The following is a 144179-nucleotide window of genomic DNA, read 5'->3' as shown; positions in this document are numbered from 1 at the left end:
GCTAAGGTATTCTCCAAGATCGATTTGCGATCTGGGTACCATCAGATCAAGATCCGTCCTGAAGATGTGCCTAAGACAGCTTTCTCGACGACGTATGGGTTGTATGAGTATCTCGTCATGTCCTTCGGTCTTACAAATGCACCTGCTCACTTCATGTATCTCATGAATTCGGTGTTCATGCCCGAGTTGGACAAGTTTGTGGTGGTCTTCATTGATGATATCTTGGTATATTCCTGCAATGAAGAGGAGCATGCAGAGCATCTGTGTATAGTGTTATCGCGTTTGCGCGAACATCAGCTTTATGCCAAGTTTAGCAAATGTGAGTTTTGGCTGAAGAAAGTACCTTTCTTGGGCCATGTCTTATCTGAAGAAGGCATATCGGTGGACCCAGCCAAGGTGCAAGAAGTGTTGGATTGGAAAATTCCAACTTCGGTACACGAGGTTCGGAGTTTTCTTGGTCTGGCTGGATATTATCGTCGATTCATTCCCGAATTCTCAAAAATATCCAAGCCTATGACTTGGCTGCTTCAGAAAGATGAGAAGTTTGTGTGGACGCCTGAGTGTGAAGAGGCATTCCACAAGTTGAGGACATTGCTGACATCAGCTTCTGTTCTAACTCAGCCCGATATTGAAAAGCCCTTCGATGTCTTTTGTGACGCGTCAGGCATCGGTCTAGGCTATGTGTTGATGCAAGAAGGTCGCGTTATCACGTATGCCTCACGCCAACTTCGAAAGCATGAGGTCAATTACCCTACTCATGACTTAGAATTGGCGGCAGTTGTTCATGCTTTGAAGATCTGGAGGCATTATTTGCTGGGTAATCTGTGTAATATCTACACTGATCATAAGAGCCTCAAGTATATCTTCACTCAACTTGAACTGAACATGCGGCAGCGAAGGTGGCTTGAGTTGATTAAAGATTATAATCTACAAGTGCACTATCATCCGGGCAAGGCGAACGTGGTGGCGGATGCTTTGAGTCGGAAAGCGCACTGTCACTCAATCCAAGTGGAAGATCCGTTGTTGTCACATCTTATGCATCCACTTGTGCTCAACCAGATTTCTTTGGAGAGTACTCTTCGCAATCGAGTCATCGAATTGCAGCAAACAGATGTAGGCATCCACCATATAAAGAGGAAAATGAAGGAAGAAGAAACCAAGCATTTCCGGGTCGATGAGAACGGAATTCTTTGGTTCAAAGATCGACTAGTGGTCCCAAAAGACCGCGAGCTGCGAAATCAGATCTTGTCTGAAGCTCATTCATCCAAATTGTCTATCCATCCTGGTAGTAGCAAGATGTATCAGGATCTGAAACCCTTGTTTTGGTGGACAAAGATGAAAAAGGAGATTGCTGCTTTTGTCGCTCGTTGTGACAATTGTTGTCGTGTGAAGGCTGTTCACATGAAAGCTGGTTTACTTCAACCCTTGCCAATTCCGGGTTGGAAATGGGAAGAATTCAGCATGGATTTCATCAGTGGACTCCCAACTTCTGTTAAGGGTTACGACTCCATCTGGGTGATTGTAGATCGTTTGACCAAGGTTGCTCGATTTATTCCAGTTCGAACTGACTACCGTCCACATCAATATGCAGAGTTGTACTTCAAGCACATTGTTCGTCAGTATGGTGTGCCTCGAACTATTGTATCAGATCGTGGACCATAGTTCACTGCTCGTTTTTGGGAATGTCTGCATGAGCAGATCGGTACTCATTTAGTCCGTAGCTCTGCTTATCATCGCCAAACAGCAGGTCAAACTGAACGTGTTAACCAAATCCTAGAAGATATGTTGAGAGCATGCGCTCTCTCTTCAAAAGGTTCTTGGGTTAAATGGTTGCCATTAGCTGAGTTCTCCTACAACAATAGTTATTAGGAGAGTATCAAGATGGCTCCATTTGAAGCCCTGTACGGTCGGAAGTGTCGAACCCCATTGAATTGGGTAGAAGCCAGAGAGCGAAGGTACTTTGGCATCGATTTCGTGAACAAAGCAGAGCAGAAAGTCCGTACCATCCAGCAACATCTGGAAGCTGCTCAAGCTCGTCAGAAAAGTTATGCCGACAAAAGAAGGAAGCCGATTGAGTGTTCAGTTGGTGACCATGTGTATATCAAGGTTTCTCTGATGAAGGGCGTACAAAGGTTCGGAGTCAAGCGAAAGCTTGCACCTCGTTATGTGGGACCTTATCGGATTCTCGAAAAGAAAGGGAATGTGGCGTACAAAGTTCAACTCCCAGTTGCGCTTCGAGCTATTTTCCCAGTCTTCCACGTATCACAATTAAAGAAGTGTCTTCGTGTATCGGAGGAACGAGTGGAAGTTCGAGATATCAAGTTGAAGTCAGACTTGGTATACGAAGAAAAACCTGTCGCGGTTCTTGATCGCAAGGAGCGGGGGACTCGTAATCGTGTGGTTAAATTCTACAAAGTGTTGTGGAGTAACCACGGGGAGGAAGATGCCACTTGGGAGACGGAGGATTATTTAAAAGAAGTTTACAAAACCTTCTTCGAAAATCAGTAAGCTTTCAAATCTCGGGACGAGATTTTTGTAAGGGGGAGGGCTGTAACACCCCAGTGTTATGGTTGCATTAATCATGTGCATAGCATGAGCATCATCATCTACTCAAAGCATACCATGATCATCATCTATCTTGAGCCATGTCATTCTATGCAAAAAATGTGTTTTAAATTGCTTAAATAGGCTTCCTATGCTTATGTTTAAGTGAACCATGCTTGTGTTTGTGCTCTATGTATTGGTAATTAGTTTATCTATGCTTAACTTAACTTTGGGAACAATGTTCATGTTGATCACTTCTCCAAAATATGCCTTTAAGTCATACTTGTGTAAATAGGCCCTAGAAACCTCTTTTCCTTAGGCTGTTAAAAAGTGTTTCATAAAATGTTTGCATGTCAAAACTTTCTACAGCAAAGTTGTAGCACATTTTATAAGGAACAAAAGTTGTTTTATGGCCATCTCATAAAAATGATCACAAATAGCTCAAAAGTGACACACAAGGCAGATTTGGGGCTGTTTCCAACACTTAGAGAAATTTTCTAAGTATGGGGAAGCTACATGTTGACACCGTTTTTGGGCACGTGTCTAGGATGGCAGGATAGGGTGGCAGTACGATGCGGGTTGTTGATGAGGATGGTTGCCGATGAGGGCGAGGTTGAATGTGACTAAGTCCACAGGCAGTAATATGGTGCCGATGGCCGGATAAAAAGGTCTGCCGATGACTATGGCAGGGGATTGCCGATGATGCTAAGGAGGAGTCCAGAAGCTGCCAGTTGTCATGTGGAGGAGTTTCGGTTTGTCACGAAGGATAGTTTTATTATTTCCTTAATTATTTGCATCGTTTTGTATACGGATTCCGTGTAATTTGGAATTCGAATTCTAATCGTGTCTGGTTGTAGCTCTTTGAGCAGGGTATAAAATAAACCCTAGGACCTTGTATTAATAGAATCAAGAAATCAATCAAACACACGTTTTTACTCATATTCCAGCATTTACTTTTTCGACGACTTCGTCATACTTTTTCCTTTTATTACGAGTTCTTAGGAATTCGTCGACTTAAGCTCGGCGCATTCTCGAGTTCCGCGTGAATACCTCTTAGCCGTGACATCTGGGCGCATCGCTGTTGTCAGGACTAAAGTATTCGAGTTATCACCTTTGCCGATAGTAAGGTCAAATCGGCTGGCACGCCTTAACGTTTGAATTGGGTATTAGCCCTTTGTGTTTGCAGATTAGTTTTGCATCAACGCATCTTTTGGCACGCCCAGTGGGACCGATTCAAGATCAAGATCAACATGTCGATCTCTGACCTCGATCAAGAGAACGTCATCCCCGTGACGGAGGCCAACCTCAAGGATGAGCAAAAGCAAGCTATTGCCCAAGCCATGGAAGAGTTCAAGCAGCAATGCCAGAGGTCTTTCAGCATGAACAGGAGCGGCGAAGTGGTCCAGAAAGATGCACTGCCGGCACCACGGCAGGTCACCTTTGACGCCAATCCTGGCAAACTTCAAGATATGGTTGACAATGCCATCAATCGAGCGTTGATTAACCAAGCTGGTGTACTGTCTAATACGGTTTTCAACGCCGTGGCAAGAACTTTCAAGGAAGGACAAATCCCGCCAGATTATGTGGGGCCCTCTCATCATCAGCCAACGGCACCAGAGGTCACGGCTCCATCGGCTGCCTTGACGAATGCAAGTGCACAGTCTGTCGTCCCTCCAAGTACATTGGGGACTACTGGAGCACTATCTATGCCGATGGCAACCAACCCACAAATTTCAGTTGGGCAGCATAAACTGACAACAGATATGTTGGCATCGGCAATGTCAGGGTTGACTCTTCCTCCCAACTGGTGGGGTTATGGTATGCCTCCAGAGTTGACGCCGGGAACGTCACAAATAACTGACATGAGGGGCAAAACTCCTATGACCTCGGCACCTCCCAATGCGCCGGTGAACCAGAGTCCTCGGTATACCACAACTACTACTGCAAGGCCTCACACTGGGAATCCTCAAGATTCAATGTTTCAGATACCCAACGCATCGGCAGAGTCAATGCTGATGCAACAGAGGCCTATGGCCCAGTCGGGGTATGTCAATTCAACGACGGTACCCAATTACCAATCATCGGCAGCACCTATGCCGATGAACGCTAATAATGGATGGCTTGGACCGCAAGCCTTTCCACAATCGCCCCAGCAGGGTTATCAGACTACAGGGTTCCAGCAAGGGCAGGTCTATCCCGGGTTCCAAGGTCAGGGGATTCCCAACCAGCCAATAAATTTTGGACAGCAACTCGGAGGACAGCCAATCGGTGGACAGCAGTTTGGTGGTCCGCAGATTGGAGGACAGGTGACCAATACAATGTTCCATGCAGGTCACGTCCCGAACAGACACGTGGAGGTTCGCCACCAAGTGCCGGATCCACAGCCGCCTCATCGGCAAGATGCCGATGCGTATTGGGCCGATAAGATTGCTGAAGTCATGAGGGAACAATTTGGGATAATACCCAAAGTCAACACTTATTCTTATTGGACACTGTATCCTCCAGCGTATGATTTGATCCCGCTTCCACATCGGTACAAGGTACCGGATTTTACAAAGTTTTCCGGACAGGACGATACGTCAACCATGGAGCATGTCAACAGGTTCATTATTCAATGTGGAGAGGCTGGTAACAGGGACGAATTGAGGGTTCGTCTATTTTCATCATCATTGTCTGGATCGGCCTTTACTTGGTTCATATCATTACCTCCCAACTCAGTAATTACTTGGGCCGATCTAGAGAAGCAGTTCCACAAATACTTCTTCTCGGGGGTTCATGAGAAGAAGATCACCGACTTGGTCAAGTTGAGGCAACGTAATGATGAGTCGGTTGAGGGATTTGTGCAGAGGATACGAGAGGTCAAGAATAAATGCTATAGCCTGGTTCTGGATGATCGGCAGCTAGCCGATTTGGCTTTCCAGGGTTTGTTGCCACATATCAGGGATAAGTATGCCTCTCAGGAGTTCGAAAGTTTAAGTCATTTGGTGCAGAGGATCTCTAATCAAGACATCAAGCCTTTCGAGCCTAAGAGGGCATGGAATAAGAAAGTGTCATTTGTTGATGAAGCAACAAGCTCAGATTCCGATGAGGAACCAGTAATCGGTTTGGCAGAGTGGGTAAAAAACAAGAAGCCGATGTCTTGTCCTTTTGGGCAGAAGGAACCAGAGAAGTTTGCCTTTGACACCGCCAAGACCGATAGGATATTTGACTTTCTACTTCAAGAAGGTCAAATCAAACTGTCACCTAACCACGTGATCCCATCGGCAGAAGAGTTGAAGAGGATGAGATATTGCAAGTGGCATAATGCAACTTCACATGACACCAACGAGTGCAAAGTATTCAGACAGCAGCTGCAATCGGCTATAGAGTCAGGGAGAATCAAGTTTGACAGTTCCAAGGCCCAGAAGCCGATGAAGATAGACCAACATCCTTTCCCGACAAACATGTTGGATGCTAAGGGGAAGGCTAAGGTCTTAACGTCGGAGACAGCTGAGAAGAGTGCATCGGTAGATCCTCAGCATCAAGTTACTACTGCCGATGCAAGAAGTAAGGGCTTGGTCCAGGAAGGAGCTAGCTCAGGAAGACTTCCTCGATCTGGTATCGTCATAACTCATAGAAGGCCTCGAGAGAGATGGCAACAACGGGAAGATCGGTATCGGCGCCAGCAGGAAGATTATCAACGGGAAGAAGAAAGACGCCGATAGGAGTGGAATCGGCACAGGGATCATTGGAATTGTCCATTCTTCATCCATTGTTGGGAGGAAAATATCAAGCTTCCTACTGTCAGAGACTGCCCTGAGTGCAACGGTTATGATCGGTACGATAGGAACGATCGGCATTATCGTGATGATGAACGGCGAGCTAATGGGCCGATCAGAGGAAGGGTGTCAGTTCATGACCGGCTGGGGGGCAGATTCAGTGGGCACAGCAAACTTAGTGACCGTGTCCAGTATTTTCCCAGGAACCAAGAGGAGCTCGAAGGAATGGCTGATGCGCGGGTTCCCGATGAATTCATATTCTGCAGGGATGCTAACACGCATCGTATGGAGTCAAGGGAGAACCGACGCCCGACGGCAAGGCAAAGGCCACTTCCTCCATGGTGCCCTCGAGGATTAACCAAGACACAGAAAAGGAGATTGCAACGAGAAAGGCAAGAGGAGCTAAACAAGGGAGAGAGCTCTGGAAGTCGGCAGCCGTCAGACACTAAGAGGGAAGATCCATCGGCAGGCGTCAACATGGTCTTCATGTTGCCGATGGAGTTTCTTGCACCAGCCAGTGACGATGAGTTGGAATTTTCTGATCAGATAGCTCAGTTGGCTCTGGATCCGATGACGGCTATCTTTGAGAAACCTGCCGATGACGAGAGGCAGCATCTTAAAGCTTTGTTCCTCAAAGGAAGGGTTGATGGGCAGCCAATGACCAAGATCCTAGTTGATGGTGGAGCTGCTATTAATATTATGCCGTATGCAGTATATCGGAAGCTTGGGAAAGGGGATCAAGATTTGACCAAGACCGATATGATGCTCAAAGACTTTGAAGGAAACGTGTCTCCAGTCAAGGGGGCGATATGTGCAGAGTTGACCATCGGCAGCAAAACCTTGCCGACAACTTTTTTCGTGATCAGCGGAAAAGGTGCCTACAACTTATTATTGGGGAGAGATTGGATTCATGCCAATTGTTGTGTCCCATCTACAATGCATCAGTGCTTGGTTCAGTGGGTAGGTGACAAGATTGAGATCGTCCCAGGGGATTCTTCTTATGTTATCGCATCGGCAGAAGCGGATACTTATGAAAGGATTAGGTGCATTTCAGGAGAAGTTTGGGAGAAAGATTTTCTCAAAGTTGCCGATTATGAGATTCCACCGATCCAAGCAGTCGGTTCTGACGACGGTTTTTAATGGATAGATTCGCCGATGATGGAAAATTAGGCCAGGGATTCACATCGGCCGATGATTTGGTAGAAGTAGATATAGGTAGTGGTGATAAGCCTAGGCCTACTTTTATTAGTGCTAAATTAGATCCTGAGTGTAAGCGGCAATTGACTAGTTTGTTAAAGGAATATAAAGATTGCTTTGCTTGGGATTATACAGAGATGCCTGGTTTAGACCGATCAATTGTTGAACATCGGTTACCCATCAAGTCTGGATTTCGGCCACATCAGCAACCAGCCCGCCGATGTAATCCTAACATTCTACCTGATATTAAGACCGAAATCACTAAACTTATTGAAGCTAAGTTTATTCGGCAGTGTCGGTATGCCGAATGGATTTCCAATGTTGTTCCGGTTTACAAGAAGAATGGGAAGCTTCGGGTGTGCATTGATTTCAGGAATCTCAATAAAGCTACGCCGATGGATGGATACCCAATGCCTGTCGCCGATCTACTGGTTGATGCTGCGGCTGGCAATCGGGTCATCAGCTTCATGGATGGTAATGCAGGTTACAATCAAATATTCATGGCAGAGGAGGATATTCCAAAAACCGCATTCAGGTGTCCTGGTCATGTTGGACTATTTGAATGGATAGTCATGACTTTTGGGTTAAAGAATGCTGGTGCTACTTATCAAAGGGCTATGAATTTTATATTTCATGAGTTCATCGGCAAGCTCGTAGAGATTTATATTGATGATGTGGTGGTTAAGTCTGGAGATTTCTCAAAGCATCTTTCCGATTTACGAAAAGTGTTGGAGTGCACAAGGAAGCATGGATTGAAGATGAATCCCAACAAGTGTGCATTTGGCGTATCGGCAGGGCAGTTTCTTGGTTTCATGGTACATTAGAGGGGTATTGAAATTAGTCGAAGATCTATTGATGCCATCAATAAAATAGTGGCCCCTACCAATAAAACCGAGCTCCAATCCTTGATCGGCAAGGTAAATTTTATCAGAAGATTTATATCGAATTTATCTGGGAGGATTCGTGCTTTCAGTCCTCTTCTTAAATTGAAAGCCGATCAAGAGTTTGTTTGGGGAGAAGAACAGCAGTTGGATCTAGATGAAATCAAGAAGTACCTAGTAAATCCTCCAGTTTTAGTTCCACCTCAACAAGGGAAGCCCTTCAAATTGTATTTATCTACCGATGGATCGGTTATCGGTTCAGCTTTAGTTCAAGAATTTGAAGGGAAAGAGAGGGTAATTTATTATTTGAGTAGGAGGTTGATTGATGCTGAAACCAGGTATTCGGCCATTGAGAAACTATGCTTATGCTTATATTTTTCATGTATCAAGCTGAGACATTACCTGTTATCGGCCGAATGCACTGTTGTTTGCAAAGATGACGTGGTCCGATGCATGCTATCTATGCCGATTATGAGTGGTAGGATCGGTAAATGGATTTTAGCGCTGTCGGAGTTCGATTTGCGTTATGAGTCGGCTAAGGCAGTCAAAGGGCAGATTATGGCCGATTTTGTGACTCAGCATTGCGGTCTAGTGGAAACCTTGGAAATTGCACCCTGGACGCTCTTCTTTGATGGATCTACCTGTGACCGGGGGGCAGGAATCGGCATTGTATTAGTTTCTCCTAAGGGGAGGAAGTATGAGTTTTCCTTGCCGATTGTTGCTACATCAACAAATAATCAGGCTGAGTATCAAGCTCTGATCAAGGGATTGGAGTTGTTAAGAGAAGTTCGTGCTGATGCTGTTGAAATATTCGGGGATTCTATGTTGGTTATAAATCAATTGGCCGGGAGCTATGAATGCCGAAGTGAAGTTCTCATAACCTATTTCGAGAGAAGTATGCAACTGTTAAAGGAATTCAAGGACTTCCGATTGGAGCATGTTCCCCGATTGCATAATGAAGACGCTAATCGGTTAGCTCAGCATGCCTCGGGATATCAGCCAATGATTAATGCGACATCGGCAGTCGGTGCCGGTGATTGGAGGAAAGAAATTATTGATTATCTAAAAGATCCCTCCAAAAAAGTTGAAAGACGGGTTCGATCTCAAGCAACCAAGTATGTGCTCCTTGAAGATGAATTGTATTATCGAACTATCGACGGAATTCTTCTCCGATGCTTGGGCGATGATGAAGCCAGAAGTTTGATGGGGGAAATCCATGAAGGAGTGTGTGGAGCGCATCAGTCAGCTTTTAAGATGAAGTGGATGATCCGAAGGAATGGATATTTTTGGCCAACCATACTTGAAGATTGTTTTAAATATTTCAAGGGATGTCAAGGTTGTCAAAAGTTCGGTAATATCCAGAGAGCACCCGCATCGGCTATGAATCCTATAATAAAACCTTGGCCATTCCGGGGATGGGCCATCGATCTGATCGGCCAGATTTATCCACCATCTAGCAAAGGGCATAAGTTCATTCTAGTTGCCACTGACTATTTCACTAAGTGGGTCGAAGCTATTCCTTTGAAGAAAGTCACATCGGCCAATATGATTGATTTTGTGAAGGAGCATATTATTTACCGATTTGGGATTCCCCAGACGATTACTACCGATCAGGGCACCATGTTCACGTCGGGGGAGTTCGATGAATTCGCAATCGGTATGGGAATTAAAGTGTGGAATTCTTCTCCTTACTATGCTCAAGCCAATGGGCAGGCCGAAGCGTCTAACAAAGGAATTATCAAGCTTATTAAACGAAAGATTGAAGAAAATCCTAGGCGGTGGCATACATTGTTAAATGAAGCACTATGGTCTTATCGGATGGCTTGTCATGGATCAACCAAGGTGTCACCCTATCAATTGGTGTATGGACATGATGCAGTGTTGCCTTGGGAGATTAAGGCTGGATCTAGGCGATTATCTCTTCAAGATCAATTGGCTGCCGATGATTATGCCACTTTGATGACCGATGAGTTAGATGATTTAGCAGGGCATCGGTTAAAGGCTTTAATGAGTATAGAAGAAAATAAGAAGAGAGTTGCTAGATGGTATGATAAGAAAGTAAAGGCTAAGGAGTTTGCCGATGGGGATTTGGTATGGAAGTTGATTTTGCCAGTCGGGACTAAAAGTTCGAAGTTTGGGAAGTGGTCTCCTAATTGGGAAGGTCCTTATCGGATAAAACACTCGGCTCCTGGTAATGCCTATATTCTAGAAACTCTCGAAGGAGTTGAATTTCCTAGAGCATTAAATGGCAAATATTTAAAGAAGTACTACCCCAGCATATGGGTCGATGCATAAAAGTTTAAGTGCCGATAACACTCCTATCAGCTGGATTTAAATGTTTGGGGGCAGACTTGATGTTACAAAAGATGCCGATAACAGTCTTATCGGCTCGACTAAAAGCTAAAAGCGGGAAAACAAAGGTGTGTTGCCGATGAAAGCTTCAGATGTTTAGCAGCGCTTGGATTGCCGATATGGCGCGCAGCCGGATCTGATTGGCTGTCTCTATCTCTTTGATATCATCATCGGCAGAACCTTCTATCGGCTTCAGCTTCCTCTTCAACTGCAGCGCTTTGCGACCGTGGACATTTCGTTCTTGTTCAAGGTGCTTGATGGTCTCCGGCAGTTGACTCTCTTCTTGCTGGGCTTGGGACAGAGCATCCTCTACTTGCTTGAGTTCAGCCAGTAGAGCTTCTCTTTTTGCTGATAGATCAGATACTTTCTGCTTCAGTGCATCACCTGAGGACTTTAAGGTGCCGATGTTCTTATGTTTCTCATCGGCTAAGAGTTTTTCTTTCATCATCTCCTCAGAAAGCTGGATTTGAGCGGCTCTATCGGCAAGGCGTCGAGTGGCTCTCTGGTACTGTAGCTGGCGGCTTTCTAGGTGTGCAGCATGGAAGAGGGTTTCTTCAGCATCGGCAGGAATTTGGCCTCTAAGGGTTTTGAACAGGGCCTTGGCTGGGTCAGAATCGTTGACCAGTTGAGCTGTGTCTTGATGAAGTATGGCCGATAGCTCCTCCAGCTTAGCCCTGGTTTCTGCCGATACAGTCCCAATTGCTCGAGAGGAGCTTGCTTCCTCACCTTCTTTTTCGAAGATATCAATGGCGAAGGAGAATAAGCTGTCAGGAGAATCTTGTTCCTGAAAATGAGAATGAAATAAGTCATTTTTATGGTCAAAGCTTCGGCAGACGATACTGGTGGAAAAATTGGATGACTTACTTGTTTCAAGGCAATTTCTTGCCTTTGACTCAAAGATACCGATGGAGCTACAGGTTGATCGGCAAATGTTGCCGATGGAACGATATCAACTGAAAGAAGACAGGAAGGGTTATGAGACTAAATGAGAATAAGTTTATCGGCGGAAGTATTGTTGAAATATGTTACCCGGAGGAGGAACAACAGTTGTCTGAATCGGGGAAACCGCCGATGATATAACTGGACCTGCCGGGCCAGTTGTTTGTTCACCCACGTCAGCTGATGTACCTTCTGTTTGAGGTTCTTCCTGCTGGGGTTCTTCCATCTGTGGTGCTTCCTGCATTGGTTGGGGAGATGGTGCTTGCTGTGTCTGGACTTCTGGAGAAGAAGGGGAAGATTCCACCGGGATTGGAGACACCGGAGGAGGAGGGGGAGTTGCCACTTTCTGGCGCTTTGTTCCAGCCTTAGCACCTTGGGTGCCCTTCCACTTTGGCTGGCTAGACTGGGGGGCATCGCTACCTTGGCGTGTGACCTTTGTCGATGCACTAGTTTGCTGCAATAACGAACAAGGGTTTGTAAGTATAAATAAAGCCGATATAAAGATAGTCAGCGTAAAAGATAAAGATTTGACAAATTGCCTTGAAAGCCCGCGCCAGAGTAGGAGCAGCTACCGTTGGTGATGTCTGGGTTCTCCTGGTAGTAACTTTCCTGAGGCGCGCACCCCGATGCACAATGGAAGCCAGAGTGGGAGCATTGTGGCCGATTGAGGAAATCGGGCCTGATGGAAACAAGTCGATCGGCTTGCCACTCCTGCTAACCAATGGAGGAATATTGTCAACCTGCAAAAGGAATACAGGGGTAAGTTACCGATGGAAATAGTATTGGAAAATGAGACATCGGTTTAAAATACTTACAGTATCATCAGGGACTTCGTATTCAGGGTCGATCATGCCGCGGTATGAGAGGGCCGATCTGCAGAAGAGATTTTCTTTCCATTCTGCCAACCATAGCTTGTATGCCTGAGTGATAAAGGCAGCTGGAACCCATTCTGACAGATCTACATCTGTATCGGCATTTGGTGGTAGCTGGGCTACTCAAGTCCACTCGAGAAGGTTGGTGATGGGTTCTCTGGGCTTTATCACATCGGCATAAGGAAGTGCAATCGGCAACTGGCCGAAAGCTAGCTGGCGAGCTAATGCCGATGGATTGTAAAATTCATAGGTTTGGGGAGAGGTTTTTGTACTACCGAAGAAATTCACTGGTATGGCTCTGGGAGTCACAATTGCCATCATCACCTCATTATCCCTGTCAAGAGCTTCATCAAATGGATTGAAGGTTAGAGGGAGCATGCTGTCTGGGTCATCATAGGCCAACCATGGTCGTTCATCTCTGGCCAATCCCTCATACAGAGTCTCGAAGAACCGGCCGATCTGATCCGGATTGTTCCCTGAACCGGGTAAGACTATAACGGCTTCGCCAAAGTTCAAGGGGGCACGCGTTGCCGATTCCTCTTCACCCAACACATGATTTTCGGCTATATCTCTTGGGAAATGCTGTGAGAACAAGTTGAAATCAAGGCGCTTATGCAGGTGCAGATTGAGCCACATATTAATAAACCACCAGGGGCCTCCCACGTTGCCGATGGATTGGCCAAGCAGGAGTTTCTGGGCTACCTGATGAAGAAGGTGGTAAACAGCGCTGAGCAAATATCGGCCGAGAGGAAATTGGCCACCGCTAGCCAGTCTTTCTGCTGCCGATAGATAGACAGAAGTCGGTCCTGCCGATCGACCACAGAATACAAACTTGTCCAGCCACATGTTCAGAAAGGTGGTTTGCTCCTTTAGGGTGACAGGCCCTCTCCCGCGGTACTTCTGGATGTACCCTGACCAACCGCCGATAGCGCGAGTCTCCACTTTGGCACTGGGGGCAGTATCAAAAAAGTGGGTGCTATCGGCAGAAGATATATCTAGCCCAATGAGCATGGCTACATCGGCAAGGGTAGGAGAAGCAGGGCCGTGGCCAAAAACAAAAGCATTGAGAGTGTCTGACCAAAAGTAGGATGCAGCTATCAGCAGTGACTCGTTCCTGTGCATATCGGCAATGGATAGCCTAATGCATTGAGCTAGCTTCCTCTCACCCCACTGGACTTCATAAGAATTGCTGACCCTCAAGAACCAATCTTTCCACCCTACAGTAGGGCTGGGCCAAGAGCGAAAGGTGTCTTTCCACAGATCTAAAGAAAAGTTTTCGGCTCTAAAGGGAATCCTGTTGGTTTCTGCATTGATAAGGTCGGTTGGATCTGGATTCCCTAGAGGGCCGAGGCACTGAAGGTGTGGTTGATCGGTAGGGATGACAATTTTGTTGGACAACTCCTAGTGTTTTGGGGAATAAAAATACAAAGAAAAAGGAAAAGGAAGATATTCAGTAAGATGAATCGCAGATGAACAGGAATTCGAGAAAAGGTACGGGAGATGAGATGGAAGTCTGACCTCAGGGACGACGAAGCCAATGGCCATCTTGTCGTGAAGAGGACGTTGGAGGGCACCGGAGTTGATGGAGAGGAGTGCTTGTCGGAGATCTTGAGGGTTGTAAATGGCGCCGCCGCTGGAAAAGCAAAGGTGGATAGTAGAATGGTGTAATGGGGGAGGAGTACCCAAGAAGGAACTATTTATAAGACAAGATGGGCAAGGGCAAATCCGACTTATCTCTTTGCCGCATCCGAGAAACCCGAGGGTACTCAGGTGGATATGGTAACTGTTCGCACGGTAATCCAGGGATTGTGCAGGTGATTTGACGGGAAGCGGTCATTATCTGAAGATATTTTACTGTGCGAGATCTCCTGGTCGGTCCATCGGCGATATTCTATAACGGTCATCTTGCCGATGGGCGGATAGAGGGGAGGTAACCGTTTTTGCGAATATCCTGGTCAGAGCATCGGCAGATCTTTGTAACGGTATTGTTGCCGATGTACGACCAAGAAAGATGCCCGTTTAGGAAGTTGGGGATTTCGAGGAATCTGCGGAGGATTAGGATCAGAGTTGTCCAGATTGAGGTTGTCGGTTCCCAGATTAGGAGCATTAATTGCGGAGAAGGCATCATTACTGTAGAGAATTTCGGAGCATTAATAGTTTTATACTCCGAAACTGGGGGGCATGTGTTGACACCGTTTTTGGGCACGTGTCTAGGATGGCAGGATAGGGTGGCAGTACGATGCGGGTTGTTGATGAGGATGGTTGCCGATGAGGGAGAGGTTGAATGTGACTAAGTCCACAGGCAGTAATATGGTGCCGATGGCCGGATAAAAAGGTCTGCCGATGACTATGGCAGTGGATTGCCGATGATGCTAAGGAGGAGTCCAGAAGCTGCCAGTTGTCATGTGGAGGAGTTTCGGTTTGTCACGAAGGATAGTTTTATTATTTCCTTAATTATTTGCATCATTTTGTATACGGATTCCGTGTAATTTGGAATTCGAATTCTAATCGTGTCTGGTTGTAGCTCTTTGAGCAGGGTATAAAATAAACCCTAGGACCTTGTAATAATAGAATCAAGAAATCAATCAAACACACGTTTTTACTCATATTCCAGCATTTACTTTTTCGACGACTTCGTCATACTTTTTCCTTTTATTACGAGTTCTTAGGAATTCGTCGACTTAAGCTCGGCGCATTCTCGAGTTCCGCGTGAATACCTCTTAGCCGTGACATCCGGGCGCATCGCTGTTGTCAGGACTAAAGTATTCGAGTTATCACCTTTGCCGATAGTAAGGTCAAATCGGCTGGCACGCCTTAACGTTTGAATTGGGTATTAGCCCTTTGTGTCTGCAGATTAGTTTTGCATCAACACTACAGTTTGCTTGATCGATTTTGGGAATCTTATATCTCTCAATCCAGGCCGATCTAGCTTTTGCTCCAATTGACAAAGTTGTAGAACTTAGTTGGTACTCAAACTTTGTCAACTACACCATCTCCTAATTCGCTCTGGTTTGGGAGTAAATCGTTGTCGAAGTTGCTCTATCAGTCGGTGATCGCGAGGTCTGATTCAGAGAGGAGCTCGCCGTCGGGAACGCCCAGCGTGACATCTGTCCGCCAGATGGCGCCCGTACGCTGGCGACGGCCCCGCTCGTCAGGTCGATGGTGTTGGCATGGACGCCACGGCGCCCCGCACTCACTCAGCGCCCGTCCATTCTCCTCCTCCTCTCTCTCGCGCTCGCTCTGGCGGAAACACCGTCGCCATTGCCGCCGAGACCTTCGCCAACGCCTTGAGCCCTCGCCTCTGTGTCTCGCTTCGCCTCCGAGCGTCTCCAAGTCCGCTTCGAGCTCCTCTATCTTCTCCACCCATCAGTTGGACGAGATCTCCCCGAGGTGAGCGGCATTTCGCAAGTTCTCCGTCGTCGGGTTCGCGGCCGTCGCGACACCGATTCCGGCGAACCTCGCCGCTGCTCCACCCTTGCTTCCTTTCTTCTCTTTGGGTAGTGTTAGGTTCTGCTTAGGTCTTGGCGTCGGTCCACACCACGCCATTACGGCTGTAACCTCACCGTCGCGCGGGAACACGGCCGCTGCACCGCCGTGCTCACCGCCGACGAGCACCTCGCACGTGAGCAGGCTCACCGGAGCCGTTAGGGTTAGGCGCTCCTACCTCGAAAGCTCCGCGCTGACTCACTAATGTTGTAGCCACCCTTCCCCGACGCTCTACCAGTCGGAGATGGCCGGCATAAGCCGGGGTAGCTCCGCCGTGCCGCCATGGCCGACGGCGACCTCTCTCCGTAGCCGAAACCCTAGCGCCACCTACCTCCTTCGACGCGGAATCCCTCCAGGAGCACGTTGGTGCCCTTGGATCCGCCGGAGAAGCTCACCGTCGGCGAGCATTTGCCGGCGAAGAAGTGCTCTGTTCTCGGTGTCACTGACGCGCGGGTCCCGTCTGCAAGTGACTCAACGGTCACCCCCTTCCTTTTATTCAAATCTGGATTTTGGCTTTCTTGAAAAAAATCATATCTCCTGTTTCTGAGATCCAAAAATTGTGAAACCAATTTTGTGGTATTCCTTGAGATGGCTAGTTTTTAATAAAAATATAAAATGGGCCATGTTTTCTGGGAAAATATTTATTAAGAATTTAATCTGGTTATTCATGAGTAAATTCATATCTCTTGTTATACTACTTAGTTTGCTATGAAAATTTTATGGTAGTCTCTGTGTGGTACTAGAATGCTTTGGTAAATATTTCATGATTTTTGGAATAATGCAGCTTTGTTATGTAATTTATGTTTGAGATTTGTCTTGTTTCCTTGAGTAAATCACATAAAATAATTGGTGCTTATGCTGGTGTTCTACTTTGGTGGTAAACTTGTTTGTGACATCCCTAATATGTAAATAATCTAAAATCTGTTGTTTGACACCATATAATTCATGTTTCTGAATTTATGAAATAAATACCTTGTTACATGTTAAATGCATAACTTTAATTTGGTATGTGCAATTGCTCTGAAATTTTTATGGTGATGCTTTGGTGCTATACTTGTGCTTCTGTAATTTTTGTAGATTTTTCTGAGCACCTTGACTAATATCTTGTAATTATGCTCCTTTCTAGAATTAATTAATAAATGCCTTGTTAAGTAAATGTTTGAGTGTTATCATTTGATGTTCTGGTAACCTTGTGATATGCTAGTGCTTATAAGTCATGTGGTTGGCACTGTTTGTATTTTGGTCATGTCATTAAATAATTAATTCTAGGGTTAAGAGCTGTTCTGGACAGCAAGGGAGTAGTATAGTTTTTACTTGTTGTTAACTTGGTTTTCTGGGAAACTTATCTAAATCAAAGATGTTGTCAACTTATTGATCTAGCTGTGGTTTAAATTTGAGGTCATTTGGCCAAGTAGTTTACAAGTTATAGCTGTTCCAAGTTGGGTTCCAGAAATAGGTGCTCTCTGTTTTTCTGGAACAGAACCTGGAACTTTGTAAAAATGACCTGTTTAATATATGAATCTTGCTGTAATGTTTGAAGATGAGTTGTAGACAATTTCATAAGCTTTCCAGAATGTTTTCACTCATGTTTGTTGGATCTGCCTAGCAGTAGTTATGATCTGTTTTCTGAGCTAATTCTGTTATATGTGCTTGCTGTTATTGGCTATCATGATAGGTTTTGGGCTAAGTTAACTTGTTGACTTGTGTGAACTTGTTATAACTGTGTTACTCCGTAAATGAGTGTCCAGTGAGTTACTTATGTTATCAACCATCCATTCTTTTGTATGCACACCTTCTCATTCACCGAGCATGCAATAGGTGTATCGGACGTGGCAGCTTCCTTCGATCTGCAAGTGAATCCCGAAGGCCAGGAGGGCAACCCGGAGGTGGAGGTCCAACAAGTCGGACTCGAGGAGCCCGAAGAAGAGGTTGAGTGCCCAAGCCACAAGCCAGCCTCATTCGTGAAAGGCAAGCCCCGGAGCATTCTAAGCCTCCCTTTACTTTCGAAAGTTTATTTAATATGTTATATCTATTGATGCATTAAGTATAGGAGTTGTGATGAAACCTTTGCTGCACTTTATTCCATCCTTGTCCAGATAATTTACCCTACCTTGGTTGTAGAGTTAGGATCGGGTAGCAGCTTAGCCATGCTTAATCGGTAGAAGTCGGGTGATTTCCTGTCACCTGCGCGATATAGGGTTGTGTCGGATCACGATGGTCTATATGTGCTATCGTGGATGGAACCTGATTAAATTTGACTTAAGCCGGGCGGAGTTTTGCAAGGTTGTAGTAGCTCCGTCTGTGGCAGTTAAGGACCGATCGTTGTACGTCTTCTTGTCATGTTGAACGCATGCCTGACACTTAGTTGGCCGGATAACTCGTTCCGACCGCGAAGCCGAGTAGTATGACTCAGGCCGGAAGACCGGCAAGTATAAAGTGCGCACTACCGGAGGAAGTGCGGTGTGCGGGGGACCATTGGCGTAAGCCCAAAGGCAGGTGAGTTAAAATTCCTGACCTCCCTAGCAGAATGGTAGCCCTGGGAGTGCGGCGCTGATCAGAGCCGCGATTCCTGAGTTGTACCAAAGGTGACCCGTTGGCTCTCCGACGGGGGATGCTTGGGTGAGTGCTAGGAATAAACCTCCACCTGGATAGGAATTCGATTCGAATCGCCGTCTCTCCCGGTTAGTGAGAACTTGACAGAGCAGCGGCAAACGTAGCATTCACTAATGAACTTGGTTCATGATAATGATGATAGCAAGGAAGAACTTATGATGAACTTGATATGGTTATTATTGCTTGTAATAATCAAGTGAAGTGTTTAGCACAGGTGCTAATCTAGTAGTAGGCTAATGGTAAATAAATATGATGCCCTTACAATGTGTTAGTCATAATAAAGGCTTTTGGCAAAATGTTGAGTCAACCAGCTCTACTTTTATATGTTAGCCTTGCATGATCCTTGGTGTCCTTTATGTTTACTAGACGGGTAAGTCTAGCTGAGTACAATCTCGTACTCAGGGTTTATTCCCACCTGTTGCAGATGACATCTTTTATGACGGCTTCTGCAAGACCTGTCTCCACCCCGCTGGGGATGAGGACTAACCGTTGGGCACGGTTCTCTAACGACTTCGTATCTGATGCTTTTGGAAGGATGATGTAGACTCTGGCAGTAACTCGAACTTAAGAACTGAATTTGGAAAGTGTGTGTGTAATTATTTTGCTTCCGCTACTTCAAACAAGTGTTGTAATAACTAAATACTCCGATGTGGTGCCGCTTCGACGGCAATGAATGACTATGTAACATTCGTTGTGTTGTGCTGAATTCTTATGATCTTGGTTTGTTGCAAGTTGGTTTGAAGTCCTTCGTGATTTCAATTGACTACCGGGATTATATGGGCTCAAGTTTGGAAACTTGATTGTTTGCCGATCGTTTCTACACTTGAACTCTTATAATTTGGTCGGTTCTGTGACACGAAGCTGCCCGCGTGGCGTTTGGGCTCTGGAGCCTCAGCGGCCAGGGCCTCGAGTTTCGTGACGAGCTCGGTGGAGTTCTCAACCGCCTCCCCATACTCTACGCACTCGACGTCGCACTCGTAAGCGTGCTCGAAGGAGGAGCTGACAGTGATGACGCCTTTGGGACCGGGCATCTTCAGCTTCAAGTAGGTGTAGTTGGGTATAGCCATGAACTTGGCGTAGCCTGGGCGCCCGATGATGGCGTGGTATGTGCCCCGGAAACCGACCACCTCAAAGGTGAGGGTCTCCTTCCTGAAGTTGGCCGCCGTGCCAAAGCAGACCGGTAAGTCGATTCGACCTACTGGCAGGGCCTTTTTCCCTGGCACAACGCCGTGGAAACCACCGGCGCTTGGTTGAAGCCGTCCCCTGTCGATGCCGAGGAGGTCGAGGGTCTCGAGGTAGATGATGTTGAGGCTGCTGCCTCCGTCCATTAGCACCTTCGAGAGCCGGGTGTTGATGATGATGGGGTCAACGACGAGCGGGTAGACGCGTGGGGCAACCACCTTGTCGGGGTGGTCCTCTCGGTCGAAGGTGATGGGTGTGCTCGACCAGCTGAGGTACCGGGGCACCGCCATTCTTGCCGCGAAGACTTCACGGCGTTCCCTCTTGCACTGTCTTGTAGTCAACTGCGTCGAGGGCCCACCGTAGATCATGTAGCAGTCGTGGACGGCTGGGAAGCCGTCGTCGTCCTTGTTGCCCTCCTTGTCGCCACCCTTCTCCTTCTTTGGGTCGTCGCGTGTGTCCTTTTTGAACCCCAGACCGTCGAAATGCTTTTTCAGCATACGACAGTCCTTGAGCTTGTGGTTGGCTCCTCCTTTATGGTAAGGGCATGGTTCCTCTAGCATCTTATCGAAGATACCTCCATCTGGGGGGCCTCGAGGCTTCTTCCGCTCCATGGCGGCGACGAGGTCATCGTCGAAGTTCTCCTGCTTGAACTGCCGCACTTTCTGCTTCTTCTTGTTCTTCTTGAGCCCTTGACTGGACTTTCAAATGGTGAGTTCTTGACTCCCTTTGAAGATGAGATTCATCCAATTACAGAAGAGGACATAGGTGAGACCAATCCAGAAGAAACTCCGAACATTCAGATTGGAGACGAAGATAACATTAATGAGTATGGAATTTATTTCATAGCCACTTCGTTTGCTCCATGCTCATATGCAACATCTTCCTAATCTAATGGTCTCTCCAACATCACCACATTTGAGATTTCCAACCCTCTCTTCTTTTCTATTTATAAAAACTTTAAAAGGGCGGTTGTCGATGCATATGTATATAATAAATATTGCAGATCTCGTTGAGTTGATCTTGATATAGGTCAGCGTTGGAAGGGAAACCACTTCGCCGACATAAATTGATGGTTTCCCAAGGACAAGCTTAGTGTCATGAAATAAGCACTGATCAGATCGTAACATGAGCTTTTAATTATTTCCAACATTACCTTGTGTATTGAGCATATAAGGATAATTGTGAAAATATTCCTTCGGGTATTCTTGTCACTAACCTTTCCAGGATTGGAGCAAGAAGATCGGATGAATGACAAGCACAAGGTATGTCTAACCAATCATCATACAACATTGAATTAAATCCAAACTTGAATTTTGCAAAATTCAAGCTTGGGGGAGTACTTTACATAAAAACATCCTTTGCCATGTTGTTATGTTGGTTGTCCCAACCTTTGAGACATGCTCAATTTGTTAAATACTAATCACACTACTTCATGTCCACTTGAGTAGATCTCTATAAATGCTGTCATGCTACCTTTGTCTATTTACTAGCAAGTGTTGGTTTGGAAGTACTCGCCATACTTCCATTGACATTTAAATTAAGCATGGTGCTTAGGTTAAATAGCCTTCCTTAATTTGATTAGACATGGAGTCTAGTTTGGTTACTGAACTAAAAACTGCTTGAGTAGATATTGGTATATTTTGTCGGACTAACCCCTGTAGGAAAACTTTCATTATCTACCTGGGAAGTCCTGAGATAAACTCACATCGGAGATGAAGAGAGTGACACATGAAGTTTAACAATTTGCACAAGAAGGACATAGCTCATTCATCATACAGAGATGATCCATGGAAGGAGACAAAGTACATAAACAAGATACACAACCACTACGAAAGGAAAGCTTCCACAAGGTGATACTATACCATCACTCTTCAAGTAAGGTAACATCTTAAGATATCTGACTATCACTTTTATAAGCATCTCCTTGGTTCTGGCGTTCACATAAATAAAGAGACAAACATGTATGATTTACAACTCTAGGTTAACCAACCCAATCGATTCAACATGTTTAGTCCTTCCACTTTTGTGATCCCACACTCCTAATCATATGAGCTAAAATATTACACATTCAATCTTTGAGAGATATAAAGAAAAAGACATATACATAGATAGATTATCTTTCCATAAGGTTGAGCGATCTAATCTGACAAATATTTAAATACTACACTCATGATCTTATTATCCATCACCTTTGTCTTCTTCACTATGCTTAAGGTTAGAGAAGAACAAATACACTTTTGGTTCTGTTGGTGTTCTCCACCAACAGGGCCAATGCACTTGATCTCTGCCTTGTCTCTATGAGCAAGACACATTTTGAGAAACATGGAGGAGTTTTACAACTCCCAGATTCCATCAAGTGAAGGACCTGGATCTACAAGCATAAACACACTGAGTAGGATACTGCCAACGCCGCACTTCAAACTGCTGGGCAAATGAAGAACATGGGTGACACCGTATTAAGAGGTGCAGACGTTAAGGTCCACACCTGAATCAAATGACGCACCTGAAGAATGAACACGGTGAGAAGTCTTGTTCCGAAGACTTAAAACATTGAACCCTCACCGAAAGGTAAAATCGCTAGTTATCCATATTTGTCCTTTTTTCATTCCCTTTTACCTTAAATTATTTAGTTTCCTTAAATGGTTTGTTAGTTAATCATGCTATCTTGAAAAAAATAAAAAAAATATTAAAAATACTAAGCCCCATGTGAGTTTGCTCGTGGCATAAAACCCATAAGTACATTCACTGTGGTGGCGTAAAAATAAAATAAATATATTCCTGTTCTATAGAAATGAAAATATAAAAATAAATTTATGATCCTACCAAAGAGAGTAATATTTATTAGAGGAAGCTCAACATGATAAAGATAAAGAGATTTTTATGCTAACACTTAACTAGTTCCACAAAGCTTTGTTGTCTATTTGAGCTCCACAGAATTCAAGGATCAAAGAAGACTAGCAGACGGAGGACATTCTAATCGCTGTCAGGGTACTGCCGACATTCAAATACACCTCTGCCACCTGCTAGCTACATCAAAAGAAATTACGTCGAAATTTAGCTTGGGAGAGAGCACCCCCATTTATCCAGCTAAGTGTTTCTACTCGCATTTATACTTAAATAATAAAAAGATGCATAATCATAAAAACCTAAATAAAGATTTTATGCTTATATATATATATCTTTTCTTAGTTTGCTAAATAAATAAATAAATAAAGTTTGCTATGAACCCTCATGATAAGCTCTCACATGGATATGATGAATAGTTGCTTTGCCAATTACCTAGTTTTCAAATTTGAGCTCTCTCTCAAGTTTAGGCATGACTGTTATAATTTAAAGATTGCTCTAAACCTGAACTTGTGGGAAGATTACTTGATCTAAAGTCTAAGTCGTTAACGGATACGATATGGGTTGGTTGACCTGCTTTTTATCTGTTCCTAGAGATGCTAGAATTCTGGAGAATTTTATGTTTAAAAATCTTTCAAATGTTGCATGATGAGTTCCTGTATGATGAGAGTTTAAAATCCTACCACAGCCATATAAACATGCTTATTAGACTATGAACCATACATTTACTTTTTACTGCTTATGAGCATTGAGTGTGGTCAAGCTGTGTAGACCCTTAGGAGCTTGTCATGTGGTTAAAATCAAGATTTACTTGCACGTTCACTCATACATGCTGCTTCTACTCCGGAAGTACGCATCCACATACATTCACTCATTTCCATCTCCAGATTCACCCAAAATTATTCTACTTCTATCTGGGAGAGAATAGCCAAAAACATTATCCTATCCCTGTTATTCTCCGTGAAATAAATGCTCTTGATATTTTGGTTACTACCACTTGCTACATTATTCTAGGAGGGTGAATGCTCTGAAAAAAAGAAAAAAAATACGAGGAAATAAAAAGGGGCAAGTGCCCGGAACCTCGAAGAAAAGAAAAATTGAGATGAGAGTTAAAAATGGACAATTGTCCGACAGTAGAATTAGGGATACACGATACCCACCTGAGAGAAAAGAAAAAAAAAGAAAATATAGAGCATCTCATTCCTCTCAAAAACCTTCAAAGTGCAAGAAAGGTATGTATCCCCTCAAAAGAGCAAAAGTAGAATTAGACTATCACCATCATCACCATACACCATTCATCCACCACACATGCACATCTTGGTTTGACTTATTGACTCGTTTCTCTGGATCCATGGCTTGACTATGCAATAAATGTCTTGTAAGTATGTATTAGCTGTCTCCCACCTATAAGCTCCAGATATCAAAACCTTGTTAGAGTAGGGTGAGAGAGAAGGCAATATCATTATGCCTCATACCACAAATACCACATACTTTGAGAGAAGGCATATATCATCACTGCCTTGGTAATGATCCAGAAATACCACAAAAGAGAAACTAGAGAGAGTCATACAAGGAATCTCTGAGTTTCATTTAAAAATCTGCAAAAACTCCAGAGCTATAGTTGATCAAAGAACAAGAGACATGGTGCTTGACTTGACCGTTCTATCTTTTAACTGCTCCAGACACAAGTAACGGTTGCAAGCCCCATGGAGGAAGGTAATATGAGTAAGTTTAAATCTTAACAGTTTACCTTAACCTAGAGATGAGATCTTGTTTGAATGCATGTGTACCTTTAAGACATGAAACCACTGCAGAAACTCTTGAGTCCATCCTTGCTCAGGGACGAGCAAGAGGTAAGCTTGGGGGAGTTGTTGACAGTCCTTAAGTATCAAATTTAACTACCAAATATATAAAGAAAAGGATCCAAATGCATCCAACACCCAGACTTAGGGTTTTATCTGACAGAATTCCACGAGTTTTGGTGTTTGTCTATTTCTGCAGGGGGTTATCAGGAAATATGGAGAGAAGGCCCACACGTCTGGTTTACATAGAGATATTAACGTGCCGCGCAATTTTCTATCATCTAGAAGACTCCAGAAGCCACGGGAACGAACGGGAGGCCGAGCGGGCTCGGGGGCAGGGCTCCCGCCCACCCCCCTTGGGCGCCCACCCAGCTACAGAGTCCAATCAGGACTCTCTTCGGGGATTATGCTCCACCGACCTAAAGGATCAAGAATAACCGTTCAATCAATGTCGGTTTGATCCGACGGCCCAGGTTCACTTGAGGGGACTATATAAGCAGACCCCCTAGCCCCTGGAGGAGGCACCCCTTGATCATTATTCATTATTCATAGACATTGCAAAAGCTAGGGTTTAGAGATGAGAGCTCTCCTCTCTTCTCTAAACTATAGTAGATCTAGATAGTAGCGAGATGGAGAGCGAAGGAGGATTAGAGGAGAGGCCGGCCTATCGGTTCTTCCTCCGGTTGTACTTTGTCATGATCAAGCTCTAATCAAGCTTGCTCATGGGATGACTCTGGTAATCTACTTCTAATTCATTATGCAATTACTAATCATGTATGTTCTGGTTCACAACTCTTTTGAGTACTTCTAATCTATAGGACCCTATAGGTTAGAGTTGTAGTATAGGTGTAAGCGTGGTGCTTAGACCTAGATTACTTGTGGATATCCCCTGTCTAGCTGGATCGTGTGGTAGGCCACGTAGGTAACAGTTACGTTGGTCCTCTATAGTCCACCTCTCGTTAGCAGGACGGGTAGGGTTTATCGGCCTAAGGATAAGCATCCTTTGTGGTGTACTCTTATCACGTGGTTCATCACAGACATAGACATACCCCTTTGAAGTAGAGAAACCATAGTTATCCTCTCTATTCTGCTACCATCGCCCATATACTAGATTGCTCTACTCTCTATTCCCTTATTATTACCCATTGTTATCTTATCTTTAATATTGTTCTTATTCAATTCTACCATCTTTCCTATTTACACTTATCTATCTATCTTGGTTAAGTTAGAGCGTAGTTGGTTCTCCCGTTTCCCTGTGGATACGATAAAACCTTTAACCGGGTAAAAGCTTCAACGGTATCCGTGCGCTTGCAGATTATCTGTGTGCGTATAAATACCATAGTACACTCTAGTACCATGCTGGGGATGACAACCTAGTATTCAAGTGGCGTTAGCAAGTGTCAACAAACTTTAGTTCCACCGTGTTCAGCCACTCCTCAGCTTGAAGGGGTTCTTCAGCCTCTCTGAAAGGTGGGGGCTTAGTATCCATGAAATCCTTGAAACTGCTGTACTGATTAGGAGCTGGCCCTTCATGTGCATTACGACCACCCTAATTTGCCATTCGATTGATGGTCTCAGTGAGCATCCTCTGATTTTCCACCATCATTTGCATCAGCTCTGCTGGATTTGGTGGTGGAGGAGGAGGGGGTGGGTTCATATTCGCACGCTGTTTCGCACCTCGAGTGCCACGAGACATCTGTAAAGGTACAGTCAGTGAGCATTGATGATGACAAGACTTGCTGTAGAAGAACTTATATTTATGCCTAAAAGTATTCGAGAGAATAGCTTTACAGAAAAAGGCATAATAATTAAATTTCACAAAACAACATCACCAATCCAACACATTACAGAGATATCCACAATATGCACCACAACGGAAAACATCGTCATAACAGATCGAACATGTTAAGGTTACACATTGGGTCCATAAAGTTATTACACCATCACAGTACATAACATAAGGCAAGATCAAGGTTCTGGATTACATCATGATTACAAAAGCACCACTGCTAACCGTCAAACTACAAAAGATCCTCACATAACAACTACCCACAACCCACTACACTCCAGGCTCGTCGCCCGAGTCAGCGTCGAAGATCGCCTCTCCATCCTCGTCGCTAACTGGCTCAAGATCCTCGTCCTCCACGTCCTCGTGCAAGGGTGGTGCAGCCGCTGCTGGTCCATCGACCTCCATACCATCATCACCGGCAACAATCACCTGAGGTCCCACCTCCGGGTACATGGGTACAGAGCGAGGAATAGGACGTAGCAAGTTGTTGAGACGGTGAATCTCCACAAGACCAGCCTCAATCTGATCCTATAGATAGTTCTCCCGGTCAAGCGACTGAATCCTGTGCATATCCCAAGCCCGGCGCCTGTTCTCCGACACACGGAGCGCAGTATCCCTCTCACGAGTGATCTGCACCAACCGCTCCTGCACTGTCTCCCTCTCTCTGGCCAACTGACTCATCTGATCCTGCTTATGATCTCTCTCCCTAATGGCCTTCACCCACTGCTGCCTACGGTACTCCGCAATGTCTTCCCAGTCATTGCAGTCCTTCTGAGCTTGCTCCAGGAGCCTAGCTTGGTTGCGAAACTTGCGACCACACTTTTCAGCCTTCTGTTGCATCTCCTGAGCCTAGCGAACGGTCACCATCACCTGTGCATAAGTGTCCTCTCGCTGACTGAACAGCTTGAGCACAGCCATCATAGCACTCATAGCAGGACTAGAACTCTCAGCTCGCTCTCCCCTGCCTCGGACCAACGCACAACCATCAGCCTGCTTCCACTCCGCTGCTGCTAGGTCAGCACGGGGAATGGAGGCCGCTGGTCCTCCTGTCAGCTCATCACCAAACCTCTGACAGATATTGAGCAACATAGCTTGGGCTGCAACCTGAGCTGCTTCCCAAGGAGTCTGTCCATCTGAGTTACAGGTCCACCCTGTCCATGCAGGCCTGCCCCGATGTGGAGGTACAACTCCCTGCACAGCAAACCACTGCAACTCTTCAGTCATCTCCGCCTCCCACCAAGAATACTGAGGTGGCTCAGCATACCCTACAGACTGTAGCACCCTCTAGAGCAAGGTAGGAGTGCCAAACTTGCTCAGAAAGGTGTCACTGGGGTGAGATGAAGCGGGCACGTCCATCTGTGGAAAGGAATAAACGTGGGTAAAAGAGGATTAGTTTAAGCAACATTTAATTAATTAAAAGGGATGACATTGTAAGGAAAGGAGTAGATAGAATGTATGTATGAATGCAACATGATGCATGCACGAACCGTACGTCCTCACAAACTTAGAAAATTAATATTCTAACGGATATACGGTGGCATATATTTGTCTCTCGATACGATAACTAATGATTTTACACGTGTGCTGTTAGAGTACCTGCAGAAAACATCATTGCAGCCCAACAGTTCCCAAAATATCACTCAAGAAAGCAGTAAACTAAGTGCACATTGCTTACACATGCCCAACATGCACAAACAATGACACCACAGCTACCCGAGAAATTAAATGCTCCCCAATTAAGTTTCTTTCGTGTTTCCATGGTTTTGACATGTAACCACTCCAGAAAACCACCGCGAACACTCCCCTAGACCGTCATTTGGACGATCATGCTCTCACAGCTCACACTTACCAGGGCGTAGGTGCGACATTGCATAATTTAAATCTAGTGACATATGTGGCTAATTCAAATATGAAGGCTACCTCTACCATTAGACCACAGGGTAGCATAGTGCGGTCATCACACATCCATACCTGAGTACTGCCGGAGATGCATAAATAAAACCCCCAAGTCAGTACTTAAATAGCCACCTATAGTCCTTATATGGGCAAGGAGGATTCGACCACTGGCATACTTTAAGTGTTGGTTTTCAAAATTTTATTTAAAAACTCTTTGTTTTCAAATACACAAACGTTGCATTAATAATGCTGAACTTGCCTTGATGCCAGCTATCACAGAACCGACCAAATTATAAGAGTTCAAGTGCTGAAACGATCGACAAGCAATCAAGTTTCCAACCTTGAGCCCATATAATCCCGGTAGTCAACTAAAATCACGAAGGACTTCAAACCAACTTGCAACAAACCAAGATCGTAATAGTTCAACAAAACACAGCGAATGTTACATAGTCATTCATTGCCGTCGATGCGGCACCACATCGGAGTTACTTAGTTATTACAGCCCAAGTTTGAAGTAGCGGAAGCAAAATAATTACACACACTTTCCAAAGTTCATTTCACAAGTTCTTGTTATAGCCAGAGTCGTACACCATCCATCCAAAAGCAGCAGGTATGAGTTTGTTAGAGAACCATGCCCAACGGTTTAGTCTTCATCCCCAGTGGGATGGAGACAGGTCTTGCAGAAACCGTCATAAAATATATCATCTGCAACGGGTGGGAATAAACCCTGAGTACGAGATTGTACTCAGCTAGACTTACCCGTCTAGTAAAACATAAAAGACACCAAGGATCATGCAAGGCTAATATCAAGTGGAGCTGGTTGACTCAAGGGTTGCCAAAAGCTTAAAGTATAACTACAAAGTTGTGAAGCATCATATTAATCATTATCAGCCTACCACTAAATTAGCACCTGTACTAAAGCACTTCACTTGATTATTACAAGCAATAATAACCATATCACATTCATCATATGTTCTTCCTTGCTATCATCATTAAGATGAACCAAGTTCATTAGTGAATGCTACGTTTGCCGCTGCTCTGTCAAGTTCTCACTAACCGGGAGAGACGGCGATTCGAATCGAATTCCTATCCAGCTGGAGGGGTATTCCTAGCACTCACCCAAGCATCCCCCGTCGGAGAGCCAATGGGTCACCTTTGGTACGACTCGGGAATCGCGGCTCCGATCAGCGCCACACTCCCAGGGCTACCACTCTGCCAGGGAGGTCAGGAATTTTAACTCAGCTGCCTTTGGGCTTACGCCAATGGTCCCCCGCACACCGGACTTCCTCCGGTAGTGCAGATTTTATACTTGCCGGTCTTCCGGCCTGAGTCATATTACTTGGCTTTGCGGTCGGAACGAGTTATCCGGCCAACTAAGTGTTAGGCATGTGTTCAACATGACAAGAGGACGGACAACGGTCGGTCCTTAGCTGCCACAGACGGAGTCACTACAACCTTGCAAAACTCCGCTCGGCTTAAGCCAAATTAATCAGGTTCCATCCACGATAGCACATATAGACCATCGTGATCCGACATAACCCTATATCGCGCAGGTGACAGGATATCACCCGACTTCTACCGATTAAAGCATGGCTAAGCTGCTACTCGATCCTAACTCTATAACCGGGTAGTGGTAAGATATCTGGACAAGGATTGAGTAAAATGCAGCAAAGGTTTCATTACAACTCCTATACTTAAATGCATCAATAGATATAACATATTCAAGTAAACTTTCGAAAGTAAAGGGAGGCTTAGAATGCTCCGGGGCTTGCCTTTCACAAACGAGGCTGGCTCGTGGTTCGGGCACTCAACTTCTTCTTCGGGCTCCTCGAGTCCGGCTTGCTGGACCTCCACCTCCGGGTTGCCCTCCTCGCCTTCGTGGTTCACTTGGAGCTCGAAGGAGGCGGTCGTGTCCGATGCACCTATTGCATGCTCAATGAATAAGAAAGTGTGCATACTAAAGGATGAATGCTTGATAACATACTTGACTTACTGGACACTCATTTACGGAGTAATGGTTATGTCAAGTTCACACATGAAGCTAAGTCAACTAGTCAAAATCTACCACTCTACTATAACAGCAAGCATCACATAACAGAACCAGCTCAGTAAACAGGTCATAACTAATGCTAGACAGATCCAACAAACATGAGTGAGGACATTATAGAAAGCTTATGAAATTGTCTACAAATCATCTTTAAACCTAACAGAAAGATTCATAAGTTAAACAAGCCGTATAAACAAAGTTCCAGGTTCTGTCCCAGAAAAACAGAGAGCACCTATTTCTGGAACCCAACTTGAAACAGCCATAACTTTCAAACTATTGAACCAAAGGATCCCAAAATTAAACCACAGCTAGATCATAAAGTTTACAACAATTTTGATTTAGACAAGTCTCCCAGAAGATCAAGTTATCAACAAGTAAAGGTTGTATTACTCTCTTGCTGTCCAGACAGATTTTAACCCTTTAATTAATTATTTGATGACATAGCCAAAGCATAAACAATACCAACCACATGGCTTATCAGCACAAACACATCATAAGACAACCACAACATCATATGATAACCCCCAAACATTTAATAATAAGACATTTATTAATTTAATTCTATAAAGGAGCATAATTACAATATACTAGTAAAAGTGCTCAGAAAAATGTACAAAAATTACATAAGCACAAGCATAGCATCATGTCATCACCATAAAAATTTCAGAGCAATTGCACATGCCAAACTTAAGATAAGCATTTAACATGTGACAAGGTGTTTATTTCATAAATTCAGAAACATGGCTTATATGGTGTCAAACAGCAGATTTCAGATTATTTACATGTTACCAATACCATAAACAAGTTTGCCACCAAGGTAGAGCACCAGCTTAAGCACCAATTATTTACTATGATTTTAATAAGAAAACAAGCCATATCTCAATTATAAATTACATATCACAGACGCATTACTCCAAAAATCATGAAATATTTAACATAGCATTCTAGTACCACACAGAGACTATCATAAAAATTTCATGACATAAGGAGAAGCACAACAAAAGATATGAATTTACTCATGAATAACAAGATTAAATCCTAATAATTATTTTTCCCAGAAAACATGGTTCATTTTATATTTTTATTCAAAACTAGCCATCTCAAGGAATCTCACAAAATTGGTTTCACAATTTTTGGATCTCAGGAACAAGAGATATGATTTTTGTAAGAAAGCCAAAAATCTGGAATTTGAATAAAAATGAAGGAGGGAAAACAAGTGTCACTGACAGCGGACCCCACGCGTCAGGTTCTTCTTCCCCACAGCCGAGGCGACTCTCGCCGGCGATTTCTCCGCGACGGCGAGGTCTCCGGCCAAACCCTGGGTACTAGCGTGACCGCCAGACCCTTGCGACTCGATTGACCCCCTTTTCCCCGCGGCGGAGCCACCGGGAATGGCTTGCCGTCGACCATGGCGGCTCGGCGGAGGTGCTCGGCGTTACGCCGGAGCTCTCAGGCCAGTATAGCGCGACCTAGGGTTTCCTACAGCACCAGCGGACTACGGCAAAGCTTCCTAGGTAGACGACTTGGCTTGAAATGGTGCCGAATGAGCTGGCCACGAGAGCGCCCAACTCCGGCGGAAACACGGCGGCGCTGCGTGTCGTGTCCGGCGACGGTGAGCACGGTAGAGCATCCAACAAGTGGCGCAAATGCTCACTAAGGACCTAAGCTACCTCTAGGACCCAACCAGAGAAGATGAGAGGCTTCGAGGAGCTCGACATTTACATCGCCGGAGAAGAAGATCGCGGCGACCCGATTTGGGGGAAGTTGGGAATGTCGGCTCACCGGAGGGTTTCACGGCGAGTAAGTGGATGGAGAGTGGAGAGCGGTTCACGGCGGAGCTGTGGGCAAAGTCTGGTGGTCAGCAGCGCAGAGAGGAGCGCGTACGAGCTCGCCGGAGTGAGCTCGCGATGGTGAGCTCGCTGCGACCGCGTTTCTGGCGAGAGAGGGCGAGGCAGAGAGGAATGAACGCATCCACTTCGCCTGGGACATCGCCGTGGAGGACATGCACGCGCTGGGAGCTGACAAGCGGGGCTAGGAGCGACGTACGGACGCCAAATATCGACGGAGCTCTGCCGCCGGTCGGCCACGTCGACGAGCTCCGTTCTGATTCAGACAAAACGGTGATCGACTGACAGAGCTACTTTGACAACGATTAACTCCCAAACCAGAGCGAGTTAGGAGATGATGTAGTTGTCAAAGTTGGAGTACTAGCTGAGTTCTAGAACATTGTCAACTGGATCAAGAGCTAGATCCGCCTGGTTTGAAAGATATGAAGTTTTCAAAATCGATCGAGCAAACTGTTTGTGTTCCTGGACTTAGAAAATCTGCAAAAGTGTTGGAAACAGCCCCAAATCTGCCTTGTGGGTCACTTTTGAGCTAGATGTGGTCATTTTCATGAGATGGCCATAAAATAACTTTTGTTCCTTATAAAATTTGCTACAACTTTGCTGTAGAAAGTTTTGACATGCAAACATTTATATGAAACACTTTTTAAAAGCCTAAGCAAAAGAGGTTTCTAGGGCCTAGTTGTGTAAGTATGACTTAAGTGATTATTTTGGAGAAGTGATCAACATGAACATTGTTCCTAATGTTGAATTAAACATAGATAAACTAATTACCAAGACATAGAGCACAAACACAAGCATGGTTCACACAAACATAAGCATAGGAAGCCTATTTAAACAACTTAAATCACATTTTTGCATAGAATAACATGACTCAAGGGAGATGATGATCATGATATGCTTGAGTAAGTAATGATGCTCATGTTATGCATGTGATTTATGCAACCATAATACTGGGGTGTTACAGTCACCTTTGGTACGACTCAGAAATCGCGGCTCCGATCAGCGCCGCACTCCCAGAGCTACCACTCTGCCAGGGAGGTCAGGAATTTTAACTCACCTGCCTTTGGTCTTACGCCAATGGTCCCCCACACACCGCACTTCCTCCGGTAGTGTGCACTTTATAAATGCTGGTTTTCTGGCCTGAGTCATACTACTAGGCTTCACGGTCGGAACGAGTTATCCGGCCAACTAAGTGTTAGGCATGCGTTCAACATGACAAGAGGATGTACAACGGTCGGTCCTTAGCTGCCACAGACGGAGTTACTACATTCTTGCAAAACTCCGCCTGGCTTAAGTCAATTTAATCAGGTTCCATCCACGATAGCACATATAGTCAATCGTGATCCGACACAACCCTATATCGCGCAGGTGACAGGATATCACCCGACTTCTACCGATTAAAGCATGGCTAAGCTGCTACTCGATCCTAACTCTATAACCAGGTAATGGTAAGATATCTGGACAAGGATTGAGTAACATGCAGCAAGGGTTTCATCACAAGTCCTATACGTAAATGCATCAATAGATATAACTTAGTCAAGTAAGCTTTTGAAAGTAAAGTGGGAGGCTTAAGATGCTCTGGGGCTTGCCTCTCACGAACGATGCGGGCTCGTGGTTCGGGCACTCAACCTCCTCTTCAGGCTCCTCGAGTCCGGCTTGCTGGACCTCCACCTCCGGATTGCCCTCCTGGCCTTCGGAATTCACCTGAAGCTCGAAAGAAGCGGTCGCGTCTGGTGCACCTATTGCATGCATGATAAGTAAGAATGGGTGCACGCTGAACGGGAATGAATGCTTGACAATGCAATTAAGACTTCATTAGACACTCATTTACTGAGTAAACTTCTAAGATTAACTCACAAAGGATAACTAATTAAGTTAGCAAATCTTAACAAGTCCAACTATAAACAGCCTGCATTTCATAACAGAGCAGCTCAGTAAACAGGTCATAACTATTGCTCTAAAGATCCAACAAATATAAATGAGGACATTCTGGAAATCTTATGAAATTGTCTACATTTCATATTTAGACATCACAGCAAGATTCATAAGTTAAACAAGTCAATTTAAATAAAGTTACAGGTTCTGTCCCAGAAAAACAGAAAGCACCTATTTCTGGAACCCTACTTGGAAAAGCCATAACTTTTAAACTATTGGACCAAATGATCTAAAATTTTAACCACAGCTAGTTCATAAAGTTTACAACAACTTTGATTTAGACAAGTCTTCCAGAAAACCAAGTTATTAGTAAGCAAAGATTGAATTACTTCCTTGCTGTCCAAAACAGCTCTTAACCCTTTAATTAATTATTTGATGACATAGCCAAAACATAATCAGTATCAACCACATGGCTTATAAGCACAAGCATATCATAAGACAACCAGAACAGCATATGTTAACCCCTAAACATTTAATAACAAGGCCTTTATTAATTTAATTCTATAAAGGGACATAATTACAAGATACCAGCAAAAGTGCTCAGAAAAATCTACAGAAATTACAGAAGCACAAGCATAGCATCTTGACATCACCATAAAATTTTTCAGAGCAATTGCACATGCCAAATTTAAGATAAGCATTTAACATGTGACAAGGTGCTTATTTCACAAATTAAGAAACATGGCTTATATAGTGTCAAACAACAGATTTCAGATTATTTACATGCTACAAATACCATAAGCAAGTTTGACACCAGAGTAGAGCACCAGCATAAGCACCAATTATTTACTAAGATTTAAATAAGAAAACAAGCCATAGAACCAACATAAATTACATATCACAGATATATTACTCCAAAAATCATGAAATATTTATCATAGCATTCTCATACCACTCAGAGCCTAGCATAAAAGTTTCAGAACAAAAAGAGTAGTATGTCAAGAGATATGAATTTGTACATAAATAAAAAGATTAAATCCTAATAATTATTTATCCCAAAAACATGGTACATTTTATATTTATATTAAAAACTAGCCATCCCAAGGAACATCACAAAATTTGTTTCACAATTTTTGGATCTCAGAAACAAAAGATATGATTTTTGCAAGAAAGCCAAAAACCTGGATTTGAATAAAAGAAAAGGAGGGAAACGATGTGTCACTCACAACGGGTCCCGCATGTTAGGGTCGTCTTCCTCACAGCCGAGGCGACTCTCACCGGTGATTTCTCCGCGACGGCGAGGTCTCCGGCCAACCCACGGGCATCAACATGATCCCCAGACCCTTGCGAACCGATTGACCCCCTTTTCCCGCGGCGGAGCCACCGGAACTGGCTTGCCGTCGACCATGGCGGCTCGGCGGAGGTGCTCGGCGGTACGCCGGAGCTCTCGAGCTGGTAGAGCGTGACCTAGGGTTTCCTACAGCACCAGCAAACTACGGCGAAGCTTCCTAGGTAGGTGGCTAGGCTTAAAACGGCGTGGAACGAGCTGGCCACGAGAGAGCTCAACTCCGGCGGAAACACGGCGGCGCTGCGCGTTGTGTCCGGCGACGGTGAGCGCGGCAGATCGTCCACGAAGTGGCGCAAACGTTCGCTAAGGACCGAAGCTACCTCTAGGACCTAACCAGAGAAGACGAGAGGCTCTGAGGAGCTCGGCATTGAGTTCGCCAGATAAGAAGGTCACGGCGACCCGATTTGGGGGAAGTCGGAAATGTCGGCTCACCGGAGGGTTTCACGGCGAGCTAGCGGGTGGAGAGTGGAGAGCGGTTCACGGTGGAGCTGTGGGCGAGTTTTGGTGAGCAGCAATGCAGCGACGAGCGCGATTGAGCTCGCCGGAGTGAGCTCGCGACGGTGAGCTCACTGCGGCTGCTTTTCTGGAGAGAGAGCGAGAGGAAGGAGAGAGTGGACGCGTCCACTGCGTTCGGGGCGTCGCCGTGGAGGTCATGCGCGCGTTGGGAGCTGACGAGCGGGGCCAAGAGCAACGTACGGGTGCCAAATGTCGACGAAGCTTTGTCGCCGGTCGGCCACGTCGACGAGCTCGGCTCCGATTCAGACACGACGTTGATCGTCTGGCACAGCAACTTCAACGATGATTAACTTCCAAACCAAAGCGAGTTAGGAGATGGTGTAGTTGACAAAGTTGAAGTACTAGCTGAGTTCTACAACATTGTCAACTAGAACAAAAGCCAGATCGGCCTGGATTGAGGGATATGAGGTTTTCAAAATCGATCGAGCAAACTGTTGCGTCCCCAGACTTAGAAAATTTTCTAAGTGTTGGAAACAGCCCCAAATCTGCCTTATGGGTCACTTTTGAGCTAGATGTGGTCATTTTCATGAGATGGCCATAAAACAACTTTTGTTCCCAATAAACTTTTCTACAACTTTGCTGTAGATAGTTTTGACATGGAAACATTTTATGAAACACTTTTTAAAAGCCTAAGCAAAAGAGGTTTCTAGGGCCTATACATGGAAACATGACTTAAGTAATTATTTTGGAGAAATGATCAACATGAACATTGTTCCTAAGGTTGAGTTAAGCATAGATAAACTAATTACCAAGGCTTAACACACAAGTAAGAGCATGGTTCACACAAACGAAAGCATAGGAGGCATAATTAATCAAGTTAAAGTACACTTAAGCATAAAATAACATGGCTCAAGGTAGATGATGATCATGATATGCTTGAGTAGATGATGATGCTCATGTTATGCATGTGATTGATGCAACCATAACACTGGGGTGTTACAATGTTAATGGTTGTCGATGCCGATGGAAGGTGATTTGTCGATGATAGTAGAAGAAGGCGCAGGAATTGTCAATAAGATGGTGACGGTGTGCCGATCGCCTATGGTGGATAGATTAATGTTTTTGATAGTTATTAGAGTTTGTTTTTCATACGAATTTCGTTTGATTTGGAATTAGAGTCCTAGTCGTGTCTGGTTGTAACTCTTTTAGACAGGGTATAAATGTAGACCCTGTAGCAATGTAAGAATATACACAATCAATCAAACACAAGTTTTTACATCTATTCTAGCATCTACTTTTCGACGACTTCGTCACCTTACATATTTTCTTTTTACTTACGAGTTCTTAGGAATTCATCGAGTCAAACTCAGCGAGTTCTCAAGTTCTGCGTGAATACCTCTTGGCCGTGGCATCCGGGCGCATCGCTGTTGTCGGGACCAAAGTATTCGAGTTATCACCTTTGTCGATTGTAAGGTCAAATCGGCTGGCACGCCTTAACGTTGAATCGAGTATTAGCCCTTTGTGTTTGCAGATCCACTTTTGCATCAACATTTCGTCAGCAACAATGGAATGGGCTATTCGAAAAAAAGAAGAAAAAAATATGAGAAAAGCCAAAAGGCAAACGGGAAAATCCATACCCGTTCAAAAAAAATTCGCCCATTTCCTTTTCAGTAAAAGAGAGTCATGTTGCAAGGAGTGACCCAGAATATTTAGAATTAGGACTTCCACCAAAAATTCTGCACACATGCACATTCTGATCTAAGGGTATGGCGCACTCCCTCCAGTATGGTCCTGGGTTTGACTCGGCAATATATGCAGGGTAAGTATATTCCACTTGTCGAGGATATCAGTAAGGGGTACCCCAACTGATGTCCATGTCGGGATTATCCATACACAATTCGAGGCCTCCTACTCGACACTCTGCCCATTCACGCGTACGGTCATCGACGACTGCAGCCTCGAAGACGGAAAGGGTGTCGAGCGAATCGATCAGGGCTCGAGCGCCGGCTACCATCGAATACGGAAGCAGGCTCGAGCGAATCGGAAGGCGTCGAGCGCAACGACGCCGCCCGCCGCCTGACGCGGGCACGGGAACCAAGGCATTTAATGCGCCTATCGCGTTCTCACCTAACACGCAGGTCACGGGAAGCGTGATAGGGAACAGGCACCCGTCCCACCATTCTTTTTGCAGCCTTCCCCACCAAATAACCCATGGCGTGTCAGGGCACAGGAAGCATGGTCGGAACGTCTAATCAAGACCACCTCGAGACGTCCAAGGTCAGCGCTCTAGCTAGCAAGACGTTACACAGCAACGGACCCTCGACCAGACATGTTTCCTTCTTGGGGAAGGGTTGGGCGTCGAATGACAACATTACAACCGCTCTGATGTAACCGCCGCCATGACGTACAGGCGTGCAGCAGACAAACCAGCCCAAGACGGCGTACAGAGCAGGATACAGGGGCACGCGTAATCATCATCAAGCTACCAGGACGGGACGGCTCGAGACCACGCCGGTACGGAGGCCTCGAGTAGGTCAGCGCGCCATGCCCCTATCGACCCCTACTCTGACGCCTACGCATGTACCCTAGGCCCCTCCTTGGAACTATAAAAGGGGAGGCCTGGGAGTGATCACGGGGGAGACACCACAACATACAACACACACATAGCAGAGCGAACTCTCTCGATCTCCATCCATACCCTGCTTGTATTCACCCCTATACAAGCACTTAGGTGCAGAATAATACAAACTCTCCCCCCCGCTGGACGTAGGGCCTTCTCTTGCCCGAACCAGGATAAATCTTTGTGTCTTTTTGCATCACCATCTGGAAAAGGGAACACGCATACAAATTTACTAGTTGGTGTGACCCCCCGGGGGGAAAACACCGACAGTTGGCGCGCCAGGTAGGGGTCCTGCGTGTTTTTCATCGATTTCCCATTCTTTTCCAAATGGCCACTCTTTCTTCACTGATTCCGCGCTGCACGGTGATTTGGTTTGGGAGTCTCGAGTTCATGTCTACTGGCTCCGGCTATGACATGATCTTGCTCTGGATCAATGGACCGGGAGGAGCCCGCATTGCGCCAACATAGTTGAGGGCCCCGAGACGCCCTCGCCACCATGCCTCCCCGCCCAAGAAGAGGCGTGGACAGTTCCACCATCGCCCATCCGCCTCGCCACGACCGACAGTTTGTGCCAGGCGGGAGGTGGCTCAGGAGCCGACAGCCCCACGTGCCGAAACCATGGGCGTGACGGCTCAACGCCACGAGGATCGCACGATGACAGGAGGTGACGCGCCCCGTGCGCTCTCCCCCACCGCCGCACTACTTCCACATGGGCTGTTCGCTCCAAGAAGGGCGCTGCCGTTCGGTCTGGACAATGCCGCGGCGTCGCTCGCCAGGGCGATATGTCCGAATGCCCAGACATACGTGGAGAGACCAATGGTCCTCCCACGCGACACCGGAGTGCAGCAGCGGACGTTCGAGCTGCCGGATTTCTCCCAGGTACGAGGCCTCTACCGCCTAGGCCCTGGGCGGTACATGATTACCTCCCTCAGACAGCGGCTGCTGGAGGAAGGACGCGGATGCTTCTACGCCGCCGAGCCGGACTCCGGCTCGGAATCCGACAGCTACGACCCTACTAGGGAGTGCTTCCACATCGATGGGGCGGTGGAAACTACTGACGAAACACAAGACACTGCTGCTGGCGGTCAAGCCCCTGCAGCAAGGGAAGACCCCAGGACGCCTGGGAACGATGGTCAGGTCGACCCCCCTCCTTAGGAGCACAGAGCCGCGCAACTTGCGCAGCTGCGAGAGCTCAAGACGAAACTTGACGAGGATCGCGAGCGTCTCGTCCTGCCCGAGCAGATCCTTGAGCAGGACCTGCCTTACCCACCTGGCGGAAGTGTCCGTAGACGGGCTCGAGAGGTACATAGGCAGATCGTTGGGGATGGGGAGCCAGAACAACCGGTCAGCCGCTTCCCTCGAGCAAGCCAGAACGTTGTGGCGGCAAAGATGCTGTTGCGTAATATGCCCGAGCCCCCGAATTCCCAAGCATGGCGCATTCGAGACGAGGTGTAGACTCTGGTCCAAGTGGCGGTAGTTCAGCAAGCGGAAAGCTCGGCCTCCCGACGTCGAGGGGCAGCTACAGAAAAGCATGATGAGCCAACCCAAAACGAAAAGGAGGTATCGATCCATCAGCAACCGCCCCCTCGAGGGAAAAAGACCACGCTCGTCCTCCCCGTCAACAACCAATGTCGACACGACGCACGATGCGACATTGAAGAGAATCGTCGTCGTCGGTACGGGGACGCGGAAGAGCGCGGTTACAGCGCCCATCGCGGCGGGAGATACGACAGCGATGAGGACCGGATGGCCCCAGAGCCACCAGGCCCACGGGTGTTCAGCAGGGTGATCCGCAGCATGCCGCTGCCCAGACCCCCGACCAGCATCACAAAGTACAACAGCGAAACCAAACCAGAGCTGTGACTGGTAGATTTCAGGCTGGCCTGTCAGCTGGGAGGCGCTCGAGGAGACGATCGAGCCATCATCAGACAGCTGCCGCTCTTCCTCTCCGACACCGCCCGCAGGTGGCTCGAGGAGCTTCCAGCTGATCAGATCCACGACTGGGTCGATTTGGTTAGAGTATTCTAGGGTAACTTCAAAGGGACCTACATACGGCCTAGAAACTCGTGGTACCTCAGCAAGTGCAAGCAGAAGTCAGGAGAAACACTTCGAGAGTACGCTCGACGCTTCTTAAAGCAACGCACCAAGCTGCCGCACATCCCCGACAACGACGTCATCCTGGCATTTGTCTCTGGTACCACCAGTCGAGACTTGGTGCGGGAATTAGGCCGGAATCGCCCTCAGACCGTCGACGAGCTGATGGACGTGGTGGCCAACTACGCTGCAGGAGAAGAAGCGGTCGGTGCCTTCTTCACCTGTGAAGGAAGGAAAGGGAAGCCGCACGCCGATGATGATGAGGGCCCCAGTCGAGGGCCCAAGAAGAACAAAAAGAAGAAGAAGGCCCGACCATTCCAGCGGGAAGACCTCGACGACAATCTCATCACCGCCATGGAGCGCAAAAGGCCTCGAGGCCCCCCGGAGGGGGCCATCTTTGACAAGATGCTGAAGGAGCCATGCCCCTACCACAAGGGGGGGCAAACCACAAGCTCGAGGACTGCCGTATGCTGAAAAAGCATTTCGACGGTTTAGGGTTCAAGAAGGACGCCCGCGACGACCCAAAGAAAGAGAAGAGCGGTGACAAGGGGGACGACTAAGACGACGGTTTCCCTGCCGTCCATGATTGTTACATGATCTACGGTTGACCCTCGACGCAACTGACCGCAAGGCAACGCAAGAGGGAACGCCGTGAAGTCTTTGCGGCCAGGATGGCGGTGCCCCAGTACCTCAGCTGGTCGAGCACCCCCATCACCTTCGACCGAGACGACCACCCTGACAAAGTAGTCGCCCCTGGCGTCTACCCGCTCGTCGTCACCCCATCATCGTCAACACTAGACTCTCGAAGGTGCTGATGGACGGCGGCAGTAGCCTCAACATCATATACCTTGAAACCCTCGACCTCCTCAGCATCAACAGGGCGTAGCTCTAGCCAAGCACTGGTGGATTCCATGGCGTCATACCAGGGAAGAAGGCGTTGCCGGTAAGCCGAATCGACCTACCGATCTGCTTTGGCACGGCGGCCAATTTCAGAAAGGAGACCCTCACCTTTGAGGTGGTGGGGTTCCGAGGCACATACCACGCCATCATCGGGTGCTCGGGCTACGCCAAATTCATGGCTAATGCCAGCTACACCTACTTGAAGCTGAAGATGCCCGGTCCCAAAGGCGTCATCACCGTCAGCTCCTCCTTCGAGCACGCATACGAGTGCGACGTTGAATGCGTCGAGTATGGGGAAGCAGTCGAGAGTTCCACTGAGCTCGCCTCGAAGCTCGAGGCCCTGGCCGCAGAGGCTCCAGAGCCCAAGCGCCACGCGGGGAGCTTCGAGCCGGCGGAAGGAACAAAGAAGATACCGCTCGACCCCAACAACTCTGACGGTAAGGCGCTGACGATCAACGCCGACCTCGACCCCAAATAGGAAGCTGTGCTCGTCGAATTTCTCCGTGCGAACGTCGACATGTTTGCATGGAGTCCCTCGGACATGTCAGGCATACCGAGGGAAGTCGCCGAGCACTCCTTGGAAATTCAAGCTGGTTCCAAGCCAGTGAAGCAACGGTTGCGCCGCTTCGACGAGGAGAAGCGCAAGATCATTGGCGAGGAAATCCACAAGCTTTTGACGGCCGGATTCATCAAGGAGGTTCACCATCCCGACTGGTTAGCAAACCCTATACTAGTTAAGAAAAAGAATGGAAAGATGAGGATGTGTGTCGATTATACTAGTTTAAATAAAGCATGTCCAAAAGTTCCTTTTCCATTACCACGTATCGATCAAATTGTTGATTCTACGGCGGGATGTGAAACCCTTTCTTTCCTTGATGCATATTCTGGTTACCATCAAATAAAAATGAAAGAGTCCGACCAGCTCGCGACATCTTTCATTACGCCTTTTGGGATGTATTGCTATGTAACCATGTCGTTCGGGCTTCGGAACGCGGGAGCTACATACCAGCGCTGTATGCTCCACATGTTCGGCAAGCACATAGGATCGACGGTCGAGGCCTACGTCGACGACATCGTCGTCAAGTCAAAGCAACGGGGAGGTCTGATTTAGGACCTCGAGATCGCTTTCAGTTGCTTACGCGCCAACCAGATCAAGCTTAACCCCGAGAAGTGCGTTTTCGGCGTACCTCGAGGCATGCTCCTGGGGTACATCGTTTCCCAGCGCGGCATCGAGGCCAATGCCGAGAAAGTCTCGGCCATCACGAGAATGGGGCCAATCCGAGACATCAAGGGCGTGCAGAGAGTCACAGGATGCTTAGCGGCGCTGAGTCGCTTTATCTCGAGGTTAGGAGAAAGGGCGTTGCCGCTGTATCGACTTCTGAAGAAAGTCGAGCGTTTCTCTTGGACCCCAGAGCCCGAGGAAGCCCTCGATAACTTGAAGAAAACGCTGACCTCTGCACCAGTCCTAGTCCCGCCTCAACCCGCAGAACCTCTGCTTCTATACGTCGCCTCGACGACCCAGGTCGTTAGTGCTGCGGTAGTGGTCGAAAGGCAGGAGGAGGGTCATGCGCTGCCAGTCCAGAGGCCGGTATATTTCATCAGCGAGGTGCTCTCGGAGACCAAGGCACGTTATCCACAAATCTAGAAGCTAATCTACACCGTAATCCTCGCCCGACGCAAGCTACAGCATTACTTCCTCGGCCAGCCCATCACGGTGGTCTCATCCTTCCCCTTAGGATAGATCATCCAGAGTCGGGAGGCCACAGGAAGAATCGCAAAGTGGTCGGTCGAGGTCATGAGCGAGACCCTCACTTACGCGCCCCGCAAAGCTATCAAATCACAAACCTTGGTGGATTTCGTCGTGGAATGGACAGACTCCCAGCTCCCCTCGGCTCAAGTTCAGGCAGAGCTATGGACGATGTACTTTGACGGGTCCCTCATGAAGACAGGAGCTGGGGCGGGCCCCTGGGCATTCATATGAGGTACGTCATCAGGATACATTTTGCAGCGTCCAACAATGTTGCAGAGTACGAGGCCCTTGTCAATGGTTTGAAGATCGCCATCGAACTTGGAGTTCGACGCCTCGACGTTCGAGGCGACTCCCAGCTCGCCATCGACCAAGTGATGAAAGCCTCTAACTGCCACGACCCGAAAATGGAGGCGTACTGCAAGGAAGTCCGTCGACTCAAGGACAAGTTCCATGGCCTCGAGCTCGTCCATATCGCCCGACGCTACAACGAGGTGGCCGACGAACTCGCTAAGATCGCGTCAACTCGAGGCATGGTCCCACCTGACGCGTTCTCAAGAGATCTACACGAGCATTCCGTCGACTTGGGCTTGGGGGCTGGTGTCAAAACCGCACCTACCCAGCAAACCGATGCCGTCGAAGCGCTACTAATGGCAGCCAAGGTAATGGAGGTGGAACGGCGGCCTAGTCGACCGTTTGACTGGCGCACGCCGTTCCTCGACTGCCTAATCCGCTGCGAGCTACCAGAAGATCGATCCGAGGCCCGCCGTATTGCTCGACGGGCCAAGTCATATGTAATCTATGGCAAGGACAATGAGCTATATCGGCGAAGCCCGACGGGGATCTTGCAGCGTTGCATCACCATAGAAGAAGGCCGAAAGCTCCTCGAGGATCTGCACTCGGGGGCTTGCGGTCACGACGCTGCTCCACAGACCCTCGTAGGGAACGCTTTATGACAAGGCTTCTACTGGCCAACGTCCGTAGCTGATGCCATCGAGCTCGTACGCTCATGCCATGGGTGTCAATTCTACGCTAAGCAGATGCATCTCCCCGCCCACGCTCTCCAAATGTTCCCATCACGTGGCCATTTGCGGTGTGGGGGCTCGACTTAGTGGGACCTCCACAAAAGGCAAAAGGAGGGTACACCCATCTGTTGGTGGCCATCGACAAATTCTCCAAATGGATCGAGGCTCGACCCATCACAAACATCCGCTCCGAGCAGGCCGTCTTTTTCTTCACCGACATCATCCACCGGTTTGGGATCCCCAACATCATCATCACTGACAACGGCACTCAGTTCACCGACAAAAAGTTCTTGGACTTCTGCGACCAGCATCACATCCATGTGAACTGGTCTGCAGTGGCCCACCCTCGAACTAACGGCCCGGTCGAGCGTGCCAACGGCATGATTTTGCAAGGGCTCAAACCAAGGATCTACAATCGCTTGAAGAAGTTTGGCAAGAAGTGGGTCAAGGAGCTTTCCTCAGTCCTATGGAGCTTAAGGACAACGCCAAGCAGGGCCACAAAGTACACCCCATTCTTCACGGTCTATGGCTCCGAGGCCGTGCTCCCGACGGACCTCGAGTATGGGTCCCCTCGACTCAAAGCATAAAACGAGCAATCAAATAAGGAGACTCAAGAGAATGCGGTCGACCAACTCAAGGAAGCTCGAGACATGGCCCTCCTCAACTTCGCCAGATACCAGCAGAAGCTTTGACGCTACCACGGCAAGCATGTGCGGAAAAGAGATCTGAACGTGGGCGACCTTGTCCTACGTCGGCGACAGAGCAATCAAGGACGCGACAAGCTGACTCCGCCCTGGGAGGGCCCATACGTGGTGGCCGAGGTCCTGAAGCCAGAAACGTACAAGCTGGCGGACGAAAAAGGCGTGATCTTCACCAACGCATGGAACATCGAACAGCTATGTCGATTCTACCCCTAGAATTCCAAGGCTTTATGTTCCCATGTACATTCTGTATCAAAGCCTTATGAATGAATGCATAAATAAGATCTTTCCCTCGAGTAACTTACTTTTTTACGGGTCAAAGCCTAGACATTATAAGGGAGTACCAACTATGACACATCATAGTCGACACTCCCTCGGGGGCTAGCAGGGGGATCCCCCCCAAGCACCAAAAAAAACTATGCAATTTTTCTGTCCCTACTTAGTAAACCTTGCACGGTCGAGTAGTTGAGGCACCTCGAGCCCCTTAAGGGTTGAGAGACAACGAGCCTGAGAACTCCTACGCCCCCGAGCTATGGAAACTCTACTCGCTTCCTCGCCCTTGAGGCGATCGAGACTGCCTTAAATGAAAGACTAAACGAGGAATACGAACGTAGGCGCAAAAAGAAACAAAAGAGCCTCGAGCGGAAAGACAGATAAACATTCACAAGATCTTACAAGTCACTTAAAAGCGCAATGTTACTTAAGACAAACTAGAAAGTTCTATACAAGGGGCCTCAGCACCTAGAGTAGGCTCGCAGGCCTCAGTCCGCGTCTCGGCCCTCACCATCCTCGCCCGCGCCTGAGCTAGTCTCTGGGGGAAGTACCTCTGGCTCGAACAACTTGGCCAACCTCTCTCCAGGGACCTATGCGTCGTCGATCAAGGCGTGGAGCCTCTCCTCGTTCTCTGCGTCTGTCTTGGAGATGTCGGTGATGAAGCCGTGGGACACCACCTCCATGTCATAAGAAAAGCCTGAGCAGACTACCGCCATCGCCCGCTTCACTCTGACGTGAAGAGCGTCCCGCACCCGGTCCCTCAGCGTAGCTCCAAGGTAGCATAGTTGGTCGACGAGTGCGTTGCCTCGAGCCTCCTCCCTCGACTCGTCAACAGGCTCGAGCTCCCAGGAGGCCGAGAGGTCGCTTATCGCAGTCCGTAGACGACCATTCAAGGCGACCTCCCCCTCGAGCTGAGTCTTGATGGAACGGGCCTCGACTTGGGCGGCCAGCAGCTCATCTTTGAGCCCTGCAAGGACAAACATGAGGGAATTAGATAACACCAAGCATACCACAGAAAAGAAACTCAATAGTAGAAAACATACCACGGATGCTCTCCTCCAGAGCCGTGTTCTCGTCGACCAGGTTGGTGTTGGCCCTCTCGACCTCCCTGTTGGAGCGCGCCAGCTCGGTGTTGGCGACACATAGATCCTCGATCACCTTGCCGGCTTGCGCGATGGCCCCGTCTTTTTCCAGCAGCGCTCTCTTCAGACGATCGACGTCGTCAGAAAGGCTGCGGGATCGAGCCCGCTCCTCCTCGAATTCTTTGAGGGCCTTCTTCTTGGCCTCCTCTGCGGCGCTCCTAGCAATCTCACCGTTCACGCACTCCACCTTCATCCTTTGAAAGGCTTCTCGGGCGGAGGCGAGTTCAGTCTGGAGGAGGCCCTTCTCCTTGTCCAGGTCAGCAACGACGTTCTCATAGGACAGGGCCTCCTCCCGGGCTTTGGACACGACTTCCTCGACCGTCATGGCCCGTTCCCTCAGAGCATAGCCTCTTCCACAGCTCTCGTCGAGACCTCTCGAGCCTCAGCCAGAGCAGCCTCCATCTCCTTCTCCTCCTCGAGCGCCAAGAGCTCCTTGTAGGCCTTGAGGAGCTTCTCCTGCGACTCTAGGAGTTTATCCTTAAGGATGGGGAGTTGCTCCCAGCCGCCTCTCGTGGCGTGGATGAAGCTCGACTTAATGCGGGAGGTCTCTTTCAGGTCCTGTGAACCGGTGGTTGAGCAGTTAGAACACAAAACCAAATGTTCTGTAAGGATTAAGGACTGAAAAACACTTACAAAGTAAGCCGGTGCGAGCCCGTTGTTAACCACGTCAGACAGGAGCCCCACCGTGTGCTTCATCCACAGGCGAAGCTCCTCAACGTGCTCCCACTTCACGGCCTCCTTCCAGTCGTCCAAAAAGATATTGGGTTCGGACGGATCGGTGGAAGCCCGGATGCGGATCCGGTCGGGACACCAGTTCTCCATCTTCTGGTCGGCGCACGCCTTGATGCCCCGGATGAGCTCCTCGATGGTTTCGAGAGACCCCCCGTGGCGCAGGAACAGGTCGACGAGAGAGGGGAACCGCCCGTCGTCATCCACGGTCTTCCACGTCCAAGTTTCACTGCCGCCAACGCCACCCGACGTCCCGATCTCATCTTCCTCGGTGGGGATGCGCTCCTCCCACGATCGACGCCCCCGGAGGAACCACGGAGCGATCCCGTCCATACCATAGATCGTCCTCCTGATCTCAGAGTCGGGGTCGACGGGAGTACGCATCATGTAGGCGAGCGCCACCACGCCGTCCACCCGCTCCGACTCTGCTGGGATCGCGGTAGGCGCCCCCGGACGGAGCCACGCCGGGGTCGGAGGACCAAAAACTAGAAGGCCCTCCTCCTGGTTTCCCGGCTCCTGTGGCGCCACCGGCTCTGGTTGGGGCGGATCAAGCGGTTCCACCAGCTACTGGCCCCCCTGCTGCTGCTGCTCCTGGAGCTCCTGCGGCTCCTGTTGACGATCCTGCTCCTGCGGCTGCTGCCGCGTCTCCTGCTCACGCTCCTCCTCTTTGTTCCTCTACTCCTCGATGGAGCGAAGCCCGGCAGGCCAGGGCGTCCGTCTCGCGACGAGAGAAGCCTGGGCCTCCTCGTCCATAGGATGGGCATCCCTCGAAGTTTTGTTGCCGCCAGACCCATCACTTATGGTGATAGGATCCCCCTCGACCCCAGATCGGGGGGCGGCTCGGGGGCTCCCTCCTGCCCTTGGGGGTGAGGTGCCTCGACCCGCTTTGGCGACGAGGGGGCGGACTCACCCACCAGGCGACGGGGCGGGGCGTTCTCGGTGCCAGTCGGTGGTCGAGGGTCGGAGGAGCCTATAAAACGCAAAACAAAAGTCAGTCATCATGGTGGTCGACGTAAGAACAACACAAATCCCGTAACAACAGGAATAAGCTGCTGACCTGAATCCTTGGAGGCCACTCCCACTTTGAGCCTTTTGGCCAACGAGGGTTGGGCCTGCTCGAGCGTCCGCTTCAACCTGAACGGGCATGAAAGAAGCTATTACACAAAGAGAACACGATGACTTGGGAAGATGAAAATCATAGTGTCGAAGACCTTACCTCACAGGGAGAACAGCTCACCTGCTGGTACCTCGACCGGTAGGCCTCGAACCACCCCGCGTCGGGGCTCCAGGCCCCTCACGAGCGGGCGCCGGCCTCGGCTCCGCGTCTCCCCCCTGGTGAGGCCCGGTCGCCCACCTTTGGTGCAGGGGGAGGTTGGGGGTGCGGGACGGACCGGCTTTGAGCCAGTGCGGGAGGAATATCGGCACTGGAGCGGCGGGGCGACGACTCCCTCTGCTGCCTCTCAAGGGGTCCACCTGGACCCTCCTTTGGCATACCTGTCCGCGGGACATCAGCGTCGGCTCGAGGCGGACCCTCGAGGATCCTGTCAAGCTGGGATGCCATCCCCTCGGAATCATCACTGCTGTCGTCGTCACCGTCGCCGCCGTCGTCCTCACTGGGGGATTCTTCTGCAGGCTCCCTCCTTTACCTGGACTTGGCTCGACGCGCCTCTAACGATTGGCGGTCGAGATTCTTCTTCTTCTTCTCTTTCTTTTCTGAGTCCTTTGCAGACTTCTGCTTTTCTGCGGATTGATGCCGCTTGTCACGGTCGACCTCGTCCTCCTTTACTGGAGGCCTTAAGGACCGAACGTCGATCGGTCCTTGCGAGAGCAAAGACTAGCTTAAAGAGGGATCAAAGGAAACCTAGAATCGAAATGATGTGCAGAAAGAGAACTTACCAGATCGATTGACCCCTCGTCAGGCCTCATAGGGAAGCCATTGACGTGCTCCGGCTGGAAGTCGCCGGCGACGGCCGCCCGGACCCGGGCCGCAACCTCGTCGTCCGCCAGAGCCTCGTTGGACATCCAGCACGCCTCGAGGTCCCGGGACGAGACGCCAGGACCCATCTCGTCCATCCTCAACGGCCGAGACATGAACGGGAGAACCCTCCGATGATGGACGGCTGAGAGGACGAGAGCGGCGGTTAGGCCTTCCACGCGCAACTTCTTCAAGGCGTCGAGGAGGGGGTAAGCCGCGACTGGTGAACTTGGATGATGCCGTACGTCCAGTTCTCCGGGCGCTCCGTAATCAGGCGGCCGGTGTAGGTAGGAAGGAGGCCGTCGTCATTCTGCAAATAGAACCACTGGGAGTCCCACCTGGCGTGGTTTGATGACAACCCCACTGTGATGTACTCGTGTGGCCTCTCCGTCTTGCCGGTCTTCAACACCAGGTTCAGGCACCCGGCCCGTACGGGTTTCCTCACTCCAGCGGCTCCGGCGGGGGCGTTGAAGAGCTCGCCCCAGTAGAGGTGGAGCCACAGGTCCCAGTGGGGCATCATCCCCAAATAGCCCTCACACACCACGGCAAAGACCGCCGCGACGGTGATGGCATTAGGGGAGAAGTGCTCGAGCTCCACCCGGTAATGGTGGCAGAGCGCCCGCATGAAGCGACATGGAGGAGCACCCAGGGCGTGGCGGTGGAACTTGGCGAATGAAACCACATAGCCCTTGGGCGGCTTGGGCTCCCGGTGGTCCGCCGGTGGTGCGATCCACTCCGGCGACGACAATGATGTGCGGTGGCGTAGGAGTCCATCCCTCTCGAGCTCCAACAACCGGTGCTCCATCATCGACGACGGGCGCCAGTCGTCGGTGGCGACGAGTCTCACAGGCATCCTTGGGTGGAAGGAAGGCGGATTCGCTATTGCTTGAGGGTGCGCGCGTGCATGAGATGGCAAGGGAGCAAAGGCAGGAATGAGGGCAGAAGGCAGAATGGAGAACGGCAACCGGGCCACATGATATTTATAGACGGCAACCACCAACGGGCAGATCCAATAAATACGGTAACTCCCCCCATGAATGCGCCGCCTAACGGTCTTTTTTCCTCTCACAGACGAGACGCTACGAATTCTACCCCGATACAGTGTCGCAACAGCTCCCGCCTGAAAAGACGCGCCCAACAGGCAAAAAGGTGAACCACCGCGGCCTCTTCCTTCCTTTGTAAGCCACGGTACGTACCTGCAAGAGTCTCGAGAGGTCACAGGCTGACCCGCCGAAAGGGTTCGACAGCCGATCTCAAGCACCAGAGTTAGGGAAATCCGGTGAGTGGTCGAAAGTCGAGGTCCGCCTCGAGAACTCGCTGGGGATGTCCAAGGTAGGGTCGAGACAGTCGAGAGGAATCCCCCCGACGGGAGGCATCGAGCCACTGGACTCTATCGAATGAGACCAGCATCCCCGACCACATCGACCCCGCTTTATGAGAACGCCTCCGGGCTACAGCTGACCTCCTCAAAAGGGGCACAGGTTCTCACTTGGACTACCTGTTAGGAACTCAATCTGAGGTGGATGACGCTCGCTCTATTGAGAGTACGTCGAAACCGCTGCGCAGAACGAGCCAATCAGAACCTTCCACCATAGGTGTCGACAGTGTTTCTGCACATTAGGCGATATAACCCTCAAAGGAGTCAAAAACTCCTCCAAGGGCTCGAGGGCTACCCCCGCGGGGACGCTCGCGCGCTCCCACGGAACCTCGACTATAAAATATAGCCTCCACTCGAGCGCCAGCGCTCAAATGGAGACTCGGGGGCTACTGTCGAGGATATCAGTAAGGGGTACCCCAACAGATGTCCATGTCGGGATTATCCATACACAATTCGAGGCCTCCTACTCGACGCTCTGCCCAGTCACGCGTACGGTCATCGACGACCGCAGCCTCGAAGACGGAAAGGGTGTCGAGCGAATCCATCAGGGCTCGAGCGCCGGCTACCGTCGAATACGGAAGCACGCTCGAGCGAATCGGAAGGCGTCGAGCGCAAGGACGCCGCCCGCCGCCTGACACCGGCACGGGAACCAGGGCATTTAATGCGCCTGTCGCGTTCTCACCTAACACGTAGGTCACGGGAAGCGCGATAGGGAACAGGCATCCGTCCCATCATTCTTTTTGTAGCCTTCCCCACCAAATAACCCAGGGCGTGTCAGGACGCAGGAAGCATGGTCGGAATGTCTAATCAAGACCCCTTCGAGATGTCCAAGATCAGCGCTCTGGCTAGCAAGGTGTTACACAACAACCGACCCTCGACCAGACATGTTTCCTTCCTGGGGAAGGGTTGGTCGTCGAATGACAACACTACAACCTCTCCGACATAACCGCCGCCATGACATATAGGCGTGCAGCAGACAAACCAGCCCAAGATGGCGTACAGAGCAGGATACAGGGGCACGCGTAATCATCATCAAGCTACCAGGACGGGACGGCTCGAGACCACGCCGGTACGGAGGCCTTGAGTAGGTTAGCGCGCCATGCCCCTATCGACCCCAACTCTGATGCCTACGCATGTACCCTAGGCCCCTCCTTGGAACTATAAAAGGGGAGGCCTGGGAGTGATCACGGGGGAGACACCACAACATACAACACACACATAGCAGAGCGAACTCTCTCCATCTCCATCCATACCCCGCATGTATTCACCCCTGTACTAGCACTTAGGTGCAGAATAATACAAACTCTCCCCCCCGCTGGACGTAGGGCCTTCTCTTGCCCGAACTAGGATAAATCTTTGTGTCTTTTTGCATCACCATCTGGAAAAGGGAACACACATACAAATTTACTAGTTGGTGTGACCCCCCGGGGGGAAAACACCGATACCACTATTACCATACCTACCCAAAACTCCAGATAAGCCTTTAAAGGTAGGATGATCAAAGAGAAGGCATCAAATCCTTATGCCTTGGTGAGGAACCACTTACAAAATTTGAGCGATTTGAGAAGAGTCATTCAAGGAACATACGCTATCTTTCTTTTCAAAAATTTGCAAAACCCCAAGTTTCTGCGCAGGGACTGTGTAAGTAGAATTGAATTCAAGCTGTTCCATCTTTCAATTACCCAAGATGATTTGGTAGACACTTTGAAATTCATAAATCCGGGTGAAGCTTGATATAACTTGTATGCAGATTTCTTTGACAAGGATGATGAACCCATTTGGTCCATAGCAGTTTACTCGAGGACGACCAAAGGACCAATTGTGGGGGAGTTTGTTGGCACTTCTTATCTTATAATTATAAACATAATTTTTATAAATAAAATAAATAGATGATAGGGCTTTTATCTAACCTTTCCATAAGCTTTGTTGTAAATATCAATTTCAGGAACGACACATGGAAAGGCGCAAAAGACACGAGAAAGCGGACTTCAAGAAAGCATTTTCTGAAAAGGCGCAAATCAAGATTAAATGGAAAAGCCCACCAAAACACTGAACTGGATCCATCCGTAACCATGGAAAGGATCAGGGTCCAGAGACGAACCCACCACGCGAAGGCGGTGGCCAGGGGGCCCACCAGTGGTGCGGTCGCACCTTGGTGCGGGCGCACCCCCCGTGGCGGCAACTCGGTCCCACCTTTTTTAGGCAGTTGCATGGCGGCATGCATAGGATGGTTTCACCTACTACAAAATTTGTATCACCCCGAACCGTCTTATGGAGCTATAAATTGAGACTCCCACTCCCCCATTTAAATATATCAAGATACAAGAAAATAGAAGGAGTGGTGCTTTAGTTTTCCATTAGTTTAGCTCTAGCTATTTTAGACTTAGGCTAGAGAGAGAGGCAAGAGTTGAAGTGTAGAAGCGGGGTCGAAGCAAGTTCTACTCTAGGGTGGACGAAGTGCTGGACCTGTCGGCTCTCGCTCCTTCTTGAACCTCTACATTCGTTCTTACTACTTGAAGTAAGAGGTTTGTGTTACATTTCAGTTTTGATTCATTATGTGAATTACTTTAATAAAGCTATTTGCTTGTGGGATCGCCGGTCGTTCTTAGAACGGGTGCTCTAGTAAGAGGACTCCTGATAAAGACGGATAATCCTACGCATCGCTAGAGCAGTAGTCACCTTCGTAGACGTGGTGTCTAAGTTGTGGGCTACATTCGTATGTGGTATGGCTTTCGGACAGAGGGGTAGGTGTCAGTGTAGTGACAGCATCTGGCATTCATAGTAATCCCCCACGATCAGTCGTAGCATAGTGCTGATACTGGGATCGCCTAGTTACCTAGGACTCTCCGTGGGCCTGAAGCAAGTGAGTAGTGGGAAGGTCTTTTTACTTAGTGGTTCATCACTTTAGTGTATCCTCTCAGCCATGTTCTCCTCCCTACTATCTTCTAGGGTGATTAGTTTAGAGTCTAAGTGATGTTTTGCCGTTTGTTGTGGATAAATACGATACCCTGAATACTTTCGGGTGAAGTGCTACAACGGTACTTCCGTGCGCTTGCAGATTTTTTCTGCTATCGCAAAGAAGCGCCAACACTCACCAAGTGATTTGTAAAGGGTTCTTGACCCTTCCTCGTGGGAGATCACAATTGGCTACTCTAGTGGATTGCTCGTGGCTTGGAGGATCCCCATCTTGTGAGTGGATGTGTGGCACCCGCTAAGGGTTTAGCTATAGATTGCCAATTAGCTCGTGATCCATCAAGTGGGTGTATCGCCACAACGAGGACTAGCTTGCAGGGAAGCAAGTGAACCTCAATAAAAATCTTATGTCATCTCTTGCCGAGGATTCTCTTGTGATTGTGATTGATTGATTATATATCTACTCTACATACTTGCTTATCTTGCTAGTTGTTTAGCTTGTAAAGCTTGGTTCTTGTTTAGAGTAGAGTTGTTGTGTAGCCTTCTCTTGTTTTTGTGGTTTAGTGTTTAGCCTTGTACTAGTTTCTATAGGTGGCATGCATAGCTTAGTTGAGCAAGTGCTAGAATTGCTTTGCCATTTGTTTTACTTACACACTTGCTTAGTAAAGTTTGTAGAAAATTTAATAGGCTATTCACACCCCTCTAGCCATTTGGACCTTTTAGAAGGGTCTTCCTCATCACAAAGTCCAAGATCCGAGCTAGACGAGTGAGACCTCCAACGGAGCGGCTTGACCCCTCAGAGAACGGCTGGCGAAAGCTTGGAGAGATGAAGTCTACTGGAGGAAGCTCACCACCGTGGGGACGATGTGGGGGCTTGTAACTGGCACAGCACAACTCGTGGATCTTAGTGTCATAAGAAGTCAGACCCCAAGTCTCTCTGGCACACTGAGCTATCACTCGGTAGTCAATGCCTGCCAGTGCAAAGTGAATGTAACTGTGATCTAGGGCAACCCACACTGAAGCATAGAACTCCCTGACCCACTCCTCCACATAGGTACCTGGCAAAGCAAGGAGCCCAGCAAGCCCTGGTAGATAGCTCACATAAGGACTGATGTCCTGACCATCGACTTTGCCTAGCACCTCAAGATCCAGAACTCTCTGCTCTCTGAACTGAGCCTTGAAAAGCATTTAGGCCCCTAATGAGTTTCGGTGATTAATGACAATGTTGATTACTGTGACTAACATGTGTTTTGCAGAGGCAAAGTCATTAGTGTTAGGTCATGGTAATTGGTACTCGATGGACTAGGACGTTGATGCCTAATTAATAGTGGAAATTGTTTCGGTTTTCAAAGGATGGTTGGACATCGTCAAGACTAGACTAGGTCTAAGTGCCATATGGTGAAGAAGGGCACTTAGAGTAGTTTAGGACTTAGTTTTCCTTTGACCATACTATTAAGAGGGGCATTGAATTAGTAGCTTGACCTAGGCAAGGCTTTAGGTTTAGGTGTGGTGCACACTTGGTAAACCTAGCACTAGGCAGCTCAGAGATAGTCCTTAGGTCGAGAGGACCAAGCTTTGTTTTGGAAAGATCGTGTTTCGACGAAGTTTGGGTGCCTAAGCAGGCATCGGACGCAGCACCAGACGCTTTGTGAGTGCATCCGGTGAGGTTGGCTCGAGTCAGAGTGACTGGGTGCCTAGGGTTAGGCACCGGACGCTCGCACCAGACTCACCGGGGAGCGTCCGGTCCTACACCTAAGGAGGTCTACATTTGACCAAGGCATCGGACGCTAGCACCGGACTCACCGGGTAGTGTCTGGTCCTAAACCCAGGGAGGGTGTAACTTTACGCTCACACTAGAGAGTGTCAGCGGACGCTCAGAGGTAGCGTCCGGTGCTCTGTCAGAAGAGAGTACAGTTAGCCGTTGTGTGTCACAGGACGCTTGGTGCAGTGCGTGCGGTGCAACATTAACAGCGTCTGGTGCTCCCGTTTTCTGTGTATAATGGCCGGCCCTTGGACTTGATGGGGAGTATTTATACTCCTCCACCTCGTCCATGGGAGGTCTCTTGCCCATTTGATCAGTTGAGAATCACCTTGTGGTGCAATAGAGAAGCAAGAGCCTAGAGAGGATTGAGATTTGAGAGATTTCTTGAGTGAATCCTTCTCTAGTTGAGTTCCAAGAGTCAAGTGTGCATCCACTACACTCTAGTGCCTTATTTGGGTCAAGTGAAAGTTCTTTGCTTGTTACTCTTGGTGATCGCCATCACCTAGATGGTTCGGTGGCGATTGGAGGCACAAAGACAACCCGGAGTTCTTGTGGGTGGCTCGTGTCAAGCTTGTGAGGGTTGTGGGCGATTCACCGTGACAGAGTGTCGAAGAATCAGCTCGTAGAGAGCACTTGGTCCTTGCGCAGACCAAGGGGCAGCAACAACCTTACACGGGTGCTCCAACGAGGACTAGTGGAGAGTGGCGACTCTCTGATACCTCGGCAAAACATCGCCGAGCCCTTTCTTGCTCTCCTCCTTTACTATCTAGCATTTACTTTGTGCAATTGCCTTGAGCTTTTACATTCCTAGAATTGCCATGCTAGAATAGGATTGGAACTAGGTTGCAAAACTCTTTTATCCGGTTGCTCTCTAGATCACACTAGGCACAAGGGGTTGAATTGGAGCTTATAGGTTGCTTAAATTTTTATAGAAGCCCAATTCACCCCCCCTCTTGGGCATCTTGATCCTTTCAATTGGTATCAGAGCCTAGTGCTCATTATTTAGGCTTCACCGCCTAGAGAAAAGATGTCTAACGGGGATGGACCGCCACCCATGTTCGATGGCGATGACTTCCTGTATTGGAAAATACGGATGGAGTCATACCTGAAGGCATGTGACACTAAGTGCCTAAAAGTCACGACCGAAGGGTTTACTCCTCTGGCAAAAGACACTGCTCTTACTCCACAGAGCAAGAGAACGAGAAGTGGAATGCAAAGGCCAAAAACCACATCTTTAGAGGTCTTTGCAAAGAGGTGTTTAACCACGTAAGGAACCACAAAACCGCCCATGAGTTATGGAAGGAACTTTGTGTGCTCCATGAGGGATCAAAGAGTGAGCGTGAGGAACGCTTTCATCTTGTGATGAACAAGCTTAATACATTTGAAATGCTTCCGAAAGAAAATGCTAATGAAATGTATTCTCGCTTGAATGTTATTGTAGAGGAGCTAAATGGACTTGGGCTCAATCAAATGAGTCCAGCGGATGTGGCGAGGAAGATACTATGTGTTTTTCCCATTGAGAAATATGGGCACATAGTACCATGCTTCATCAAGGCGATCTCTCCTCCGCCACACCAATGTCCATCTTGGGGAAGATCAACGCTCATGAGATGTACATGCACATGAACCCCCAAGATAGCTCTTCATCGGCCAAGAAGGAGAAGAAGGACGTGGCCCTCAAAGCTTCTCACAAGGGCAAAGCCAAGAAGATTGAGGTTGAGTCATAAACTTCAAGTGGTGATGATGCATCCATTGCCCACTTGGTGAGAAGAACCACCAAGATGTTGAAGAAGCTCAACAAGAATGGAGTCAACTTTGACTCCAAGAAGAAGAAGTTGTTCACAAGTAGCAAGAGGAAGACCATCTCTAAGATGGATTGCTACAATTGTGGTGATCTTGGTCATCTTGCTCACTAATGTCCCAAGCCCAAGAAGGACAAGTACAAGAAGAAGAACAAAGAGCAAGATGATTCAAGTGATGAAGAGAAGAATGACAAGAAGCCATACAAAGAAAGGTGGCAAGAAGAAGGAGTACCACAAGAAGAAGAATGTCAAGGCTTACATTGTTGGTCATTGGCTCACCGACATTGAAAGCACAAGTGGTGACTCCTTCGGAAATGAAAGTGATGATGAGAAGGTTGCCGCCATTGCCATTGATGCTTCATCACCATCATCTTCACCACCATCTACATCCTCTACACACCTATGCCACGTGGCCAAGGGTGACCGGAAGGTACAAAGTGAGGATGAGAGTAGTGAGAGTGATAGTGAGTATGAATCACCATCTTATGACGAACTTGTGCAATTGCTAAACAAATACACTAAAGTCATAAGAATGACTAGAAGTGAAAATGATAAGCTTGAACATGAAAATGAATCACTTCTAGCAAAGCTTAAATCTTGTGATGAGCTTAGAGATCAAAATGATATCATGACCACTAAGCTCAAGGAGCTCAAACTCTCTTTAAAAGAGCTCAAAGATAAACATGATAAACTTGAGAGTGTTCATGATGAGCTTATCACTAGATATAGAGCTTTGAAGGAAGAGTTCACAACTCTAAAAGCTAACTATGATAATCTTGAGATAGCATATGATCTTGCAATCAATAAAACACATGTTGCTACTAACATGTTTCTAAGCTTGATGTAGCCACATCCTGTGATGACTTACTTGTGGAGAGCACTAGCAAATGTGTTGGTTGCAAGGGCAAGAATGTGGTAGTGGAAAAGAGCTATGAGGACACTATCAAGATCAAGGAAGAAAATGCCAAGCTCAAGAAAGAATTTCAAGAGCAAGCCAAGCACAACACCATTGTGATTGAGCCACTTGATCAAGATAAGAAGCTTGCACATGAGAACAAGTTGCTCAAAGAAGAAAAACAATATCTCAAGCTTGGATTGTTGTATGACAAGCAAGAAGAAGATGAGTCCTTCATCTTGGAAGAGTTAGAGAGCAACAATGACCCAATCATCAAGAAGCTAACTCAAGAGAACAACAAGCTCAAGAAAGAGAAAGAACACCTAACCAAGGGGTTAGCCAAGTTCACCAAAGGGAAGGACCTTCAAAGTGAGATTTTCAAGAACACCATCATGAAGATGGACAAGAGTGGGATTGGCTACAAGGCTCATCAAATCAAGCTCATCAAGTCACTAGCCAATCATGATCAACCAAGCAAGCCAAAGCCAAAGAGGTGCTTTGAGTGTGGACAAGAGGGACACTTTGCTCATGAGTGTGAGGCACCACTACCACCACCCTTGCCCAAGCATGCTAGACCATTTGCCTTCAATGCTCACTACATTGTAAGGAAAGACAAGAGTGGCAAGGTCAAGGTTAGCTTCATGGGGCCTCCCAACAAGCTAAGGCCTAAGAAGATTTGGGTGCCAAAGCAACTAGTAGAGAAGGTCAAGGGCCCTAAACAAATGTGGGTCCCTAAATCTCAAGCTTGATCTCTTGTGTGTAGGTGAACTACAAGACTGGTGTATCACATTGGGTAATTGATAGTGGTGCACTCAACATATGAACGGAGATCCCCGGATGTTCACCTCACTTGATGAAGATGTTGACAACCAAGAGAAGATCACATTTGGTGACAATTCAAAAGGCAAGGTCAAGGGTCTAGGAAAGGTTGCAATATCCAATGACAACTCCATCACCAATGTGCTCTATGTGCAATCATTGAGTTTCAACTTGCTCTTGGTTGGACAACTTTGTGATCTTAGCTTCCAATGCCTATTCAAGAAAAAGGAAGTAATAGTGACCAAGGAGGATGATAATGAAATGGTATTCAAAGGCTTCTGACACAACAACTTATATGTAGTTGATTTCTCATTCGATGAAGTTGATATGAAGACTTGCTTATTCACTAAGACCTCACTTGGGTGGTTGTGGCATAGAAGGTTAGCACATGTTGGAATGGGCACACTCAAGAAGTTGATGAAGAAAGAATTGATTAGAGGCTTGAAGCATGTAACTTTTGAGAGGACAAGCTATGTAGTGCATGTCAAGCCGGCAAGCAAGTTGCAAACACTCATCCAACAAAAGCCTATCTCTCTACTTCAAGAGTGCTTGAGCTACTTCACATGGATCTATTTGGACCAACCACATATGCTAGTCTTAGAGGCAACAAATATTGCTTAGTCGTAGTTGATGATTACTCCCGGTACACTTGGACATTCTTCTTGCAAGACAAGGCCGAAGTTGCATCAATATTCAAGAAGTTTGCAAAGAATGCCCAAAATCAATTTGATGTCAAGATCAAGAAGATAAGAAGTGATAATGGCAAAGAATTTGACAACACCAACATTGAAGAGTATTGTGATGAATTTGGGATCAAACATGATTTCTCCTCAGCATACACACCACAGCAAAATGGGGTTGTAGAAAGAAAGAACCGGACATTGATCACCTTGGCAAGAACAATGCTTGATGAGTACAACACTTCCGAGAAGATGTGGGCCGAGGCAATCAACACTGCATGCTATGCATCAAACTGGCTCTTTCCTCACAAGTTCCTAGAGAAGACACCATATGAGTTGCTCAATGGGAAGAAGCCCGATGTCTCATTCTTTAGAGTGTTTGGGTGAAAATGCTACATCTACAAGAAGCTCCAACACTTGGGCAAGTTCCAAAGGAGATGTGACATTGGCTACTTAGTTGGCTATTCATCAAAGTCCAATGCTTATAGGGTCTTTAACCATGCCACAAACATGGTTGAAGAAACATTTGATGTTGAATTTGATGAAACTAATGGCTCCCAAGGAGCAAGTGATAATCTTGATGATGTAGGTGGTGAACCATTGAGGGATGCCATGAATAATATGCCGGTGGGGGACATCAAGCCAAAAGAAGATGATGTGCAAATCATTGAGCCACCATCCACCTCACATGTATCACAAGATCAAGACAAGAATGTGAGAGATGCTCATGAAGACACACAAGTCACTCATGAGCAAGCGGTGGCACAAGCACAAGATGTTGATGCTCCCCAAGCAACCCCTCATGTGGCGCCAAGAAGATCAACACATCTCCTCCAAGATCACTCTCAAGATCTCATCATCGGAGTCCATCACGTGGTGTAATTACATGCTCTAGACATGCTTTATTTATTGAACATCATGCTTTTGTATCTCTTGAAGATGAACCAAAGACCATAGAGGAAGCTCTTCGTGATGCGGATTGGATCATTGCCATGCAAGAAGAGTTGAACAACTTCTCTCGCAACTAAGTGTGGACACTTGAAGAGTGACCCAAAGATGCAAGAGTGATTGGAACAAAGTGGGTCTTCCGGAACAAGAAGGATGATCAAGGCAAAGTGGTGCGCAACAAGGCAAGGCTCGTGGCAAAAGGCTTTTCACAAGTGGAAGGTCTTGACTTCGATGAAACCTTTGCACCGGGGGCAAGACTTCAAGCTATCCGTATCCTACTTGCTTATGACATGAGCATAATCATCTTCATAAGCATACCATGATCATCATTCACCTTGGAGCCTGTATCTTATGCATAGATGTTGTTGAACTTGCTTAATTATGCTCTCTATGCTTGTGTTTGAGTATGCCATGCTCTTGTGTGTGTCCTAGACCTTGGTAAGTAGTTCATCTATGCTTAACTCAACCTTAGGATCAATGTTCATGTTGATCATATCCTCAAATTATGTCCCTAAGTAATGATTTCACTCATAGGCCCTATAAACCTCTTTTGATTAGTCTTTTAAAAAGTGTTTCATAAAATGTTTGCATGTCAAAACTTTCTACAGCAAAGTTGTAGAAAAATTTATAAGGAACAAAAGTTGTGTTATGGCCATCTCATAAAAATGATCACAACTTGCTCAAAAAGGGCCCAGAAGGCAGAATTGGGGGCTGTTTTGACACTTAGCAAAATTTTGCAAAGTCCTAGCGTCACCAGTTTGCCTGAAGGTTTTTGGAAGCTCTATATCTTTTCATCCAGGCTGAATTGGTACTCCAAGATTGTAAACTACACCATCTCCTAATTCGCCACAGTTTGGAAGATAATCAGCGCCAAAGTAGCTCTATCAGACATCATCTAGGTGCCATCTGGCACCCGTACGCCGACGTTGGCCCCACTCGTCAGGTCATCGACGCCGTCATGGATGATACGCCACCCCGCACTCACCCAGCACCCGCCCACTCGCTCTGTCTCTCTCGCTCACGACTCTGACGGTAGAGGCGCCATCGCCATTGCCGCCGAGAGCTTCGCGAGCTCTTCGCGTTCTCGCCTTCGCATCGCGTCACCTCTACGGGCGTCTCTGAGTCCGCCTCGAGCTCTGCCTTCTTATCCACCTCTTGGCTGCTCGAGATTTCCCCGAGGTGAGCCGCATTTCCCAAGATTCCCATCGTTAGGTTCACGGCCGTCGCGACCCCGACTTCGACGAACCTCGCCGCTGCTCCATCCCTACCTCCTTTCTTCTGTCCGAGTCACGTTAGAGCTTTCTTAGGCCATCATCGTCGTCTGTGTCACACCATTCCATCCCTGGTGACACCGTCGAGCGGGAACATGGCCGCAGTGCCGTCGCGCTCACCGCCGACGACCACCCTGCACGTGAGCAGACTCACCGGAGCCATTAGGGTTAGGCCTTTCTACCTAGGAAGCTCCATGCTGTCTCACTGATGCTTAAGCTGCCCTTTCCCGACGCTCAACCGGTCGGAGATGGCCGGCGTAAGCCGGGATAGCTCCACCATGCCGCCATGGCCGATAGCGACCCCTTTCTGTTGCTCCAACCCTTGAACCACCTACCTCTATCGACGCGGAATGACTCAGGGAGCACACTGATGCCCTTGGATCCACCAGAGAAGCTTACCGTCGGCGAGCATTTGCCGGCGAGTGTGGCCTCTGTTCTCTGTATCGCTGACACGCGGGTCCCGCTGTCAGTGACTCAACGGTTTCCTCCTTTGTTTTATTCAAATTCTAGATTTTGTGCAATCTTGCAAAAATCATATCTTCAGTTTCTGAGCTCTAAAAATTGTGAAACAAATTTTGTGATGATCCATGGGATGGCTAGTTTTTAATAAAAATATAACATGTACAATGTTTTCTGTGAAAAACAATTGTTATGATATAATCCTGTTATTTCAATGTAAATTCATATTTCTCGTTATACTGCTCCAAATGTTGTGAAATTTTCATGCTATGCTTTGTGTGGTAGTAGTATGCTTTGGTAAATATGTCATGATTTTTGAAGCACTGTATCTCTGGTATGTAATTTATGTTCATAATATGGCTTAAATCATTGTGTAAATCATGGTACATGTTACATGCTTATGCTAGTGTTCTCCTTTGGTGTCAAGCTTGCTCAGGGTATTAGTATCGTGTAAATAATCTGAAATCTACTGTTTGACACTGTTTACCCCATGTTTCTTAATTTATGAAACAAGCACCTTGTTACATGTTAATTACATATCTTAAGTTTGGCATGTGCAATTGCTCTGAAACATTTATACTGATGCCTAGGGGTCTTGCTTGTGCTTCTGTAATTTTTGTAGATTTTTGTGAGAACTCTTGCTGGTATCTCTTAATTAAGCCCTTCTATGGAATTAAATTAATAAAGGCCTCTTAATTAAGTGTTTAGTAGTTAACATGTGGTTTTCTGGTAATCTTTGCTTATACTTGTTCTTATGAGTCACTTGGTGAGTACTATTTATGTCTTTGCTATGTCAACAAATAACTAAAGGGTATATAGCTGTTCTGGACAGCAAGGGAGTAAATTGAGTATTGCTTAATGATAACTTGGTTTTCTGGAAGACTTGTCTATATCAAAGATGTTGTAAACTTTGTGTTCTAGCTGTAGTTAAATTTTGGGGTCAATTGGCCCAGTAGTTTAAGAGTTATAGCTTTTCCAATTTAAGTTCCAGAAGGTGCTCTCTGTTTTCTGGGACAGAACCTGGAACTTTGTTTAAATTGACTTGTTTAAATTGTGAATCTTGCTGTGATGTCTAAAGATGAAATGTGAACAATTTCATAAGCTTTCCAGTTCTGAGTTGTTCTTTGAGCTGCCCTGCTGTTGGTTGTTGCTGTTAATTGTGTAAGTTGGTGTGTCCATGTTAATTGTGGTGGTACTCTTTTGTGAGCTTGTATAGAAGCTTACTCAGTAAATGAGTGTCCAGTGAAGTAGGTAATCATGTGTGCCAAAGCATTCATCATTCTCTTCGTATGCATACATTCCTTACTCATCCATGCATGCAATAGGTGCACTGGAGACTGCGACCTCGTTCGAGCTCGAGAGGGTGATTCCAGAAGGTCCGGAGGTCACCCAGGAGACGGAGGCCCAGCCACTAGGACACGAGGAGCCCGAAGAGGAAGTCGAGTGCCCTAGTCACGAGCCGGCTTCGTTCGTGAAAGGCAAGCCCCAGGGCATCTTAAGTCTTCCAGTTAATTTAAAAGCATGCTTTAATATGTTATATTTATTGCTGCATTACGTATAGGAGTTGTGATGGAACCCTTGTTGCATTATATCTTTCCTTGTCCAGATATCTTATCCTACCTTGGTGTAGAGTTAGGATCGAGTAGCAGCTTAGCCATGCTTTAATCGGTAGAAGTCGGGTGATATCCTATCACCTGCACGAAATAGGGTATGTTGTTGGATCACGGTTGGCTATATTTGCTATCGTGGGAAAGAACCTGGTTTAAAATGACTTAAGCCGGGCGGAGTTTTGCAAGGTGGTAGTAACACTATCTGTGGCAGCTAAGGACCGATCGTTGTACGTCCTCTTGTCATGTTGAACGCATGCCTGACACTTAGTTGGCTGGATAACTCGTTCCGACCGTGAAGCCTAGTAGTATGACTCAGGCCGGAAGACCGGCAAGTATAAAGTGCGCACTACTGGAGGAAGTGCGGTGTGCGGGGGGCCATTGGCATAAGACCAAGGGCAGGTGAGTTAAAAGTCCTGATCTTCCTAGCAGAGTGGCAGCCCTGGGAGTGCGGCGCTGATCGGAGCCGCGATTCCTGAGTCGTACCAAAGGTGACCCGCTTGCTCTCCGACTGGGGATGCATGGGTGAGTGCTAGGAATAACCCTCCAGCTGGATAGGAATCGATTCGAATCGTCGTCTCTCCCAGATAGTGAGAACTTGACAGAGTAGCGGCAAACGTAGCATTCACTAAGTACTTAATGGTTCTTAATGATGATGTTGAGGATAGCAAGAACGAACATATGTAGAAATTGGTTTGGTTATTATTGTTTCTTAGTAATCAAGTGAAGTGCTTAGTCTAGGTGGTAATCTAGTGATAGGTTAATGATAATCAAGATGATGCTTATAAGAATGGTTTACTATCCAATCTAAGCTTTTTGGCCAATGTATGAGTTGAGCCAGCTACACTTTATACTCAGCCTTGCATGATCCTTGGTGTCTTTTATGTTTGATTAGACGGGTAAGTCTAGCTGAGTACATCCTCGTAATCAGGGTTTATTCCCACCTATTGCGGATGATATCTTCTATGATGGTTTCTGCAAGACCTGCATTGATCACGCTGGGGATGAGGACTAAACCGTTGGGCATGGTTCTCTAACGACTTCGTATCTATGATGCTTTTGGTGGTTGTGATGAGACTCTGGTTGTGTGTGTGAAAACTATATTGCTTCCGCTACTTCGAACCTGTGTTGTAACAACTTAAGTAACTCCGATGTGTTGTCTCTTCGTCGATAGTGAATGAACTATGTAACAATCGATGTATTGTGTTGAACTATTACAATCTTGGTTTGTTGCAAAGTTGGTTTGAAATCCTTCGTGATTTCAGTTGACTACTAGGATTATATGGGCTCAAGTTCGGAAACTTGATTGCCTGTGCAATCGTTTCTACACTTGAACTCTTATAATTTGGTCGGTTCTGTGACAAGATGCTCCTTTTCTTTCTTGAGCTTGTTGTTCTCTTGAGTTAGCCTCTTGATGATGGGGTCATTTTTGCTTTCTAACTCTTCCAAGGTGATGGACCCATCTTCTTCTTACTTGTCATACAACAAACCAAGCTTGAGATATTGATTCTCTTTGTTGAGCTTCTTGATCTCATAAGCAAGATCCTTATCTTGATCAAGTGACTCAATCACCATGGTGTTGTGCTTGGCTTGCTCTTCTAATTATTTCTTGAGCTTCTCATTCTCACACTTGATCCTTGCATTTTCTTCTTTAATCATGATAGTGTCCTCATAGCTCTCGGCCACTACCACATTCTTGCCTTTGCAACCAACACATTTGCTAATGCTCTCCACAAGGAAGTCATCACAAGATGTGGCTACATCAAGCTTAGCAACATGGTTAGTAGCAACATGTGTTTCATTAGTACCAAGATCATAAGCTAGCTCAAGATTGTCATTGTTTGCTTTTAGAGTGGTGAACTCTTCCTTTAAAGCTCTTTGTTTAGTAATGAGCTCATCATGCACACTCTCAAGTTTATCATGTTTATCTTTGAACTCTTTTAGAGAGAGTTTGAGCTCCTTGAGCTTAGTGGTCATGATCTCATTTTGGTCTCTAAGCTCATCACTAGATTTAAGCTTTGCAAGAAGAGAGTCATTTTCATTTTCTAGCTTATCATTTTCATTTCTAGCCTTTCTTATGACTTTAGTGTATTTGTTAAGCAAGTGCACAAGTTCATCATAAGAAGGTGATTCATATTCCCTATCACTCTCACTACTCTCATCCTCATTTTGTACCTTCCGGTCACCCTTAGCCATGAGACATAGGTGTGTAGAGGATGAAGATGGTGGAGAGGATGATGGCGATGGAGCATCAATGGTAATGGCGGCAACCTTCTCATCATCACTTTCAATGTTAGTGAGCCAATCACCAACAATGTAAGCCTTGCCATTCTTCTTCTTGTGGTGCTGTTGATGCAAAAGTAGATCTGCAAACACAAATGCCTAATACCTGATTTAATGTTAAGGCGTGCCAGCCGATTTGACCATACAACCGACAAAGGTGATAACTCGAATACTTTGGTCCCGACAACAGCGTTGCGCCCGGATGCCACAGCCAAGAGGTATTCACACGGAACTCGAGAGCCCATCGAGTTTGACTCGATGAATTCCTAAGAACTCGTAAGTAAAAAGAAAATGTGCAAGTTGACGAAGTCATCGAAAGTAGATGCGAAAATAGATGTAAAAACTTTGTGTGTGATTGATTGGATTATTTCTTACATCGCTACTAGGTCTACATTTATACCCTGTCTTAAAGAGTTACAATCAGGTATGACTAGGATTCTAATTCCAAACTAAACGGAATCCGTATACAAAACAAACTATAATAATTATGCAAAACATTAATTTATCTATGCTAGGCGATCGGCACACCATCATCATCTCCCCAATGATTCCTACGCCTTCCTCCACTATCATCGGCAAATCATCCTCCATCAGCATCGGCAACCATCAATATCAGCCATCGGCATAGATCAACCATCATTCCTAGACTTGGTCATATCCTGCTGCTTTATCATCGGCATCATAACCCATCGGCAATTCCCTTGTCAACCAGTCATCACTTTTTCCGCCTGCCGATCCCGGTTCTATTAACTTTCCAGATACGTGTCAAAGAACGGTGTCAACACATGCCCCCAATTTTGGAGTATAAAATCATTAATGCTTCGAAATTCTCTCCTAATAATGATGCCCTTTTTGCAGTTATTCCTTTCTAATAGCAATTAATTACCAAATCCAAACAGCCTTAACCCAGGTCTTCAGCATGCACCTCCAATTTCTCAACCCCCCGAACCAAATCTCCTAAACATCCACTCATTGGCAACTGTTCTGTTAGAGTGGACTACCAATGAGCCGACCAGGAGATCCTGCACAGTAAAATATCTCCTAAAATCATGACCGCTTGCTGTCAAATCACCTGCACAATCCCTTGATTACCGTGCGAACAATTACCATATCCACCTGAACACCCTTGAATTTCATGGATACGGCAAAGAGATAAGTCAGAAATGCCCCTGCTCATTTTACCCTATAAATACTTCCTTCCTTGGTACTCTTTCTCTACCTAGCCATCCTTCATTCCCCAAACTCATCTCTCTGGCGGCGGCATTGTTGAAGAGCCCGAGAACTCCAGCAAAATCTTCCCCAACGGTTTCTCAAGTCTCCGATCTTCTTCTTCGCCGGGAAGAAATGGCCGTCAACTTCATCGTCCCTGAGGTTAATCTATTCCCATCTTTCCTCTCTTTTCCGCACCTTTTTACCTTTCACATGTCTACTTACTTAGCATTTTTCTTTCTTCTTTCTTTTTCTCTATTCTTCCAATCTTTGAACCTTAGGAACTGAGTGAGAAAATCATTATTCCTACCGAGCAACCTCACCTTCAATGCCTTGGTCCACTGGGTAATCCGGATCCTACCGATCTGATCAATGCGGAGACAAATAGAATCCCCTTTAGAGCCGAGAAGTTTTCTTTAGATATGTGGAAAGATACCTTCCGATCCTGGCCAAGTTCCACCAAGGGATGGAAGGATTGGTTCTTGAGGGTTAGCAACATGAATGAAGTATACTGGGGTGAACGCAAACTAGATCAGTGCATCAGGCTATCTATTGTCGATATGGAGAGAAATGAGTCACTACTGATAGCTGCTTCATACTTCTGGTCAGATACTCTCAATGCTTTCCTTTTTGGTTATGGCCCAGCTTCCCCCACTCTTGCAGATGTCCTCATGCTCACCGGTTTAGACATTGCAACTGCCGATGATGGCCATTTGTTCGACCGCAAGGCCGAACGCAAAGTAGAAACACGCAACATCGGCGGCTGGTCAGGGTATATCCAAAAGTATCAGAGAACGGGACCAGTTGGGCAGAGGGAACACGCTAATTTCCTGAACATGTGGCTAGACAAATTCATTTTATGTGGCCGATCAGTAGGACCAACCTCCGTCTACTTATCGGCAGCAGAAAGGTTAGCCGATGGTGGCCGATTCCCTCTCGGCCGATACCTTCTAGGCTCCGCCTATCATCTCCTCCATCAAGTGATTGAGAAACTTCTGTTAGGTGAACCCATTGGCAACCTAGGAGGCCCCTGGTGGTTCATCAACATGTGGCTCAATGTTCATATGCACAAACGCCTTTGGTTTGATTTCTTTGCACAGCAATTCCCCAAATACATTGCCAAAGATTATGAACTGGCTGACGATGAATCGGCAACTCGCTCACCCCTCAATTATGGTGAAGCTGCCATAGTTCTCCCTCGCACCGGCTACAATGAAAACCAGATCGGCCGATTCTTCCAAACCTTGTATGATGGCCTCTCCAAAGATCAATGAGCATGGATGCCTTATGAAGATCTAGAAACCAGATTCACGCTCACCTTCCATCCTTTTGACGATGCTCTCAACAAGGATAATGACCTGATGATGGCAATCATCACTCCGTGGGCAATCCCAGTGAACACTTTTGGCAGCGGGAAGAACACCAACCCCACCTATGAATTTTACAACCCATCGGCACCAGCTCGCCAACTAGCTTTTGGCCAACTGCCGATCAGACTTTGTTATGCGGATGTGGTGAAACCAAGTGAAACAATAACAAGTGGACTTGATAAGGATAGCCCAGCTCCAGCCAAATGCCGATACGACAGATGTCGATCTATCGGCCTGGGTTCCAGCTCTCTTCATTACTCAATTATATAAACATTGGTGGGAAGAATGGCAGAAGCATCTGTTCAGAGCATCGGCTCATACATACCGCGGCATGATCGACTCTGACTACAAGGTCCCTGATAACACTATATGTCTCTTACCGATACCTCAGTTCCTTTGTCATCTTTAATCTTATCAGAAATTCACTTATATTATTTTTTAACAGGTCGATAACCCAGCACTGACAATTAGCAGAATTGGAAGGCCGATCGAGCTTCTTCAATTAGGCCCAATTTCTCTGATCGGCCACAACGCGCCAGGTCTAGCAGCCCTGATGCATCGGAGCGTACGCTTCAAGAAGACGACCACCAAACGGTCGAAAGTATCTCCATCGGTCGCTGCTGCTACCCTAGCATAGGCTTTCAAGGTAAAAATCTTAATAAAATTTTTATATATACCGAATTCATCTTATACTCACTTCATCTTCTTAGGGTACATCGGCTGCAACGGGAACTTCATCGGTAACTTTCATTTTTATTAAAACTTCATCGGTACCCTTTCTTATATCCAACTCATGAAACTTTATTTTCTATAATAGCAGACTGGTAAATCGGCAAAAAAATAGGAGTGCTCAAACATTGGGTGTCGATGCCCCCCAGCCCAGTCAAGCTCCCACCAAGAGAAAGGGCCCCAAAAGCACCAAGACCCAACCGAAGCGCCACAAGACAACACCATCTTCTCCACCTCGTCCAGTGTCCCCGATCTAGGTAGCATCATCTCCTTCTCCACCAGAACCCGAGACGCAAGAAGCACGTTCTCCTCCTCGACCAGTACCCTAGCCGCAAGAAGCACTAGCCGATGTTTCTGAATAGATCACCGATCCGGCTGATCTGGGCACGTCATCGGCCGTCCCTCCAGAACAGACCATCAGTATACCCCCTCAAGGTAAAGTACTGATCATAGAATTATTACAGATGAATTTGTTTAATAAGCTATAATCATCCTTGTAACTTTTCAGTTGAAGTCACTCCATCAGCAACCCTAGCCGATCAAACTATAGTACCAGCTGCATCTCCACGCCAGAGGTATGAAATTACCCTGAAACAAGTAAGTTATTTGATCTTCAGTCTTCACATTGTCAATACTTAATCTTTGAGTAACTCATCTTCCTCTTTTTCTATGAACAAGACTCCCCGGACAGTCTGTTTTTATTTGCCATCGAAATTTCAGATGATGAAGGCGAAGAAGCAAGTTCTTCTCAAGCAGTTGGGATCTCATCGGTAGAAATCAAAGCCAAGTTGGAAGATTTGTTAGCTCTGCTGCACTAGGACACAACCCAGCTAGTGGATGATTTCAATCTGGCTAAAGCTATATTCAAGACCCTCTGTGGTCAAATTCTAGCCGATGTAGAAGAAGTTCTCTTCCAAGCTGCCCACTTAGAGAGCTGTCAACTCCAGTATCAGAAAGCCACTCAGCGTCTTGCCGATAGAGCTGCTCATGTCTGGCTCGCAGAGGAAATAATGCAAGTAAAGCATGCTGCCGATGAGAAACACAAGAGCATCGGCGTTCTGCAGTCCTTAGGGGATGAGCTAAAACAAAAGATCTCCGATCTATCGGCAAGAAGAGGAGCCCTGCTAGCTGAACTCAAGCAAGTGGAATAGGCCTTGACTCAAGCTCAGCAAGAAGAAAGCCAGCTACCCGAGGTGCTCAAAACTCTTCAGCAAGAAAGAGATGTCCAAGCCCGCAAAGCACTGCAGATGAAGAAGAAGCTGAAGCTGGTGGAGGGTTCTGCCGATGAAGATACTCGAGAAATAGAAGAGGCCAACTAGATTCGTCTGCGCGCCATATCAGCCATCCAGGCTCTGCTGAATCTATGAATTCTTCATCGGCAATTTATTTAATTCTGCTTTCAAAAACTCTAATCATTTTAGTCCAGCCGATAGGACTGTTATCGGCACTTAGACACTATGCATGGTCCCAGACACATTTTATCTATCCGATAGGATTATTATCGGCATTTGAACTTCTATGCATCGATCCAGATACTAGGATAGTATTTCTTTAAATATTTTCCATTTAATGCTCTGGGAAACTCCTTCGAGAGTTTCTAAAATATAAGCATTGCCAGGAGCGGATCGATTTATCCGATAAGGACCCTCCCAATTAGGAGACCATTTTCCAAATTTTGAACTTTTAGTCCCAATCAGTAGGATTAGCTTCCATACCAATTCTCCATCGACAAACTCCTTGGCCTTTACCTTCTTATCATACCATTTAGCAATTCTCTTTTTATTTTCTTCTATGCTAATTAAAGATCTTAACCGATGCCCTGCCAAATCATAAAGCTCATCTTTCATCAAAGTAGCATAGTCATCGGCAGTTAGTTGATCCTGAGGAAAGATCCGCCTGGAACCAGTTTTAATTTCCCATGGCAAATACCGCATCGTGCCCATACACCAATTGATAGGGTGACACTTTGGTTGAACCATGACACGCCATCCGATATGACCATAAAGCTTCATTCAACAATGTATGCCATCTCCTAGGATTCTCTTCAATTTTCTGCTTAATGAGCTTAATTAATAATGCCTTTATTAGAAGCTTTAGTCTGCCCATTAGCTTGAGCATAGTAAGGAGAAGAATTCAACACCTTAATTCCCATACCGATTGCAAACTCATCAAACTCCCCCGATGTAAACATAGTACCCTGATCGGTAGTAATGGTTTGGGGAATACCAAATGGGTAAACAATATGCTACTTTACAAAATCAATCATATTGGCCAATGTTACTTTTTTCAAAGGAATAGCCTCAACCTATTTGGTGAAATAATCAGGCAACTAAGAGAAATTTATGCCCTTTGCTTGATGGTGGATAAATCTGGCCGATGAGATCAATAGCCCAACCTCGGTATGGTCAAGGTTTAATAGTGGGATTCATGGCCGATGTGGGTGCCCTTTGAATATTGCCAAACTTCTGGCATCCTTGACATCCCTTGAAATATTTAAAGCAATCTTCAAGTATAGTCGACCAATAATATCCGTTTCTCCTAATCATCCATTTCATCTTGAAAGCCGATTGATGTGCTCCACACACTCCTTCATGAATTTTGTCCATCAAGCTTCTAGATTCATCATCACCCAAGCACTTAAGCAAGACTCCATCTATCGTTCGGTAATACAACTCTTATTCGAGGAGTACATACTTTGTAGCTTGAAACCTAACATGTCTCTCAACTTTCCTGGTTGGATCTTTTAAATAGTCAATAATTTCCTTCCTCCAATCATCGGCACTGACTGCCGATAGATGTCCAAGATGGGTTGATACCCCGAGGCGTGTTGAGCCAATCGGTTGGCTTCTTCATTATGCAACCGAGGAATATGCTCTAATCAGAAATCTTTGAATTCCCTTAACAGTTGTACGCATCTTTCATAATAGGTTATCAAAACCTCACTTCGGCATTCATAAATTCCAGCCAATTGGTTTATAACAAGCATGTAATCACGAAAAATCTCAATAGCATCGGCATGAACTTCTTTCAATAATTCCAAATCCTTTGACCAAAGCTTGGTACTCAGCTTGATTATTTGTTGACGTGGTAGCAATCGGCAAAAAAAACTCATACTTCTTTCCCCGAGGAGAAATTAGCACTATACCGATTGTTGCCCCCCGATCACATGTAGATCCATCAAAGAAGAGCGTCCAAGGAACAAGTTCCAAAGCATCTACTACACCGCAATGTTGAGTTACAAAATCGGCCATAATTTGCCCTTTAACCACTTTAGCCGATTCGTAGCGCAGATCAAATTCCGATAATGCTAATATCCACTTGCCGATTCTACCACTCATAATCAGCATTGACAACATGTATCGGACTACATCATCTTTGCATATGACAGTGCATTCAGCCGATAGCAAGTAATGTCTCAATTTATTGCAAGAAAAGTATAAGCACAAGCACAACTTCTCAATTGCCGAATACCTTGTTTCAGCATCCACCAATCTTCTACTTAGATAATAAATCACATGCTCCTTCCCCTCCAATTCCTGAATGAGAGCCGAACCGATGACCATACCATCGGTAGACAAATATAATCTGAAGGGTTTTCCATGTTGCGGTGGAACCAAAACTGGAGGGTTTATCAAATAATTCTTGATTTCATCCAAGGCTAACTGTTGCTCTTTTCCCCATACAAATTCTTTATCGGCTTTTAACTTAAGCAAGGGACTAAAAGCACGAATCTACCCTGACAAATTAGATATAAATCGTCTGATAAAATTAATCTTGCCGATCAACGATTGAAGTTCAGTTTTATTGGTGGGAGCAGCTATCTTGTTGATGCCATCAATACATCTCCTACTTATTTCAATCCCTCTTTGATGCACCATAAAACAAAGAAATTGTCCTACCGATACACCAAATGCACATGTATTAGGATTCATTTTTAAACTATGTTTGCTTGTGCACTCCAACACCTTTCGCAGATCGGCTAAATGTTTTATGAAATCTCCAGACTTAACCACCACATCATCAATATAGATTTCCACCAACTTGCCGATGAACTCGTGGAAGATAAAATTCATGGCTCTCTGATAAGTAGCACCAGCATTTTTTAAGCCAAAAGTCAGGATTATCCATTCAAACAATCCAACATGACCAGGTCATCTAAATGCAGTCTGGGGAATATCTTCTTCAGCCATGAATGTTTGATTGTATCCTACATTACCATCCATAAAGCTGATAATCCGATGTCTAGCCGCAGCATCAACCAACAAATCAGCAACTGGCATTGGATAACCATCCATCGGCGTAGCCTTGTTGAGATTCCTAAAGTCAATGCAAACACGAAGCTTTCCATTCTTTTTATAGACAGGGACAACATTGGAAATCCATTCGGCATACCGACATTGCCGAATAAACTTAGCTTCAATAAGTTTGGTTATTTCGGCCTTAATATTAGGAAGAATATTAGGATTGCATTGGCGTGCTGGCTGCTGATGCAGTCGAAATCCAGACTTAATAGTCAACCGATGTTCAACAATTGATTGGTCTAAATCAGGCATCTCGGTATAATCCCAAGCAAAGCAATCTTTATATTCCTTTAGCAAATCGGTTAATTGTTGCTTACACTCAGAATTTAACTTAGCACAATAAAAGTAGGTCTTGGTCTATCACCATTACCTATATCTACTTCTACTAGATCATCGGCCGATGTAAACCCCTGACCTAACTTTCCATGATCGGTGAACCTATCCATTAAAACCCTTCATCAGAACCGACTACTTGGATCTGTGGAATTTCATAATCGGCAACCTTGAGAAAATCCTTCTCCCAAACCTCCCCTGAAATACATCTGGTCCTCTCATAAGTATCTGACTCTGCCGATGCAATGACATATGAAGAATCTCCCGGGACAATTTCAATTTTGTCACCTACCCACTGAACCAGGCATTGGTGCATTGTAGAAGGAATACAACAATTGGCATGAATCCAGTCTCTCCCTAATAGCAAATTGTGTGCACCTTTTCCACTGATGACAAAGAAAGTTGTTGGCAAAGTCTTGCTACCGATGGTCAATTCAACACATATAGCTCCTTTGATTGGAGACACATTCCCTTCAAAATCTTTCAACATCATATCGGTCTTGGTCAAATCCTCATCTCCTTTGCCAAGCTTCCAATAGACCGTATATGGCATAATGTTGATAGCAGCTCCACCATCAATGAGAATCTTGGACATCGGCTATCCATCAACCCTGCCTTTAACAAACAAAGCTTTGAGATGCCGTCTTTCATCGTCAGAGGGCTTTTCAAACATAGCTGTCAACGGGTCAAGAGCCATCTGAGCTATCTGATCAAGAAAATCTGTGTCCTCATCATCACTGAAAGGTGCAAGAAACTCCATCGGCAAAATAAACACCATATTAACATTTGTTGATGGCCCTTTTCCCCTGGGACCTGACTGCTACCGATTCCCAGATTTAGCAGAATTTTCTTCTCTGCTTAATTCTTCCTGCCTTTCTCGCTGCATCCTCCTTTTCTGTGTCCTTGTCAACCCTTCTGGACACCATTGGGGAAGCTGTGTTCTCCGTACTGGTTGATAGCGAGCCTCCCTTGATTCCATCCGATAAGTCTTAGCATCCCTACGAAATATAAACTCATCGGGAACCCGTGCACCTCAAGCTCCTCTTGGTTTCTTGGAAAATGACCAACACGTTCACCAAGCCAGTCAGGCACACTGAGCCTGCCCCCCAGCCGATCGTGAACTGACATCCTTCCTCTAATCGGCCCGTTAAATCGTCGATCATTGTTCTGATATTGCCGATTTGGTTGATCGTTCTGATTATAACCATTGCACTCTGGGCAGTCTCTAACCGTCGGTAACTTGATATTTTGCTCCCAACAGTGGATGAAGAACGGGCAATTCCAATGATCTTTATGCCGATTCCACTCTTGTCGGCGTCTTTATTCTTCTCTGCAGCGATCCTTATGCTGGCGGTGATACCAATCTTCACGCTGCTGCCATGTTTCTCGATGCCGCCTATGAGTGATCACAATGCCGGATCGAGGAGGCCTCCGAGAACTGGCGCCTTCGTAGATTAACCCTTTACCCTTGGCATTATCGGTAGTGATCTGATGCTGGGGGTCTACCGATGCGCTCTTCTCAGCTGCTCCAGATGTCAAGACTTTGGTCTTTCCCTTGGCATCCAACATGTTTGTAGGGAAAGGATGCTGATCAATCTTCATTGGCTTTTGAGCTTTGGAGTTATCAAATTTAATCCTCCCAGATTCTGTAGGCGATTGCAGCTGTTGCCTGAACACCTTGCACTCATTTGTACTATGAGAAGTTGCATTATGCCACTTACAATACTCGATCTTCTTCAACTCTTCTGCTGATGGGATTACATGATTTGGTGACAACTTAATCTGCCCCTCCTGAAGCAGAAAGTCAAATATCCTATCGGATTTTGTGATGTCAAAAGCAAACTTTTCTGGCTCTTTATGGCCGAAAGGACAGGACATCAGCTTTTTGTTCTTCACCCATTCTGCCAAGCCGATGACTAGACCTTCATTAGAGTCTAAACATGTTACCTCATCAACAAATGACACCTTCTTGTTCCAAGCTTTCAAGGGTTCAAAAGTCTTGATATCTTGATTAGAAATCCTCTGCACCAAATGACATAGACTTTCAAGCTCTTGGGAGGCATATTTGTCTTTGATATGTGGCAACAATCCTTGGAAAGCCAAATCGGCTAGCTACTGATCATCCAAAACCAGACTATAGCATTTGTTCTTGACATCCCGCAACCTCTGCACAAAACTTTCAACTGATTCATCATTGTATTGCCTCATCCTAACTAAATTGGTAATCTTCTTCTCATGAACCCTAGAAAAGAAGTACTTATGGAACTGTTTCTCTAGATCGGCCCAAGTAACTACTAAGTTTGGAGGCAATGAAGTGAACCAAGTAAAGGCCGATCCAGACAAGGATGATGAGAATAAGCGAACTCTTAACTCATCTCTGTTAGCAGCCTCTCCACCCTGGATGATGAATCAATTGACTTGTTGCATAGTTGACGTGTCATCTTGTCCAGAGAATTTAGTGAAATCTGGCACCTTGTACCGATTTGGAAGTGGGATCAAGTCATATGCAGGAGGGTACAGTGTCCGATAAGAATAAGAATTGACCTTGGGTTTTATCCCGAACTGATCTCTCATTACTTCGGCTATCTTATGAGCCCAATAAGCATCGGCATCTTGCCGATGTGCTGGTTGAGGTTCTGGCACCTGCTGATAAGCTTCAATGTGTCTATGACTTGTCCGATCTCTAGGGAACATAGCATTGGCCATAGCCTGTTGACCACCCATCCGCTGAGCAAGATTCATCGGCTGATTGGCTGGACCTTGATTCTGAAAACCAACCTGCATCTGTCCCTCCTAGAATCCTACAGCATGATGATTCTGTTGTGTCATTTGTGGAAAGACAAACTGCCCTGTCCACCCACTGTTGGCATTCATCAGCACAGGACCTGCCGATAGCTATTGGGTGTCATCATTGGGTTGACATACCCTGTCTGAGTCATAAACCTCTGGTGTGTCGGCAGTGGATCCGCCGATGCATTAGGCATTTGGAATGTTGGCATTTGAAAATTCCTAGTAACAGGCCTTGTAGTAGTAGTTGTAGAATAATGAGGATTTTGAGTCATCGACGATACTAGAGGTGCCGATGCCATAGGGGCCTTGCCTGTCAAATCAACCACTTGAGATGTTCCAGAACTATTTGCACAAACGTCTAGAGGCATACCATATCCCCACCAATTGGGAGGAACTTGGCAATTTTGGAAAACAGATCCTGACATTGCTGATGCCGATAGATCTGTATTGCGTTGAACTCGCCCCTCTGATGTTGCTGGATTAGTCTTCATCGATGTGGATTGCCCATTAGTCATCCCTAATGTGCTAGGAGGAGAAGTAACTTCTATACCCACAACGGCCGGAGGAGCCGATGGGGCTATACCCGATGCCAATCCAGGCTGGTGATAGGTCGGGCCCATGTATAACGGTGGTACCTGTCCCTCTTTGAAAGTTCTAGCCACTGCGTTGAAAACAGTATCGGACAGCACACTGGATTGATTGATCAAAGCACGATTAATACCATTGTCAACCATATCTTACAATTTACCAGGATTGGCTTCAAAAGCGATTTACCGAGGCATCGGCAGTGCTTCCTTCTAGATCACTTCGCCGCTCCTATTGACACTGAAGGACTTCAAACATAACTGCTTGTACTCCTCCGTAGCTTTTGCCATAGCTTGCTTCTGCTCATCCCTGAGATCAGCCTCCGCCACAGCAATGATGTTCTCTGTGTCGAACTCAGTATGAGCCATGTTGATCTTGATGATAGATCTGTCCCACTGGGCATGCCAAAAGATGTGTTGATCAAAAAGTAGATCTGCAAACACAAAGGGCTAATACCCGATTTAATGTTAAGGCGTGCCAGCCGATTTGACCTTACAACCGACAAAGGTGATAACTCGAATACTTTGGTCCAGACAACATCGATGCACCCGGATGCCACGGCCAAGAGGTATTCACGCAGAACTCGAGAACCCGTCGAGTTTGACTCGATGAATTCCTAAGAACTCGTAAGTAAAAAGAAATTGTGCAAGTTGACGAAGTCATCAAAAGTAGATGCGAGAATAGATGTAAAAACTTTGTGTACGATTGATTGGATTATTTCTTACATCGCTACTAGTTCTACATTTATACACTGTCTTAAAGAGTTACAATTAGGTACGACTAGGATTCTAATTCTAAACTAAACAGAATCCGTATACAAAACAAACTCTAATAATTATGGAAAACATTAATTTATCTATACTAGACGATCGGCACACCATCATCATATCCCCGACGATTCCTATGCCTTCCTCCACTATCATCGGCAAATCATCCTCCATCGACATCGGCAACCATCAATATCAGACATCGACATAGATCAACCATCATTCCTAGACTTGGTCATATCCTCCTGCTTTATCATCGGCATCATAACCCATCGACAATTCCTTTGTCAACCAATCATCAAATTTTTCCGCCTGCCGATCCAGGTTCTATTAACTTTCCAGATACATGTCAAAAAACGGTGTCAACAGGTACTCCTTGCCACATTTCTTCTTGAATGCCTTCTTGTCACTCTTCTCATCATCACTTGAGTCATCTTGCTCCTTGTACTTGTCCTTCTTGGGTTTAGGACATTGATGAGCAAGATGGCCAAGTTTACCACAATTGTAGCAATCCATCTCGGAGATGGGCTTCCTCTTGCTACTTGTAAAGAACTTCTTCTTCTTGGAGTCAAAGTTGAGTCCATTCTTGTTGAGCTTCTTCAACATCTTGGTTGTTCTACTCACCATGAGGGCAATGGAAGCATCATCAACACTTGAAGTTGATGACTCAACTTCAATCTTCTTTGACTTGCCCTTGTGAGAAGCCTTGAGGGCCAAGTCCTTCTTCTCTTTCTTGGCCGATGAGGAGTTATATTGGGGGTTCATGTGCATGTACATCTCATGAGCATTGATCTTCCTCAAGATGGATGTTGGTGTGGCGGTTGAGAGATTGCCTGGTGAAGCACGGTAACTATGTGCCCATATTTCTCAATGGGGAGGACACATAGTATCTTCCTCGCCACATCCGCCGGACTCATTTGATTGAGCCCAAGTCTATTGAGCTCCTCTACAATGACATTCAAGCGAGAATACATTTCATTAGCAGTTTCTTTGGGAAGCATCACAAATGTATTAAGCTTGTTCATGACAAGATGAAAGCGCTCCTCACTCTCACTCTTTGATCCCTCATGGAGCACACAAAGTTCCTTCCATAGTTCATGGGCGGTTTTGTGGTTCTACACATGATTGAACACCTCTTTGCAAAGACCTCTAAAAATGTGGTTTTTGGCCTTTGCATTCCACTTCTCGTTTTCTTGCTCTAGTGGAGTAAGAGTGGTGTTCTTTGCCGGAGGGGCGAACCCTTTGGTCGCGGCTTTTAGGCACTTAACATCGCAAGCTTCGAGGTATGACTCCATCCGTATTTTCCAATATGTAAAGTCATCACCTTCGAACATGGGTGGCAGCTAATCCCCATTAGACATCACCAATTGAAAGGATAAAGAGGCCCAAGACGGGGGCGGTGAATTGGGCTTCTCTAAAAATTTAAGCAACCTATAAGCTCCAATTCAACCCCTTGTGCCTAAGTGTGTTCTAGAGAGCTACCGAATAATAGTTTTGCAACCTAGTTCCAATCCTATTCTAGCATGGCAATTCTAGGACTGTAAATGCTCAAAGTAAATGCTAGAATTTAAAGGATGAGAGCAAGAAGAATGTGGTGATGTTTTGCCGAGGTATCAGAGAGTCACCACTCTCCACTAGTCCTCGTTGGAGCACCCGTGCAAGGGCCTTGCTCCCCCTTGTTCTGTGTAGGGACCAAGTGTTCTCTACGGGCTGATTCTTTGACACTCTGTCACGGTGAATCACCCAAAACCGCTCACAAGCTTGACACGAGCCACCCACAAGAACTCCGAGCGGTCTTCGTGCCTCCAATCACCACCGAACCGTCTAGGTGATGGCGATCACCAAGAGTAACAAGCAATGAACTCTCACTTAACCCGAACAAGGCTCTAGAGAGTGGTGGATGCACACTAGAACTCTTGGAACTCAACTAGAGAAGGATTCACTCAAATCTTAATCCTCTCTAGGCTCTTGCTTCTCTCTTGCACCACAAGGTGATTCTCAGCTGATCAAATGGGCAAGAGACATCCCATAGACGAGGTGAAGGAGTATAAATACTCCCCATCAAGTCCAAGGGCCAGCCGCCTGAATTCCTCAAAAAACGGGAGCACTGGACGCGTGCAACAGAGCGTCCGATGCTCCATCAACGGCTATTTGTACTTGATCTGCAACACACCGGACGCACCCATAGTGGGTTTGGTGACTGCGTTTGGTGCAAGGGTACACTTCAACCCTCTCTGAGTATGGGATCGGACGAACCCTATTGAGCCCGGTGCATGCGTCCAGTGTTCGGTCGAACTGCAGACCTCCCTAGGTAAGGGACCGGACGCACCCCGGTGAGTCCGGTGCGTGCATCTGGTGCCTAACCCTAGGCACCCAGGCATGCTGACCCAAGTCAGCACCACCAGACGCGCTCATAGAGTGTCCGGTGCTAGCGTCTGGTGCCTGTTTCAGCACCGAAACTTCATCAAAACACGTTCTTTTCAAAACAAAGTCTGTTCCTCTCGATCTAAAGACTTTCTCAGAGTTGCCTAGTGCTAGGTTTACCAATTGTGCACCACACCTAATCCTAAAGCATTGCCTACGTCAAGCTACCCGCTCAATGCCCCCTTAATAGTACGGTCAAAGGAGAAACAAAGTCCTAAACTACTCTAAATGCCCTTCTTCACCATATGGCACCTAGACCTAGTCTAGTGTCGACGATGTCCAACCATCCTTTGAAAACCAAAACGATTTTCACCATTAAGTCGGCATAAACGATCCAGTCCATCGATCACCATTACCATGACCTAACATAAATGACTTTGCCTCTACAAAAACACATGTTAGTTATAGTAATCAACATTGTCATTAATCACCGAAACTCATTAGGGGCCTCGATGCTTTCACCTTTGTATTCCATAACCCGAAGCTATTTAATCTGGAATGGGCAAAAGGGCCCAAGGCCTAATCCCAAACTACCCTAGAGCTATTCAGCTCTAGATGAGAGCAAAATTGATGGCCAATATAGCATTACAGCTTGAACTATCTCAAGTTATTTAACTCGGATAAGATTAAGCTCTCAAAGTCTAATGCTCAGCCTATCCCATGACTATTTCTGGCCCAGATGAGAGAACTGAAGCTCGTCTGATCCTAGCCTTTGACGAGGCTAGATGATAGAACCTCGCTAACCTTGCGTCGTTGCTCGCATGACTTGGAAAGTCATAAAAAGCAAGGGCTATTACTACTCCTAGCATGGATGAGACTATTGACACTCGACCTATTCTAGCCTTTGATGAGGCTGGATGAGAGAACTCGGCTAACCTTGCGACAATGCTCCCATGACTTGGAAAGTCATAAAAAGCAAGGGCATGTGATTACTAGCACGGATGAGAGTATGGACACTTGACCTATTCCAGCATTTAACGAGGTTAGATGAGAGAACTCGGCTGACCTTGCGCTGATGCTCACATGGCTTGGAAAGTCATAAAAAGCAAGGACCCGTGACTACTCCTAGCATGGATGACAGTACTAGTACTCAAACTATCCTAATTTTCAACAAAATTGGATGAGAGAACCTAGCAAGCCCTACGCTGATGCTCGCATAACTTACAAAGTCATAAAATGAAAGGGCACAACCAAAAGAAGAGCGTCATGGACACATCTAAGCATGCGCCCCTCTCTCAAGAGAAACCCACCCAATTAGAAGGGCAAAGAGAACTCGGAGAGACAAAACCAAGTCTACAAAAGTAACCAAGTTTTTGATGTCAAGGGGATTTCCAATTAGAAGTAACCATCAAGCCATCTACGAATGAATGAAGTACTCAAAGATAGCTCACTCAATCAAAGATTCAAAGATGGAAGAACCTTGCTCAAAGATTCTGACCAAGCCAAGCACTTGGTTCCAGGCCACTAGTGTAACACCCAAGGTGTTCATCATGATTTAGCTAGTGGGTTAGACCCCCAACATGCACTACTACAAAAAAATATTTACCGCGACCTTTTCAAAACATCCTTCAAGTGGGCAGCATTTTCAACCGCCTCGGTTAATGCCTGGATTAACCGAGGCGGTCATTTTTTATTAACCGAAGAGGTTAAAAATAATCGCCTCGTCAAATCTATTAACCGAGGCGGGCAACATAACAGAACCACATCGGTTAATGTCTATTAACTGAGGCGGTTTTTCTAACATAACCGCCTCCGTTAATATATTAACCGAGGCGATGTTTTATAAGGCCCGTCTTAGAAAAGAATGAGGCCCAATTGGCCATGCGAGGCCTGGAAACTATCTACAATATAAATATATGAATTTAAGATAGCAGTCACTCATTTCACATCCTCTTCCTCTCCTCAGGACCCAGAGCCGTGCCTCTCCCATTCGCAGCACCCAAGCACCCACCCGAGCACCCACTCCCCTATCCCTACCCTCCCCACCCAAGTCTCTCCCACCCATGCACCCCCTCCCCCGCCATCCCCTCCCACCGGCACCCCCTTCGCAGAAGAGCACCCATCCCCTCTCCCCTCCCAGTGGCACCTCTCTCTCTCTCTGAAGAACAACAGGCGCTGTGAGCTGGTGGCCTGGTGACGCGGCGGCCCAGCTGTGATGGGACACGGCACGACGACGCGGCGGCTCAGCTGCGACACAATGCGGCGTGACAACCTGGTGGCTAGGTGGCGCGGCAGCCTAGTGAGCTCGAGCACGGTGCCCTCCCAATGGCCCTCGAGAGCTCTAGCGGCGTGTTCGGTCGGGATCTACTGGGCAGACCCCTTCGGTGGTGTTGATACAAAAGCTGATCTGCAAACACAAAGGGCTAATACCCGATTCAAATGTTAAGGCGTGCCAGCCGATTTGACCTTACTATCAGCAAAGGTGATAACTCGAATACTTTGGTCCCGACAACAGCGATGCGCCCGGATGCCACGGCCAAGAGGTATTCACGCGGAACTTGAGAATACGCCGAGCTTAAGTCAACGAACTCCTAAGAACTCGTAATAAAAAGGGAAATATGACGAAGTCGTTGAAAAAGTAGATGCTGTAATATGAGTAAAAACGTGTGTTTGATTGATTGATAGATGTCTTGATTACAAGGCCCTAGGGTCTACATTTATACCCTGCTCAAAAGAGCTACAACCAGACACGACTGGAACTCGAATTCCAAATTAAACAGAGTCCGTATACAAAACGATTTAAATAACTAAGGAAAAACATAAAGCTATCCCCCCGTGACAGCCTGGGACGCCACCATGGACCACCGACAATCTTCGAGTCTTTCTCCCGCGTCATCGGCAAATTCTTCACCGCAATCACCGGTAGAGGTTAATGCTGGCCATCGACACAGACACATTACCATCCATGACTTAGCTACATCCAGCCGTCTCCTCATCAGCAACCATCCTCATCGGCAATTCTCCTGCAGACCAGCTACCTTTGCCCTTTCCTGCCGATCTATACTCTACCGATCCCGGACACGTGCTCAAAAACGGTGTCAACACATGCCCCCCAGTTTCGGAGTATGAAATCATTAATGCTCCAAAATTCTTTGCAGTAATGATGCCTTTCCACAATTAATTCTCCCAATTTGGTAACCGACAGCCTTAATCTGAACAACCCCGGTTTGATTCCTCCGTATATCCCTCGAAATCCTCAACCTTCCAAACGGACATTTCCACTCTATTTGCCCATCGGCAATATTACCGTTACCGAGACTTGCCGATAGACTGACCAGGACGTCCGATTCAGTAACGTATCTTATCCCCCTAAACGGCTATCTCCACTTTATACGCCCATCGGCAATATTACCATTACGAGGCGCTACCGATGGACCGACCGGGAGATCTCGCACAGTGAAATATCTCTGGATAATGACCGCTTCCTGTCAAATCACCTGTGCTATCCCTTGATTACCGTGCGAACGGTTACCATATCTACCTGAGTATCCTCGGATTTCACGGATACGGCAAAGAGATAATTCAGATTTGCCCTTGCCTGTTTTGTCCTATAAATAGTTCCTTCTCGGGTACTCCTTCCCCATCACATCATTCTATAGCTCCAACTCCACTTTTCCGGCGGCGACGCTGTTCGAGAGCCCCAAGATCTCCAATGAAGCCCCTTCTTCACCAACTCCGCAGCCCTCGATCATCCTCTTCGTGAAGAGATGGCCATCAACTTCACTGTCCCTGAGGTTAGTTCTTCATTCCACCTTTTGTGCTTTTTCCGCATCCCTGTTCATCCACAATTTATTTCACTGAACATTTCCTTTTTTCTTTCTTTGTTCTTCTTTTACCCTCAAAACCATTAGGATCTGTCAAATAAAATCGTCATCCCTACCGATCAGCCACACCTCCAATGTCTTGGCCCTTTAGGGAATCCAGATCCCACCGATCTCATAAACGCAGAAACAAACAGAATCCCATTTAAAACCGAGAACTTTTCTCTAGATCTGTGGAAGGACACCTTCCGTTCTTGGCCCAGCAACTCAAATAAAGTACAATGGGGTGAGAGAAAGCTGGACCAATGCATCAGGCTATCCATTGCCGATATGCATAGGAATGAGTCATTGCTGATAGCTGCATCTTATTTCTGGTCAGACACCCTTAATGCTTTTATCTTTGGTCACGGCCCTACTTTCCCTACACTTGCCGATGTGGTTATGCTCACCGGCCTAGATGTATCTTCTGCCGATAGCACCCACTTTTTTGATACCAAACCCAGTGCTAAGGTAGAAACTCGCTCCATCGGCGGTTGGTCAGGGTACATCCAAAAATACAGACGAACAGGTCCTGTTAACATAAAGGAACAGACTAGCTTCTTGAACATGTGGTTGGACAAGTTTGTATTTTGTGGTCGATCGACAGGACCAACTTCTGTCTATCTAGCAGCAGCAGAAAGATTAGCCGATGGTGGCCGATTTCCCCTCGGCCGGTACCTGCTTGGCGCAGCCTACCACCTCCTCCACGAAGTAACCAGGAAACTCCTGCTTGGTCAGCCCATCGGCAACTTGGGGGGTCCCTCGTGGTTCATTAATATGTGGCTCAGTCTCCATATGCACAAGCGTCTCGAGTTTGACCTCTTCGCATAGCGTTTCCCCAGGGACATAACTGAGGATTATGAACTGGATGAGGAAGAATCGGCAACTCGCCCTCCCCTAAACTTTGGCGAGGCTGTCATAGTTCTGCCCGGTACAGGGGGCAATCCAGACCAGGTCAGCCGATTTTTCCAAACCTTATATGAAGGTCTGACCAGAGAACAGCGAGCATGGTTGCCCTATGACGATCCAGACACCATGTTTCCTTTGGTCTTTCATCCGTTCAACGATGCTCTCAACAAGGATCACGAGGTGGTGATGGCACTGATCACTCCAAGAGCTATACCAGTAAACTTCTTTAGCAGTGGAAAAACATCCAATCAAACCTATGAGTTTTATAACCCATCGGCATTGGCTCGTCAATTAGCTTTCGGCCAGCTATCGATTGCACTCTGTTATGCCGATGTGATAAACCCAGGGAAGCCATTACTAACCTCCTCGAGTGGATTCGAGTAGCCCAACTGCCATCAAGTGACGATACAGATGCAGATTTATCAGAGTGGATTCCGGCCGCCTTCATCACTCAGGCGTACAAACAATGGTGGGAAGAATGGAAGGAGCATCTGTTCTACAAATCGGCTCTCTCGTACCGCGGCATGATCGACCCCCAGTACAAGGTTCCTGATAACACTGTAAGTATCTCCAAACCGATGCCTCGATTCGTTCAATTCTATTTCCATCGGTAACTTACTTTTTGCATTGCATTGTAGGTTGACAACGATCCCCCATCGGTCAGTAGGAGTGGCAAGCCGATTGACCTCTTTCCATCAGGTCCGATCTCTTCAATCGGCAACAATGCTCCTGTTGACACTGTTTTTGGGCACGTGTCTAGGATGGCAGGATAAGGTGGCAGTACGATGTTTACAAAGTGGGTTGCCGATGAGGATGGTTGCCGATGAGGGAGAAGTTGAACGTGACTAAGTCCACAGGCAGTAATATGGTGCCGATGGCTAGATAAGAAAGTCTGCCGATGACTATGGCAAAGGGTCTGCCGATGATGCAAAGAGGGAGTCCGGAAGCTGCCGGTCGTCATGTGGAGGAGTTTCGGTTTGTCACGAGGGATAGTTTTGTTATTTCCTTAATTATTTGCATCATTTTGTATACGGATTCCGTGTAGTTTGGAATTCGAATTCTAATCGAGTCTGGTTGTAGCTCTTTGAGCAGGGTATAAATATAGACCCTAGGGCCTTGTAATAGGAAATCAATCAAGAAATCAAACACACGTTTTTACTCATATTCCAGCATTTACTTTTCGACGACTTCGTCATACTATTTCCTTTTGTTACGAGTTCTTAGGAATTCGTCGACTTAAGCTCGGCGTGTTCTCAAGTTCCGCGTGAGTACCTCTAAGTCGTGACATCCGGGCGCATCGCTGTTGTCAGGACTAAAGTATTCGAGTTATCACCTTTGCCGATAGCAAGGTCAAATCGGCTGGCACGCCTTAACGTTTGAATCGGGTATTAGCCCTTTGTGTTTGTAGATCAGTTTTGCATCAACACATCTTTTGGCACGCCCAGTGGGACAGGATTCAAGATCAAGATCAACATGTCGATCTCTGACCTCGATCAAGAGAACGTCATCCCCGTGACGGAGGCCAACCTCAAGGATGAGCAGAAGCAAGCTATTGCCCAGGCCATGGAAGAGTTCAAGCAGCAATGCCTGAGGTCTTTCAGCATAAACAGGAGCGGCGAAGTGGTCCAGAAAGATGCACTACCGGCACCACGGCAGGTTACCTTTGACGCCAATCCTGGCAAGCTTCAAGATATGGTTGACAATGCCATCAATCGAGCGTTGATTAACCAAGCTGGTGTACTGTCTAATACGGTTTTCAATGCCGTGGCATGAACTTTCAAGGAAGGACAAATCCCACCAGATTATGTGGGCCCCTCCCATCATCAGCCAACGGCACCAGAGGTCACGGCTCCATCGGCTGCCTTGACGACTGCAAGCGCACAATCTGCCGTCCCTCCAAGTACATCGGGGACTACTGGTGCACTATCTATGCCGATGACAACCAACCCACAAATTTCAGTTGGGCAGCATAAACTGACAACAGATATGTTGGCATCGGCAATGTCAGGGTTGACTCTTCCTCCCAACTGGTGGGGTTACGGTATGCCTCCAGAGTTGACACCGGGAACATCACAAATAACTGACATGAGGGGCAAAACTCCTATGACATAGGCACCTCCCAATGCGCCGGTAAACTAGAGTCCTCGGTATACCACAACTACTACTGCAAGGCCTCACACTGGAAATCCTCAAGATTCAATGTTCCAGATGCCCAACGCATCGGCAGAATCAATGCTGATGCAACAGAGGTCTATGCCCCAGTCGGGGTATGTCAATTCAACGACGGTACCCAATTACCAATCATCGGCAGCACCTATGCCGATGAACGCTAATAATGGATGGCTTGGACAGCAAGCCTTTTCACAATCGCCCCAGCAGAGTTACCAGACTACAGGGTTCCAGCAAGGGCAGGTCTATCCCGGGTTCCAAGATCAGGGGATTCCCAACCAGCCAATGAATTTTGGACAGCAACTCGGAGGACAGCCAATCGGTGGACAGCAGTTTGGTGGTCCGCAGATTGGAGGACAGGTGATCAATACAATGTTCTGTGCAGATCACGTCCCGAACAGACACGTGGAGGTTCGCCACCAAGTACCAGATCCGCAGCCGCCTCATCGGCAAGATGCCGATGCATATTGGGCCGATAAGATTGCTGAAGTAATGAGGGAATAATTTGGGATAAAACCCAAAGTCAACACTTATTCTTATCGGACACCGTATCCTCCCGCGTATGATTTGATCCCGCTTCCACATCGGTACAAGGTACCGGATTTTACAAAGTTTTCCGGACAGGACGACACGTCAACCATGGAGCATGTCAACAGGTTCATCATTCAATGTGGAGAGGCTGGTAACAGGGACGAATTGAGGGTTCGTCTATTTTCATCATCATTGTCTGGATCGGCCTTTACTTGGTTCATATCATTACCTCCCAACTCAGTAATTACTTGGGCCGATCTAGAGAAGCAATTCCACAAATACTTCTTCTCGGGGGTTCATGAGAAGAAGATCACCGACTTGGTCAAGTTGAAGCAACGTAATGATGAGTCGGTTGAGGGTTTTGTGCAGAGGATACGAGAGGTCAAGAATAAATGCTATAGCTTGGTTCTGGATGATCGGCAGCTAGCCGATTTGGCTTTCCAGGGTTTGTTGCCACATATCAGGGATAAGTATGCCTCTCAGGAGATCGAAAGTTTAAGTCATTTGGTGCAGAGGATTTCTGATCAAGACATAAAGCCTTTCGAGCCTAAAAGAGCATGGAATAGGAAAGTGTCATTTGTCGATGAAGCAACAAGCTCAGATTCTGATGAAGAACCAGTAATCGGCTTGGCAGAGTGGGTAAAAAACAAGAAGCCGATGTCTTGTCCTTTTGGGCAGAAGGAACCAGAGAAGTTTGCTTTTGACACCGCTAAGGCTGATAGGATATTTGACTTTCTACTTCAGGAAGGTCAGATCAAACTGTCACCTAACCATGTGATCCCATCGGCAGAAGAGTTGAAGAGGATGAGATATTGCAAGTGGCATAATGCAACTTCCCATGACACCAGCGAGTGCAAAGTATTCAGACAGCAGCTACAATCGGCTATAGAGTCAGGGAGAATCAAGTTTGACAGTTCCAAAGCCCAGAAGCCGATGAAGATAGACCAACATCCTTTCCCGACAAACATGTTGGATGCTAAGGGGAAGGCTAAGGTCTTAACATCGGAGACAGCTGAGAAGAGTGCATCGGTAGATCCTCAGCATCAAGTTACTACTGCTGATGCAAGAAGTAAGGGCTTGGTCCAGGAAGGAACTAGCTCAGGAAGGCCTCCTCGACCCGGTATCGTCATAACTCATAGAAGGCCTCGAGAAAAATGGCGACAACGGGAAGATCGGTATCGGCGCCAGCAGGAAGATTATCGACGGGAAGAAGAAAGACGCCGACAGGAGTGGAATCGGCACAGGGATCATTGGAATTGTCCATTCTTCATCCATTGTTGGGAGGAAAATATCAAGCTTCCTACTGTCAGAGACTGCCCTGAGTGCAACGGTTATGATCGGTACGATAGGATCGATCGGCATTATCATGATGATGAACGGCGATTTAATGGGCCGATCAGAGGAAGGGTGTCAGTTCATGACCGGCTGGGCGGCAGATTTAGTGGGCACGACAGACTTAGTGACCGTGTCCAGCATTTTCCCAGGAACCAAGAAGAGCTCGAGGAAATGGCTGATGCGCGGGTTCCCGATGAATTCATATTTTGCAGGGATGCTAACACGCATCGTATGGAGTCAAGGGAGAACCGACGCCCGACGGCAAAGCAAAGGCCACTTCCTCCATGGTGCCCTGGAGGATTAACCAAAACACAGAAAAGGAGATTGCAACGTGAAAGGCAAGAAGAGCTAAACAAGGGAGAGAACTCTGGAAGTCGGCAGCCGTCAGACACTAAGAGGGAAGGTCCATCGGCAGGCGTCAACATGGTCTTCATGTTGCCGATGGAGTTTCTTGCACCAGCCAGTGATGATGAGTTGGAATTTTCTGATCAGATAGCTCAGTTGGCTCTGGATCCGATGACGGCTATCTTTGAGAAACCTGCCGATGACGAGAGGCAGCATCTTGAAGCTCTGTTCCTCAAAGGAAGGGTTGATGGGCAGCCAATGACCAAGATCCTAGTTGATGGTGGAGCTGCTATTAATATTATGCCGTATGCAGTATATCGGAAGCTTGGGAAAGGGGATCAAGATTTGACCAAGACCGATATGATGCTCAAAGATTTTGAAGGAAACGTGTCTCCAGTCAAGGGGGCGATATGTGCAGAGTTGACCATTGGCAGCAAAACCTTGCCGACAACTTTTTTCGTGATCAGCGGAAAAGGTGCTTACAACTTATTATTGGGAAGAGATTGGATTCATGCCAATTGTTGTATCCCATCTACAATGCATCAATGCTTGGTTCAGTGGGTAGGTGACAAGGTTGAGATTGTCCCAGGAGATTCTTCTTATGTTATCGCATCGGCAGAAGCGGATACTTACGAAAGGACCAGGTGCATTTCAGGAGAAGTTTGGGAGAAAGATTTTCTCAAAGTTGCCGATTATGAGATTCCACCGATCCAAGCAGTTGGTTCTGACGATGGTTTTTAATGGATAGATTCGCCGATGATGGAAAATTAGGCCAGGGATTCACATCGGCCGATGATTTGGTAGAAGTAGATATAGGTAGTGGTGATAAGCCTAGGCCTACTTTTATTAGCGCTAAATTAGATCCTGAGAGTAAGCAACAATTGACTAGTTTGTTAAAGGAATATAAAGATTGCTTTGCTTGGGATTATACCGAGATGCCTGGTTTAGACCGATCAATTGTTGAACATCGGTTACCCATCAAGTCTGGATTTCGGCCACATCAGCAACCAGCCCGCCGATGTAATCCTAACATTCTACCTGATATTAAGGCCGAAATCACCAAACTTATTGAAGCTAAGTTTATTCGGCAGTGTCGGTATGCCGAGTGGATTTCCAATGTTGTTCCGGTTTACAAGAAGAACGGGAAGCTTCGGGTGTGCATTGATTTCAGGAATCTCAATAAAGCTACGCCGATGGATGGATACCCAATGCCTGTCGCCGATCTACTGGTTGATGATGCGGCTGGTCATCAGGTCATCAGCTTCATGGATGGTAATGCAGGTTACAATCAAATATTCATGGCGGAGGAGGATATCCCAAAAACCACATTCAGGTGTCCTGGTCATGTTGGGCTATTTGAATGGATAGTCATGACTTTTGGGTTGAAGAACGCTGGTGCTACCTATCAAAGGGCTATGAATTTTATATTTCATGAGTTCATCGGCAAGCTCGTGGAGATTTATATTGATGATGTGGTGGTTAAGTCTGGAGATTTCTCAAAGCATCTTGCCGATTTACAAAAAGTGTTAGAGTGCACAAGGAAGCATGGATTGAAGATGAATCCCAACAAGTGTGCATTTGGCGTATCGGCAGGGCAGTTTCTTGGTTTCATGGTACATCATAGGGGTATTGAAATTAGTCGAAGATCTATTGATGCCATCAATAAAATAGTGGCCCCTACCAACAAAACCGAGCTCCAATCCTTGATCGGCAAGGTAAATTTTATCAGGAGATTTATATCGAATTTGTCTGGTAGGATTCGTGCTTTCAGTCCTCTTCTTAAATTGAAAGCCGATCAAGAGTTTATTTGGGGAGAAGAACAGTAGTTGGCTCTGGATGAAATCAAGAAGTATCTAGTAAATCCTCCAGTTCTAGTTCCACCTCAACAAGGGAAGCCCTTCAGATTGTATTTATCTACCGATGGATCGGTTATCGGTTCAACTTTGGTTCAAGAATTTGAAGGGAAAGAAAGGGTAATTTATTATTTGAGTAGGAGGTTGATTGATGCTGAAACCAGGTATTCGGCCATTGAGAAACTATGCTTATGCTTATATTTTTCATGTATCAAGCTGAGACATTACCTGTTATCGGCCGAATGCACTGTTGTTTGCAAAGATGACGTGGTCCGATACATGCTATCTATGCCGATTATGAGTGGTAGGATCGGTAAATGGATTTTAGCGCTGTCGGAGTTCGATTTGCGTTACGAATCGGCTAAGGCAGTCAAAGGGCAGATTATGGCCGATTTTGTGACTCAGCATTGCGGTCTAGTGGAAACCTTGGAAATTGTACCCTGGACGCTCTTCTTTGATGGATCTACCTGTGACCGGGGGGCAGGAATCGGCATTGTATTAGTTTCCCCTAAGGGGAGGAAGTATGAGTTTTCCTTGCCGATGTTGCCACATCAACAAATAATCAGGCTGAGTATCAGGCTCTGATCAAGGGATTGGAGTTGTTAAGAGAAGTTCGTGCTGATGCTGTTGAAATATTCGGGGATTCTATGTTGGTTATAAATCAATTGGCCAGAAGCTATGAATGCCGAAGTGAAGTTCTCATAACTTATTTCGAGAGAAGTATGCAACTGTTAAAGGAATTCAAGGATTTCCGATTGGAGCATGTTCCCCGATTGCATAATGAAGACGCTGATCGGTTAGCTCAGCATGCCTCGGGATATCAGCCAATGATTAATGCGACATCGGCAGTCGGTGCCGGTGATTGGAGGAAAGAAATTATTGATTATCTAAAAGATCCATCCAAAAAAGTTGAAAGACGGGTTCGATTTCAAGCAACCAAGTATGTGCTCCTTGAAAATGAATTGTATTATCGAACTATCGACGAAATTCTTCTCCGATGCTTGGGTGATGATGAAGCTAGAAGTTTGATGGGGGAAATCCATGAAGGAGTGTGTGGAGCGCATCAGTCAGCTTTTAAGATGAAGTGGATGATTCGAAGGAATGGATATTTTTGGCCAACCATACTTGAAGATTGTTTTAAATATTTCAAGGGATGTCAAGGTTGTCAAAAGTTTGGTAATATCCAGAGAGCACCCGCATCGGCTATGAATCCTATAATAAAGCCTTGGCCGTTCCGGGGATGGGCCATCGATCTGATCGGCCAGATTTATCCACCATCTAGCAAAGGGCATAAGTTCATTCTAGTTGCCACTGACTATTTCACTAAGTGGGTTGAAGCTATTCCTTTGAAGAAAGTCACATCGGCCAATATGATTGATTTTGTGAAGGAGCATATTATTTACCGATTTGGGATTCCCCAAACGATTACTACCGATCAGGGCACCATGTTCACATCGGGGGAGTTCGATGAATTCGCAATCGGTATGGGAATTAAAGTGTTGAATTCTTCTCCTTATTATGCTCAAGCCAATGGGCAGGACGAAGCGTCTAACAAAGGAATTATCAAGCTTATTAAACGAAAGATTGAAGAAAATCCTAAGCGGTGGCATACATTATTAAATGAAGCATTGTGGTCTTATCGGATGGCTTGTCATGGATCGACCAAGGTATCACCCTATCAATTGGTGTATGGACATGATGCAGTGTTGCCTTGGGAAATTAAGGCTGGATCTAGGCGATTATCTTTTCAAGATCAATTAACTTCCGATGGTTATGCCACTTTGATGACCGATGAATTGGACGATCTAGCAGGGCATCGGTTAAAAGCTTTAATGAGTATAGAAGAAAATAAGAAGAGAGTTGCTAGATGGTATGATAAGAAAGTGAAGGCTAAAGAGTTTGCCGATGGGGATTTGGTATGGAAATTAATTTTACCAATTGGGACCAAAAGTTCGAAGTTTGGAAAGTGGTCTCCTAATTGGGAGGGTCCTTATCGGATAAGTCGATCGGCTCCTGGTAATGCCTACATTCTAGAAACCCTCGAAGGAATTGAATTTCCCAGAGCATTAAACGGCAAATATTTAAAGAAGTACTACCCCAGTATATGGGTCGATGCATAGAAGTTTAGGTGCCGATAACACTCCTATCGGCTGGATCCAAATGCTTGGGGACAAGACTTGGTGTTTCAAAAGTTTAGGTGCCGATAACAGTCCTATCGGCTGGACTAAAAGCTGAGGAAGCAGGAAAGCACAGATACAATGCCGATGGAAACTCTATGTGTTAAGCAGCGTCTGGATTGCCGATATAGCGCGTAGCCGAATTTGGTTGGCTGCTTCTATCTCCTTGATGTCATCATCGGCAGAACCTTCTATCGGCTTCAGCTTCTTCTTCAATTGAAGTGCCTTGCGACCATGAGCATTTCGCTCGTGCTCAAGAAGCCGGATGGTCTCTGGCAATTGGCTCTCTTCCTGTTGGGCTTGGGACAGAGCGTTCTCTACTTCCTTGAGCTCCGCCAACAGGGATTCTTTTCTTGCTGATAGATCAGATATCTTCTGCTTCAGCGCGTCTCCAGAAGATCTCAGGATACCGATGTTCTTGTGCTTCTCATCGGTCAAAAGCTTCTCTTTCCTCATTTCATCGGAGAGTTGAGTCTGAACGGCTCTATCGGCAAGCCGCCAAGAAGCTCTTTGGTACTGCAGCTGGCGACTCTCCAGATGAGCGGCTTGGAATAGGATTTCTTCAACATCGGCTGGGATTTGGCCTCTGAGAGTTCTGAACAGGGTCTTGGTAGGGTCGGAATCATCAACCAATTGCGCTGTGTCCTGGTGAAGGAGAGCTGACAATTCTTCCAGCCTGACCCTGATCTCTGCCGATGTGATGCCGACCGTCTGAGAAGAGCTTGCTTCTTCACCTTCTTCTTCAGAGAGATCGATGGCGAAGGAGAACAGGCTATCGGGAGAATCTTGTTCCTGGGAGGGAAAGCAAAATTAGCTCATACTCAGAGAATCGGCAAATAGTGCTAACGGTAAACGGTGACTTACTTGCTTCAAGGCGATCTCTTGTCTTTGACTGAGAAGTGCTGACGGAGCTGCAGGCTGATCGGCCAAAGATGCCGATGGAGCTACAGGTTGATCGGCTGAGATTGCCGATGGAACGATATCAACTGAAAGAAGACAAAAGGAGTTATGAGACTAAATAAGAATAAGTTCATCGGTAGCGATATTGTTAAAGTATGTTACCTGGAGGAGGGACAACGGTTGTCTGAATCGGGAGAACTGCCGATGGTATAACTGGACCCACCGGGCCAGTTGTTTGTTCACCCATGTCAGCTGATGTATCTTCTGCTTGAGATCCTTCCTGTTGGGGTTCTTCTATCTGTGGTGCTTCCTGCATAGGTGGGGGAGATGGTGCTTGCTGTGGCTGGGCTTCTGGAGAAGAAGGAGAAGACTCCACCGGAATTGGAGATACCGGAGGAGGAGGGGGAGTTGCTACCTTCCGGCGCTTTGTTCCAGTCTTAGCACCCGTGGTGCCCTTTCTCTTGGGTTGGCTAGACTGGGGGCATCGGTACTCTCACACCTGGCTTTCGCCGATGCGCCGGTTTGCTGCAATAATGAACAAGAGTTTATAAGCATAAATATAGCCGATATAAAGATAGTCAGCATAAAGGAAAAGATTTGACAAATTGCCTTGAAAGCCCGCGCAAGAGTGGGAGCAGCAACCGTTGGTGATGTCTGGGTTCTTTTGGTGGTGACTTTCCTGAGGCGTACACCCCGATGCACGATGGAAGCTAGAGTGGGAGCATTGTGGCCGATTGAGGAAATCGGGCCTGATGGAAACAAGTCGATCGGCCTGCCACTCCTGCTAACCAATGGAGGAATATTGTCAACCTGCAAAAGGAATACAAGGGTAAGCTGCCGATGGAGGTAATATTGAGAAAATGAAACGTTGGTTTGAGTTACTTACAGTGTCATCGGGAACTTCGTATTCGGAGTCAATCATGCCGCGGTATGAAAGTGCCGATCTGCAGAATAGATGCTCTTTCCATTCTGCCCACCATAACTTGTATGCCTGAGTGATAAAAGCAGCCGGAACCCATTCTGACAGATCTACATCTATATCGGCGTTTGGTGGTAGTTGGGCTGCTCGAGTCCACTCAAGAAGGTTGTTGATAGTTTCTCTGGGTTTTATCACATCGGCATAAGGAAGTGCAATCGGCAACTGGCCGAAAGCTAACTGGCGAGCTAATGCCGATGGATTGTAAAATTCGTAAGTTTGAGGGGAGGTTTTTGTGCTACCAAAGAAATTCACTGGAATGATTCTGGGAGTCACAATTGCCATCATCACCTCATTGTCCCTGTCGAGAGCTTCATCAAATGGATTGAAGGTCAGAGGGAGCATGCTATCTGGGTCATCATAAGCCAACCATGGTCGTTCGTCTCTGGTCAAACCCTCATACAGAGTCTGGAAGAATCGGCCGATCTGATCTGGATTACCTCCTGAACCAGGCAGAACTATGACAGCTTCGCCAAAGTTCAAGGGGGCGCGTGTTGCAGATTCCTCTTCACCCAATACATGGTTTTCAGCTATATCTCTTGGGAAACGCTGTGTGAACAGGTTGAAGTTGAGACGCTTGTGCAGATGTAGATTGAGCCACATGTTGACAAACCACCAGGGGCCTCCCAAGTTGCCAGTGGATTGGCCGAGCAGAAGTTTCTGGGCTACTTGATGGAGAAGGTGGTAAGCAGCGTCAAGCAAGTATCGGCCGAGAGGGAATCGGCCACCGTTAGCCAGTCTTTCTGCTGCCGATAGGTAGACAGAAGTCGGTCCTGCCGATCGACCACAGAATACAAACTTGTCCAGCCACATGTTCAGAAAGGTGGTTTGTTCCTTTATGGTGACAGATCCTTTCCCACGGTACTTCTGAATGTACCCCGACCAACCGCCGATAGCGCGAGTCTCCACTTTGGCACTAGGGGCAGTATCAAAAAAGTGGGTGCTATTGGCAGAAGATATATCTAGACCAGTAAGCATGGCTACATCGGCAAGAGTAGGAGAAGCAGGGCTGTGGCCAAAGGCAAAAGCATTGAGGGTGTCTGACCAAAAGTAGGATGCAGCTATCAGCAGTGACTCGTTCCTATGCATATCGGCAATGGACAATCTAATGCATTGGGCTAGATTCCTTTCACCCCACTGAACTTCATTAGAGTTGCTGACCCTCAAGAACCAGTCTTTCCACCCTACAGTTGGGCTGGGCCAAGACCGGAAGGTGTCCTTCCACAGATCTAAGGAAAAATTTTCGGCTCTGAAGGGGATCCTGTTGGTTTCTGCGTTGATAAGGTCAGTTGGATCTGGGTCCCCTAGAGGGCCGAGGCATTGAAGGTGTGGTTGATCGGTGGGGATGACAATTTTTTTGGACAATTCCTAGTGATTTTGGGCGTAAAAAGAAATACAAAGAGGAAAGAAAAGGAAGATGTTCAGTAAAATGAATTGCGAGTGAACAGGGATATGAAGAAAAATACAGAAGACGGGATGGAGATTTGACCTCAGGGACGACCAACCCGACGGCCATCTTGCTGCGAAGGAAGCGTGTGAAGGCGCCGGAGTTGGTGAAGAGGGGTGCTTGTCGGAGACCTTAGGAGTTTTTTGGGGGCGCCGCCGCTGGCAAAGTAAAGTTGGGTAGTAGAATGGCGTGATGGGGAAGGAGTACCCAAGAAGGAACTATTTATAGGACAAAATGGGCAAGGGCAAATCCGACTTATCTCTTTGCCGCATCCGAGAAATCCGAGGGTACTCAGGTGGATATGGTAACTGTTCGCACGGTAATCCAGGGATTGTGCAGGTGATTTGACGGGAAGCGGTCATTATCTGAAGATATTTTACTGTGCGAGATCTCCTGGTCGGTCCATCGGCAATATTCTATAACAGTCATATTGCCGATGAGCGGATAGACGGGAAGTAACCGTTTGTGCGAATATCCTGGTCAGAACATCGGCAGATCTTTGTAACGGTATTGTTGCCGATGTACGACTGAGAAAAATGCCCGTTTAGGAGGTTGGGGATTTCGAGGAATCTGCGGAGGAATAGGATCAGAGTTGTTCAGATTGATGTTGTCGGTCACCAGATTAGGAGCATTAATTGCGGGAAAAGGCATCATTACTGCAGAGAATTTCGGAGCATTAATAGTTTTATACTCCGAAACTGGGGGGCATGTGTTGACACCGTTTTTGGGCACGTGTCTAGGATGGCAGGATAAGGTGGCAGTACGATGTTTACAAAGTGGGTTGCCGATGAGGATGGTTGCCGATGAGGGAGAAGTTGAACGTGACTAAGTCCACAGGCAGTAATATGGTGCCGATGGCTAGATAAGAAAGTCTGCCGATGACTATGGCAAAGGGTCTGCCGATGATGCAAAGAGGGAGTCCGGAAGCTGCCGGTCGTCATGTGGAGGAGTTTCGGTTTGTCACGAGGGATAGTTTTGTTATTTCCTTAATTATTTGCATCGTTTTGTATACGGATTCCGTGTAGTTTGGAATTCGAATTCTAATCGTGTCTGGTTGTAGCTCTTTGAGCAGGGTATAAATATAGACCCTAGGGCCTTGTAATAGGAAATCAATCAAGAAATCAAACACACGTTTTTACTCATATTCCAGCATTTACTTTTCGATGACTTCGTCATACTTTTTCCTTTTGTTACGAGTTCTTAGGAATTTGTCGACTTAAGCTCGGCGTGTTCTCAAGTTCCACGTGAGTACCTCTTAGCCGTGACATCCGGGCGCATCGCTGTTGTCAGGACTAAAGTATTCGAGTTATCACCTTTGCCGATAGCAAGGTCAAATCGGCTGGCACGCCTTAACGTTTGAATCGGGTATTAGCCCTTTGTGTTTGCAGATCAGTTTTGCATCAACAGCTCCCACTCTGGCCGCCGTCATGCATCGAGGCGTATGCCTCAAGAAAGTCACCACTAAGAGAACTCAGATATCTCCATCGGTAGCTGCCTCTGCTTTGGCACTAGCGTTCAAGGTATATTCTCAAACTCTTTCATACTGATCTCACATCTGTTGTACTTGCACTCACAAATTTCCCTTTCTGTGCCAGAACACCGGTGCATCGGCAAGGATCAGAGGCAAAAGTGCTGATGCCCCTGTTGACACCGTTTTTGGGCACGTGTCTAGGATGGCAGGATAGGGTGGCAGTACGATGCGGGTTGCCGATGAGGATGGTTGCCGATGAGGGAGAGGTTGAATGTGACTAAGTCCACAGGCAGTGATATGGTGCCGATAGCTGGATAAAAAGGTCTGCCGATGACTATGGCAAAGGGATTGCCGATGATGCAAAGGAGAAGTCCGGAAGCTGCCAGTTGTCATGTGGAGGAGTTTCGGTTTGTCACAAAGGATAGTTTTGTTATTTCCTTAATTATTTGCATCGTTTTGTATACGGATTCCGTGTAATTTGGAATTCGAATTCTCATCGTGTCTGGTTGTAGCTCTTTGAGCAGGGTATAAATATAAACCCTAGGACCTTGTAATAATCAATCAAGAAATCAATCAAACACACGTTTTTACTCATATTTCAGCATCTACTTTTTCGACGACTTCGTCATACTTTTTTCCTTTTATTACGAGTTCTTAGGAATTCGTCGACTTAAGCTCAGCGTGTTCTCGAGTTCCGCGTGAGTACCTCTTAGCCGTGACATCTGGGCGCATCGCTGTTGTCAGGACTAAAGTATTCGAGTTATCACCTTTGCCGATAGTAAGGTCAAATCGGCTGGCACGCCTTAACGTTTGAATTGGGTATTAGCCCTTTGTGTTTGCAGACCAGTTTTGCATCAACACATCTTTTGGCACGCCCAGTGGGACAGGATTCAAGATCAAGATCAACATGTCGATCTCTGACCTCGATCAAGAGAACGTCATCCCCGTGACGGAGGCCAACCTCAAGGATGAGCAGAAGCAAGCTATTGCCCAAGCCATGGAAGAGTTCAAGCAGCAATGCCTGAGGTCTTTCAGCATAAACAGGAGCGGCGAAGTGGTCCAAAAAGATGCACTGCCGGCACCACGGCAGGTTACCTTTGACGCCAATCCTGGCAAGCTTCAAGATATGGTTGACAATGCCATCAATCGAGCGTTGATTAACCAAGCTGGTGTACTGTCTAATACGGTTTTCAATGCCGTGGCAAGAACTTTCAAGGAAGGACAAATCCCACCAGATTATGTGGGCCCCTCCCATCATCAGCCAACGGCACCAGAGGTCACGGCTCCATCGGCTGCCTTGACGAATGCAAGTGCACAATCTGTCGTCCCTCCAAGTACATCGGGGACTACTGGTGCACTATCTATGCCGATGGCAACCAACCCACAAATTTCAGTTGGGCAGCATAAACTGACAACAGATATGTTGGCATCGGCAATGTCAGGGTTGACTCTTCCTCCCAACTGGTGGGGTTACGGTATGCCTCCAGAGTTGACGCCGGGAACATCACAAATAACTGACATGAGGGGCAAAACTCCTATGACATCGGCACCTCCCAATGCGCCGGTGAACCAGAGTCCTCGGTATACCACAACTACTACTGCGAGGCCTCACACTGGAAATCCTCAAGATTCAATATTCCAGATGCCCAACGCATCGGCAGAGTCAATGCTGATGCAACAGAGGCCTATGGCCCAGTCGGGGTATGTCAATTCAACGACGGTACCTAATTACCAATCATCGGCAGCACCTATGCCGATGAACGCTAATAATGGATGGCTTGGACAGCAAGCCTTTCCACAATCGCCCCAGCAGAGTTACCAGACTACAGGGTTCCAGCAAGGGCAGGTCTATCCCGGGTTCCAAGGTCAGGGGATTCCCAACCAGCCAATGAATTTTGAACAGCAACTCGGAGGACAGCCAATCGGTGGACAGCAGTTTGGTGGTCCGCAGATTGGAAGACAGGTGACCAATACAATGTTCCATGCAGATCACGTCCCGAACAGACACCTGGAGGTTCGCCACCAAGTGCCAGATCCGCAGCCGCCTCATCGGCAAGATGCCGATGCATATTGGGCCGATAAGATTGCTGAAGTAATGAGGGAACAATTTGGGATAAAACCCAAAGTCAACACTTATTCTTATCGGACACCGTATCCTCCCGCGTATGATTTGATCCCGCTTCCACATCGGTACAAGGTACTGGATTTTACAAAGTTTTCCGGACAGGACGACACGTCAACCATGGAGCATGTCAACAGGTTCATTATTCAATGTGGAGAGGCTGGTAACAGGGACGAATTGAGGGTTCGTCTATTTTCATCATCATTGTCTGGATCGGCCTTTACTTGGTTCATATCATTACCTCCCAACTCGGTAATTACTTGGGCCGATCTAGAGAAGCAATTCCACAAATACTTCTTCTCGGGGGTTCATGAGAAGAAGATCACCGACTTGGTCAAGTTGAGGCAACGTAATGATGAGTCCGTTGAGGGATTTGTGCAGAGGATACGAGAGGTCAAGAATAAATGCTATAGCCTGGTTCTGGATGATCGGCAGCTAGCCGATTTGGCTTTCCAAGGTTTGTTGCCACATATCAGGGATAAGTATGCCTCTCAGGAGTTCGAAAGTTTAAGTCATTTGGTGCAGAGGATATCTGATCAAGACATCAAGCCTTTCGAGCCTAAGAGGGCATGGAATAAGTCAGTGTCATTTGTTGATGAAGCAACAAGCTCAGATTCCGATGAGGAACCAGTAATCGGTTTGGCAGAGTGGGTAAAAAACAAGAAGCCGATGTCTTGTCCTTTTGGGCAGAAGGAACCAGAGAAGTTTGCCTTTGACACCGCCAAGGCCGATAGGATATTTGACTTTCTACTTCAGGAAGGTCAAATCAAACTGTCACCTAACCATGTGATCCCATCGGCAGAAGAGTTGAAGAGGATGAGATATTGCAAGTGGCATAATGCAACTTCACATGACACCAACGAGTGCAAAGTATTCAGACAGCAGCTGCAATCGGCTATAGAGTCAGGGAGAATCAAGTTTGACAGTTCCAAAGCCCAGAAGCCGATGAAGATAGACCAACATCCTTTCCCGACGAACATGTTGGATGCTAAGGGGAAGGCTAAGGTCTTAACGTCGGAGACAGCTGAGAAGAGTGCATCGGTAGATCCTCAGCATCAAGTTACTACTGCCGATGCAAGAAGTAAGGGCTTGGTCCAGGAAGGAGCTAGCTCAGGAAGGCTTCCTCGATCTGGTATCGTCATAACTCATAGAAGGCCTCGAGAAAAATGGCAACAACGGGAAGATCGGTATCGGTGCCAGCAGGAAGATTATCAACGGGAAGAAGAAAGATGCCGACAGGAGTGGAATCGGCACAGGGATCATTGGAATTGTCCATTCTTCATACATTGTTGGGAGGAAAATATCAAGCTTCCTACTGTCAGAGACTGCCCTGAATGCAACGGTTATGATCGGTACGATAGGATCGATCGGCGTTATCATGATGATGAACGGCGAGCTAATAGGCCAATCAGAGGAAGGGTGTCAGTTCATGACCGGCTAGGGGGCAGATTCAGTGGGCACAACAGACTTAGTGACCATGTCCAGTATTTTTCCCAGGAACCAAGAGGAGCTCGAAGGAATGGCTGATGCGCGGGTTCCCGATGAATTCATATTTTGCAGGGATGCTAACACGCATCGTATGGAGTCAAGGGAGAACCGACGCCCGACGGCAAGACAAAGGCCACTTCCTCCATGGTGCCCTCGAGGATTAACCAAGACACAGAAAAGGAGATTGCAACGAGAAAGGCAAGAGGAGCTAAACAAGGGAGAGAACTCTGGAAGTCGGCAGCCGTCAGACACTAAGAGGGAAGGTCCATCGGCAGGCGTCAACATGGTCTTCATGTTGCCGATGGAGTTTCTTGCACCAGCCAGTGACGATGAGTTGGAATTTTCTGATCAGGTAGCTCAGTTGGCTCTGGATCCGATGACGGCTATCTTTGAGAAACCTGCCGATGACGAGAGGCAGCATCTTAAAGCTTTGTTCCTCAAAGGAAGGGTTGATGGGCAGCCAATGACCAAGATCCTAGTTGATGGTGGAGCTGCTATTAATATTATGCCATATGCAGTATATCGGAAGCTTGGGAAAGAGGATCAAGATTTGACCAAGACCGATATGATGCTCAAAGACTTTGAAGGAAACGTGTCTCCAGTCAAGGGGGCGATATGTGCAGAGTTGACCATCGGCAGCAAAACCTTGCCGACAACTTTTTTCGTGATCAGAGGAAAAGGTGCCTACAATTTATTATTGGGGAGAGATTGGATTCATGCCAATTGCTGTGTCCCATCTACAATGCATCAATGCTTGGTTCAGTGGGTAGGTGACAAGATTGAGATCGTCCCAGGAGATTCTTCTTATGTTATTGCATCGGCAGAAGCGGATACTTACGAAAGGACCAGGTGCATTTCAGGAGAAGTTTGGGAGAAAGATTTTCTCAAAGTTGCCGATTATGAGATTCCACCGATCCAAGCAGTCGGTTCTGACGACGGTTTTTAATGGATAGATTCGCCGATGATGGAAAATTAGGCCAGGGATTCACATCGGCCGATGATTTGGTAGAAGTAGATATAGGTAGTGGTGATAAGCCTAGGCCTACTTTTATTAGTGCTAAATTAGATCCTGAGTGTAAGCGACAATTGACTAGTTTGTTAAAGGAATATAAAGATTGCTTTGCTTGGGATTATACAGAGATGCCTGGTTTAGACCGATCAATTGTTGAACATCGGTTACCCATCAAGTCTGGATTTCGGCCACATCAGCAGCCAGCCCGCCGATGTAATCCTAACATTCTACCTGATATTAAGGCCGAAATCACCAAACTTATTGAAGCTAAGTTTATTCGGCAGTGTCGGTATGCCGAATGGATTTCCAATGTTGTTCCGGTTTACAAGAAGAACGGGAAGCTTCGGGTGTGCATTGACTTCAGGAATCTCAATAAAGCTACGCCGATGGATGGATACCCAATGCCTGTCACCGATCTACTGGTTGATGCTGCGGCTGGCCATCGGGTCATCAGCTTCATGGATGGTAATGCAGGTTACAATCAAATATTCATGGCAGAGGAGGATATTCCAAAAACCGCATTCAGGTGTCCTGGTCATGTTGGACTATTTGAATGGATAGTCATGACTTTTGGGTTAAAGAATGCTGGTGCTACTTATCGAAGGGCTATGAATTTTATATTTCATGAGTTCATCGGCAAGCTCGTAGAGATTTATATTGATGATGTGGTGGTTAAGTCTGGAGATTTCTCAAAGCATCTTGCCGATTTACGAAAAGTGTTGGAGTGCACAAGGAAGCATGGATTGAAGATGAATCCCAACAAGTGTGCATTTGGCGTATCGGCAGGGCAGTTTCTTGGTTTCATGGTACATCATAGGGGTATTGAAATTAGTCGAAGATCTATTGATGCCATCAATAAAATAGTGGCCCCTACCAATAAAACCGAGCTCCAATCCTTGATCGGCAAGGTAAATTTTATCAGAAGATTTATATCAAATTTATCTGGGAGGATTCGTGCTTTCAGTCCTCTTCTTAAATTGAAAGCCGATCAAGAGTTTGTTTGGGGAGAAGAACAGCAGTTGGCTCTGGATGAAATCAAGAAGTATCTAGTAAATCCTCCAGTTTTAGTTCCACCTCAACAAGGGAAGCCCTTCAAATTGTATTTATCTACCGATGGATCGGTTATCGGTTCAGCTTTAGTTCAAGAATTTGAAGGGAAAGAGAGGGTAATTTATTATTTGAGTAGGAGGTTGATTGATGCTGAAACCAGGTATTCGGCCATTGAGAAACTATGCTTATGCTTATATTTTTCATGTATCAAGCTGAGACATTACCTGTTATCGGCCGAATGCACTGTTGTTTGCAAAGATGACGTGGTCCGATACATGCTATCTATGCCGATTATGAGTGGTAGGATCGGTAAATGGATTTTAGCGCTGTCGGAGTTCGATTTGCGTTACGAATCGGCTAAGGCAGTCAAAGGGCAGATTATGGCCGATTTTGTGACTCAGCATTGCGGTCTAGTGGAAACCTTGGAAATTGCACCCTGGACGCTCTTCTTTGATGGATCTACCTGTGACCGGGGGGCAGGAATCGGCATTGTATTAGTTTCTCCTAAGGGGAGGAAGTATGAGTTTTCCTTGCCGATTGTTGCTACATCAACAAATAATCAGGCTGAGTATCAAGCTCTGATCAAGGGATTGGAGTTGTTAAGAGAAGTTCGTGCTGATGCTGTTGAAATATTCGGGGATTCTATGTTGGTTATAAATCAATTGGCCGGAAGCTATGAATGCCGAAGTGAAGTTCTCATAACCTATTTCGAGAGAAGTATGCAACTGTTAAAGGAATTCAAGGACTTCCGATTGGAGCATGTTCCCCGATTGCATAATGAAGACGCTAATCGGTTAGCTCAGCATGCCTCGGGATATCATCTAATGATTAATGCGACATCGGCAGTCGGTGCCGGTGATTAGAGGAAAGAAATTATTGATTATCTAAAAGATCCATCCAAAAAAGTTGAAAGACGGGTTCGATTTCAGGCAACCAAGTATGTGCTCCTTGAAAATGAATTGTATTATCGAACTATCGACGGAATTCTTCTCCGATGTTTGGGTGATGATGAAGCCAGAAGTTTGATGGGGGAAATCCATGAAGGAGTGTGTGGAGCGCATCAGTCAGCTTTTAAGATGAAGTGGATGATCCGAAGGAATGGATATTTTTGGCCAACCATACTTGAAGATTGTTTTAAATATTTCAAGGGATGTCAAGGTTGTCAAAAGTTCGGTAATATCCAGAGAGCACCCGCATCGGCTATGAATCCTATAATAAAACCTTGGCCGTTCCGGGGATGGGCCATCGATCTGATCGGCCAGATTTATCCACCATCTAGCAAAGGGCATAAGTTCATTCTAGTTGCCACTGACTATTTCACTAAGTGGGTCGAAGCTATTCCTTTGAAGAAAGTCACATCGGCCAATATGATTGATTTTGTGAAGGAGCATATTATTTACCGATTTGGGATTCCCCAGACGATTACTACCGATCAGGGCACCATGTTCACGTCGGGGGAGTTCGATGAATTCGCAATCGGTATGGGAATTAAAGTGTTGAATTCTTCTCCTTATTATGCTCAAGTCAATGGGCAGTCCGAAGCGTCTAACAAAGGAATTATCAAGCTTATTAAACGAAAGATTGAAGAAAATCCTAGGCGGTGGCATACATTATTAAATGAAGCATTGTGGTCTTATCGGATGGCTTGTCATGGATCGACCAAGGTATCAACCTATCAATTGGTGTATGGACATGATGCAGTGTTGCCTTGGGAAGTTAAGGCTGGATCTAGGCGATTATCTTTTCAAGATCAATTAACTTCCGACAATTATGCCACTTTGATGACCGATGAATTGGATGATCTAGCAGGGCATCGGTTAAAAGCTTTAATGAGTATAGAAGAAAATAAGAAAAGAGTTGCTAGATGGTATGATAAGAAAGTGAAGGCTAAAGAGTTTGCCGATGGGGATTTAGTATGGAAATTAATTTTACCGGTTGGGACCAAAAGCTCGAAGTTTGGAAAGTGGTCTCCTAATTGGGAGGGTCCTTATCGGATAAGTCGATCGGCTCCCGGTAATGCCTACATTCTAGAAACCCTCGAAGGAGTTGAATTTCCCAGAGCATTAAACGGCAAATATTTAAAGAAGTATTATCCCAGTATATGGGTCGATGCATAGAAGTTTAGGTGCCGATAACACTCCTATCGGCTGGATCCAAATGATTGGGGACGAGACTTGGCGTTTCAAAAGTTTAGGCGCCGATAACAGTCCTATCGGCTAGACTAAAAGCTGAGGAAGCAGGAAAGCGCAGATACAATGCCGATGGAAACTCTATGTGTTAAGCAGCGTCTGGATGGCCGAGATAGCAAGGAGCTGAATTTGGTTGGCTGCTTCTATCTCCTTGATATCATCATCGGCAGAACCTTCTATCGGCTTCAGCTTCTTCTTCAGTTGGAGTGCTTTGCGACCATGAGCATTTCGCTCGCGCTCAAGAAGCCTAATGGTCTCTGGCAATTGGCTCTCTTCCTGTTGGGCTTGGGACAGAGCGTTCTCTACTTCCTTGAGCTCCGCCAACAGGGACTCTTTTCTTGCCGATAGATCGGATATCTTCTGCTTCAGCGCGTCTCCAGAAGATCTCAAGATACCGATGTTCTTATGCTTCTCATCGGTCAAAAGCTTCTCTTTCCTCATTTCATCGGAGAGTTGAGTCTGAGCAGCTCTATCGGCAAGCCGCCGAGAAGCTCTTTGGTACTGCAGCTGGCGACTCTCCAGGTGAGCGGCTTGGAACAGGATTTCTTCAACATCGGCTGGGACTTGACCTCTGAGAGTTCTGAACAGGGCCTTGGTAGGGTCGGAATCGTCAACCAGTTGCGCTGTGTCCTGGTGAAGAAGAGCTGACAATTCTTCCAGCCTAGCCCTGATCTCTGCCGATGTAATGCCAACTGTCTGAGAAGAGCTTGCTTCTTCGCCTTCTTCTTCGGAGAGATCAATGGCAAAGGAAAACAGGCTATCAGGAGAATCTTGTTCCTGGGAGGGAAAGCAAGGTTAGCTCATATTCGGAGAATCGGCAAATGATGCTAGCGGTAAATGGTGACTTACTTGCTTCAAGGCGATCTCTTGCCTTGGACTGGGAGGTGCTGACGGAGCTGCGGACTGACCGGCCAAAGATGCCGATGGAACTACAGGTTGATCGGCTAAAGTTGCCGATGGGACGATATCGATTGAAAGAAGACAAGAAAGGTTATGAGACTAAATGAGAATGAGTTCATCGGCAACGGTATTGTTAAAGTATGTTACCTGGAGGGGGAACAACGGTTGTCTGAATCGGGAGAGCCGCCGATGATATAATTGGACCCACCGGACCAGTCGTTTGTTCACCCACATCAACTGATGTACCTTCTGTTTGAGGCTCTTCCTGCTGGGATTCTTCCATCTGTGGTGCATCCTGCATTGGTTGGAGAAATGGCGCTTGCTGTGTCTGGACTTCTGGAGAAGAAGGAGAAGACTCTACTGGGATTGGAGATACCGGAGGAGGAGGGGGAGTTGCCACTTTTTGGAGTTTCGTTTCGGCCCTGGCGCTCTTGACACTCTTCCTCTTTGGCTGGCTGGATTGGGTGGCATCGGCACCTTGACGTGTGATCTTTGCCGATGCACTGGTTTGCTGCAATAACGAACAAGGGTTTATAAGTATAAATAAAGCCGATATAAAGGTAGTCAGCGTAAAAGATAAAGATTTGACAAATTGCCTTGAAAACCCGCGCCAGAGTGGGAGCAGCTACCGTTGGTGATGTCTGGGTTCTCCTGGTCGTAACTTTCCTGAGGCGCACGCCCCGATGCACGATGGAAGCCAGAGTGGGAGCATTGTGGCCGATTGAGGAAATCGGGCCTGATGGAAACAAGTCGATCGGCTTGCCACTCCTGCTAACCGATGGAGGAATATTGTCAGCCTGCAAAAGGAATACAAGGGTAAGCTGCCGATGGAAGTAATAGTGAGAAAATGAAACGTTGGTTTGAGTTACTTACAGTGTCATCGGGAACTTCGTATTCGGGGTCAATCATGCCGCGGTATGAAAGTGCCGATCTGCAGAATAGATGCTCTTTCCATTCTGCCCACCATAACTTGTATGCCTGAGTGATAAAAGCAGCCGGAACCCATTCTGACAGATCTACATCTACATCGGCGTTTGGTGGTAGTTGGGCTACTCGAGTCCACTCAAGAAGGTTGTTGATGGTTTCTCTGGGTTTTATCACATCGGCATAAGGAAGTGAAATCGGCAACTGGCCGAAAGCTAACTGGCGAGCTAATGCCGATGGATTGTAAAATTCGTAAGTCTGGGGAGAAGTTTTCGTGCTACCGAAGAAATTCACTGGAATGGCTCTGGGAGTCACAATTGCCATCATCACCTCATTATCCCTGTCGAGAGCTTCATCAAACGGATTGAAGGTCAGAGGGAGCATGCTATCTGGGTCATCATAAGCCAGCCATGGTCGTTCATCTCTGGCCAGACCCTCATACAGAGTCTCGAAGAATCGGCCGATCTGATCCGGATTATTCCCTGAACCGGGTAGGACTATAACGGCTTCGCCAAAGTTCAAGGGGGCACGCGTTGCCGATTCCTCTTCACCCAACACATGATTTTCGGCTATATCTCTCGGGAAGTGCTGTGAGAACAAGTTGAAATCAAGGCGCTTATGCAGGTGCAGATTGAGCCACATATTGATAAACCACCAGGGGCCTCCCAAGTTGCCGATGGATTGGCCAAGCAGGAGTTTCTGGGCTACCTGATGAAGAAGGTGGTAAACAGCGCTGAGCAAATATCGGCCGAGAGGAAATTGGCCACCGTTAGCCAGTCTTTCTGCTGCCGATAGATAGACAGAAGTTGGTCCTGCCGATCGACCACAGAATACAAACTTGTCCAGCCACATGTTCAGAAAGGTGGTTTGCTCCTTTATGGTGACAGGCCCTCTCCCGCGGTATTTCTGAATGTACCCTGACCAACCGCCGATAGCGCGAGTCTCCACTTTGGCACTGGGGGCAGTATCAAAAAAGTGGGTGCTATCGGCAGAAGATATATCTAGCCCAGTGAGCATGGCTACATCGGCAAGGGTAGGAGAAGCAGGACCGTGGCCAAAAACAAAAGCATTGAGAGTGTCTGACCAAAAGTAGGATGCAGCTATCAGCAGTGACTCGTTCCTGTGCATATCGGCAATGGATAGCCTAATGCATTGGGCTAGCTTCCTCTCACCCCACTGGACTTCATAAGAATTGCTGACCCTCAAGAACCAGTCTTTCCACCCTACGGTAGGGCTGGGCCAAGAGCGAAAAGTGTCTTTCCACAGATCTACAGAAAAGTTTTCAGCTCTAAAGGGGATTCTATTGGTTTCTGCGTTGATAAGATTGGTTGGATCTGAATCCCCTAGAGGACCGAGACATTGAAGGTGTGGTTGATCGGTGGGGATGACAATTTTATTGGACAACTCCTAGAGATTTTTGGGGGAATAAAAATACAAAGAAAAAGGAAAAGGAGAATATTCAGTAAGATGAATCGCGGATGAATAGGAATATACACAGAAGATGAGATGGAAATCTGACCTCAGGGACGACGAAGCCAATGGCCATCTTGTCGTGAAGAGGACGTTGGAGGGCACCGGAGTTGATGAAGAGGAGTGCTTGTCGGAGGTCTTGAAGGTTGTAAATGGCGCCGCCGCTGGAAAAGTAAAGTTAGATAGTAGAATGGTGTGATGGGGGAGGAGTACCCAAGAAGGAACTATTTATAGGACAAGATGGGCAAGGGCAAATTCGACTTATCTCTTTGCCGCATCCGAGAAGCCCGAGGGTACTCAGGTGGATATGGTAACTGTTCGCACGATAATCCAGGGATTGTGCAGGTGATTTGATGGGAAGCGGTCATTATCTGAAGATATTTTACTGTGCGAGATCTCCTGGTCGGTCCATCGGCGATATTCTATAACGGTCATCTTGCCGATGGGCGGATAGGGGGGAAGTAACCGTTTTTGCGAATATCCTGGTCAGAGCATCGGCAGATCTTTGTAACGGTATTGTTACCGATGTACGACTGAGAAAAATGCCCGTTTGGGAAGTTGGGGATTTCGAGGAATCTGCGGAGGATTAGGATCAGAGTTGTCCAGATTGAGGTTGTCGGTTACCAGATTAGGAGCATTAATTGCGGAGAAGGCATCATTACTGCAGAGAATTTCGGAGCATTAATAGTTTTATACTCTGAAACTGGGGGGCATGTGTTGACACCGTTTTTGGGCACGTGTCTAGGATGGCAGGATAGGGTGGCAGTACGATGCGGGTTGCCGATGAGGATGGTTGCCGATGAGGGAGAGGTTGAATGTGACTAAGTCCACAGGCAGTGATATGGTGCCGATAGCTGGATAAAAAGGTCTGCCGATGACTATGGCAAAGGGATTGCCGATGATGCAAAGGAGGAGTCCGGAAGCTGCCAGTTGTCATGTGGAGGAGTTTCGGTTTGTCACAAAGGATAGTTTTGTTATTTCCTTAATTATTTGCATCGTTTTGTATACGGATTCCGTGTAATTTGGAATTCGAATTCTCATCGTGTCTGGTTGTAGCTCTTTGAGCAGGGTATAAATATAAACCCTAGGACCTTGTAATAATCAATCAAGAAATCAATCAAACACACGTTTTTACTCATATTCCAGCATCTACTTTTTCGACGACTTCGTCATACTTTTTCCCTTTTATTACGAGTTCTTAGGAATTCGTCGACTTAAGCTCGGCGTGTTCTCGAGTTCCGCGTGAGTACCTCTTAGCCGTGACATCTGGGCGCATCGCTGTTGTCAGGACTAAAGTATTCGAGTTATCACCTTTGCCGATAGTAAGGTCAAATCGGCTGGCACGCCTTAACGTTTGAATTGGGTATTAGCCCTTTGTGTTTGCAGACCAGTTTTGCATCAACAGCCCCCCAGTCTAGTCAACCGAAGAGAAAGGGTGCCAAGAGTACCAGGGCACAAGTAAAGCGCCAAAGAGTAGCAACACCCCCCCTCCCCCGGTATCTCCAATTCAGGTAGAATCTTCTCCCTCTTCTCCAGAATCATAGACACAGCAAGTACCATTTCCCTCTCAGCCGCAAGAAGTACCTCAAGTGGAAGAACCCCGACCAGAAGAGCCCCAGCCAGAAGCACCTCAGCCAGAAGACACATCGATTGATATGGGCGAGCAGACTGTCGATCCAGCAGGCTCAATCATAGCATCGGTAGTCTCCTCGATTCAGACAAGCACTGCACCTCCTCAAGGTAACATACTTTTACAAAAGCATTGCCGATGAACTTGTTTTCCTTATCTTATAATTACTCCTGTCATCCTTTCAGCTGACATAGTCCCGTCGGCAATCCCAGGCGATCAACCTGTGGTTCCATCGGCATCTTCCAGTCAGAGGCGAGAGATTGCCCTGAAATAAGTAAGTTATCCAACCCCTGTCTGTATTATTTATCAATACTTGACCGTACGATAACTCATTTTCTTTCCTTTTTAGGAGCAGGACTCTCCCGATAGTTTGTTCTCTTTCGCCATTGACATCTCTGAAGATGAAGGTGAAGAAGCAAGCTCTTCCCGGGCAGTTGGGATCACATCGGCAGAGGTCAGGGCAAAGTTGGAAGAACTATCGGCTCTCTTCCATCAAGACACAGCCCAACTAGTTGATGACTCTGATCCGGCCAAGGCTTTATTCAAGACCCTGAGAGGCCAAATCCCCGCCGATGCTGAAGAAGTTCTCTTCCAAGCAGCACATCTGGAGAGCCGTCAACTGCAGTACCAGAGGGCTGCCCAGCGCCTTGCCGATAGAGCGGCTTAGACTCAGCTTTCTGAGGAGATGCTGAAGGCAAAGCTTCTTATCGATGAGAAGCATAAGAGCATTGGTGCCTTGAAGTCCTCAGGAGATGCACTGAAGCACAAGATCTCCAATCTGTCAGCAAAAAGAGAAGCCCTATTGGCAGAGCTGAAGCAAGTGGAAGAAGCCTTGTCCTAGGCTCAACAAGAGGAAAACCAGCTGCTTGAGGCAATCAAACTCCTTGAGCAAGAGCAAAATGTCCATGGTCGTAAAGCGCTATAGTTGAAGAAGAAATTGAAGCGAGTGGAAGGCTCTACCGATGAAGACATCAAGGAGATAGAAGCAGCCAACCAGATCCACTTGCGTGCTATATCGACGATCCAGGCGTTGCTGAACATGTGAACTCTTCACCAGCAACATACTTGCTTCTTTCTGTTTTCTAAACTTCCTGATATTTAGTCTCGCCGATAGGACTGTTATCGGCACCTTTAAAAACATTAAGTCCGGCCCTAGACACATTTTGATCCAGCCGATAGGAGTGTTATCGGCACTTAAACTCTTATGCATCAACCCATATGCTTGGGTAGTACTTCTTCAGATATTTGTCATTTAGTGCTTTGGGAAATTCGACTCCTTCGAGAGTTTCTAAAATATAGGCATTACCAGGAGTCGATCGACTTATCCGATAGGGGCCCTCCCAATTGGGAGACCACTTCCCAAATTTTGAACTTTTAGTTCTGATCGGTAAGATTAATTTCCATACTAAGTCTCCATCGGCAAACTCCTTAGCCTTCACTTTTTTATCATACCATCTAGCAACTCTCTTCTTATTCTCTTCTATACTCATTAAAGCCCTTAACCGATGCCCTACCAGATCATCCAACTCGTCTGTCATTAAAGTAGCATAGTTATCGGCAATCAACTGATCTTGAAAAGATAGTCGCTTAGACCCGGTCTTAATTTCCCAAGGTAACACTGCATCATGCCCATACACCAACTGATAAGGTGAAACCTTGGTCGATCCATGACAAGCCATTCGGTATGACCACAAAGCTTCATTCAACAATGTGTGCCACCTCCTAGGATTTTCTTCGATCTTTCGTTTAATAAGCTTGATAATCCCTTTGTTAGATGCCTCGGCCTGCCCATTTGCTTGAGCATAGTAAGGAGAAGAATTTAATACTTTAATTCCCATACCGATTGCAAATTCATCAAACTCCCCCGATGTGAACATAGTACCCTGATCGGTAGTAATTGTTTGAGGAATCCCAAATCGGTAGATAATATGCTCTTTCACGAAATCAATCATATTGGCCGATGTAACTTTCTTTAAAGGGATAGCTTCAACCCACTTAGTGAAATAATCAGTGGCAACCAAGATAAACTTATGCCCTTTGCTGGACGGTGGATAAACCTGGCCGATTAAGTCAATAGCCCATCCCCGCACCAAGGCTTGATGATAGGATTCATGGCCGATGCAGGCGCCCTTTGAATGTTGCCGAACTTCTGACATCCTTGACACCCTTTAAAGTACTTAAAGCAATCCTCAAGTATAGTCGGCCAATAATACCCATTTCTTCTGATCATCCACTTCATCTTGAATGCCGATTGATGTGCTCCGCACACCCCTTCAAGGATTTCTCCCATCAAATTCTTGGCCTCATCATCACTTAAGCATTTGAGAAGAATTCCATCAATAGTTCGGTAATACAACTCATTTTCAAGGAGCACATACTTGGTAGCTTGAAACCGAACACGCCGCTCAACTTTCTTGGACGGATCTTTCAAATAATCAATGATTTCTTTTCTCCAATCATCGGCACCGATTACCGATATCGTATTAATCATGGGCTGTTACCCTGAGGCATGCTGAGCCAACCGATTGGCCTCTTCATTATGCAATCGAGGAACATGCTCTAACCGGAAATCCTTGAATTCCTTCAACAGTTGCATGCTCCTTTCATAATAAGTTATCAAGACTTCGCTTCGGCATTCATAGCTTCCAACCAATTGATTTATAACTAGCATAGAATCCCCGAAGATTTCAACAACATCAGCATGAACTTCCCTCTACAATTCCAAACCCTTTATCAAAGCCTGATACTCTGCCTGATTATTTGTGGATGTCGCAGCAATCGGCAAAGAAAACTCATACTTCCTTCCCCAAGGGGAAATTAATACTATGCCAATTCCTGCCCCCTGGTCACATGTGGATCCATCAAAGAAGAGCGTCCAAGGTACAATTTCCAAAGCCCCCCACCGTACCACAATGTTGAGTTACAAAATCGGCCATAATCTGTCCCTTGACCGCTTTAGCCGATTCGTAACGCAGATTGAATTCCGACAATGCCAAAATCCACTTACCGATCCTGCCACTCATGATCGGCATAGACAACATGTATCGGACCACATCATCTCTGCAAATAACCATGCATTCGGCCGATAGCAAATAATGCCTTAACTTGATACAGGAGAAGTACAAGCATAAGCACAGTTTCTCAACAGCCGAATACTTGGTCTCAGCATCAATCAATCTCCTGCTTAAATAGTAAATCACACGTTCCTTTCCTTCAAATTCTTGAATTAAAGCTAAACTGATGACCATCCCATCGGTGGACAAATACAATCTGAAGGGCTTCCCCTGCTGAGGTGGAATCAGAACCGGAGGATTCACTAAATAATTCTTGATCTCTTCGAGGGCCAACTGTTGTTCCTTCCCCCAAACAAATTCTTGATCGGCCTTTAACTTAAGAAGAGGACTGAAAGCACGAATTTTACCAGACAAATTAGATATAAAACTTCTGATAAAATTTACCTTGCCGATCAAGGACTGGAGCTCAGTCTTGTTGGTAGGGGCAATTATTTTGTTGATGGCATCAATAGATCTTCGACTAATCTCAATCCCCCTTTGATGCACCATGAAACCAAGAAACTGTCCTGCCGATACACCAAATGCACACTTATTGGGATTCATTTTCAAACCATGCTTCCTTGTGCATTCCAACACCTTTCGTAAATCGTCAAGATGCTTTGTGAAGTCTCCCGACTTAATCACCACATCATCAATATAAATCTCTACCAGCTCGCCAATGAACTCATGAAATATAAAATTCATAGCTCTCTGATATGTAGCACCAGCATTCTTCAAACCAAAGCTCATGACTACCCATTCAAATAACCCAACGTGACTAGGACACCTGAACGCAGTCTTCGGAATATCTTCTTCAGCCATGAATATTTGATTGTATCCTGCACTGCCATCCATAAAGCTGCTGATCCGATGCCCAGCCGCAGCATCAACTAGCAGATCAGCAACTAGCATTGGGTAGCCATCCATCGGCGTAGCTTTATTGAGATTCCTGAAATCAATGCAAACCCGAAGCTTCCCATTCTTCTTGTAGACTGGAACAACATTGGAAATCCATTCGGCATACCGACATTGCCGAATAAATTTAGCTTCAATAAGTTTGGTTATTTCGGCCTTAATATCAGGAAGAATATTAGGATTACATCGGCGAGCCGGCTGTTGATGTGGCCGAAATCCAGACTTGATAGGCAACCGATGTTCAACAATTGATCGGTCTAAACCAGGCATCTCAGTATAATCCCAAGCAAAGAAATCTTTATATTCTTTTAACAAGTCGGTTAACTGCTGCTTACACTCAGAATCTAACTTAGCACTAATAAAAGTAGGTCTAGGCTTATCACCACTACCTATATCTACTTCTACCAAATCATCGGCCGATGTGAACCCCTGGCCTAACTTTCCATCATCGGCGAACCTATCTATTAAAAACCTTCATTAGAACCGACTGCTTGGATCGGTGGAATTTCATAATCGACAACCTTGAGAAAATCTCTTTCCCAGGCCTCTCCTGAAATACACCTAGTTCTTTCGTAGGTGTTTGCCTCTGCCGATGCAATAACATAGGAAGAATCTCTCAGGACAATTTCAATCTTGTCGCCTACCCACTGAACCAAGCATTGGTGCATTGTAGACGGGATGCAACAATTGGCATGAATCCAATCTCTCCCCAATAGCAAGTTATAAGCACCCTTTCCACTGATCACGAAGAAGGTTGTCGGCAAGGTTTTACTGCCGATGGTCAACTCAACGCATACGGCTCCCTTTACCGGAGACACGTTGCCTTCAAAGTCCTTGAGCATCATATCAGTCTTGGTCAAATCCTGATCTCCTCTCCCAAGCTTCCGATACACTGCATATGGCATGATATTGATAGCAGCTCCACCATCAATCAAAATTTTGGTCATTGGCTCACCATCCACTCTTCCTTTGACAAATAGAGCCTTAAGATGTTGCCTTTCATCATCGGCAGGCTTTTCAAATATGGCTGTCATTGGATCCAGAGCCAACTGAGCTATTTGGTCGGAAAACTCTAGCTCATCATCACTAGACGGCGCCAGGAATTCCATCGGCAACATAAATACCATGTTGACATCTGCCGATGGCCCTTTCCCCTTAGGATCTGATTGCTGATCCCCAGATCGACCAGAGTTCTCGCCCTTGCTTAACTCCTCTCGCCTCTCGCGCTGCAGTCTTCTCTTCTGTGTCCTGGTCAACCCCTCTGGACACCATGGAGGTAGTTCCTGCTGCCTCACCGATGGACGACGACTCTCCCTTGACTCCATCCGATAAGTATTGGCATCTCTGCAAAAAATGAACTCATCGGGAACCCGCGCATTAGCCATCTCTTCAAGCTCTTCCTGGTTCCTAGGAAAATATTGAACACGATCGCCAAGCCTGTCGTGCACACTGAGCCTGCCCCCCAGTCGATCATGAACGGACGCTCTTCCCCTAATCAGCCCATTAAATCGCCGATCATCATCGTGATAGCGCCGATCGGATCTGTCGTACCGATCATAACTGTTGCACTCAGGACAATCTCTGACAGTAGGAAGCTTGATATTTTCCTCCCAGCAATGGATGAAGAACGGACAATTCCAGTGATCTCTATGCCGATTCCATTCCTGCCGGCGTCTTTCTTCTTCCCGACGATAGTCCTCTTACTGGAGCCGATACCGATCCTCACGTTGCTGCCAAGTTTCCCGAGGCCTTCTGTGAGTTATCACAATACCAGATCGGGGAGGCCTTCCTGAGTTGGTTCCTTCCTGGATCAAGCCTTTTCCCTTTGCATCGGCAGTAGTGATCTGATGCTGAGGATCCACCGATGCACTTCTTTCAGCTGCTTCCGATGTTAGGACCTTGGCCTTTCCCTTAGCATCCAGCATGTTTGTTGGGAAAGGGTGTTGATCAATCTTCATCGGCTTTTGAGTTTTGGAGCTGTCAAATTTGATCCTCCCAGATTCTTTAGCCGATTGTAACTGCTGTCTAAAAACTTTACACTCATTATTGTCGTGAGAATTTGCATTATGCCACTTACAATATTTCATCTTTTTCAATTCCTCAGCCGGTGGGATCACATGATTGGGTGACAATTTGATTTGACCTTTTTGAAGTAGAAAGTCAAATATCCTATCAGCCTTAGTGATGTCAAACGCGAACTTCTCTGGCTACTTATGTCCAAAAGGACAAGACATCGGCTTATTATTTTTCACCCATTCTGCCAAGACGATGACTGGTTCTTCATCATAGTCCGAGCTTGCCGCTTCATCCACAAATGATACCTTTTTATTCCATGCTCTCTTGGGCTCGAAAGGCTTGATATCTTGATCAGAAATTCTCTACACCAAATGACATAAGCTTTCAAACTCCTGAGATGCATACTTGTCCCTTATGTGCGGCAATAAACCCTGTAAAGCCAAATCCGGTAGCCACCGATCATCCAGAACCAGGCTATAGCATTTGTTTTTGACCTCCCATATCCTCTGCACAAAACTTTCAACCGATTCATCATTGCGTTGCCTCAATTTGACCAAATCGGTGATCTTCTTCTCATGGACACCAGAAAAGAAGTATTTGTGGAATTGTTTCTCCAGATCGGCCCAAGTAATCACTGAGTTGGGAGGTAACGATATAAACCAGGTGAAAGCCGATCCAGACAATGATGACGAGAACAAGCGAACCCTTAACTCGTCCCTATTAGCAGCCTCTCCGCACTGGATGATGAACCTGTTGACGTGCTCCATGGTTGACGTGTCATCCTGCCCAGAAAACTTAGTAAAATCCGGTACCTTGTACCGATTTGGGAGCAGGATCAAATCATATGCGGGAGGATACGGCGTCCGATAAGAGTAAGTGTTGACTTTGGGTTTTATCCCAAATTGATCTCTCATCACTTCAGCAATCTTATCGGCCCAATAAGCATCGGCATCTTGCCGATGAGACGGTTGCGGATCCGGCACGTGCTGGTAAGCTTCCACGTGTCTGTGCGGCGCACGATCTACATGGAACATTGGGTTAATCATTTGGCCACCCATCTGCAGATCACCAAACTGCTGTGCGCCGATCTGCTGTCCGCCGATTTGTTGCCCAAGATTCATTGGCTGGTTGGGTAGTCCCAGATTATGGAACCCGGGGTAAATCTGGCCTTGCTGGAACCCTGTAGCCTGATGATTCTGTTGGGGCATTTGCGAAAAGACTTGCTGCCCAAGCCATCCACTATTAGCATTCATCGGCATACGTCCTGCCGATGACTGGTAATTGGGCATCATCATTGAATTGACATACCCTGGCTGAGTTGTAAACCTCTGTTGCGTCATCATTAAATCTGCCGACGCATTAGGCATCTGGAACGTTGGAGCTTGAGAATTCCCAGTGTAAGGCCTTGCAGTAGTGGTTGTAGTATACTGGGGACTCTGATTCATCGGCATATTTGGGGGTGTCGATGCCATAGGAGCCTTGCCCCTCACATCAGTCGTCTGAGATGTACCAGGTGTGGTCAACTCTGGAGGCATACCATAACCCCACCAGTTAGGAGGAGGAATCGATCCCGACATCGCCGATGCCAACAGATCTGTAGCGAGCTTAATCTGCCGATCTGAAGTCGGTGGATTACTTGTCATCGGCGTAGATTGTGCATTGGTGACTCCTAAAGTACTTGGAGGAACAGGAATTTCCGTGCCCGCAGCGGCTATAGCAGCCGATGGATCCGTGACCATCGGTGATCCTGGCTGATGATGAGAAGGGCCCACGTAATTTGGTGGCAACTGTCCTTCCTTGAAAGTTCTAGCCACAGCATTGAAAACCGTATTGGACAGTACACCAGCTTGGTTGATCAAGGCACGGTTGACAGCACTATCGACCATGTCTTGGAGTTTACCAGGATTGACTTCAATAGTAACCTGCCGAGGCATCGGCAGTGCTTCCTTCTGGGTCACCTCGCCACTCCTGTTTACGCTGAAAGCCTTGAGACATTGCTGTTTATAATCCTCCATAGCCTTCGCAATAGCCTGCTTCTGCTCATCTTTGAGGCTATCTTCTATTACAGGGATGACGTTCTCCAAGTCGAACTCAGTATTCGACATGTTGATCCTGATCTTGAATCTGGTCCCACCGGGCGTGCCAAAAGATGTGTTGATACAAAAGTTGATCTGCAAAGACAAAGGGCTAATACCCGATTCAAACGTTAAGGCGTGTCAGCCGATTTGACCTTACTATCAGCAAAGGTGATAACTCGAATACTTTGGTCCCGACAACAGCGATGCGCCCGGATGCCACGGCCAAGAGGTATTCACGCGGAACATGAGAATATGCCAAGCTTAAGTCGACGAACTCCTAAGAACTCGTAATAAAAAGGGAAATATGACGAAGTCGTCGAAAAAGTAGATGCTGGAATATGAGTAAAAACGTATGTTTGATTGATTGATAGATGTCTTGATTACAAGGCCCTAGGGTCTACATTTATACCCTGCTCAAAAGAGCTACAACCAGACACGACTAGAACTCGAATTGCACATTAAACAGAATCCGTATACAAAATGATTTAAATAACTAAGGAAAAACATAAATCTATCCCCCCGTGACAGCCTGGGACGCCACCATAGACCAATCGGCAATCTCCGAGTCTTTCCCCCGCATCATCGGTAGATTCTTCACCGCAATCACCGGCAGAGGTTAATGCTGGCCATCGGCACAGACACATTACCATCCATGGACTTAGCTACATCCAGCCGTCTCCTCATCGGCAACCATCCTCATCAGCAATTCTCCTGCAGACCAGCTACCTTTGCCCTTTCCTACCGATCTATACTCTACCGATCCCGGACACGTGCCCAAAAACGGTGTCAACAGGTGGCGCATCTATTGGGATGGATAGGAGGGGCGCTGATGGTGTCCGGTGGGGAGGAGATGAGGGGCGTGGATCCAGTTGTGTCATCCGTGGTGGATCCGGCGGCCAGTTGCAGGCACCTACGAGCCATGAATCATGGATGGGCTCGGTGGGCTCGTGGATGGGCTCGCCGGGCCTATCCATGGATATTTATATTTTTTTGGTCAATTAACCGTGGCGGGCAGCAAAACGTCTAAGAAAATACCTCATATACAGTGACCTTTCATTCAAGGCATTTTTGTTGCCCACCTCGGTTAATCCAAAATGCCCGTCTCGGAAAAGATTTTATAGTGATGACAAGTTAGGTGGTGATGATTATGTCAAGATCAATCTATGAAGATGAGCCCTCCAACTTAACTTGGACATTATGCACCCTTGCTTACATATAGGCCCATTTCAAAATGTATGTTTGAGTGATGTTATGGATCCTTTTTTCATGTGTCCCACATCCATTCTTATCTATGTTGACTATTGGAAAAGTTTGGTGAAGTTTGTAATTAAAAAGTCACATGAAATGACAAGTTATGTCCGTGTTAGAATGACTTTATTAACGGAGAGGAATCATGGGACACCAACAAAACCTTGCAACCTTGTTCATATGACTCTAACTGAGCTCTACTACAAAAGTTATAAAAGGTTCATGTTAAGCAAATGCCTAGAAAATGCCTCGATTGCTCTATAAATCCTAATTCAAGGTTTATCAAGTTGCTACTTTGACCAAAGTGAAAGTTTGACTTCTGTACTAGTTATGAAGTTTGACCTTAAATAAAAGTTGTATTTTCATTTGAGTGCTACAAACTTGCATTAATGACCCAAGTCCATATCTCTATCTAAGCTTGTCAAATTTGGGTCACAAGATCGAATCTACTGCAGTTTTTAGCACTCAAATTTTTATTAACCGATATGAGATTGACATGCCGCGTTCTTGTATTTTTGTTAAGCAACTCAACTCGACACTAAAATAAAAGGTGGAGTATACATTATGAAGAGGAGCATGCAAAAAGTTGTATCAAGTTTGACCTTGTTTTGACCATCAAGTTTGAGTTTTGCTAATTGTTGTCAATCTATTGACAATAGTATTTTGGCAGCTATTTTCCCACTAATATGTAGCCCTAATGACCTTGAACTCTTAACTAAAGTTGGAGAGCATCTAGAGTTGAGAAAACTTCACTTTGGGCCCATGGTCCAAATCGGTTTGTAGCTGGACCAAAATAGGCACCCACCATCCCTACTTCGCTGTATGTCACGTGCTAAGAGAAATGCCTCCACGGCCGACGCGCATCCTATGCGTGGCAGCCATGCACGAGCTGCGCCCCCACCCTTCCAAGCACTGTTGCCATGTTCCTTTAGCGCCCTCGTGTGATGGCCGAAGTCGAGCGCTCATCCTCGGTCTCTCTCTCTCACTTGCTGCCCTCGGTCCCGCTCTTCATCGCGGGAACACGAGCATGCTCTGCCACGGATGAGCAAGCTCTAAGCCACAATTGTATTCCCTTCCCTCCATGCCTCCCCTATCCTAGCAGCGCCTTCCATCACCTTCGTCTCTGCTCCACCAACCCGATGCACCTTTTTCCCCGCCCCTAGCCGTTGGAGTAGCCCTGGCGTCGAGCCATCGCCTCTGCATGTTGTCGCCGTGCATGGCGGGGCTGACATGGGCCCTCTCCCGGCCATCCGTAACCACGAGCGAGTGCACGCGGCCCCCCTAAGGCTCTCCGCCAACGACATGCAGCTGAAACACCGGAAATAACGAGCTTCTGCACGGCCTCCTCCAAAATCGCGTCCAGGGACTTTGTACAAGAATTAGAAGAAAGGGGAGGGCCTAACTGCAAAGTCAGTGACTCATGAATAGTGCCGATCGGATCTATTTGTGTTTGTTTTGTAGAAACTTTGAAAAATTAGGACTTTTTTGGAATCCTTATAAAATTGTCTATCCAGTCAATATATAATATTGTATGTTTTAGTTTAAAGTTTTAACTGTAAAAAATAGATTTGCGCAGCTAGGTTTTAATGCTAGTTTTTTTTTTCATAACTGTAGATGTAGTGCTCTAAATGAGGTGAAATTTTTTTGGTAGCCTACTGATAATGTGTGTATGCTGCGGTAAAAATTGTATGCTTATTGGATGTATTATGTGCAGTTATTGATTGAACTTGTTGGATGTTTAATAATTAGTTTTAAATGGTTTTAAATGGTCAATAAAGATGTACAAATGGAAAATGTTGTTCCACTACCTTGTTATTATGTTGTTATGTCATATTGATGCATAGTATGGTCATGTGTTTGAATAAAATGTTGAGTTTTACATTTATCTTGCTCTCACATTGTTGATTGTATAAGCATTATTGTATCTTCCATAGAGGTTGCTGAACTCACTAAAATGACTTGAAATTTGTACAGTAGACTATGTGTACATCATGAGCTACTGTAGTTTTTGTAGAATTTACTATACACTTTTTCGTATATGTTCCTTAATTCACCTAATGATCTAAATAAATTAAGAAAGACAATAAAATAATTGATTTAGTAATAGCCACTATGTTTTCTGGTATTCATTTGATATATGGAACATGTATGTTAGGTTGGTTTTGCCCAAGTGCATGTTTGAAATATAAGTTTATAATTATTTGCTTGCTACTGTGGATTCTGGACAGTTTCTAGGGCTTTACAAATGGCACCATGTTATTTATGTTTGCTAAGAAACTTGGTATTAACAAAGTTGTAGATAATCCCTGTATCTATCTTCTGTTAAAATTCGGTGGCATTTGGCCATGTGGTTTGGAAACTACAGCTGTGTAAATTTGGATCCCATAATTGATTGCTCTCTGTCTTTCCTGGATGGGTTTCTGTATTTTATAAATTTGATCTACAAAACTTGTGAATCATACTTTTATGATTCAAGATGAATTATAGGAAATTCCATAAGATTTCCATAGTATCTTGTTTTAAGTCATTTGGAGTTGTAGAACTCAAGGTATGATTTATTTATGCAGCTGCTGTTTGCAGTCCAGAAATGGACAGATTCTAGTTATGGTTGTTTGCTTCACCTTGCCTTGCTTTGCGTGTTGCTAAGTGTGATTCATGTCCTTGTTAGTGATTAAATAGTACACCTGTGGCCTTGTGGATCTTCTGTCATGCTTGGTGTTGTTTTTCTTTCTATCTTAGCATGATAGGTTGTGTGATATATAGTTAAGCAACATGATGTGATTAAGTATGTCCAGTATAACCTTTGCACTTGTGTATGTGATGCATCATCTATTATACTTCCATATATTCATACACTTGTATATTGCATCTCATCTAGGTGCACTAGATGAACCACGTAAAGGATATGGTGTGGACCGAACCCGAAGATGGTGTCTAGTGAATCCATAGCGAAGATGGGAGAACTAAGCAAGTGTTGTGACCTTAGATGTTGTTGACACTTACTAACACCACTTAGATACTAGGTTGTCATCCCCAGCATGGTGCCAGAGTGTACAAAGGTATTTATAAATATGGAGGCTCTCTAGAAAATAATCTATTCTATCCGCAAGCGCACATATGAAACACCTCATTGTAGCATTTCACTAGGTAAGTATTCCAGGTATCGTTATTTATAATTTTGCTGAGGAGAAAAAGGATTAAATGAAGATAAGGATAAACCTATCAAGGCATAGATTAGAGATAAACTTGCAAGAACATGATTACTAATGAGGAACTCGTCACACAGTCACTTACTTTGGCAGGGGGTAAGCCATAATAATGATGATAATGTAATATAAGCTCATGGGTAACTAACACAGCGATTAGAAAATAGACTACTCCTCATATATATAAGGTGACGTCGGATTAGCTAGAGAATGGATTCTAAGTTATCTACTATCTAGTAAGTCACAATCTACTCTAGTTATCTACAAGATCATATATAGCATAAAAGACTCTTCATTCATGTATAAGGAACATTGCTAATGTAAATCAGAGCATCGCAAGACATACTCCGCAATACAAATTCTGCCTGTCCTATCAACGGAGGGTGGACTATATAAGAATCAACGAAGCTGTCACTATCGCGAACTACCACACAACCCGGCCAATAGGATACATTTGCAGGTAAATAACATCTAAGCACCACGCCTACATGTGATATACCACTTAACTCCCACGTGTCAAGAGCTAAGCGCTTTGCAAACTCATACATAAACTCATTATCAATCATAACTATATCAAATATTGAACTAGAGCAAACTAAGAGCATAATAAATAGAGACATAACGCAATTAGAAAAAAGTATTAGAGAAAGATATGAAATAATACCAATCTTTATTACCGAAGATCCGAATCCAGAGCGTAGTGCTCTACTTCTCTAATTGCTATCTAATCAATCCTCTAAACTTGAAGGATTAGGGAGTAGCTAATTCTAATTCTCTGTGGGAGAGAAGTTCTAAAACCCTAACTTTGATGGCTACCTCTGATCATGATTTCTCCTCTTCTCTTCTCTCCCCAAGGGGTGGAGAGGCCTCGATTATATAGTCCTTTCAAGTGAATTTGGGCCGTCGGATCAAACCGACATTGATCGCACGGTTTTCCTTGATCCTTTAGGTCGGTGGAGCACGATCCAAGAGTTTGGTTCTGATTGGCCCCGAGGCCTGGGCAGGCGCCCAAGGGGGGAGGGCGAGCACCCTGCCCCCGACCCCGTCTGGTCTCCTGTTCGTTCCCGTGGCTTCTGGACTCTTCTAGATTAAGGAAAATTGCACGGCACGTAATTATCTCGTTGTAAACATGATATGTGGGCCTTCTCTCCCTATTTTCTGATAACCCCCTGCAGAAATAGACAAACACCAAAGCTCGTGGAATTCTGTCAGATAAAGGACTGTCAACAAACTCCCCCAAGCTTACCCTTTGCTCGTCCCTGAGCAAACAGCTAAACTCAGACAGATCAGGAGTTGCTTTGATGTTTTATTTCCTAACAGGCACACATGCTTTCATATAAAATTTCTTCCAGATTAGAGTGAAGTTTCATGGAGCTTAATACCTGCACTTAAGTCTTAAGTAATCGAAAGATAAAATAATTAAGTCAAGCACTATTCCTCCTATCTATAGTTCACCTTTGTTCCAGAGTTTTTCATAAGTTTTCAAAATAAAACTCAGAGTTCCCGGCAATGATTCTCTCAAGTCTCTCTATATGTGGTATTTATGGATCCTTACCAAAATGTCACTTATATATAGCTAATGGAATATTTAAGTGGAGCTCATAGGAGTGAAAAACAGCTCATATGTTGTCTAATCGAGCCATGGATCCAAAGGAACTCAGCATATAATTAAATCAAGATGTGCATGTGTGGTGGAGTAAATGATAGTAATGATAAAATGTATAAGTGATGATAAAACTTACTTCTCATTGCTCCTCATATTGCTATCTCTCCTCTTCTTTGATCTTTGCTTTGGGAGAACATGGGCTATCTTTTTCTCTTACTTTTTTAGGTGGGTAGTAAATACCCCTAATTCTACTGTCGGACACTTGTCCATTTTTTTCGCTCAAGTGGGCATCTTCGTACCCCTAATTCTACTCCGAACACTTGTCCATTTTTACCTCTCGTCTCACTCTTTTTCTTTCTTTTTCGAGGTTCCGAGCACTTGCCCCTTTTTATTTCCTCGCATATTTTTACATAACTCATGCCTCTTCTGCATTGAATCTTTTAGAGAGAGAATAACAACATTTGGGACAGTGAGTGAAAATATTTTTAGCAAATTTAATGATTGGTGGTGGATGGTGTAGTAGATGGGTGCAAGTGAATATCTTAATTTAACCACATGAAAAGCTCATAAGGGTCTACACAGCTCGATCAAACTCAATGTGATTATAGTAAAAGATGTTATAGCAAGTATGGCTGTGGTAGGAAGTTTGTTATGCTAGGAACTCATCATGTGATTGTAAGTTTTCAAAATAAATCTCCACAACTTAGTGTAGTAGGAACAAGATAAAAAGTAGCTCAAACTTTATATCATGCCTTTCTCTTACCTAGACTTTAGTTTTATGCTTCCCATAGATAGTAATTTCAGTTTTAGTAATTCCTAGAAGAACTCTAATATAAAAGCTAGGTACTTGAAAGTAAGCAAACACAGCAACTGTTCATCATTTCCATCAGGCATCTTTTTGGTCTTTTATTATTTTTTAGAGATTAACACTTAACAGATAAAATAAAGCACACTTATCTACACACTCTTTTTATTTTGTTTTCATGTTTATAGAATGCAGTAATTTAAAGCAAGAAGATATTTATTGGGTTTTCTAAGTTTTTCTCTTTTAAAATAAAATACTAAAACAGAAAAGAATAAATAAGAAGGGGAGGAACTCCTCTAAGCTGGATGTAGTTATCGGTCTTACCCAATGTTCCAGAATCGCATCATGGTGGTGATGTTGTCGTTCATCGTCGTGGTATCTTGTCTTAGTTCTTGTACTGCAGTGGCGTGGTCCTGGTTCCATTTTTGTTGCAGTTCCAGGTGTCGTCCATGTTCCGCTTGCGTATTCTAGATGTCGGGGAGGGTGTTGTCAGTACGGGTGAAGAAAGAGCCAGCCTCTTGGTAGTAGTCGTTCGTGAAAGCATAAGAGGAGTCGGAGTACCGTCCTGCATCGAATTGGGGCGGAGGTTTGGATCCTGAAGCTCCATATGGATCAATGGAGTACCTACCCGTATGGAAAGGCGGGTTTGTCCACTGGTGATCTTGGCTCTCCGGCCATGTCTCCTGTGTTGGCTCTTGTGGTTGCGCATGTCGAACCCATGGGTCTCGAAGTACTCGGGTGTTGTAGTCGCAATAATGCAGGTGCGCTGCTTCTTCCAGCCCGGGATCAGCTCCATACCAGGTGCGTTCTTGATGGGTGGTCATCCTTTCATATGCCACTCGTTGTGGAGCTCTCTAGTTTACCGGTGTCACTGCAATCTCAATCAAATAATTTTGAACAACATAGAGGCCAAGGTTCGGGTTAGGTAACCAAATCTTGCCTTTATTATCGTATAACATATACATTATGTTCCCCTCTTTCTTCAACATTCGAGCTTGCCTAAATGTGTCATAGCCATGATAAATTCTTAACTCATCTATGAATTCCAATGATGAATTTTCTAGTAAATGAAGACTAGAGGCTAGACGAGTGATAAGTGAAGTACATCCTACTGGTTCCTGAAGACTAGGTATACTAAGCCAATGAGTAACCAAAAGTGTAACAGGTGAAGTGGGTACTTTATTTATAGCTGCATATAGAAGTTCTAAGTCACCTACTCTCACTTTTCTAATATCATCACGATGGAAAAGATTGTACCCAAGCCATTTGTGGAACATCCTAAGAGTGGGGTGTTCCATGTCACTGGTTCGAGCTTGGCTATAAAAGTCATCTCTAGATATCTCTCTCCAGAACTGGTGTCTCTCAAAATTGGGTAAGTCGGAGTCAATGTTCAAGATGCATCTTGAAGAGAAACAGAGATGGCCGCTCAGTTCTCACCAAGACAACATAATGTCCTGTTTGAACATCCGAAAAGCAATTTCCCCCTCATAATATTGTAAAGTGCAAAGAAATTCAAGGGTGAGAAGACGGGAACTCAGCTCAGTTATGTTCCAAAAATTTGTCCAACCTAACATCTGGAAAATTAAGTCGAATTCAGTATCCATACCTATTTCTTGTAGTAAGATTGGATCAAGAGTAGGGGTGTGAATGAAATCTTTGTTCTTTAGCTGCTGGTAAACTTCCTTTTTCCTGCGGGTCTTTAGTCCAAGGTCTCCAATCTTGAGAAGGACCTTGACTTGCTGATCAGATGATGATGACAGAGCTTGTGTAGGTGTCGGGTCGACGCTCATCTCTGACGGGTGCGAGGAGTGTCGAGATGAACTCCTTGTACCTATGTTCTTGAGGACCTTTCCTGCGTTCTTTACCTCCTTGAACATCCTGTAGACAAAAGTTGACACGCACACAACTAGTGGAAAATGTGAGAGAGAAAAATGTCAGTGGTCAGCTATCCGAAATGTCAGTAGTCCAGGGGTTAGTCGTTCAAGACAAGCTTTTATCTTGGCAGCACCTCCCCCTAAACAATTTTTACTTCCGCTCTGGACAGCGGGATCACTACTTTCTAGGTGAACCTTACTCTCTCACTCAAAGACTACCAACCTCTCTTCCACTCTTCCCTTCCTCTCTACTCTCCTTCTCACTTCACTACAAGAGCTCCTTCTCTAGAAACTGAAACTTGCGTGGTTTTCTGGAATGCTTGTGTGAAGAAGTTGGAGGCAGGAAGTGGCAATTTATAGGAGGAAAGGGGGATAGGGCGGGCGCCCTCTGTAGGTGGGCGGGTGCCCACTTTTGGTGGCCATCCTGGCTGCCTTTTCTCCACTCCCTCCTTTGCTTGGCTCTTACGCAGAATAATAGTTCACTAGTGGTGGTTGGTCGGTGGAAAAGTGTTGGTGAGTGGAGTTATGTTGGTGGATCAAATAATGTGATGGGATGTGTGTGAGGTGTGGTTTATGACATGTGGGACCCAAGGAGTGTGGGTCATGCTTCTAGAAGGTTGCTATGATTAAATATAATGCAGGAAAATCTATGAGAATTGAAACTTATTGAAATGATAATGGAAAATATTTTTGTGCCTCCACAATAATTAATAAATATGGGTTGTCACACACCATAAATATTATTTATATGGGGCTTTTGATTATTATAATAATGCTTTGAATAAAAATGCAGAAATTAAATATGAGAGAATTAATGATGCAGATAAATACCGATTTACCTCCCGGCGAAGGTTTGGGATTTTTGGGTCCCCCAAGCTGGACCTCCAAATGTTTTAATCTTCTGAATTACCTTCCTCCGGAGATGGTGTCTCCAGTGGTTCTTCTTCATGAACTTCCTTCACTGTAGAGTCTCTCTCTAGTCTGGGCTTGAATGTGAAGTGTTCTTCTTTTCCGTTTATGCTGAACTTGATTTCTCCCTTCCTGACATCAATGTGGGCATTGGTAGTGCTCAGAAATGGCCTTCCAAGGATGACGGACACTTTTGAGTCAGGACTCATGTCCAGTACCACAAAGTCTACTGGCACAAGGAAATCTCTAATCTTGACTGGAATGTTTTCGGCGATGCCCAATAGGTGTCGAACTGATTGATCCGCTAGTTGTAGGCACATTGATGTTGGTTCTAGGGTCGTATGCTCAAGCTTCTCGTAGACTGATGCTGGCATCACACTGACACTTGCTCCGAGTTCACAAAGTGCATTGTTGAAGTGTTGGTTTCCGATCGAGCAATCAATGGTGGGACATCTGGGATCATTCTTCTTCCTTGGTGGTTTGTTGAGGATGGCCGCACTACATTATTCTGTCAGCTTGATAACCTCAGTGGTGGGCAGTGGTCTCTTCTTGTTAAGAATATCTCTGATATACTTTGCATATGTAGGTACCTGTATGGCATCAAGCAGAGGTATGTTGACATATAATTTCTGAATGACCTCTACAAACTTACCAAACTGCTTATCCGACTGCAGTCCTCTGTTTCTTTTGGGAAATGGCAAATAGTTAGTGTCGTAAAAATCTTTCCTCATTTCTCCATTTCTTGGTGGTTGTAGCAGATCTTCTCCTTCAACTGGGCTTTCTTCTTCTATCACTGCTGGTTGCACTGGTGCTGATGTTTTTTGTTTATCTTTTGGTTATGGGGGATCCCTGGTGGCTTTGCCTCCTCTAGTAGTTATGTTCTTTACCTGCTTAATGTTAGTGGCAACAGGCAATGCAGCAGCTAGCTTTATTAATTTAAGCTCTACCCTTTTATTAAGAGTGTTTTTATCATCAAAGGCAGTAAATAGAAATTCCATTTTATTGTGTATATCTTTTTAGAGATGATTCATTTGTGTCTAGCCTGTGTTTAACTTCATCATTAGTTTTTGTTTGTTGAGCAATTATCTCTTTTAATGAAAGTTGCTTGAAAGTATTACCTGAATTCATACCTTTGCTATTGGGTTGACTCGAAGTGGGTTGATATTTATATGCTGTCTCAATGGCCCTTTGATCTTCTTTGAACTTGGCCCTTTGGTCAATCCAATGGAGCAAATTTTCCATCTTGGTTGATAATGCTTTTACTTCTTCTGGTATTTCTTCAAGTTGATGACATTGTTGAGCTTTAGCTTGGAACCAGCTTTGGTTTTCTGCTATCTTATCCAAAAGTATCTCTACTTTTCCAATTGTAAGCTCTAAGAATGATCCTTTAGCAGATGCATCTAGGCACTCACGAGCCTTTTGGGTTAATCTATGGTAGAAGGTCTGCATAAGTAACCATGTGGCCATTCCATGGTGAGGACAATCTGATATGTATCCTTGAAAACGCTCCCATGCTTCTGAAATGGTTTGTGTCTTCTGCTGTTGGAAACTGACAATATTTCCTCTTAAGGCATCGGTCTTGCCCATTGGGAAAAACTTTGATAGAAAGGCATTTGACAAGTTCGTCCAGTGGTTGATGTTATCTTGATGAATGTAGAACCACTTCCTCGCTTTCCCTTCTAATGAGAATGGAAAGAGGCAAAGCAGTATGACGTCTTTGTCAACTCCGTTGATGTGGATTGTGCTTCCAATCTCTAAGAAATTCTGCAAGTGTGCACTAGCATCTTCATGTGCCTTTCCACTAAATTGTGTAGCTTGTACCAAATTGATGAGGCTTGACTTGAGCTCAAACTCGGGTGCTCCTTCTTCTACTGCAAATCTTGGACCAGTTGGAATGTTCTCAAGACTTGGAGCAGAGAATTCTCGTAGGGTCTTTTGTGCCATAGCTTCAGCAATTGGTAGCTAGCTTCTTCTTTCTTTCTTGATTTATTTGGTTCTGATGATGAAGAGTTGAATGTATCAAAGTCAATCCTAATATACCCTGTATAAAAATATAAACATAGAAAAACAACAGGGTGAACCTGCCAAAGCAGAGGTGCCTTGTTATGATTTCTCACTTAGTAGCTGTTTTATGCAATTATTTCTCTATAGTCTAGTCCAATATTTTATGTGAATAACCTTGACTAACTTTCTGACTTTCCTTACCGTTCCTATGTGTTTCCCTTTTACTCCCCGGCAACGGTGCCAGAAATGCTTGTTGACTCTTACTAACACCACTTAGATACAAGGTTGTCATCCCCAGTAAGGTGCCAGAGTGTACAAAGGTATTTATAAATATGGAGGCTCTCTAGAAAATAATCTATTCTATCCGAAAGTGCACAGATAAAACACCTCATTGTAGCATTTCGCCAGGTAAGTATTCCAGGTATCGTTATTTATAATTTTGCTCAGGAGAAAAAGGATTAAATGAAGATAAGGATAAACCTATCAAGCAATAGACTAGAGATAAACTTGCAAGAACATGATTACTAATGAGGAACTCGTCACACAGTCACCTACATTGGCAGGGGGTAAGCCATAATAATGACGATAATGTAATATAAGCTCATGGGTAATTAACACAGCGATTAGAAAATAGATTACTCCTCATATATGTAAGGTGACATCGGATTAGCTAGAGAATGGATTCTAAGTTATCTACTATCTACTAAGTCACAATCTACTCTAGTTATCTACAAGATCATATATAGCATAAAAAACTCTTCAATCATGTATAAGGAACATTGCTAAAGTAAATCAGGGCATCACAAGACTTACTCCGTAATACAAATTCTGCTTGTCCTATCAACGGAGGGTGGACTATATAAGAATCAACGAAGCTGTCACTATCACGAACTACTACACAACCCAGCCAATAGGATAAATCTGTAGGTAAATAACATCTAAGCACCACGCCAACATGTGATCTACCACTTAACTTCCACGTGTCAAGAGCTAAGCGCTTTGCAAACTCATACTTAAACTCATTATCAATCATAACTATATCAAATATAGAACTACAGCAAACTAAGAGCATAATAAATAGAGACACAACACAATTAGAACAAAGTATTAGAGAAAGATATGAAATAATACCAATCTTTATTACCGAAGATCCGAATCCAGAGCGTAGTGCTCTACTTCTCTAATTGCTATCTAATCAATCCTTTAAACTTGAAGGATTAGGGAGTAGCTAATTCTAATTCTCTATGGGAGAGAAGTTCTAAAACCCTAACTTTGATGGCTACCTCTGATAATGATTTCTCCTCTTCTCTTCTCTCCCCCAGGGGTGGAGAGGCCTTGATTATATAGTCCTTTCAAGTGAAATTGGGTCGTCGGATCAAACCGACATTGATCACATGGTTTTCCTTGATCCTTTAGGTCGGTGGAGCACAATCCAAGTGTTTGGTTCTGATTGGCCCCAAGGCCTGGGTGGGCACCCTGCCCCCGAGCCCGTCCGATCTCCAGTTCGTTCCTGTGGCTTCTGGACTCTTCTAGATTAAGGAAAATTGCGCGGCATGTAATTATCTCGTTGTAAACATGACATGTGGGCCATCTCTCCCTATTTTCTTACAACCCCTGTAGAAATAGACAAACACCAAAGCTCGTGGAATTCTGTCAGATAAAACCTTAATTCTAGATGTTTGGTGCATATTGATCCTTTTCCATGTTTAGTTGATGTTTAATTTTAGTACTTAAGGACCGTCAACAGATGTCACCAAGACGGAGCAATTATCTGAACTGACTCAGTGTTGATCCCAGGCAAGCCCCGAAGCATTATAAGCCTCCTACCTATATTTGTAAAAGCAATTGAGTTAATCATACATGTTATATATTGTTGCATTAAGTTGTAGGAGTTGGTGTGAAAACCCTGCTGCATATATATATTCCTCCTTGTCCACAGATATTACCTTGAATGGTATGTAGTCTAGGAACAAGTAAATGCTTATCCATGCATAGGCCGGTAGAAGTCAGCTGATTTCCTTTCACCTATAAGTTATAGGTGGTTACCTAGATTACTTTTTGATGAGGACATCGCCACACTGGATACGTTGACACCATCGTCTTTTCCAAGTCACAATTCATCTCCAACTCAGCTACCACGTCACTCTCGGATTCAGCAAACACGTCGTCAGTGTTTTGATCATAACTTCTTCATACGACAACGAAATGGGGTGATCTTGGACTTGTTGGAAAGGGGACAACGACGCCGTCATTTTGGATCTGGTCCCAGCTCCAGATCTTTCGTGGATTAATGTTTATGTCCATGACAAGGTGCTGCGTCACCTATGTTAATTCGGGCCTTAAGCCCATGTTGTGGGCGCCTCCCCCTAGTCGCCTCCAACCCTAGTTGTCTTCTCCTTTATATTCCATGTAGCCGCCGCTGTTTAGACTTGGGTTTTGTTTAGAGTTTAGTTTTCCATCGAGAAACTGAATCGTTCATTGTAACTGTGGTGACAAATCCTTTTACAGTGATCCAGGGCCCCCGTTCTTGATCTCCTCCACTGTGTCGATTAGTCATTTTGTCGACGAAAGCTAGTCGGTAGTCTACCTTGGGGTATACCCACGGTAGTAGTTTATCGGTAGACGGTGCGCAAACTACGAACACGATGGTGACGCAAGACACGGACAAGCTTTTTATCCAGGTTCGGCCGCCGAGTTGGCGTAATACCTACGTCCTGCGTCTGATTGTATTGGATTGAGAGAATCATGTGTCCTAGGGGGGTCCCTTGCCCCTCCTTATATAGTCCGGAGGGTAGGGTTATAGATCTGGAAACTAATCCTAGTCGGTTACAATTGCCATAGATAGTTCGATATCAATTCCTATTCTAACCGACTAGAATCCTGCTTGATCTCGACGTCTTGTTTCCTTGCACGAAACTCCGAGCTGTCGAATCAAGCCTCGAACTTGTCTCGTAATGGGCCAAGCCTCCTGGCCCAAGTCTAGCCGTAAGGGTATAGGGGTTTATACCCCCACAGCTAGTTCCCGAGCACCATGTATTGTGAAGTAACACGCCGTCTCGAACTTCTTCGACCAATGAAAACTTAACGTCCTCAATCAGCATGTATATTGCCCAGACAGTTGCAACAGTATTTTGACCAAATCCAATTATATTTGATCAACATCATCATCGAAGAAGTCGATTGTTCGAAGAATGCATGGTGCTCTTGAGAAAAAATATTTCTTTTCTCACGAAGTGTGCCCACTTTACTTTTCTGAAAAGTACGGACCTTCAAAGAAGGAGCAAGCATATTCACCGCAAGGTGAAGTGTGCCCACTTAGTCCCCGAGCCTGGTAGTAGGTGACGTAGGCACGTGGTGCCAGTGTCAAAAGAAAATTTCCCAAAATAGTTTTGAAACTGAGATGCATCGCTAGATGCATCGTACCGATGTAGTCCCCGAGCTTGCTGGAAGGCGAAGCATGAGCCTTGTAGCAAGGTCTAAAAAATTAAAATTATCCAGTCCTCGAGCATCTCATGCTCATTAGCCATCGAATAGACTTATCGATTTGACGAGCTGGTCAACCAGTCCCTGAGTGTACAATGCTCGGAAATCGATACAGCTCGCTGATTCCCGAACTAATAGACTATGCGACCAGTCCCCGAGCATCAAGCGCTCGGTGGTCGGTGCAGTCCCCACAATTTAGATCGACCAGTCCCCGAGCATCGAGTGCTCGGTGGTCGGTGTAGTCCTTGAAGTTCCAAGTTGATAGACTGGGCGACCAGTCCCCGAGCATCGAGTGCTCGGTGGTCGGTATAGTCCTTGAAGTTCCGAGTTGATAGACTGGGCGACTAGTCCCCGAGCATCAAGTGCTCAGTGGTCGGTGTAGTCCTTGAACTGTTGAGTCTCTACCATTTTTTTGTCTGCTTGTTTTGAAAAATTTTACCACATAAAAGTTGACATGACGAGACCTCCTGACGGGATGTCAGATGGCAGTATGAAAAGTTGCGCCTAGCAACTGTACAGCCGCCCTTTGCGCGGTTTGAGAAAAGGAAACCATCAATTTGTACGAAAACTTCGCCGCATTAATTGTCGATAATCATTGAAAACCGAAGCGCCGCGTCCGCTGTATGGCCCGCCCACTTCCCAAGAATGCGGGAAGTGAGAGGGGTGGAGTTGCAGTTTATAAAATCCTAACATTAAGCCCGCATTGCTTACCCTGCCATTGCCTTCAAGCTTTCCGCTCTCGCCTTCTTCAACCACCTGCATCCTCCTAGCTCGAAACCACTCCCGCACCTCCAATGGCGAAGAGCGACTCCAAGAAGAGGGCCGAGCTGATGGCCAAGGAATGGAAGAAATCCCGCAGCACCGCAAAGTCCCTCGGTGACCTCGTCGATATGGGACTGCTGCACAGCCCGGAGCTCGGCGGCTGGAGGGCGCCGGAGGGGGAGAGCTACCCCGACCCTCAAGCCGGTGAGATCGTAGTGTTCGAGGATTTCCTTAACAGGGGTTTTGGGGTGCCTGTTCATCCTTTTCTTCAAGGTCTTCTTTTGTATTATGAGATCGGGATTTGCAATCTGCACCCGAACTCAATCCTTCTTATTTCTACTTTTATCCATTTGTGCGAGGCCTATGTCGGCATAGAACCGCACTTCGATCTCTTTCGCTATCTTTTTTGTTTAAGAAAGAAGGGAGCAGTTGGAGGCTCCAAGGTTGCAGGTGGAGTATACCTCAACCTTCGCGACGGGATGAAGAACCGTTACCTGCACTGTCCATGGAACACTTCCCTAACCGAATGGTATAGGAAGTGGTTCTACATTAGGGAAGAACCGGGCAGTTCCACATTCTGCGACGTGGGGTACATCCCCGAGAAGAGGATAAGCTGGACCGACCGCCCAGAGTTCGACGGCCAAGTGGCGGATCTGATGAAGCTGATCGACTAGTCGCGCTTGGACGGGCTGGGCGTGGTCGGCAACTTTGTATGTCGTCGGGTGATGCCCTGCCAGAAGAGGGTGCATTCGGCGTACGAGTATGCCGGGAGCCTGGACCCGACCAGGATGCGGCCTGAGGTCTTAGATAAGGCAGCGGTGCAGCAGCTGTTGAACGAGCTGTTCAACTTTGCGGACGGGGGCTTCGTCCGTGGCAGTGATCGGGTGCAAGCCTTCAAGTTGGGGCGACCAGCACCTAAGGTATCTTTACCAGTTATTTCTCCTTAGCATTTATTATTGTCAGCTGTTGACTTGCCTGTGTTATTTTTGCAGATCGGAGATGTTGACCGGTGCACATTGTACGTGTCACTGGCGCCTGGGATGGAGAATCCCGCAGGGGAGGATCCGCCGGTGGAGGACGCTGCTCGGTGTGATCGGTACACCAGCAGTGAAGAGGAGCAAGCCAGTCCGGCCCCGACCACCGAGGAGAGAGTGGCCAGGAAAAGGCCGTTAGCAGCAGATCCTTCGCCTGCGCCGACGCTGCCGGCAGAGAGCAGCCAAGCGTCAAAGCGCCGTCGGCTCGTCCGGATCACCGACGACGACGACGACGAGGAGGAGGTGGAGGAGGCCGCACCGTCGCTGGTCCGAAGGCCTCGTAGCCGTCCGGACAGTGCACCGGCCACTACTGATCGGGTGGCCAGCGACCCTCCTGCGCCGCATGTTATGGAAACGGGGGCGCAGGTAAGTGTTCGACTTACGCACTTTGGCGATCGTTTTTTTTGTTGAAAATGCTGCTTTGTTCTTTAGCGCGGCGTCGGATGTCAACCCCGACCACGCCGCCGACCAGAGGGTGGCCGAGCCTGCTTGTGCTGCTGAGGACGTGGCGCCGCAAACCGCGAAGCAGCCTGCGGCTGCAGCCGTGCCTGAGAGCACCGAGGAGCTCCCGGCCTCGGCACAGACTGCGGCGAGCAGCCCGACAAGGGTCGAGGAGACTACGGCGATGCCTCCCCCGAGTAACGCCGTAGAAGAGGAGGACAGAGCCCTGACCCCTCCCCCCGTCGAAGGGAGGGAGGTCCCAACGCCACCCCGGGCAGGAGCCTCTTCGACTGCAGGCTCCTCGGGCCCGGTCCAGGGGCCAATAATGCCTGCGACCACCACCGGGGGCGATGCAGCGGGCGAGGGAACCCGGGCAGCCTTCGACGACGAGGTGGAGGAGATTGAAGGTCGTCCTCGTGATGGCCGCCAACACGTATATGTGTGGCGCCAACGCGGGGACCACTTTATCGGGCACGAGGAGCTCGCTGAAACAGAAGAGGCCGCCAGAGTAGAGCGCGCGGCCAAGCGTCTCGTGGACGAGGTCAAGGTAAGTGACCCTTTGCGCTGTTCGACACTATTTGTGTTTTCTTGCTTGGTCAACATATGTTCGTTTTGTAGGGCGCAATGAAAACAGCGAAATACCGGAAAAGGTGCTTCGACCAAATAGAAGGCATCCTGGCCGAGAACAAGGCCCTGACCGCGGAGGTGGACCGGCTGCGGTCGGAGGTTGGGGAGAAGGTGGCTGAGGTGAACGCCCAGGAGGAGCATCGCCTCGAGCTCACTCGTCGCTTGGCCGACCAGTATCGGTGGCGGTCAGGTCAGTCACGTGCTCCGAGCAGATGTGTACAGCGGCGTAGTTTGCTTTGCTGACCAGGTTATGGTTCACGTAGATTTGGAGGAGGAGGTGGCGCGCCTCCAACAGGAGAAGGAGCAGCTCGGTCAAGAACTTGCCGGGGCGCTGGAGGCCAGTCGCCGAGCAGGGGAGGAGCTCGGCCAGAGGGACCGGGAGTTGTCTGGTATCACACGCTGCCCCCGTTATTCGCCGCTTATCGCTTTTTTTGATATGCTGAGTCTAACATCTTCCTTGATTTGCAGTGCTCAATGTGAACGCCAAGAAGCACCTGGACGAGCTGGTCAAGGATCGGGACTCCTGGAAGGTTAACTGTTGTAGGATTTGGAAAGGAGTGGCCCCGGTCCTGGACTTGATCAGTCCCGAGCTCCTGGAGGGCCAGCCCCGCGCGCCGAAATTGACGCCAGTTGAAAAGGCGCAACGGGCGTGGGACTGGCTCCAGCAGTTCGTGAAGGACGTCGGAGAGTTTGCCGGCGCGCATATCCTTAGCATGGTGCGCGCCCACTACCCCCTGGTCGACTTGACCAGGCTGGAGAAGGGGTATCCCAAGGAGGTCGGCCCGCAGGAGGCGGACGAGCTTCGGGGTGGTCTGCTGGACTTGTCATCGACGGTGATCGGCGATATCAATCTATGCGGGACGGCCACCCCCCCTGATCAGCCAGGTTCAGACAAGTCGGCCAGGGAGTTGTCGGGGGCGTCCATTGCCGGAGATGGGCGGTCGACGCCTGCGGTCTCGACCAGCCAGGCGCCGGTGGCCCCGACCCCTTCGTCCGGGCAGCAAGGCCAAGCGGGTGATCAGCCCGAGCAGTAGGCCGGTAGAGTAGTCCATAGGAGTAGACTAGTGACCGCCCGTCAGGGTATTTATTGTAAACTTTATATGTAAAGTTTGTAATAAAGTTTGTTTTTGTCATGACTGTTATTTTGAGCGCTGTGAAGTTATCTGAGTGATGTGTCACTGTTTTTGATTCATGATCATTAAGAGTTTCCGTCGCAGAGGACAATGTTGCTCTTCACCGAAAGCTCTGCGTGTAAACAAAGTATAGCCAAAAAGAAAAAACTTTTATTATTGCTAACTAAAAGAGACTTACAAGCAAAAGTTACTGTAACTTATGGATAAAATCGGCGCAGTTTGTCTATGTGCCAAGAGTTAGGCACGCGTGTTCCATCTGGATATGCCAATCTGTAAGATGTAGGTCGTGTGACTTCAGCGACCACGAAGGGTCCTTCCCAGGGAGTGGATAGCTTATGCATTCCTTCCTGGCTTGTTTTCCATCTGAGTACTAGATCGCCGATCGCGAAGGAACGGTCCTTAACGTTCCTGTTGTGGTATCTTTTGATTGCCGCAAGATACTTTGCTGTTCGAAGGCACGAATTTAGACGCTTTTCTTCCATGCAGTTGAGTTCGAGTTCCCTGGTGTTGTTGGTCGCTGACTGGTCGAAGTTTTCAATCCTTGGAGATCCGAAGGTTATATCGGATGGCAGCACTGCCTAGGTGCCGTAAACCATGAAGTAGGGTGACACCCCGGTATTCCGACTAGCCTGTGTTCGGAGACCCCAGACCACGGCCGGCAACTCTTTCATCCATCGACCAGGTGCTCTGTCATTCTCGGTGTACAACCTTTTCTTCAGGGCGTCGATGATCATTCCGTTTGCCCGTTCAACTTGGCCATTTGCCCGTGGGTGAGCTACTGACACGTATTTTATGACTATGCCTCTGTCATCGCAGAAGTCCCAAAATGTGGTGCCAGTGAACTGAGTACCCAGGTCGGTGATTATACTGTTTGGGATCCCGAATCTGTGTATGATTTGACTGAGGAACTCCACGGCCTTCTCGGAGGTTGCTTTGACCAGTGGCATGTATTCAATCCACTTCGAAAACTTGTCGATTAATACGAAGACGAACTTGAAGTTACTAGGGGCCGGTTTAAATGGCCCGATCATGTCGAGCCCCCAGCAGGCGAAAGGCCAGGACGACGGGATAGTTTGAATCTCATGCGCAGGTACGTGGGTCCTTTTGGCAAAGAACTGGCATCCCTCACAGTGTCGGACCAGTTTTTTTGCGTCATTGACCGCGGATGGCCAATAAAAACCTGCTCGAAAAGCTTTCCCGACCAGCGTTCTGGAGGCAGCATGATTGCCGCAGGATCCGGCATGTATGGCGCCTAGGAGCTTGATGCCATCATCCTGGGATATACATTTGAGCAGCACTTCAGAACTTGCATTTTTTCGCATAAGTTTGCCGTCCACTAGTATGTAATTCTTTGATCGTCGAATGAGGCGCTCGTTCTCTGTTTTATCCTGAAAGCCTGACCCGTCCGATATATATCTGATGAATGGGGTGCGCCAATCGCGGTTACTAGTTGTCGGAGTAACGTCGTCTATGAGCATTGCCTCAATAGGTTGCTTTTCGGCCGGGTCTTTGCCCACACTTGGCTCATGGATGTCCTAGACGAAAACACCTCGCGGGATCTGGGCCCGAGATGACCCTAACTTTGACAACGCATCTGCTGCCTGGTTCTTATCCCGGACCACGTGGATGTATTCTATGCCATAGAAGTTGATTTCCCATTGGTGAATTTCTTTGCAGTAGAGATCCATCTTCTCGTGGGTTGCGTCCCATTCCTTGTTGAGCTGTTTGATGACTAAAGCGGAGTCGCCATAGACATAAAGGCGTTTGACTCCCAACTCAACGGCTAGTCGGATGTCGTGCAGGCATGCTTCGTATTCGGCGACATTGTTTGATGCCGGAAAAAGGATCCTAAGGATGTAACGCAGTTTGTCCTTGTTAGGAGACACAAAAAGAATCCCCGCGCCGGTGCCGTTGATGTTCAAGGACCCATCGAAGAACATCGACCAGTGATCGGAGACGTCGGGAACGGGAGGCTCGTTGAGATCCGTCCACTCTGCAATGAAGTCGACTAGGGCCTGAGACTTGACTGTGGTGCGGCTCTGGAATTCCAGGGAGAATGGGCATAATTCCATTGCCCATTTTACAATTCTGTCGTTGGCGTCTTTATTGCGCAGAATGTCCCCAAGAGGGAAACTGGTAGTTACCAAGACTCGATGGCCGTCGAAGTAGTGCTTTAGCTTTCTCGATGTTATTAGAATGGGGTATATAAGCTTCTGTATTTGTGGATATCTGGCCTTGGACTCGTTTAGGACTTCGCTTATGAAGTAAACGGGTCTCTGGACCTTGTAGACATGATCTAGCTCGTCTCGCTCGACCACTATTGCCGTGGAAACAACCCTATCGGTTGCAGCAATGTAAAGGAGTAGGTCTTCATTGGGCTGAGGCGCTGTAAGAACAGGTGGTGAAGTGAGGAAAGTCTTAAGCTGGGTGAACGCAGCATCGCCTTCCTCTGTCCAAGAAAATTTTTCCGACGCCTTCAAGAGTTTGAAGAAAGGGAGGCCTTTTTCTCCTAGTCTTGAAATGAAGCGGCTTAGTGCGGCCATACATCCGGTGAGCTTCTGAATATCCTTGACATTTTTAGGTGGTCGCATGTCGAGTACTGCTTTTACTTTTGAAGGATTCGGCCGTATGCCGTCGCGGCTGACGACGTTGCCGAGTAGTAGACCGGAAGGGATGCCGAAGATGCACTTTTTGGGGTTAAGCTTCCACTTGTACCTGTTTAGCGCCTTAAAGGTTCGGTCTAAGTTGTCGATTAGGGTGCTGGCGTCCCTTGTTTTGACGACGACGTCGTCTACGTAGGCCTCGACGAGGTCGTCACGAATCTTGTCGTGGAGGCATTGCTGGATGGCCCTTTGATAGGTGGCCCCGGCGTTTTTGAGTCCGAAGGACATGGTCGTATAGCAATATGCACCGAAAGGAGTAATGAAAGATGTTCTGATCTGATCGTCTTCCCCTTAGCGAGATCTGGTGATAACCAGAGTAGCAATCTATAAAAGAAAGGAGTTCACATCCGGCCGTTGAGTCGACCATCTCGTCGATGCGAGGGAGACCAAAAGGATCTTTAGGACAGTGTTTATTGAGATCAATGTAATCAACACACATTCTCCATTCATTATTCTTTTTGCGTACAAGAATCGGATTGGCGAGCCAATCGGGTTGATACACTTCTTTTATGAATTCGGCTGCTAGAAGCCATGTTATTTCTGTCCTAATAGCCTCCTTTTTGTCACGAGCGAACCGTCGCAGCTTTTGCTTGATGGGTCTTGCGGTCTTCGAGACATTTAAGGAGTGCTCGATCAGGTTTCGTGGGACGCCGGGCATGTCTGCGGGTTTCCATGCGAAGACGCTTACGTTGTCCCTTAGAAACCTGACGAGCGCGTCTTCCTATTTAGGGTCCAGGTTGGCCCCGATGAGGGCCGTCTTCTCGGGGCTACCTTCGACCAGTTGCACTTCCTTGTGTTCCTTGGATTTTGAGTTCTTTCTGGCGGTCTCCTGCTCTGGTAGTCGAAGCTGGTCGGGGGGTAGCTGTGCAGCCTGGGTTGCCGTCTCTGCTATGCGGATTGAGAGATTGATTGCTTCGGTGATCTTGAAGCTCTCCTCCTCGCAAGTATATGCAGTGTAGACATTGCCCCTGACGGTTAGGACGCCTTTCTCCGTGGGCATTTTAAGGACCAGGTATGAGTAATGTGGGACTGCCATGAACTTTGTTAGCGATGGTCGGCCCAGTATAGCGTGGTAAGTCCCGTCAAAGTCAGCGACCACGAAGTTGACGAACTCTGTTCGGAAGTGGTCGGATGTGCCGAATTGGACAGGCAATGTTACCTGTCCGAGGGGCACTGAACTCTGGCCGGGCAGGACTCCCCAGAATTGGGTGTCGTAGGGTTTTAGCTGTGCCGGAGATAACTTGAGAGCGGGCAGGCTGTTACGGAAAAGGATGTCGATGGAGCTTCCTCCGTCCACGAGCACCCGCTCGAATCTGATGCTGTTGATGCAAGGGTCCTAGATTAGAGGGAAATGACCTGGCTCTGGGATAGCGGCCCACTGATCCTTCCTGGTGAAGGAGATCTCTTTGTGTGACCACGGGGGGAATTTCGGGTCTGCGATCAGGTCGTCCGAGCTGTCAATGTTGAGGCAGGCTCTTTTTAGGAGCTTTCTTTCTCGCTTAGATTCGATGGAGACCTTGCCCCCGAAGATTGAGTGGACCACGTCGGTGGGACTGACATACTGGTGTCGTGGGTCCCTATCTTGGTCCTCGTCCTCATCTTCATGGTCGCGCCCGTCTTGCTTCCCATTCTTTTTGGCGGAATCGTCTTGGGCGGCCCGCCGTGTGTAAATGTTTTTGAGGACGCGGCACTCTTCCATGGTATGGTTGGACTTTGGATGCAGTTGGCACGGTCCCTTCAACGTTTTGTTGTAGTCTTCTTGGTAGTCCCGCCGCCCGTTGGGGCGTTTGACTGTATTCACTTCGTGGTCATGGTCACGGGGGCGCTTTCCTCTGAAATCGTCGTGACTATCGCGCCGCCTATCCCAACCTTCCCTGTGATCACGGTTGTCGGGACGGCGGTGGTTCCTGTTGTCGAAACGACCGCGACTATCATCTCGCCGGGGAGGCTGGTCGGGACCTCTTGCATCATCCCGGATGAGTTTTTCTGCGTCGTCGGCGTCGGCGTAATTTTTAGCCGTGGCGAGGAGCTCGGCCATCGTTGTTGGCCTTTTGCGCAATAGCTTGTTCCTCAGTGCTTCATGGAAGCGCAGCCCCTTGATGAAAGCAGATATGGCCTCGTCGTGGGAAATCTTCGGGATCTTAAGGCGCATATCCGAGAATCGTCGGATGTAATCGCGCAGAGGCTCGTTTTTCCTGTCCCTTATCCTTTCGAGGTCGTACTTGTTTCCAGGCTGCTCGCATGTTGCGATGAAATTGTTGATGAAACCCTGGCACAGCTCTTCCCAAGAGTCGAAGGAGTCCTCGGGCAGGCCAAGGAGCCACTGGTGACCAGCCTAGTCGAGGACTACTGGGAAGTAGTTGGCCATGACGTGCTCGTCTCCTGCTGCTGATCGGACGGCGATCTCATAAAGAGTGATCCAGTTATCCGGATTTTCCTTGCAGTCGTATTTTTTGAGTTTCTCAAGCTTGAAATTGCGGGGCCACACGACCTGGCGGAGGTGTGAGGAGAACTGCCTCAGGCCTGGGGGGCCATGTGTTGCGTCATATTCGATACGACGCAGGTTTTCGTGGACTGCTCTATCCATGGCGCGCCTGTTGATGCGGTCTCGGGCGTCTTTGGGAGGGATGTTGTATCGAAGATCCCTGTGCTGGTTTACTTCCTGACCACGCCCATGATTCTGCTCGCGGCGACCGCCAGCATCCCGACCGCCATCGCCACGCTGTGAGTCTTTTTGATGATTGTCGGGAGAACGGCTGCGGTGGTGCCTGCTGGGCTGCGGTGAGGTCCGGCTGCGGTGAGTCTGGTCGGAGGTGGCCTCCGTATAGGAGACGGGTTGGGCTCTTTTGAGCAGAGTGGCTGTCTGTCCCATTGCGGCGATCAGATGTGCTCGAACGCTGGTTCGGACACCCTGGCACTCGGGAGTATCAGGGAGCCGATCTAAATGGGCCATGGCGACAGCCACGTTGGCGCTTGGTGTTTTGTAAACTGCCTGATCCCCGACCATGTCGAAAGCGTCGCTGAGATTATGCGGCGGGATTTGACGTTCCTCGTCCGCGCATCGTCGGGCGCGATCGGCGTTACGCTGCTCGCGGAGCTGCCTCTGCTCGTCTGTTTCTCCATCGACGACCGGCTCATCGGCGCTGACATTGAAAACAATGTCTCCTCGCCGCGGTGGAAAGACCGGGAAACGAGGGAAGCCCGGAGGATGTGAAGGCAAATCCAGGTCGTAGTCTTCGTCTTCGGAGTTTATGACCTCGGTGGAGACGGAACCAGTGCTCGAGTTTGTGCTGGAGGGCTGGCCGTCCCGTAGTTCTCGGATCGTCACCATGTTGACATAATGACGAGCTGGTCAACCATTCCGT

This window comes from Sorghum bicolor, chromosome 4 (genome assembly GCF_000003195.3).
Source record: "Sorghum bicolor cultivar BTx623 chromosome 4, Sorghum_bicolor_NCBIv3, whole genome shotgun sequence".
In the NCBI taxonomy this organism is placed as follows: Eukaryota; Viridiplantae; Streptophyta; class Magnoliopsida; order Poales; family Poaceae; genus Sorghum; species Sorghum bicolor.
The sequence above is the reverse complement of the archived record's forward strand: the minus strand, read 5'-3'. Positions refer to the sequence as shown.